At 41.7% G+C, this 144,179-nt stretch overlaps 2 protein-coding genes across 5 annotated transcripts; both read right to left on the bottom strand.

The window, feature by feature from the left end:
* Window positions 1-66,938: 66,938 nt before the first annotated feature.
* On the bottom strand, window positions 66,939-86,819 carry ALDH8A1 (aldehyde dehydrogenase 8 family member A1). Of its 2 annotated transcripts, XM_044448955.1 has the most exons (8): window positions 86,775-86,819; window positions 85,423-85,484; window positions 79,112-79,259; window positions 75,846-76,001; window positions 73,455-73,604; window positions 72,449-72,705; window positions 68,615-68,776; window positions 66,939-67,513 (listed from the first exon to the last, which is right to left on the bottom strand). In XM_044448955.1, exons 1-8 carry the CDS (start codon window positions 86,794-86,796, stop codon window positions 67,052-67,054), a joined length of 1,419 nt encoding a protein of 472 aa, XP_044304890.1. In that variant the 5' UTR covers window positions 86,797-86,819; the 3' UTR covers window positions 66,939-67,051. The 2 variants fall into 2 exon arrangements, with proteins under 2 accessions (XP_044304890.1, XP_044304882.1); XM_044448947.1 differs by lacking the exon at window positions 86,775-86,819 and having other exon boundaries at window positions 85,423-85,568.
* A 1,040-nt stretch (window positions 86,820-87,859) lies between these two features.
* HBS1L (HBS1 like translational GTPase) lies at window positions 87,860-132,007 on the bottom strand. 3 transcript variants are annotated; one of them, XM_044424047.1, is made up of 19 exons: window positions 131,808-132,007; window positions 127,349-127,414; window positions 126,013-126,135; window positions 123,341-123,535; window positions 122,475-122,780; window positions 102,644-102,752; window positions 99,571-99,830; window positions 99,297-99,462; window positions 98,469-98,586; window positions 97,938-98,084; window positions 97,577-97,651; window positions 96,689-96,806; window positions 96,345-96,413; window positions 94,874-94,978; window positions 93,295-93,385; window positions 91,120-91,228; window positions 90,596-90,696; window positions 90,117-90,261; window positions 87,860-88,484 (listed from the first exon to the last, which is right to left on the bottom strand). In XM_044424047.1, the coding sequence occupies exons 1-19, from the start codon at window positions 131,848-131,850 to the stop codon at window positions 88,473-88,475; spliced, it is 2,358 nt and encodes a 785-aa protein (XP_044279982.1). In that variant the 5' UTR covers window positions 131,851-132,007; the 3' UTR covers window positions 87,860-88,472. The 3 variants fall into 3 exon arrangements, with proteins under 3 accessions (XP_044279982.1, XP_044279992.1, XP_044280000.1); XM_044424057.1 differs by lacking the exon at window positions 122,475-122,780 and having other exon boundaries at window positions 131,808-132,002; XM_044424065.1 differs by lacking the exons at window positions 122,475-122,780; window positions 123,341-123,535; window positions 126,013-126,135; window positions 127,349-127,414; window positions 131,808-132,007 and adding an exon at window positions 122,786-122,804.
* Between the last annotated feature and the right edge of the window lie 12,172 nt (window positions 132,008-144,179).

Below are 144,179 nucleotides of genomic sequence, written 5' to 3'. Positions count from 1 at the left end.
GAATAAATACCTCCAGCACAGAAGCCCTTGATCTGCAGCCTCTTGCCATCTCTTGTTTGGCCATTCCTTCCCACCATCCTCCTCTCCAGACTTCGTCACACCCATCGTAGATACCAGTCAGCCGCCAGCCCGAGCATCTTTTTATAGCCATCAAAGTTCATCACTTGGCTCCTGGAGTTTGAGGCCTCTTTTTCAATTGTAAGCACAACTTCCTCCCTATACATTTTCTTTAAAAAATGTGTCTGCCTGGCAGGCCAGCGCCACTGGCTGTCTCTCCATTAGGCTGCTGCTGCTCTCTCATCCTGCTATTAGAGGTCACTGAAGATCATTACCACTGATGCCTCATGAGCCAAGTCGGCCCTCCCAGAGCATCCAGGATGCATGACATTAACCTGAGCAGCCTTTTTGGAGCCGAAATCCATATCTCACACTGATCCTAACAGGGAATTAGTATTCCTTTTGTTTGCTTGCTTCTAATGCACCAGTTTCCTATCTCAAACGCAGCTGGTGTCTGAGGTCTGTTGTTTTAGCTGCAGAAGAGACAGAGAAGCGCATCTCTTATGAAGCAAATGATCTTCTGAATGATTAGCGCCTTGCTCTAAGCAACCTTCAGCAACATTCAGAGTTTACCAGCAATTATCTCCTAGTTTATAGATGACTTGGGGTTGTATCTGATGGTGGCCATCCTGTAGCAGAATGGAAATGCTTTGCAGGAGGGATGATTCCTCCTCCCTACAGATTCCTGCTGTGGAAAGCCAGGAGTCCCCAGAAGAGCTGCTTGCAGCACAAAGGGGCTGCAGAGGGGAGCACAGCAAGGAAACATCCCATCTGCTTCTATTACACTGGATTACATCCAATAATTTATGAAGGGAAAGTAGAGTTGAAAGCAAGTGAGGTGCCTGATCCTGCCTAATCTTGGAAGCTAAGCAAGGTCGGGCTGGGCTGAAATCTGGATGGGTGACTTGAGTCCTGCATTGAACAGGCAGTTGGACTCAGTGGCCTGGTAGGCCCCTTCCAACTGTAAGATTCTGTGATTCTAGATAAAGCACTGCAGAATAAATTAGGGAAAATGAATTGCAAGCTTATGGACATTTAACCAGGATTGCATTTGGAAAAGGAGGACTTACTTCCAAGTAAACACATCTAAGATCCGACCACACTTTGCTGCCAGCTCTGCTAAATCCTTGGAGTGCCAGAACACAGAGCCTCCGGCACTGGAGCATGCAAGGAAACAGGGCGGAATGGACGGAGTCTGCACAGCACAGCCTGAGTATAAGATTAAAGGAAAATCCAAAATAGAGACCTCTGGTGTGGATACAACATGATTTGTGCAGGTATTAAGAGCAGGGGATTTCTGCTCTTGCTTAAGGAGAATACAAATGTGAAAACCAGGCAAATAATGTTATCACATATAAAACAGCCTTCTGCAACCGGGTCTCCTCTAGCTTTCTGGAACACCATTCCCATTCTTTCCTCCAGCATAGCCATTGGCAACGTTGGCTGGGAAAGATGGGAATTGCATCTGGAGACCATGGGGATGGATGATATTAAGGGCACATTCCAACCAAAGTTGGATACTTTTAAGTTCTACTTTTATCAGTAAGGGAAATTTACTTCTGCTTGTAGGCATTTCCTACATAAAGGGCTGGTATAAAGATTATGCCCAGTGTAAAGATAAAGAACTGTAAAAAGGGGATGGAGCAGGGGCCTTGAAGCTGCCCATCCATTCTTAGCACCAGGACAACACGCCCAGAAAGCACACAGGTCACCCGGTGTCAGCTCTCACCTCTATGGTGCAACATATTGCATTTCAAGTCATCCTAATGCGCATTTCTAAATGTGCATCTTCACCTGCCAGTTAGCATGTGCAAATTGTATGCAAATTGATATTCTCTATTCCCCCTTTTAATGATGCAGGCAGCTGGAGGAATGCAGGAATTTGTAGGACTTTCTGTGTTTAAGCATACATAGAACTGTATCCTTACATAATATAACAGATGCACGGAGTTCAGGAACATGTGATCCCACTTCCCATGCACCTCTCACACACATTCAATCATTTGTTTGATTTTTTTTTCAAGTACCATCTGAACAAGACAAAGCCTATGTCTGTATTTTGACATAGCCTATGTCTGTGAAACTGTTGCACAGAGAGAAAGACAGGTTCTTTGGTAGTTGCATTTTGTCTCACTAGAATGCCCAAAACATTGTTATCATTGTTGCAATGCTTTGCTGCAAGCAACTACTGTACCGTTTGCAATCAACTCTGGGAGCTTGAACAGTGAGTTATTGGTTCCTTTACACTGTCATTACTTACAATCTGCAAAAAAAGAAACGAAAAAATCCAGTTTGCGTTTGGATTGTTTACCCACATCCATTTGGCCCATGTTCCTATATGCAAATCCTGAACACATGGCAATTTAGGAAAGAAGTAACACTTTTTCTGTAGGCCTTTCACCTTTTTGCTGTATCAGCAAGATGAGATCACACCATGCCAATAAATAAGACTGGAAGTGTGCTATTTCTTGTGGCTTCTATAAACTCTCTCTCCAAATCCATACATTAGATAGGCTATCTTGTCAAAAAGGGAAATGCCTCACTGCCGAGAACCAGCACAAGAAGGCCATGAAACCCGCTATGGAGACGGCGCTGATGGATCGTGTCATCTTTTCCCTTTCTGGCTCCAACTATTATTTATTTATTAAAACATTTCTATGCCGCCCCACTCGCCGAAGCCTCGGGGCGGCTCACAACATAAAGTTAAAATACAAAAAATAACAATATAAAATAAGTTGCCCTGGCCAGATAAAATAAGCGAATAATATTAACAATTAAAATGATGCTTAAATAAAAAGGTCTTCGCCTGGCGCCGAAAAACAAATAACGACATTATCATCCTCAGTTTTTTTCCTATACTTCCTGGTAGCCAAATCTCTCTGGGCAGTACTATTAAGTCTATTAATAGTTAATGATACTGTTAATTATAACTAAGAAAAAACTGAGTAGGAAACACTAAAAAAAATAAATGCCAGAAGTTGTATTGAAAAATACAATATCAAGCCAGAGTACAAATGTCAGCCTACACAGATTGTATAATAGTTCTTGTCCAAGGGTGTATCTTCCCTCATAGTGTTGACAATCAAAGGCAGGAATACTGAAGATCCACAGCCTTTCTTGTGGTTGGCTACATGATTTAGGGTCATGCCTTCAATTCCAGAACTGAAATCATTTCCATTTTTTCAATAGACTCCCATAGATAGCTTCTGTCCTAGAACCCTTTAGTAAACCAAGACACTGTTTTCCTGCAGTTAGACAAAAGCAGAATTAAAGCAGAGGTTCCACATAGCATTCTATGTGCTATGTTATCTATTGATGTGCTGCCTCACAGACAAACTCTTTCTATAGCATCCACTCACAAGTAAATTCCATTCCAAAAAGGGCCACCCTACCTGATGCGAATGGAAAGCTTCCTGCTTGCAGGTTCTGGGCATTCTCTTCTCTAATTCTCACATTTAAAAAGAAAGACAATCAGAAGAGATCACCCTTCTGGCCTCCATCTAGTGATGTGTTGGGAATCTGGTTTGGGGGTGGGAATCCACTGGATTTCCTTGGCTCAGCTCCTTGGACTCCAGCCCACTTCCTTTCCGCCCAAAGTCCGCCTCTTGCCAAACATTTGCATGGGCATCAATCCAGATGTGAATCCAGAAGGTGGGCTTGTGCACACGCTGCCCAGGCCCCCTCAGTGCATCTGCTTCCACACATGGATTTGCATCTGCTTTGCACAAGGAAGGAAAGAATTAGAAGCTTTGCACAGAGAGGCTGCTGGCATTCCTGAGCATTCATGGACTTGATCTTGGCTCAGCTCACTTCCAGGGTTGAGTGAGGGAAAGAAGCCTGGCAAGCACAAGAGAGCCAGTTCTGCCCCCATCTTAACATCCCTACTTCCATCAGGGCAGTTTCTGTGCCAAAGTTTAGAACCAGACTGAAATTGATCTAGAAAATAAGCCTATCCAAGAATGACTGGAGCTGCACAGCAACTATATGTTTAAACATTTCATCCGAGAAAGGTCCAAGAAGAGTTTGTTCAGGAGCTGCCTCAGAGCAGATCCAAGACAGCTGGGACTGCATCCCTTTGTTAAAAACACATTCATTGCTTCCTTATTCAATCAGTGAACACTTTTCTGTTTAGTCTTATAAGTCCAGTGAATATTCTATTTAAAAAATGAAGAAAGTGTAGCAACCCTGGAGAAGAGGATTGGTGAGCATGGTGTTAGAGATGCCTTTACCATTATGGTGTATACGCTACAGATGTGGTCTCCAGCTAACTGATGAGCCTTCTAATCCCTAAGTAATGGAGAGTATATTTTAATCAAAGGGAATCACAGCTTGCTCCCTGGATACCACTAAAGTTGACCTCAGTTCAAAAGATGGTGGTAGCTCCCCATCTAAAGACTTACTGCCTATGGAAAACAAACAATGGTTGCCATCAAGCCATCTGCAATTTATGGTGACTGCCCTCCAAAATCTCCTGTCTTTGGCAGCCCTGCTCAGCTCTTGTAAGCTCAGGGCTCCAGTTCCCTTTATGGAATCAGTCTATCTCATAGTTGGTCTCCCTCATCTTCATCTGCCTTCAACTCTCCCTGGCATTACTGCTTTCTCCAGTGAATCTCATGATGCACCCAAAGTATGACACCTTCAGTTCCATCGTTTTTTGCTTCCAGGAAAATCCCTGGCTTGATTCAATCTAGGACACACTTGTTTGTCTTTCTCTCAGCCCAGGATATTCACAAAGTTCTCCTTCCCATAGTTCAAATGCATCAATTTTCTTCTTGGCAGCTTTCTTCACAGCTTTTATACCTATATATAGTGAAACATCTGAACTAGGCCAACTCAAAATCATAAACATACATGCACACGCACACACAAGAGCTATGGGATAAAGGTAGATATTACGTGGATTTTAAGATTTTGCCACCAATACTGTATCAGTTTTCAATGTGGTAAAGGTTGTGTCCTCTTTTAGGAGTGAGGCAGTCATTCATATAGAAGGTATTCCTCTATATGAATGACTGCCAGAGGACCATCCTCTATTGAAAGCCTTTCTCCCCCTGGTCCAATCTCATTTTAAAGATTAAAAACTTGAGAACAGGGAGCATCTGGGCAGCAAGCTGAGCAGGCAGGTGTACAAGTTACCTGGTCACTGTCCTTCACGGTATAATGAAATGGACTGCATTTCTATTTAAATTGTAGTATGTATTTCTAAGGTTGCATCTGCACCTATAAATTAGAATATACAGATATTAGGCAAATCACTCCCTCTCTTCCCTTCCTTTTTTTGGAGCTTGACAAGTGGCTGCTCTGTCTGTGCATGTGTGACCTCTCTAAGGATCACAGAACCCTATGAAATCAGTAAGACTTTTTCAGTCTGACTGAAGAACAACCCCCTGACCTTTTCAATAAAAATGGGTGAATTGGGCTTTTGTGCTCTGACATGTATTCAGACCCAAAGCCCCTGCATGCACAGCCAAGATGGCATCACCAGAGGATGAATGACCAGAGGATGAGGAAGGAACCAATGAAGCTTCTGCCTCCCTTCACTGAGTACCAGTGACCAAGGACAGAGAGGCTGCCGATCACAGAAAGTAAATGCAGGCACAGGTCCTCGGTGTGCATGCACGGGCCAAGGATGAGGTTTGTCCCCTCAGCAGGCCTGCATGTGGATGGAGCACCACAGGACCTCCAGTGTGCAGCCCCCACCTGCCCAGGTGGCTGAGTAAACGATCCCTCCCTCTGTCCTGAAGTACCATTCAGTGGCAGCAGGGTGGAAGCACAGTGTGTCTTTCCTGCATGGGCTACAGCTGAATTGCCCCACTCCCAACAAACTGGGAAGAGCTGAAACTATGCAGGATTGTGATCAAACCATAATGAACTCTTCATTCCCTTTAGTCCTTGTAATCTCCATTATATATATGCATTGTATTCAAAAAGCAGAATGAAAAATGTTACTGCAGGTCTGATCTGGTACTTTTAACCCTCTTGCTACAGAGAAGAGGTTAAGAAGTAGAGCTACAGGCAATTTTTGGGCTGTGTTATTTTTCTTTGCCTCTATATATTTCCAGGTCAGTCTTCCCCCTGGATGTGTTGGAATATACTTTCCAGCATCCCCAGCTATCCTGGCTGGAGATGCAGGGCACAGTAGCACCAGGCTGGGGAAGGCTGTTTTGTGTGTTTTCCAAGGAAATCACTTGAATAAAGCTGCTTGTCAATGTGCAATCATTTATTTTGATAAGATTTCTAACAACAATGTCCCATGTCTCCATAGTGCCACTGACTTCTTTCATGCATGAAATTCTTAAATTTAATCAGGTTGGTTTTTATGCTGAAATACTGTTTTGTCCCAGGTCGCAACTTTTCTCAGTGGTAGACACTGGTATAACAGTGCCTCCTATGGATGAGAAGGTGCATAACCAAAGAAACAAATCACAAATCCAGGAGTCATTTGAATAGCAATGGAACAAGTTGCTGACTTTAAACCTTACAAGCCAGTTTATGATTTATGGACATATAACAATGGGTATAATCCAGCCAAGTTAAAAACATCTAAGCCTCATTAATTTTTCTTGGAACATGTAGCAGACGCTTAATTCTCTCACACTGGAACTAATAGGACATAAAAGTACTTAACTTTGTCTGGATTGTTCCACATGGATCCAATTCAGTATCGTGTTTAGTCAGCTAACAGAACAGTGGCAATCAGGTTGAGATTGCTTGATACCATGGCAATAGGACATAATCACTTCAGACAAGACTGAATAACTGAGGGGGGAACAAGCACCTGAGGTTTGCCAGAGGGTTTGAAAAAACAAATATTCTGTAGGAATCAAAAAAGAACAGTTTTAATCCCTGTACATATAACTATATCTAATTCACATGCATACAAAACATGGTAGCAAGAGCTTTAACAAATTGTCTCTGGTCTCATACACTGGACATACACAGGACGTCTCCAATTATATTGTTTTTATATTGTTATTATTTATTTATTGTTGTGAGCCGCCCCGAGGCTTTGGCGAATGGGGCAGCATAGAAGCTTTCTAAATAAATAAATAATTTGCAGGTCAATTCTGCAGATTATTCTTGTGACTGGATCCATGGGCAAATGCAACACCCCAATCTAGTGCCTCTGTAGTTGCTAAAAAGGAGCAAAGAAAGAAAAGAAGGGGAAGAAGCAAGCCCCCAAGTCTTTTCCCGAAGTCAAAGCCCTTTGGAAACCCTTCTGGCCAGTTCGCTGACTTTACTCAAAACTGAGGGGAACAGGAATTCAAGACTGATTGAATTCACACCCACCCACCTTCAGAGGTGCTTTGGGCTAAATTCTAATATCAAAGCAACTTTTAACGCCTGAACCTGAAGTCAAACAAGGGCTTCTTCTAAACATTCCAGAATCCAGAAACTATCTAGACAGCATTTCCATCACTGAAAGGGAAATCTAGTCTGGTTCCATGTGCATCAGAGTATCCATGAAGGTATGGATCAGGCTGTGTGGGAAGCTAAAGGGTAACTTGTGAATTGCTTTAAAAGAGGACATGGATCTCCATAATAATTGCTTTATTTCCGTAGGTGCAAGGTTAGAAACAATTGCTACAATTTAAATAGGAATTATCACCATAATGGGGGAAGACCATGGCCAGGTGACTTGTGTTCCTTGCTCAGTCTGCTCTCTAGCTGCTATCTGAGGAGCAGCCTCAAGGCCCAGTGCTTTCTTCTGGCACTGGACTTGGACAATCCTTCAAGCAGAAGAAGCCTTCAAAATGGAGGACAGTCCTCTGGCAGCCCTTCTGGTCCAGGACATGCAGCCAGCTCTGTCCTCTGGGATCAAGGATGTTGTTTGTTTGTTTGTTTGTTTGTTTGTTTGTTTGGAGTGTTGAGGGCTACATTCCTTTGCAGGTTCAGAGATGGCCAGGGATGAACCCTATATTGGAAGGGAAGACTAAGCCCAAAAGTGGCTGGATTCCCCTTTCTGCCACTCTCTCTTTTCTCTCTTCTCCACAAGCCTTTCTCATTCTCTTCCTGCTTGCCCAATAGGATTCCAGAGAAGAGACAGACTGCTCTTTTCAGCGATCCAAACTATTCCCATGCAGAAGGCTTCTGAAATTACAGCCCTCAGGCTGCCCAACCCTGTGATAGCACAGACTGCTTCCCTTGGACTGGGAGAACTGGAGTCAGATTCTCACTCTTGTCTGTAAAGGCAGTCAGTTCATCTGGCAGCCTGAATAGAAGTGACAAACTAGGACCATTTTTATTTTTATTTGCACTTTCAATGTCAGGAATCCACAGGAACTGATGATTTAAAGGAAATGACTGGGTTGAGACAACCGGTTACCCCATATTCAAGGGATGAGTACAGCCTGAGTGTGAGTGGTTGTTGAACTCAGCTGTACTAATATGCTATCATTTGTAAACCATGAAAACCCCATGAAATGAATCCACGGTTTGTTGCAAGGTTCTGACCGTAGGCTCTTCATGGTTTGGGTGATATATGGACACCATGGGTTTTAGGTATGAGTATGAGTATGCCATGTGCCATGGGTTCTTCAGAACAGCCCAGCCATCTTTTCTTTTCTGATTTCTCTAGTTATCATGGCAATTGTACCTCCCGGGCTAGCCAGCAGCTTGTCCTTCCATTTTGGTTGTTACCTTGCAGGTAAACCACTCCTCACATTAAGTTCTCTCTGGGTGAGTTGACAGGTGTTAATGTTTGTGGTCTGACACTATGAGTAACACCAGAAGGGATCTAGTAGAAGGATGCATCTGGATGCTGAAAATGGAGCCCTCTGGCAAATAAACTAATTTCTTTCAAGTCACCTTGTAGTCTGGTCACCTTAAGACTCAGCCAGAAACTTCCTGGGTAGGACTGAACCAAGAGAACCTAATGCAACGATGGTCATAGAGGATCTAAATGGCAACCACAGCTTTGGGGTTCGCTTTATGGATAAAGGTAAAAACCTAGGGCAGCCTCCTCTAACCAGATGCACTCCAGATATGTTGAAGCACCAGCCTTAGTATCCCTCTAGTGTTCTTCCTCCCTCCCTACACCTTCCCTAAGAAACAAATGGCAAGTTTGGATTTAGAGTCAAACAACATGAGATGAATCTTGATGTGTTCCTATCTCGTTGTCAAAATATGCCAGAGAAAGAAGCCTAGATAGGTCCTTTTTAATGAAGGCATGAAACAATTTTATGAGGCTAAAGTAAGAGCGTAAAATAATACAGAAGAATACAAAAACATTCATGTTTTTTCAAGGTCCTTGTTAAGCACACGCCACTGTGAATGTGTTAGTTTTTAATGTGCAATAGGGCTCTTTAATGTTTCTGTTAAACTCAGCTAAATGTTCTGCAATCTCTTCTAACATGTTCAGACCATGAGTAACTGATTAACTTGCTAACCCATGGTGGAAGCAAGGAAACTATAAGGTGAATATTTCTTTTACAATCCTGTTGTAACCTGTAAGTATTTCCTTGTTCCAGAAAGCAATGCACAGAATGTACCAGCTGAGTCAAAAGACTTGCCTAACATTTTATAGTTCTGTTTGCAATGTCTGTCAAACACTGAAGTCTTAATGCAGTATCTGATGGAAAGGCACATCTATCCAAATAGATACATAAAAATATCTGCTCAGCTAGAACTTGTTGGGTATGTTAGGGACACCCACTTATTAAAGTCCATGAACTACAGAAATGGGCCCAGAGGTCATCAGAAATGCTGAGCCATCAAAGTTTCTTGGGAATAAATTATGCAAATGTGTCTCTTCCAGATGGTCTCTTTCCAGATTTTAGAGGCTAAGTCCCCATCCCATGTGAGCAACCACCAGAGCTCGCCTCTTCCTCCCGGTTCCTGCCATGCTGCAAACCACCAGGTTGGGGCAGCTGCAGATGGCAGCGACCCGCCTGAGAAGTCAGCTATCACTCATCTGCAGGCCACTTGGACTACCTAGATGGAATTCAGTTGGGGCAACAGGATGCCAGGGTGATGGCAGGGGCAGAAAGGTGGACTGGAAGAATGAAAACAACCTAGAAGGAGACAGGGAAGAGGGAGGAGGCAGAGACTAGGATGGAGATATGAAAGTTGATGAGGGATGGTGGAAAACAAGCGAGAGGGAGAAGGATGGGAAGCATGACTGAGTTAGAAGAGGAGGCAATGTCTGTGACCCCCTTTTTTCCCTTGGGAGAAGGAAGCCTCTGGTCCCTAAGCTGCCCCTTTGTGGCAATGTTTCAGCACAATGTGTGGGCAGCATGGAGCCCACGGTTGCCTATGCATCCCCAGGTACTTTTCTTGGTGCCCATCAAGGTGTTCTGTCCCTTTGGAGGTGGTGCCTAGGACAGCTCCTCAAATGCACCCATAGGTCCCCCAAGCGGTCTTCTCCCTGCCCCATTGCCTGTGAGTTACACAGATCCAAGAGTTAGCTCCCTGGCGAAAAGACCAAGAAGCACCTAAAAGAAGAGTTTACAGGGTGGAGTGGGGGTGGCAGGAAAAGGAATTGATTGCCTCTTTCACCTGCAAATCCCTATCCCCAGTCTGAAAGTCTGAAAGAAGGGTTGAGCAGCAGATTTCCTTTAGATGGCAGAGACAGTGCTGCACCTCTGCTAAACTGAAAGAAAAACTAATGTTCAGCAATATTCCACTCTGATATTTATGGAACATGTAGATCAAAGTAGCTTCACCTCATACCCCACACAAATGACCGGCACATACCTCAAAATAAAGAGGCAAAGTCCATACTTCCACTTGAATATCTAATCTGGCACACAAATATGCTGACTAAAGAGGGCCTTTTCTGCTATGGCCCCCTGGTTATCAAGCGAGGGTCACCTAGTGCCTCGGCTGTGCTTTTTTTGGCACCAAGCAAAGGCATTTTAGACGTACAGTTTCTGCTGTTTTAAATCTGTTACTATAGTGTACATCTTTGCACTGCTGCTAGAATTAATTTTAATTATTTTATACAGTAGTTTTGAACTTTTACATTTTATAGTGCCTTTTATTGTGTTGTATTTCACAGTTGGGAACCACCCAGGGAGCTGCCACTATTAGGAGGTACAGAAATGTAATACGCAAACAAATTTACATATATAAGCAGCAAAGAATCTACAAATTACCCACACACACACAGACACACAAACACCGCAAAGAAGCAAGTGCTGTGCTGCTGAAAGATGAGCAGCAGAGGCAGTGCTGGGGTGCCCCCCAAGGGCTGGTGCCCCGAATCTCTGGGAGGACCTGCCCCACCAACCTCATCTGCACATGAGGAAGTACAGTTATGTGGGGTAGGGGGTGGTTTTCCCTGCTGATCTGACCCCCCTGGATTAACTGCTGCTTTGCTCACATGTGTTTAACCTCCTGTTGCCTTCTCCTTGTACCTTTCTGCCGGAGGGGTTTTTCTCCCCAAAATTTAATGCCTTCTTCTCCCTTGTCTGTACATAAAATGCCCTCCCTTATCCATACACTCCTTTTTACAAATGAAATATCCTTAGGAGTCTGGATCTTTTAATGACAATATACAGCAGGATAGTTCATCATATCCAAATCTCTCTCTCTCTCTCTCTCTCTCTCTCTCTCTCTCTCTCTCTCTCTGTGTGTGTGCATGTGCGTGCGTGCGTGCGTGCATGTGTGTGCACGCATGTTGCTTGTGCTGTGGGCCCAAGTCCCTGAAATTTTCCCTTCCTAGTACTAGTCCTGATGGTTGTGTGGAACAGCTTGAGGACCCTCTAACTTTTCTGTTCTCCAAAGAGCATCCCATCAAAAGACCTCCTTTAATGCCTCCTGCTTTTAATATTAAAATCTATGAAAGGCATCAGCAACCTGCCCCCTCCCTTTTCACTGTAGAATCATTTTTCAGATTAGAAATGTTCAAAAAAGAAAAAGACAGGAAATACAATGCAGCTGTAGCAGACAAATATCAGCATCATTTGCACATATAAATCAAATTAAATCACACAGAGATTTAAAATTGGCAATGCAGCCTCTGGAACATACACTTGGATACTGATCTTTCATTACTGCTGACCAGGTTTTCCAATAAAACCAGCGGTGTGTAGCCCAATGTTCCGAAGAAGCACTACTGACAGCGCATAAGAGTTGGCTTATAGAGGTGTCTCTAGCCATTAATTAATATGAACAGCTCAGAGTGTTCATAAGCTCAAGCGTGAAAAGCTATTGTGTATACTGTCTGTGAGTCTCTAAGTGCAGATGCTTATGGAGCCAAACAGCCCCATCTGAAACAGGAGAGGCATCAGCAGGCATGTTTCCAGTGTTTCGAAGGATTTTTTTAAAAATAGGAAGGAGGAAGGAGCCCTACAAACAGTCCAATACACAGTGAGCTTGCTTGGTTAGAGCAGGAAATGGAAAATCAAGGTGGGAAGGAGACTCAAGGTGGTGAAGGGGGCATGGTTGGCTGGGCCCTGAACAGAAGCGCTCTTCACTGCAACATTTTGTTGCAGGTCTCACTTGCAACTTGCAACTATAACATAAGAAGAGCCATGCTGGATCAGACCTTTGATCCCACACTCTGTTCACACAATGGCCAACCAGCTGCAGGCAGAAACACAAGCAGAACAGGAGTGCACGAGCAGCTTCCTGCCCAAATAGCCCAGCAACTGGTGTACACGTGTGAAGAGCCTTTGATAGTGGAGGCAGCAGGCAGGCATTGGGACTATTAGCCATTCTCCATGAATTTGGCCAAATCATCTAAATTAGTGGCTATCAAGGTATCTTAAGGAAGTAAATTGCATAGTTTAACTGTGTGCTGTGTACAGAAGTGCTTCCTTCCCTCCCAACTTTCTTCATGCATACATAATTTTGCACACCTTATCTCATCTCCCTGCATTTGCCTTTTTTCTAAGCTAAACAATCTCAGTTGCTGTAACCTTTCTTCACAGGGGAGTTGCTCTAACCCCTGAATCATTTTAGTTGCCCTCTCTGTAATTTTTCTGGCTCTATATTATCCCTTCTAGGCACAAAGATGTACTGCATGCAGAATTCTAAGTGTAGTTATAGCATTAATTTGTATAAGGGGAGGATGATATTGGGAGTTTCCTTATCAAATTCTTATCAAATTATCTCTAACACGAATGTTACCTTCTGCACAGTAGCTGTACACTGGATTGCCATTTTCATTGTGCTGTCCACCAAAATCCCAAGATTTCTTTCTCAGCCAGTCACTACAGCTTAGATCCCATCAGCTTATTCTTGGCGTTTTCCCCAAAGCGCGTCACTTTTCACTTGTTTTTATTGAACTGCATTTGCTATGTTGATGTCCCTTATCCTAGTGTGGAGAGATCCTTTTGGACTTTCTCACAATCCCTTTGGCAGCCTTAATAATTTGGTGTCATCAGCACACTTGGCTACTCCATTGCTTGCTCCTGGTTATAACTTTAAAAGCACTGGTCTAGTACAAACCCTTGAGGGACCTCACTGTTTCCATCCATCCGTTGGGAGAAATGTACCATTTATTTCTACTTCTGCGTTCTGCTCTTTAACCAGTTACTGATCCATAAGGGGACCTTCCTTTTTTTCCACTACTGCTAAGTTTGCTCAGGAATATTTGCTGAGGGATTTGGTCAAAATCTATTTGGAAGTCCAAGGAAAAATATCTACCAGTTCTTCCCTGTCTATATGTTTACTGATATTCTAAAAGAACGCAAAGCTTGCAAAAATTTCTCAGCTCTGTGTAAAAATTCTCAAAGGTTTGTAAGAGACGAGTAACCTTTGTGGAAGCCAAGCTAATTTTTTCCCAACAGAGCTTGTCCTTCTACATGCTTACTAATAATGTAATAATAATTATGCCTTCAGTGGTGTTTCTCATAGTCACTTCATTTACCTGGTGTGCAGGAATCTATGACCCAACAGATGATTTTGAACTACAGTTCCCATAAACTCTTCTGCCACAGGGCTCATGGAAGCTGGAGTTCAGGAACATCTGGAGAGTCACAGATGCAGAAGCTAAACAGCCAACATCCTACCAATACAAGAAAGGACAGTCTTGTTGCTTATTGCAAAAGTAAAGCCTATTAGGATGTTTTGTGCATTACAATGGAGAATATAATTTACAAGGTTATAATTTGGGATTAAATAGATTGATGGTAATAAGATGACCACATAGTGCATTATTGTACAATTTCTAACAGCATCTGCAGACCTGCAACCTTCCAGGATGGTCCATAGGGCAAATCTCAATTTTGCAAAGTGTTAAGTCTTACACTTTTAAATGCATCCAGTCAGTTGCATAATCAAAACCAATTTCAAATGGAACACATCACAGGAGGGAGACACCAATTGCCATGGAAATTCACTCAAATACAAAAAGCCTTCAGAAACCCATTTCTTCTGTGATGATGCGGAGCTGCAGTTTCAGTGTTATGACAAGGCTGGGGGAATGGGAACATTAGGAAATTGGATTTATGCTGATGTTATGGAAAGACCGCCATTCATTTTGTCCCACTGAGTCCCAGCTGCGGTCAGTGAGAGCTAGAGCTGAGAAGCGCAAGAAAGCCATTGTGCGGAGGTCATTAGAGGGCCAAAGGGACTGGCTCAGTATGAGAGGCTCCAGCTGAGCAAAGAGGGAAAGAATGTGCTGTAAACAGCGTTAGGCAAGAATTATGTAAGTCTTACGATGTGGTGCCGCGTGTTGTGCTTTGGTCACACAGCGTAATGTTAAACTCAGGTGAAGCCAACTATTATATTAAGCCAGGTTGCTAGTCCATCTAGCACAGCACGGATTAGCCTTTGCTGCCTGGCTGCCTGGTGAGGTAGGGGGCAGCTCAGATCTCCGCTAAGGACGGAGATCTGAATCCTTCATCTAGAGCCCAGGACCTCTAGAAGGCCAGCTGTCCCAGCATCCGGCTGAACATGGCTGCTTGCTGAAGTGAAGCTACAAGGGCCCTGAGGAGCTACGTACCTGGGCTGCCCTTGAAGATGTTCAGAAGCTGCAGCTGGGGCAGAATGGTGCAGATTAATAGCCAGGACCTGCAGGTCTGAACATGGAAGACCAGGCCTGGCCTGCTTGTACAGGAAAAACTGCAAAGCACATGTATATTACTGCAAGCAGATGGATGAATTTTATTTCTTACTGGCTTTTGTTTCTTATATATTTATTTTGTCCTGAATTTTTCAGTAGTTAGCACCATACCTGGTCAAAGAAAATAGGTTTCTGTTTGTAATCTGGCTACTCCAGATCACTTTAACTTAAGAAACCAGAAACTGAACCTGCTTGCCTGAGGAAAGGTAGGCTAAAAATAAATAAAAAAATACTTAAATCAGGCTTGTAAAGGATGTACTCTGCCATTGAGCTATAGCACCTTCCCGAATATCTATGTGTAGCATGGAACAAAGGGTGAATTGTTCTTAATATTATTATTATTAATCATTATTATTAATGTCCTCCACAAATTAGACTATAATTCAGTTTGCTCTAGTTTCTTTAGAACTAATATTTTCGTTAATAGTCTTAATCATGGCATGATGGTCTGATTGTCTAAAATGTTTTAATGAGTACAAATAGAGGTCTATCTTCAGAGATTCTTTGTGGGTACAGGAGCTCCGATATGTATGGAACTCCTTCGCCCATACAGTCATCTTCTCCCCATCACTGCAATGCAATGGAAAATTTTATAGCAAGCCAATTTAAAAGGAAGTACACTGACAAAGGGGCCTGATGATCACAGACATCAAGTTTGGAAGACCATGTTGGTACCTGTGGAAAGCCCAAGTCACACATGAAATCCGACATCTGTAACATCTCACTTTTCCCCAACAGTACCTCAGGTTTTCTAGCCAAACTATCAGACCTAGTACCTGATGCATGGCCACTGGACAATGATGGTTTGCACTGCATGTGGACATTTATTTACTCATGAATTTATTGCATTTGTATGCCACCTCATAGCCAGAAGGCTCTCTGGGTGGCTCGCAGCACAATAGGGCCTGCATTCAGTGCCAGATCCCTAAGCCATGTTTCAGAACTACCAGAATCTTCTCCTGGCAAGCACCCCTTCTAATGGGCCCCCTCTTGTGTCACCTCCCTCTTTTATGGTAAGCATCTGTGCTCCTGGACATGGGAGCTTTCTAGTGTGGATCCCTCAATCATTACCCCTCTTCCCAGGCAGGCAACTATCAGGTGGGAATGACTCCTGAAGAGGTTCGCAAGTCCATGGTGGATTCTAGTCCAGCAGCACACAAACCCTGACAAATTTACCAGCTTTTAAGATACAACAAGTCTCTTGCTTTCCATTGTAAGAAGATGCTGTGCCATTGAGCAAGCTGCATGTAAAGAAACCGCAGGATTGCCATGTGCATCAGCCATGGCCAGGGCATGTCCCCTCTTCCTCTGCCACACAGCTGATTTGCATGGGAATAGCATGAGGAAGATGCATAAGGCGTGTTCCCCCCACCAGGGGGGCACATGTTGTAGCAAAAAGCAGCCAACGGGGCTGGTCCATTTACACTATTGATATTCCATTCACAAAAGGCACCTCTAGAAACAGTATAAGCTGCCTCAAAAAGTTTTGCAGGGAAGCTCATTATGAAAGCTTATGTTATTGGTGCATTATGTCATAAGACTTCCAGGGCTAGGGTCCATTTATCAGCTAGTGAACCATGAAAGTACCTTTGAGTCCCTTGGCAAGAGCAGGCAAAATGGCAACTGCTCCTCATAAGCAATCGGCTTTACCCGCAGAGTCTTGGTATTCTCTGCCCTCCTCCAACGGCATTTCATGACTCCGCCTGTCAGTGAGATTTCTTCTTACTTTCTTTCTTTCCCTTCTGAGCCAGCCATGCGTAATCTGCATGGCAATAGTGAAGGGCCCTGCAGGTCTGCCAAGTTCAGTTCTGTCTTCCCTGTACTCAGCCTCCACACACCTACAGCAAGGTTTCTGGAAAGCTCTTGAAGAACCATAATTGACGATGATGATGATGATGATTTCTCTTCAAGAGCTTTCCAGAAACAGCAGCAGCAGAATAGAAATAACATAGGCATTACTAGGGCCTTCATCTTCTACCACCCATTCAAATGATCTAGTGTGTAAAATGTTGTTTGTGTGACGGACTTATACCATTTGTTTTTCCCACCATTCTTTGCCTATTTCTCCTAGCAAATGGAGCCCACCTCTATCCTCCCCCATAATACCCTTGTGTTGTAAGTAGGTCACGTCCTTCTTTCCCTCCCTTCCAGTAGACTCAAATGAAACCTTAGAATCACAGTTCTTTTATTGAAGCTTAAGTAGTTTCAGAAGGGCAGGAAGCCAAATGACAATCTCTCTGAGATATGGGAGAAGCATCTGCCCATGTAAAAAGTTGCATCTAAAGAGAATGCATCCCCTCCTTCCCACCCTTTAGCAAAGCTTCTGGTTCTACCCTCCAGGTGGCTCCTGCTGCTTGCGGGTGAGTCTACAGGAACATCGGACACTTTGGAATTTGTCTGCTTTTTTCACCTGCCATCTCCTGACAGAGTCAAAAAATCCCTTTTCTACTGCCTCCTTCTGCAGCTCTGGAATGTGTTCCTCTCGTTCCCAGGCAGGCAGGTGAGAGAAACTCTGCCTGAGAAACTCTGCCTGAGAAACTTCAGAAAGTAACCTTGAAATGTCCCAGTCCCCACTTCCCCCTTGTTCTCTTCCTCCTCAAAACCAGACACATCTATCTGAGCAGACTGGAATGTGCAAGAGACAAGAACCCGGCTGGCCGGCATTAAGCCTGGGCAGACTGGTCACATCCCAAGCTTTGCCAACCTAAATCAGAGCATTACAAATGGCCACAGATTGAGCGATCGGCCAAATGCTCCCAGCCCAACCTCCAGGCAGCCCAGCCTCCCAGGTAAGCAAGGGAGCCACCTGTATTCAAATGTGCCAATCAGCAGTCATGGAGGGAATTTCAGTCCAATAAGCAGTTGTCATCACTACCTGGTCATCAGGGTATAAAGGGGAACTCTGCCATGCACTAGGGGTCAATTGCTATTTTGCTGTGATCAAACTTTATTCTCAAGAATCTTTTTAAAATTTTCCTCAGTTTTTTCCTCTCATTCTTGTCGTGCTTAATTGGGTGAAGCACACTAGGTCTGGACCCCTTGAGTCCTTCACCCACCTGCAGCTATTTCAAGACTCCCAGATGCTGGTCCACCTCCCAAAATGTTCCTAAAGCATCTATATGTTCCATATGGAACCTTTAGGGACTACAGTATGTCCTATGAGGCCATCCCTTCTGTTCCTGCAAGCTGCCCACTCTGCTTCTGGGGCAAGTTCCCCAATTATGTACATTTTGTGTAAAGGCAACATTGCTTATTACTTCTAGCATGAGAAAAGCAACCTGGCCTTCCAACATGCTGTGTAGACCCAGATATGCTCAAGGTAAATCAGAGTGTGCCATCTGGGAATTGCCTGGTTGCCTTTTTCAAGGGAAATGCAGTCAGATTTGAACCTAGCCACAGAAGATGTGGAAAGTAGCCCTCAGAAGCATAGCTTTCTGTCACCCATTTTGCCCAGGAGGCTATCTCCAGAGAAAGAGCAGTGAGAGGTCTAGCTTAGTTCATACCAGTGAACCCCCAGAAGATGTGGGTGGCAAGCTTGAGAGGACCTTTCTTGCTGATCTGTCTCAGGTGAGGGAGAGGAAGAATAACCTCCACTAGACTTGAGATGCCCCTTCGTGGATCCTAGCCACCTACCCCTCACCAATTTTCTGGAAGAAGAGGGTGGCAGGGAAGTCCATGAAGGCAAGGATGACCTTGAGGAGCCTGAACATGCAGCTTTCAGCAGCTGCATAGCCTGCACGGCTGAGGGAAGGGGCACTAGAGGAAAAGCTGCCACTGACCCATGCATGGAGTGGTGTGTCTCCAAACAAGCCTAAAACTGGCCAAACACAACTTGCAAGGAGTAGCAGGAGAGCATATGGAATTGCTTTTCAAGAAAAAGAATGAACAGGAAAATAAAAATCTTGTCCTTGTGTGGTGAACTCTGAACACAACTAACCACACCGGTTCTTCAGGTGAAGGCATGAAGGAGCCTCAGCTCACGTCTTTCCACAGGTGATGCGAAGATGAGCACCCACCACGGATAGGTAGACGTATACCATTTAAATGTTGGTGGTAGCCTTGCAACCAAGTGGACATGGTCAACAAATGCAAGATGGGAGGGTGAGAGAAAGCACTTGCCAGAACTGAAATGGGCTCTCCCTTAGTCAGGGCCCAGAGAGGGGAGGTGTGGGGGAAGGGACCGTTTCTACAGCAAGAGGGGGGTCTGAAGGCCTGGGACACATGCTGCTCAGGATGACTAGGTCTGCAGTAAGCCATGACAGGCCTTAGAGAGGCTGATTGTCTGTCAGCATCATCATGGGTTATTCCGTGACTTAAGATGAGGTGCAAACCTGTCCACAAGTATGCCACATATGTGGCTTTCTACAACTGGAAATTCCTATTTCCAAATCTGGACTTACAGGCTCTTTATTGTTTATATCACCCCAGGACATCATGGAAATTCTGGGTGTTGTGCAGCTATAAGCTTCGTAGCTGATTATATGTCTTCTCACAGATTAGGGCATGTTCTGCCTACTTTGAACAAACAATTTCAGCTAATCCTGCCAATAATGATAAACATCTTCCTGACAAACTCCTCATGTTCCCTTTCAATGATATATAAATAAGTATTGCAGAGGCCAAATTACCGGGCTAAGTCCTAGCTGTCTGTTAGCAATTTCCCTGCTTCTTGACTTCATGTTCAAGCAAAGTGCTTTCAGGTGACTACAGAGCTGCAGCTGCAATCCAAGGGCTTGACTTGATAAACAGGGCAGATAAGAATTCCTTGAAGCTCTGAGGGGATCTAGAAGGAACCAGAACTAGCCAGGCTGAGCCTCACATGATATTTGACATTCCACTGTAGTTTCTTATTAATCTGATAGAGTGTTCCTCTGTTGTTTGTGATCTTCCCTTTCCAGTCTAGGGGATAACTGATCTACAAATTTTGAATGCGGCCACTTCCTACGTTCTAGGTTCTTGTGCTCTTGGCTGTTACTTACACAGCTGGGACAACCATTGTGGATTAAACTTGTATTGTTTCCTTCAGTTCCTTCTCTTACTTAACAGAACGCACGCGCACACACATAGAGCGAGAGAATGCCCAGCATTTCAGTTTGTTCATGTGCATGCTAAAACGTCATCAACATCATTGTTACTATTAGGATTATTATTATATTTACAGTGCTCTTGTCATTCTGAAGGTTGCTGATCCTTCACGGACACAACACACCTAAAAAAATATATTAAAATAGAACATTGCTCATGCAGGTTGGGGGTGATGGGTGTAGCACTTCAACAATATCTAGAGAACCGAGTTAGGAAATGACACCCTAGACAAAACAACACAACAGTGGCGAACCCATCTCCTGAAACCTGGGCCTGCCCCAATCATTTTAAAGCCAAGGAGTCCAATTGGGAGAGCAAAAGGGGTACACAGGTGTGTTGGGGACAAAAGCAAAGCCCCTTTCCCACTTAGCTGCCCACACTCTACTTTTCGATATAACTTTTTTCTCCGCTTGGATCTGCCATTGGAAGTGAGCCCGGCTTGGAGAGGCTCTGCAGAAATTGCTAGTAGCAGACAGCCTTCCGGTGCAGCTGGCCCCCCAGATAGCACCTATTATCAAAAGTACAGAGCAGTATATCAGGAAAGCAATATATAGTTATTTGCTGGCCGTCTTTACCTGGCACCTGCAACAGCTCAGGGCAATAAAGTTGCTAATCCCATGCTGCAATAAAACATCTGGAGGTGAGGTAATAATTCGTTTATTTCAGCGTCAGCTTCATTCAAAGAGCACTCCAAGTGAGCTTACCATCCAGTCATTACTGCACTCGTCATTCATTGCATCAAAGCACTGGGTTGGGGTGTGTTAGTTTTGGGCAGTCATGCAAACAGCAATGTTTTGTTGCTTGTGTACTGGGGCAGCAGTTGGAGGCCACCTCTTTAGTTAAAATGTGCATGGTTTTACTTAAGGTATTATCTTATGAAAAGGGTTCTATGGAAGCTTTCATTGCTGTTTAGCACATCAATATGGATTATTTTCTTATTTGCTTTGGCTGGGAATTGGGGAAGTATACTGGCTTTTCAGCATGCTAGGAAAGAAAGGTAAACAAACACCAGTATGTTCCAGAAAGAGTGGTGGCATGAATAGAGAACGAATAAACAAAAACAGGAAAAAGGTGCATACAAAAGGTCACATCAGTTGATGAATTTGCTTAATTCGTATGAGTTCTTTGAGAAGGGTCTACAGCTAAGTAGCAGAGCACATGTCCTTGCATGCAGAAGGGTCCAGTCAATTCCCAGTACCACCAATTAAAAGGAACTGAAGGGTAGCAAACAGGTTGGAAGATGTTTTTCTGGTTGTTGTTCAACTTTTAGTAAGAGCTCAGCTAACAGTATGCTTTTCAACTATCTGCACTTCACCAAATTTCACCGGGAGTTCTCCAATCCAAATATGCATAGCAACATGTAGACTAAAGAAAAGTATTCACAAACACACACACACCAGTGAAAAAATGAACTATGAAGCAGAGTGTGGCAATCAACGTGTACAAAAATGCAAATATTAGGAGAGATGCATATAAAAATGGATTAAAATGTATCTGCAAATTCATGCCAACCAAATGAAGACTGGGAAACTTGAAAACTGAAGAAAAGCCAAATGGACAGATATAGCCCCCTGCAGTAACAGGAGAAAGGAGCCCTCCCTGTGGCCTGGAAAAGTTGCTGCCACTCAAAGCAGAGCAGGCTATACTGGGTGAGATGGTCCAGTGGTTTGGCTTAGCATAAAGCCACTTCTATGTTACAGTGATAATAAGCGTTCATAACAGAGCAACGCAAACTATTAAGCCCCATGGCTTGACTCCAGGCTCAGCTAACTGTCCTTGAAGTCAATGTGAAATCAATGTACATCTGATTTCAATGGGAACCAGCTGAAGCTAAAAATTTACACCAATCTGCACTTAATTGTACTTTTAATTTTATGGTGGTCTTTCTCTGCATGACTCCATTCAATAGTTTTGATTTAGTGTAAGCCTATTCCTTTCGCATGTGATTCTAGATATCTTTGGGGCTGTATTTTATTCCTAAAGAACAAGAGCCATCTTGTGACTCTTACACATTGACACTCCAATATTTTTAAAATACATTTATTTAAAAGAGTTTATACCCCCCCCCCCCCCCCCGTTTCCTCCTGGAAGATGAAAGTAAGGAGAGAAATAAGATATTTAACAAATAAAACTATACTTGTGATTTAAAACAAACCTGATAAACATCAAAATACAAGAACAACAGCAGGTGATAGGCAAAATACTTTCTTATGCTTGAATAGATTTCAAGAAACCATGTAAGAAGAATGGGCCTGGCCCCATCCTCAACTTGAATATGAACAGGAAAATGAAATACTCTTGAGTACGCTGTCTCTTTCCTCAAATTATCCAAGCTCCTCGTATCCTACGGGTGTTATCATGGTTTCTGATTACTCAAAGCTGAAATATTTTTAACAATTAAAAAAAACTTCCAGCAATACTTAGATGTACTAGGGTACAGGGGAATCACAGAACATATTTTACAGTAGAAATATTCAAATATTCACGCATCCCTCAAAGTGATCTATCTTATCAAAAATAAAAACAGTGCAAAAATGCTGGCAGAGGTTTTGTCCTGCAAAAGTGCAACAGCTTGAGGGCACTGGCAGTTCATACATCAGCCGTACCTTCATGAATATTTTACATGTGTATCTGCTTCATACCCTTCAATAAAAATGATTGATGTGTCACAGAAGTTAAAAACCACTGACAGCCAAATTATTCATCCAATGGCATCTGGAGCATCCAAGTCCCAAAGCATTTGGCTCCTATGCTAGCCTGAAGCTGTCTGCGCACCTAGTTGATTCTTGTATAAATATTCAAGGGGAACAGCAAAGGGTTGGAGAAGTCCCTCCAGTGTTGCTGAAGCTTAATTTCTATGCTTTGACTGGATTGTTACAAGTGCATATAGGCTAATAATAAGGGGGGGGGGGGGGATGGGGGAGACCCAAGTCCTTGGAGGCACATCTCCTTTAATCCAAGAGTCTTCCCTAAGACTCTTGGTTTTATTTCATACTTTTAGGGCATACAGGCCTTGTGTGCTCAGCCCAGTAATCCATGACTTGTCTAGGATCATTCCACCCAAGGAATGATTGTGACTGGACTGGAAAGACACAGAAAGCCCTGGGGTCATGAACCCTGAAATGCTTACATTCTGAGTTTAACCCAACTTTTCCAAATCCAAACAAACCATACTTCATTTTACTGAAAGCTACTTAGAAGAAACCAACATCAAACCACAATTAAGATTATACACAGTTTAAAGATTAACTGGCACACCAAACTGTGGTTAATGTAAACAGAAGCAAAAGCTTCTGGTCTCCACACAGGCACACCAAGGAAGGAAAAGAGGAGATACAAAGCCAGTGCTTGTGCAGGCTTATAGCCACAGCAAAATAGCCATGGTATATGATCATAGAAACACAGAAACATAGAAAGTGAGTCAGAAGGGGGCTCCCAGGCCATCTAGTCTGACCCCCAGCTCCGCTCACAACATGCCCACCATATGCACATCTAGCCTATCTGTGAACTCCCTCACCAATTCAACCACCTCCTGCAGAAATCCATTCCATACCTTGGGGCATCCAGCTTGAATCTTGGTCCATCTTGAAGCAAATCCTCAATATTTATGTGACAAATACTAGAGGCTTGATAATAAGTTTATGGACAGTTCCCTTAATGACTTAGTAGCAGTCCAGAGAATATGCTACTGTTTCTGCAAGGCACTGTATATAAGGCTGCAACGCTGAATCAATTCAACTGCAATATTAATAAATTACAAACATTTTTGTCAAATATGGAGCAGATTGTTCATTTAATACCTAAGGCCAGAGGAGCAGGCCTACATGCCTTGCCTTGCCTGTAGTCTTCATAGAAGGCTCAAAGAGGTAAAGAAGATGGCAAATAGAAGAGCTGCACCCCATTTATGGAATGGCCTTCTGGAAGCAGTTCTCCTGGTGCCATCTGTACAATCTTTTTGGCACTAGGCAAAAACAGTTCTCTTCTCCAGACATTTTAACAATTGATTTTATATTATGATGTTATTTATACTGCTTTTAGTCTTAATATATTTTAACTTATTGATATTTGACCCTCAGCTGTATATTCTCCATTTTATTGTATGTTGCTTTTATGTGTTTTTAAAATTTGGTGTTATTTTATGTAAAATTGTTGTAATCCACTTAGGGAGTCTTCCGACTAGTTATAACAGAATATAAGTTGAACAAATAAATAAATTAGTTGAAACAGCCTTTCTAGCAGCAGCTTCTAAGGCCTGGAGACTAGATTTTCCATCACTGTCTTGCCACAGCCTTTATCAAGCACCACCATCTTTTAAAAAAGAACCTTACTATGTATTCATTCTCACTTTTTGGCTGCTCATCTTGGGGAAACAGGGCTGTCATTGGAATACAATGCTAACATTATTATTCCTATGGTTGTGGTGGTGGTAATGATGATTTTTATTATGGTTTCAGGGCATAAAATCTTGTGTAACAGAGAAGGCATCTTAGAACATGATCCCAGCTTCAACATGTTGTTGTTGTTAGTCGCAAAATCGCATCCAACCCATCACAACCCCATGGACTACATTCCTCCAGGTCTTCCTGTCCGCCATCCCCCAGAGTCCACCCAAGCCCACACCCACTGCCCCAGTGACTCCATCCAGCCACCTCATCCTCTGCCGTCCCCTTCTCCTTTTGCCCTCAATTGTTCCCAGCATTAGGCTCTTCTCCAGTGAGTTGTTCCTTCTCATTAGTGGCCAAAGTATTTGAGTTTCATCTTCAGTACCTGGCCTTCTAAAGAGCAGTCAGGGTTGATCTCCTCTAAGACTGACTGGTTTGATCTCCTTGCAGAGTCCAAGGATCTCACAGGAGTCTCCTCCAGCACCACAATTCAAAGGCTTCAATTCTTCGGCACTCAGCCTTCCTTATGGTCCAATTTTCACAGCTATACATTGCAAAGCTTCAAGATATTATCAAGTGATTTGTTTTTCTTTAGAAAAGGGTTATTAATACAAGATTGTTTTGCCCGCTTCCTAGAGTAGACTATCTGAAGAATCAAGTAATGGCTGGTGAGGTGCTGCACTTTCAGGAAGCGGCACAGAGTGTGCTTCGGACCACAAATGCAGGGGCCTACATTTGCACAGGAGAGCCCCTGGGTGGAAGTGGGTGTTAAGCCTTCCACCCCTGCCAGCTGGACTCCAAGAAGCCATCTCAGCCCAACCTTTACAGCAAATTAACACATTTGCAGGAAGAGCACAGCAGGAAAGAATCAGTATACTTACGAGCGGAGTTAAGCATCCCCCCACCCCCGCCAAAATACTCTCAGTTCTTCCTGTGAAGGCATGTCAATGCCTGTCATTTGCTTGCCCAAAGAAAGTATTGTCTGCCCTTATTTATTTATTATTTTAAAAACGAAGGTCCTACCTATTTCCCAGAAATGCAAGAGGAATGATATTCCCTAGTTTAATTTAACAGAATGCACTGCTGACTGTGCATACACGCAAATGAGTGTTTAATGAGAGAAGCAGCCACCAATTATTAACTTCCAACAATGGGAAGAAGATTAACGAAAAATACGCCATTTTCGAGATTGCTTTTAAATCGCAAACAAAAATGTGAGGAGTCCAATGTAAAATTAGATCACAGTTGGAGATCTGTTGGAGTGAATATATTTTGGACACATGTGCATCCTGCTTTTTCAGATTTTAGAATATTGAGCTATTTGGCTTTCAATAAGCTCCGTTGTCTGTAAGAAAGTGTAGTTTACATATTTAGAATATTAAGTGAACTGAGTGGCAAAAAATAATGTGCAAGCAACTTCAGGAGCTATTGTTGGGTTTAACGATAACTGTAGGCAATTACATGCAAATGCAAGAATTTGCTCGGGAGTTACTCCTTGTGGTAATTTATGGCAACCTCCTTTTGAAGCTCAGATGGAAAAATGTCAATAGCAGCAATTTCTGGTGACCTCTTCCTTTGCAGCTGTGTGATAATTTTCTTCAATGGCTATTTAAAAAAAAGGCAGGAACAAATTAACGTACCAATTCTCAGATGGGAATAAAGTGAATGCTGTGTATTCATGGGAGGGACAAACAGAAGTAAACAATGTTCATCAGTTATCTTAGAACCAAGTTTGATGTGATGGTGGCAGCCATGTTTGTTCATTCCTCTACCCCATTCTCACACAAAGGGGGTAGAATCTAAGCAAAGTACCTTAAACAATGACTCTTCAGGCATACAAATCAATCTTTTTTTTCAAAACATGCAAGCCTTTTCATGGTGGGGAAGGCATGTTACATGTTTACATTGGGTCCAGAATTGGAAGCGGTGGATGCAGCCCGAAGAAGACTGGGAATGCTTATTTTCTCCTACTGAAATCAGTGGGAATGGAACACACTATTCAATGTTTAATCCCCACTGAGTTCAACTGAATGTGTGTAATATTAGCTGAATTGTGCCCAGGTTATTGTGGGGACGGGGCTTATATATTGCCAAAGGTTTTTAGTAGCTTCAAGACATACATTTCTACTTTGGACTTTCTGGCGATGCAAGCATTCATTGTGCAGAAGCCAGCAGAGCCGGAGGCAGTGTAAGAGTTCTTCAGTTTCTTTGTTTTGTATTCATTTATTCTTTTTGGTCTTCAGTAAAAGTGATGCTGTGAAGGACCTATGCGCGCTGCTGTTGTTGGTTCAGGAAGCCTACAGTACAACACACTGAGTACAGTCTGCACGTCAGTGAAATGTCCCAACGAAGATGGGAAAGTAACCAAAATGTCCGGTCTTCCCCCAAAATGGTGTACCAAGGCAATGAAGGCTGTGAGTCCCTAAATCTGACCTGGGGCAGTGCATGACTGAGTTATGCAATTCATGCAAGTTATGCATCATTCTTCAGCTTGAGGATAGCTGGAACACGATGTAAGTAGGGAGGTTCACCTTCAAAGGACAGCTGGGCTGCAACTACTGATAGGCATTACTTAAGAGAAAGCAGATGTTACACAGCATGGCCCATGTGTCAGCTTGCAGGTCATACTGAACTCCCACCAAACAGCAGATGAGTGGAGTGGGGTGGGTGGGGTAGGAACTTAAAGCAAAGCCAACACAGAAAGAACTTTTCCAACAAATGCGTCTACCTCTTCTTTTCCCTCCTTGTAGCATCCCTTTTCTTGCTCAAAAGATGTATGAGTAGGTGAGAATTGTGTTTTGGTTTGTTTTAGCAAAATTTACCAAAATTAACAAATTGCCATATTCAGACAAACATGCAACAATGGAAAGAACATGCAATTTAAAAAAAATAAAAGTGACAGTGAATTCTTGAAAATATTGTTATAGATTAACTCTTGTACTGATGCTTTGTTGTTATAGTAAGTTAAAATGAGTAGAGCTGTTTAAGTACATGATAATTGTGGCTAGAGTTAACACTGCCTTAAAATGGAAAGCAGAAGAAATTTAATCACTGAAGACTGGAAAAATAAGTTAGCTGACAATGTAGTAATGGTAAGACTAACTAGCCATGCAGAATTATAAACAGCCAAATCAATTAATGATAAGTGAAAATTGTATTACAATTTCTTTTTAATGGGGACAATAACAATAGAAAAATGCAGGTTAAAAGGGAATTGAATTTTTAAGAAAATTGTTTGAAATTAGCAGAATCTGCAATGAATTTAACTAAGTTCTAAAAAAATAAGAAAAATATGACTGTAGAAAGGATAGTAATTGTTGATTTATAGAAGTTTTTTTAAAATATTTGTTTTAAAAATATAACTATGTAACATTTGATGTATCTTTATAATTTCTACTTCTGTTCTTATTTTTTTTCCTTTTCCTTTCTTCTTTTTAAATTTTACTGTTATTATAACAAAAAGTAAAAAAAAAAGTGCCATTAACAATCTTATCCATCCAGGGTTTTCCCTGCCTTGCTCTTGAAACTCTGCATTTTTACCCACTAGTGCTGAATTCCCAGCTCTTTTTTCTGACATGCTTATCTTTAACAGATATATGGCAAATAGGTACAACATAGTTATCTCCTCCCTGGGAATAGCTGTACCTACTGAATTTGGCCAGTGCAGATGAGTGAAAATTTCATTCCAGCTCGTTTTCTGTAAGACTGACCAACATTCACATTTTCTCATATTCTGATTTAAAACAAAAACAAAACTACTTGCAATTTAAAGAATTCAAACATGGGAGGAAGTGAAACTGACGGACTGGTCCATCCTTACTCAGGGTCACTGTAGGAGACATGAAGGTATGTAGATGAAAATGCTCAGCGGAAGGTGGGAAAGGATTGGCAGGCAAAGGGTTCTTTTTGGCACCTCCCCATACACATGTAGCACTTTAAATGTACTCTGCCAGCCCAGTTTTGTGGGAATTTGCCTACAAAATTGTCTGCAGCCTCCATATCCCAGATACCTCTATCCTAGCACAGCAAACAACTGCTTCTTTGTTGTTGTGTCCTTTAAGCCAGATGCCCATACAATGATGCTATTGGTAAAGGGAGTATTACGTAAGTACTGTGTGCTTCATGCCCTTGTTAAACTCTATTTTTCTTGAGCGCTTGTCAACAAGTTTCACTCCCTTGTTCAAATATTTGTACACACACCCCAGGTTTCCAAAGAGCATTCAACTATGCATGACACACTTTTCCAGAGAAACCATGTTTAATCCCTTTGAAGTGCTCAAACCGAAAGTGAGCTTGACCTTGGAGACAGTTGTCACTACTGCTTTTGGTACGTCATCAGTGTCCACAGCAAGTCACAGACTAATTTTACCAAACGAGACAATATATTCCTGCCCTGAAGCAAAACTTCCATAGTAAGAGGGAAAGAATAAGCACTGAGTGCAGTTATACATTCTTCAGGTTATTTTCAGCAGGAAGTTAAGACTAAAATGTTAAGCTAAATTTAAGATTAGCATGACATGTAAAAGGTTATGCCTGTTCTGTTGTTTAAAAAGTTATGCCAGATGTAAAAAAGACTGTGTTCTATCATTGCTCCAGAATTTCCACTTTCCAAATACTATTAAAAGTGCTTCATCTAACAACACTGGGTTTCCTTCTTAAAGAGTTTAAGAACAGAGGAAGGAGTACCATTTACTTGAAATCCAGAGACCTGGGAGTTGACCTGGGTTACAATCTCATTCTATAAGGGCAAAAACTGAGGCTAAAATTGTTGATCGGGCTTGAGTGTATCCATGCCCATATAATCCCTGAACCCATACTTATTGTCCAGATTTTGTGTGATTTACTTAGAGTCAATCAGAGGCAGGATTAGAGAAGAACAAGACTCATTCTGAATGGTGGGTCATTGGTCCAGTTCCAGAGCCAGGACATGAAAGACAGTTGCCCAATGCAAGTGGGTTGCCTGTACACTAACATTCATATAGGGGATGCACACAAACATTTATTCCCAACATCCCCTGGCAAATGGACTCTTTTAAAGAATCTTTTATTTTTAAAAGGAAAATCTGCAAAGAGTATTGAGCCATATTCAGCTTAATGCAGTAGGAACATCTGTGAAAGTAGGAACACTTAATTTCCCAAAACTTGACTCCTGGTTGATATGCCATTCGGAAGGAAGCAAGGAAGGAAGAAAGCAAGCAAGCAAGCATTTGACACCATGATATCACATCCTGAATTATATTCCACTTTTTCTCAAGTAAAATTTCTAAATTCTGACTGACAGCTCTATAGCTGGTCTGTTTTTATGCTGGACTGAAGTGTCCATCATAAAATAATCAGTAAAGTGATGCAGGGAATTCAGGTCTTATTTCACATAAAAACTGGGAAACTTCCAGGATGAGCAATTCAAGAAAAAAGCAGTTCAAGAGAAACCAGTTGGGTAAATTCGTACATGGCACATTCCCCAATTGGTCCAGCAAAAAATGTTTCTTGTGGGTGTTTGATTAACACCTGGGCAATGTCCAGAGAAGTCTTGATGAGGGACAGGAGCTGCGTTGCTTCATATCTAAGCTTCTAGGCCTTTTCTCAACACTGGTATCCTGGGTGGAGTTAAAGAAAATGTTTGACATTTCCAGGAACCTGACTGTTGCATTGTGGTATTCCCCTCCTCCTGCCCTTATCTCATGGCCTCCCTCTCTCTGTAATGTAAGGCTGTGCCTTTTAATTGAATAAGCAGTTGATAAGGGAGTTAGTGAGAGATCAGAGAGGAGACGGGGGTTCACACCATACAACATGCAATCAGGCTTATCACGGCTACCTTCCCGCCCCCTCACCCCCGGGAGGCTCCTCTCTTTAACAGTAGTCATTGTCAAACAGGGTCATCTCCCCACAGCTGTCAGGCAGTCTCTATGCCCGGGCCCTGCCCTGGCAGACAGCTCTGCCCCTGCTCCTGAGGACACCTCTGGAGGAACCCCCTCTGAGGCAAAGGGGGGTTAAAGCAGAAAGGAACAGCACCGGTCAGCTGCTGCCCCCATTCCCACCTGAGAAGCTTTCTCCTGAACAGGAACTGGGAAGAGGGAGCCTGATGGACACCAGCGTAGGAGTGTGAAAAGGCAGCGCTGCTTCTCCCTTTTTTGCTGCCTCTTGGGAGGAAAAAGGATGTCCTGGTGGAAGAAAGCAGGGCGCCTTTTTCCCAGTCAGAGGAGAGGAGGGCAGCAGCACTTGTCCTCTTCTTCCTGAGACAGCTGCTTCTCCCTCCTCTCACTCATGGAGGAGAGACGTCCTCTCAGGCATGAGACAGTGCGGGACTCCACTGCCCCCCAGCCAATCAGCCCAGCTCCTGCCCCGGAGAAGGTCTCTGGGGCAAGAGGCTGGAGGAGCCAGGATGTCTCTCTGGCTTGTCTCTTGGCAAGTGTGGAAACAGCCTCTTGTTTTGGGGCTTCTACCAGGATGCACTCTATTGACTAAGCATGGACAACACAACAAGCAGCTGTGACCCAGGGACATCCTGGGACAGACCATTGCCAGAGAATCATAGAACAGAGAGCTGGAAGGGGCCAAGGAGGCCATCAGGTCCAACTCACTGCTGTTGCAGGACACCAGTATTATGGCACCCTACCGACATGTACATCACTTCCTGCTCTATTCTTATTAGCTGAGTGATGTGCCCACCTTCCAGCTGAATTTTGAAAACAAATAGAAAGTAGGTAACCTTGTGGGGCACAAGGGAGGAGGAGCAAAGCATGGCAGAAGTGCTGAACTAGAAATCCTTTGAGGGGGGCTGGAGAGGCTAGAAAGCATTTCAGAGCTGCAGGTACCCTTGGGAAGAGGGAGAAAGAGGATCTAACTAGCAAGGAGGTGGGGCCAGAGAGTGGTGAATCCACCTGTAGGGCAGGCAGCTGGCACTGCCACCCTTAAAGAGATAGCATGCAAGCATTTCTGCAAACAAAAAATTAGCTGAACTGGAAGGTTATAACTGTTGCCAGGTCACTTTTGGACAAGGCGTTCATGGGTAGGGGTGACCAGCTATACATATTCTTGGAAGATTGCAATTAATATAATCACTGTATAATGAGATATTGATTTATAATTTGTGAAAAACTATTCTTGTTTTTAAAAATTATTTCTTTATTACATTTGCATACCACCGCATAGCCTATGGGGTTCTCCAGGTGATTTACTGAATAAAAATGTATAGCAAGAATAAAATATTATATGACAGTTAAAAACCCAAATACACAGCTATTGACAACTCTGGAGATTTAAAATTAATACATAGCATTAAAACAGTACACATAGAAGCAATAATGAAATCCATCTATTTATTAAAATATCTGGCAAATTAAAAGATCTTTGCCTAGTGCCTAAAAGAGAAAAATGACTGAAAGCATCTTCCAAAGATGGAGTGCAAAAAGGCCCTTCTCCTAAGTATCATCCCCCGCTTGGGAAGCAATATCTAAACAGATGGAAAGTGAAATCTAAATATTTTTAAAGCAAACATGATAGATTGATTAAAACAACTTCCTCAGCTTGACTATAACAGATTTTCACATTTTGAAGCACAAAAACCTTTCTTTCTTGTCTTGGTTTTATCTCCACTTTTCCTTAAAAAGAAGAGATAAAGCATAGAGATGAGGCGGTCTCATTGCTAATAAAAAGGGGAGTGTTTTTTCCCTTTGGTAACAGTTCAAAATAAAGATCCAGCTTTAACGGAAAAGAAGCCTTGTAGCTAAAATCCTTACAGAATTCTCATTGCTTCGTTACTGATAAGTATATTACTCATATAGCTAGAAAATAAATTTAAAGCACGGCAGTCTTTGTTCAAAGAAAAGCTTTTTCAGGGAGACAAGCTTCCCAAGAGCACTTCACGTAATGTGCTGACTGTATGTAAGGCTGCCTACGGACTTCTCAAGCCTGAATGCAGTAGGATAAATTTGCTGTTGCCTGTGACCCAGATATTACCTTTTCTTTTCATTTTTTTCCTCGCTGTAATCTCTGGTTACAAGGTTTTGCAGATTTCAGAAGCATTTTTCATGCATTAATTCATGACTGTAAATAAAAACAATGCACATGCATTTGTATAATTATATACTACCCATCAAAAATTGATACCCAGTGGTTCACACCCATACAATTACAAAAATTCAAACGAACAAACAAAAAATCAGAGGTAAGAACAGCACATGTAAGATCCCAAAAAAACCATACCTAAAACGTCTTGGTAACTAACAAAGGTTTTTGTGATGATGAAAGCACAGCAGTGCTGCCAGCTAAGCAATTTCCATTTCTGGAGTGCCATAACCGGGAAAGTCCTCCTCTGTTTGTCTCTAGTTGATTTCCTAGTTGCCTGGGACCCAGGAGACCTGTGTGACTGTATCAGGCTCATGGGCTTAAAAGTGGAACTCCCCCGTCACATCAAGGGAACAAAGGCCCAGTGGTTTTTGAAAAAGAGAAGACACATAGATGAGGAGTACAGAGCTCCATCCCCTGCCTATGGCCTGAGCTGGAGGGAGCCCGCGTGGTGTAGTGGTTAAGAGCGTGAGACTGGGACTCAGGCAATCGGGGTTCTAGTTCCCGCTCAGGCATGGAGTTAATTGGGTGACTTTGGCCCAGTCACAGACTCTCAGCCCAACCTACCTCACAGGGTTGTTGTTGGGAGGATTGAGAGGAGGTGAATTATGTAGTCCACCATGAGTTCCTTTTCAAGGGAAAAAGACTAGATAATATAATAAATAACTCCGCAGCCTTTCTCTGCAGACACTTTTCTCCCAGCTGGAGATACAATAATATACATATTTTTTGATATAAAATGTTTAGAAAAGGGGTTGCAGGGAAGGAAGCTTAGGAGAAGAGATACCCAAATTGGATCTCTCATCCCATCCTCTCCTCTGCTGCAACTGGGACAATTCAGCATCTGACCATACAGAACCACCACTGTTGCATCTGGTTTGTCCCTCACTGGGTAGCTTGTACTTAAATAAACAACTATCTTTTGGCATATGTATCTATACAAGGACAGAAATAATGCTCAGAGGGGTGACTGAAGCAGAGATTATGTCTGAACAGATCTAAGAAGCAGATGCTCCACTAAAAAGCACTTTCTCCACTGAAAAAGCTGATGGCTGTTCCAAATTGCTTCTTAAGTGAGCAATGCAGCAGCACTTCTAAAACATATATTCATATTTACTTTTTCATAATCTCATCCCACCACCACCTTGTATATTCCACAGGACAAATAGCTGACACCAAATGGCATAAACAAGTAGCTGAACATGTATGGTGTATATAGACAAAGATATATGAGCATGTGCATTTTATTATTATTATTATTATTATTATTATTATTATTATTATTATAACAACATTTCTATGCCGCCCCTTGCCGAAACCTCGGGGCGGCTTACAACATGATAAAATACATTGAAATACAATAGTACATAATAAATTACCATTAAATATAACAATACAAAAAATACATTGATTTACAAATACAAAATTAAAATTATCAGTATAAAATAAAAATATAGGAGGAGAAAGAGAAGGAAGAAGAAGATGCCCAGGCCAGATCATATGTTTTAACAATTGAAATGATGTTTAAATAAAAAGGTCTTTACCTGGCGCCGAAAAACCAGTAACGACGGTGCCAGGCGGACCTCTTTGGGGAGTGAATAGCTTCCTTATAGCCTGAAGTGCCGGATCCTACCTAATCTTGGAAGCTAAACAGGGTTGGGCCTATCTGAAATCTAGATGGATGACTTAATGTTGTGGACTGCCCAGACAGCTTTGGTTACAGATGGTACAGAAATGTAATTAATAATAATAATAAATAGATTGCATGTTGAACATGTAGCTTATAACAAATATGTATAATCCATTTCACTTTTTTTAGACCTCAGGTATTCTCTTTTCTAATCAGCTTCCCAAATCAGCCAGGTTAGCTGAATCAACAGCCGTTGATGGATCAGCCACATACTGAAGCTCTGCCTGTAGCTTTCCCCCACACATACGGATGAGGTTTTTCCATTGACCCATTTCTTTTGATTCAGAAAATCTGCTTGCTCTGTCATCTGAGTGAGATGGCTTAGCTTATGTAAATCCACTGACAGGTCTGGATATGTGCTTAGAAAAGGTCGCTAGCTCATGGTGCATTTGCAGCACTGAATGCTGAACCAAAGGAAGCCAGGACAGAGATCTGACCTTCTTTGTAATTAGAGGTCTCAAGAAAAAGCAGTTTAGGCCCACCGAGAGAAATCCAACTGCATGGCTCAGCTCTTTCCTGCACCTTGGCCTAATGTTCATGACTCCACGCTAAGTGGTTCACAGAGGAAGTGCAAATAGTGTCAGATATTTTTCTTCCATGGAAATGGCTTCCTACGAATCTGGTGCAGCGCTACATTTGCAAGCCAAGTCTTTCCCCCAACCTGGCACTTCCCAGATGCATTGGACTATACTACCAACACCCCTAGCCACCATGGCCATTTGGATGATCTACTCCTCCAGAACCTCCTGTCCTGTTGCAGACATGTTTCTCCTCCTAGGCTTGCTGATACAGGTGTTCTGTATCTCTGCATCTAGGCAGCTGGCACTAGAAAACCCACGCGATGCCTTGATTCCACTGGGGTTAAACAGGGGCAAAGCCAAATAGGTGCGTGAAATGTGGTGGGCTTGAAATGGGCCTGCAGGGTGGGGAAGTTCAGGCCATCTGGGGCCCAGTTCTAGTTCAATGGAGAGTCACACTCCCCTTTCCCTAAGCCAGTGATCATCTCATGGTTTGCCAGGCATTGCGCTGCACTTCACAAGTCTGCAAAATGGAAGTGCCTCTCATACAGCTTAGTTCATAGCTGTGAGATTTATTCTAATACACTGGTATCTGGTTCCCCCACCCCCACCGCCATGAAATGTGGTTCCAGACAGTATATCTGAAATCAGATTTGGCCCTCAATCCGAAAGAGTTTCCCTGCTCCAGCTTTTAAATTCTGCTGAGTAATTTTGATAGGTTAAAAAAAAATCTGAAACCAGATGTTCTCTTGCGCCATCCCTGTATTGGCCTCTGTGACACGCACCATATGGTGTCCTTCATGTTCAGTAATAGTTGGCTGGCATTCAGAGTTGCAGAATAGCTCTCAATTATTCTGTTTAAAAAAATCAGGAACTATTCCTTGATGGACAAGGAAAGAATATATAAATATGCTTTCCTGAAATGATCAGGGAAGACAGGAAACACACAGAATTGATCAAATAAATTAGGCTTAAGAGTTCATATTCGTATTTTGCAGCCCCGTTTGAGCTGATCCACAGTTCCTGTTCTGCCTGCATTTCCGTTCAAGCACTGGCAACCTGCCTTCTTAAAGGGGCCCACGCAAGAACATAAGCACCTTATGTAATAAGCTGGCATGGAATGATATGTCCTGCGCATGTCTGGACTTGAGCTAAGCACTGGCATGACGGAGTTAGCAGAAAAGGAAGGACCAAGACAAGTGTGCAGCAGGGATATTATTGTCTGGGTTGACTTCCGGTATAGGAAAGAGTGTCACTTGCAGAGTCACCTGTATACTTTGCTTGCTGTTTATTCCCAGTGTTTTCTCCCTGCTAAAAACACACACTGGATCTTTCTGCTTTGCAGCATGAGAGTGCTCAAATGTACTGCAGCGATCAGGTGTTGCAAATGCAAAGGAATGCAAGAGAGGCATGTTTACTCTTAGCACCGATATGCTTCCTCTCCACTTTCTCCACACCACGCATAATTCTGTACACCTCTATCGTGTCTCCACATACTCACCCTTTTTCTTAGTTGAACAAACCCAGATGTTGTGCCCTTTCACCACAGGGGGTTGCTCCAGCCCTTTGAACATTTTAGTTGACCTTTTCTGCACTTTTCCCAATCTCCTTTTTCAGAGGTTGCGAGCAGAAGCATGCACAATATTCTAAGTGCAGTTGCAACATGGATTTGAATGATGGCAGTATGGCATTGGCAATATTAATTTGAAACATTTTAGAGGATTCAGTCCATTCCGGGAGTGCTGTCATAACATTCAAGTTAAAAGGATCTATTTTTCTTGTGTAAGAAACAATTCTACATTTTGAAGCAGAAGCAGTCTGTGTACAGTGCCAATTGTCTGCCTTCCTGGAGAATTGTTGCAAGTTAAGAAACCTTGCCACTCAGCTAAGCAACAGCATGGCTAACACAGTTATAGGGTATTTTGAAATAACAGGCTGAGTTTTTGCTGCAATGCCAAAGACGGAAACCACACTAATGGCAAAAGAGTAAGGAATGTGGTATGAAATACTAAGCAAGAGAGTCTAAGCAATAAAGTAGTTCCATTGTGTGTAAACCTCCACAGCCATGTAACTCCAGATTGGTGTTTACCTTAATGTAATTAGCAGATTATGTCCATAACTTGAAAAATCCGTATCTTGAAAAATATGTTAAATATATTAGTAATGCCTATCTGTGGTGTCTTTTTCTTAATTCTAGGCATGAATGGGTAATCACTGGCTATGTTGGCTAGGGCTGGTGAAGGATAGGGCTGTCCAGATGTTCTGGCTACACATTGCCCTCCCCTGCATTACACCTACATAAAAAGAAACAGTAAAAATTTGCAAGTCATTCCCAAATACCTGGTGGAACAAAACCATTTTCATCTGCCTTAGAAGACACACCAGGCAGAAGACATCCAAGAAAAGCACATTTTGTATCAAGCTGGAGGCCTGTCCATGGTGAGTGACTCCTACATGATGGAACCTGGAGTAGCACCTTGTTGGAGATATTAAAATCTTTAAAGGACAATGTGGTGCAGAAATCCCCATGTTGGGAGGGAAAAAGATGTCTTCCTGGTGCTATTGACAGTACAGAGAGCTACACTTTTGGTGAAGAGGTATGAACAGAAATGGAGGTATAGCAGTTTTTCCTTCCCATAATATTTGGATGAACATAGGGCTCTAGTGAGCCCAGCTCCTGCACATTTCATTTGTGGTCCATTGGATTTCAGAAGGGTTTCTGTTGCCATGCGGAGTTTAGCATTTTTGGATGTCAGCTTAGTCATTCAGGGTGGAATATGATGTGTGTTTAGTCAGAAAAAGTCCTACAACTCCAAGTGAGTCTCCTGGGTAGTCTTAAGGTTAAACAGTGCAGGACAGACCTATCTTTCCTGGCCATTTAAACAAACTGAATTAACTAAGGAAAGGTATGAAGAAATAATTTTCACAAGAAAAAATCAGGAAAGTAAAATTAGCAGCAACTATAGAAACATAGAAACAGAGCGAGTCAGAAGGGGCCTCCCGGGCCATCTAGTCTGACCTCCGGCACCAGCCGGCTGTGCTCACGACATGCCCACCATGTGGATGTCCAGCCTATCCTTGAACACCCGCACTGATGGAGCCTCAACGACCTCCCGTGAAAGCCCATTCACACCCTCAGGGTCCAGACTGTCAGGAAGTGCTTCCTGGCATCCAAATGGAACCTTGGCTCCCTGAGCTTTGCTCCATGGGAGCGTGCAGGGGAGAACAGTCCTCTACCCATCTCCATGTGACATCCCCTCACATACCTGTATGTCGCCAACAGATCCCCTCTGAGTCTCCTCCAGGCTGAAGAGACCCAGTTCCCTCAGTCTTGCCTCATACAGCATCCTCTGCAAAAAGAAGGCTATCTAGATTAGCCTTCCCTAATCTCCTTCTCTCCAAATGTTTTCAACTTCAACTCCCATTGGCCTCAGCTAGCCTTTCCCATGGTTGGAATCCTGGGATCTGTAGTCCAAAACAGCTGGATAGCACTAGACTGAGGAAGGCTAGTCTAGATATATCCCCAGTTATCCCTTAGATAAAGGATGTGTTCCCTAAATGGGAGAGCCAGAAGTTTGCTTTCAGAAGTATGATATCACTCTGAATTCTAGAACATAACCTCCCATATGTACACAGACTGGATTTCATCCAAAAGGTATTTTTAAAATCCATATACTATCCTGTTCTCCAATCCATTGCAGTAAGATATTTTAATCTCATACATAAATTCTTTACAACTAGGAATATTGTGCAGTGAGGTGAGCAAGGCAGGAATTGCTTCACATTTAGGGATGGTGGCTAAGGCTAATTCATACATTGCTGATAGGAATAAACACTACTTCCCTGTGGTGAATCCCAAGCTATTTTAATAGCATTGCATAGGAGAAAGAGGCACCATTGGACTGCAGTGTCAATCCCATCAGCTCCCAATGAAGTACAATAGGTAGTACAATGGGAACTTTCCACATGACCTGTCCACTATTTTGCCATGTCCTGTTACCAGAGTACTGTGGGATGCAACTTTATGGAAGACAAGGATAGGGGTAAATTCTGTTTGTAAATTTTGTTTTGCTCACAATTTATTGTCAACTTAAACAAGGTAAACTAAACCTCTGCCATTCAAAATTCACATTTATCAGAATGTTTGAATTGTGTATTCCAAGCCAAACATGCAAGGAATGAGACACACACATACACACACACACACACACACGTGTTGTAATATTAGGGGGAAATGTTAGCAAAAAGGTGTACATTAGCCAAAATTGCATCCAAAATGCACATATTATTAGAAAATGCACCAAAATTTATTTTTTAAAAAAATCTGAATGTTTAGAACAGTTTGATATCAAGTCTAGAGAAACTTTCTGTGTTCAGGGAAAACACAATTTAAAACTGGAAAAAATAGAGAAACCAAAACAAGGTGATTCATTTATCCCTAGTGGAAGGAGCAACGATACTCCTCAGTCTGGTTTAAGAACTCCTTATTCGGTAGAAGAAAGTTTTCCAGTGGGCCAAGCTATGCAGCAACCAACAGAGAGCGGCTTGCCAGGAACCATTCCCTTCCTTTCTTACATAAGGCTTGGCCCACATCCTCAAGGTGTATCCACAATGTACTCTCAGCTGCTCCCAAAATACCAAAGTGGTTGAGAAGGCAGATTTATGGATGTGAAACTGTAGCAAGACCTCACTGCTCTAAACTCAGCTAAGAGGAATGGGAGAAAAACATTAGATTTAGATATGTGATCTAAACCAGCTGAGCTGTGACAGGTGACCTCACAAAGTATTGCGGTTGCAACATGCTGATGTTCACCATCTTTGTACATAGATAGCAGTTGTGATTTGTCTTGTGTCTTTTGTATCTTTTTTCACATAAAATTCAAATAAGCCCTATTACTAATGAGCAAAGAAAGGACAAAAGGGGTAAACTCCGGGAACCCTCCGTGAAGGAAATTAGGAGGGTGAGTACTCGGAGGAGGGCTTTCTCTGCGGTGGCGCCCAATCTATGGAATGTGCTCCTCAGAGAGGTCCACCTGGCGCCGTAGTTATTTGTTTTTCAGCGCCAGGCGAAGACCTTTTTATTCAAATGTCATTTTAATTGTTAATTGTATTTATTTTATTCTTTGGCCAGGGTGACTTAATTTATACTGTTAATTTATATTATTTATTGAGTTTATTATGGTTGTGAGCCACCCCGAGGCTTCAGTGAATCTCCTAAATAAATAAATAAATAAATAAATAAATGTTTTATGGGAACCTCTTTGTGGCGTTGCCTTGCCTTGCTTTGCTTTTTTATCTGTAATACTAGGCCCAACAGGAATCTTACACTTCCCCACCTGGCTATTCACCTGCTCTTTGCAAACCAACATGTTCCTCATAAATATTATTGGGACGAAAGAGAGAAAATATAAACGTTTTCTTTCTACATCTAAATATAGATACCGAACAGCACTTGATCTCACTGGGCATTTTTAATTGGATTGAATCTGGCAATGTGGGGCTTAGAGTGACAATGTCATCAGCACAGCCATATTCATATTGGGCAGGTTACATTTGTGTCTTCCCAGTTTCTATGGGGACATTAAAAACATGCCAAAGCCTTATCCAACAAAATTTATAGGAACCAAAGGTGCTTAAGCTTGCTTGGACCATGCACATTATTTTTAACAGAGAGTTAATTATATACTATTTTACATTCACACTCAAATTCATTTTTTTAGTAAACAGACACACTCATACTCTAAGATGCATACAATGACATTTCAAGTGGTCTTCCAATGTGGTGCCTACTTCTGCACAAAACACCCTTATTGTTATGCTTGCTCTTTGGGTAACACAACCACAACGGGGCCCTCCCTCAATGTGTTTACCTTCCCACCGCCATTATCAACAAATGCTGTTGCTCGTTATCCTCCTCCTCATCCTTGCTACCTCTTGCTTACCTGACAGGGAGCAAGCCGGGGGGGCAGTGGGCACTGGCATCTCCCCTGTCCCACCATCATTGGTGTCTGAACCAGAGCGAGGGGCAGGTGAACAAGCAGGATGTAATGAGGAAGAGGAGGAGCAACTCCAGAGAGCCCTTCTGAGGGGGTCCCTGCTGGGGTGGGTACCCATCCTCGTCACCAGCCCTGAATATTGTACAAACTCCATTCTTTTCAGATGGACTAGCTTGGCTTGGTAGACAAGCCCTGTTAGTCCCCAAAATAAGACTCCGAAGGACAGTTTCAGAGCATGCTTTTTTGCAAAAGGTAATTCTTTAATACAGCAAATCTACTGAAGAATCTAGTACTCCCCCGCCATGGGTAACTACTTTGAAGTAACTGGTTGGGAGACTGTTTGAACCAGGTGTATCTTGAACCAGTATATGTTACTCCAAGCACAGTTAACAGAGCTCTAGCAATCAGAAGGGTTTAACAACTATTTTTACATGGAATTGTTTTGTTCAAAAAAGAAACCACAGGCATAAGAATAATGTGTCATGAGGAATTAGTCACTCAGTACAAGAAAAACATATGTCATAACACTACCAGTAAAGGTGCAAGAACATATTCCAAGATTACTCACTGAAAATAGCTATGTCACATTCATTCTCTGATGGTGATAGCACAAAAATGCTGTTTGTGCAATTAAATCAGGAGGAGTCATGAATTAGGTAACAACTGTTCTTAGAACACTTTTGTGTTGTTGTTCTTGAATGGCCAGTTTTCCTTCAGCAACCTCAAATCCTTGCATCTCCTTCCACTACAAGGCAGTAGTGCAAACACATTGAAGGTGATTATATAATTAAAAGAAAATAGCAGAATAATCGACTCCACTTTGCTGTAAGAAACTAGATGGACAATCAATAGAAGGTCAGTAGCCAAGATTTACTCTGCACTTGCTTATGTTCCTGTGATTTGTTCCAGAAAACATCTCAAATTATCCCACCACTTTTATTTATGTCTATGTACTTTTCCAGTTAGTGCTCAATGAAGATGACAGAGTCCTATGCATGTTTACACAGACAAAGGAGTCCTGTAACACACAACCCCCTGTATTTAAGGCAAGAGTTAATATCTCAAGAAATGTGACCTAATTCTCATTGCTATCTTGCTCCTTCCAGTCTACTCTTTTTGTTGTATCCTTCCTTTAAGCAGACTGTGCATGTGTGTGTCAATCCCCACCAGTACACACTTTGTTCTTTTTCTCACTTTCTTCATTTCTCATCTTACAGGGTATGGTGTTTCCACCATTTCTGAACAGACCAAGCCACCAAGGTATACCACTCTTCTCTCACCGTATATCAACAGAAAATGAATACTACTCACATGTGGGGTCATTTTGTCACCCCAGAGAAAAGCTCCTCAGGCAAAGCGAATCTGCACCTGAAAGGCCATTGCTTTAGCTGAAAGTTACCCCCAGGAGGTTTCAATCAGGTTATGAATGGCTTTCAGCTAATTTAAGCTTTCCACTTTGGTGAGGCTATGCAAAACAATAAAGCTGCAAAATAATTCCTGACCTATTGGCCCTCAATCTGCATAACTATAGCTTGGCCTACAAAGTTTAAAAACAAAATAGAAAATATTTTCATGGATGCATTTTAATTCTGCTTTAGGAGGTTTTAGCTCAGACTCTTATCTTTTAAATGCAACTAAGATTATTCTTTTGCGCCTCTATTCAGGGCCTAAAGCAGCCCCTAAAACCATTTTTATACAGCTTTGGAAATCTTTTGTAGGAAGGGATGGTTTGGATTTATAGTGGGAAAGACACAGAGAAGATAAGAAGATGAAATTTGGGGGTATTTAGACTTGGCATTTTGTGAAAGTGCCCTAGAAGCACACGTTGGCAGGACCAGTTCTGTGTGGATTACAGTACAGAATATGAGCTCAGGGATGCCAGTTACTCCAACATGCGGGGTGAGATACTTCCTGCCCTATTTCTATAAGGTACCTTCTTGTTTTGGCAGTGCCCTCATTTAGGAAGCGGTGTAGTTTAAGAGCATCACAGAGGATAAAATAAAGCTGCAGAATGATAGTGCTTCAAAGCACAATTTGCCAATATGGGTTAGTTTCCTTTGCTGCAATCTTCCCGTTGGTTTTTCCTCCAATATGCAGGGAAGGAAGAGTTTGCTATTACTTCCTCCTCTTCTTTTTGTTATAAAAGGCCTGAGGTGACGCCTAGAAATGAAATTTTCTAGAAGCTGTCCTGTTACTGAGTCCTTTCCCCTCTGATACATAGGTGGAGAAAACATAATGTTCCTTTCACTGCATCTACAGGAAACTTTCAAATGTGTGACTCACAGGGAAAACATCATGAAATCCTACCCTTTCTTCAGCTTGTCTCCATTTAAAACAATGGAGGCCCACAGCTGAATTGTGTAAATGCAGCCTCAACTGAGAAGTCTCCCCCCCCCCCGCCCCTTCAGATGATGCAAGATGGAAGCATCAATCCTCTTGACAGAGATGAATGGCCACATTCCACAGACTACAAAGAAACGTGGTGCAGGTTTGTACCACTGCCAGTAAAATACAGAAATAAATCCACTATGCTGGCTTGATTTCTTTTTAAAATAGGGTTCTGCAATCTGTATTTCCTGCTAGTAATATCTCATATTTGAATAGCATCAGCCTGTAAAATTACTTCACCTGCGGCTGGATGGGCTGCAGCAAGTATCCATCAAATGTCTATCCACAATTTAGTCCTGATCCAATCCAAAACAAAGTAGTCTTATCATACTTTTCATGTGATTGACCCTTTATTGCCACAACATTATTTAAAATACCACATATTAGTTTTCTCTAACCTGATGTCCTTCAAATATGTTGGACTACAACTCCCATCATGCCCAGCCATCATTCCAACGCTTCTGGAGGGCACCAGATTGGTGAAAGCCCCCCCCACACACACACACACACAGAGGCTAATAGACAAAGAAGAAGAAGGAGAGTGGGAGAATTGGCAAAGTATAATATTTTGTGTGCAGTTCCTCACTAGGCAGTTTGCCTTCCTATGTCTTTAGATGCTCTTCACATCACAGTGGTCTAATGAATCCAGCAGACTGTGTTGCACACATAATATTATTAGTAATTCTATTTCTGTACTGTTCAAGAGCTGAAACCTCTAAGTGGTTCACAGCAAACAGATAAAATACAATAAAATACAGTACAACATCATAAAATACAATACAAAATTTAAAAAGCAAATTTAATGTAGGCATGCTAGTGATCCCTTTATAGTGTAGGTGTGGGGAAGCTGTGATTCCCTTGAGGTAGTTACAAATTCCCATCAACCTTAATCATATGCTGACTGGGGCTGATGGGAATTTGAGTCCAACAACAGCTGGAGGTCCACAGCTTCCCACTCTGTTTTAGCAGGTCCAAAGTGGCAAGAGAGAGCATAGCCTCAGGATGTCTGCCTGCCCTTTTGGTGTCTACCTGCTATGTGGCATCACTAAACTTGCTTCCTATGGCAGTCGGAGGAAACAAAATAGAGTTTTGCACAAGCAGCCTCTCAAAACTCTCCCCCATATTTGTGGAAGGGACAATTTCACCAAATTTCTCCAGGGAGAGGAGAAACTCTCAAACATTTTTCATAGGTGGAGCACACCATTAGAACTGGATCTCACACAGCTTCATTCTTTTTTTCCTTAGGTTCTAGTTAGAAGAAATTCAGCCTGCCCACCATTTTGCATTCTTGACCATGTCGCATCTCTAGGGTCATTCTGGGCTGTGGCTCACTGAGAGAGAAAAAGTGGTACCACAAAAATGGTGGAGAAAATTTGGCAGGGGACAAGTTTCCCATGGGCGTTTGTTCTGTCCTTTTCAGCATTGCTTTGCAGCCTCTCTGGATGCCTCCCCTGCCTGATCCAAAAGGAGCCCAGGTGAAGAACTTCCCCCTGAAGTTTTGCACTTGGCTTAAATTCACGAGAAGGAAGCCAAAGTGTCTACAGGCTGCCGAAGATATGAGTATACAATGAAGGACTCACACACACATACTGTGGTCACTGTGTAGCTAAAACAAGCACAAGAACACTGGATCCAACCCACAAGAACTTCTCCAACGTTTTCTCCTCCTTACCATATCTTTTCAAAAGCTGTCTTTTCTGTCAATCAGAATGTGAATGATTCCAGAAAATAACATGGAAGACAGTTTCAACACTGCACTGATGTGAAGGGACCAGGCAGGAAGTTCAGTGGCTGCGTTTTCTCTCGTCACTTCAGCAGTTTAAAAGGGCCAGCTCAAGACATTAACCCGCCTAAGGCAAAAAAACAAGATGGTGCGACCTGCAGAAGCCAACTGGATGGGCAATGTAGTCTCACTTTAGCACTGGCAACGAGACATGGCCATCTACGGCACCTGAAGGCCTCAGGCCAGCCTAAGGAATGGGGTGCTTCCAACCGAGGAAGCACCCCAGGAGGCCTTTGATGTGTCACCTCCACACCACCCAGCATCTGCCACCTGCGCCAACCCACTCGCTCAGGCCCTGCTGACCTCTGGGCCAACGGCTGGCAAATCAAGACAAACTTGAGTTCTTGCTTAACCTACACACAGGTCTCAGGCACGGTTAGGGCAGTAGTTTGATGCACTAATACTTTTATTGTAGCTTATAGGGATTTATTTTAGTTTGCATGTCTTTTGCCTACCACTTCACACCTTGATGAAGGCTGAGTCAAAACTCTTTTAATAAGTTACTGTACTTATGACAGAGCACCAGAACTGAAAAATTGTGAAAATGCAAATGTTTGCAAAAATGTCACCTGATCTATTTTATATGTTTTAAACTGTCCCGAGACATCTGTGATGGGACAGTATAGAAAATTTTTAAATAAATCAATAAAATTTTGTTTTTTATTATTCTTACAGCTATTAGCACCTCTTGAGGAAAAATTGCTTTCCTGACTTGGACTTTTGCAAAATGGAAAGAATATCAGCCAAATCCAGGTGTGTTCAGTGACTTTGAAAGAGCAAATGGAGCAGACGTTGAAAGGACCAATTTCACATTCTCTGATTCACACACACACACAGATCAAAGAAATTAGTTACAGGAATGGCTCTGGGCTTCAGCCATTTGTCCCTAATGGCCGCTAATACACAATTTGCAACTAGCTGATGCAATATTTCAAAGAGTTGATCAAGAACACTGTTTGCTTTACAAAAAGCTCATCTGAGTGGTGTTGACATGATGTGGTGGACTGGAGGAAGGTATTTGCAAGATGAAGGTCAGCTAGCTCTGTGGGTTACCAGCAGCTGGACACTAAATACCTTTTTCAACTTGCAATTGCTTCAGAGTCTTACACTGTACACCAGGGCAGGACAAACTGTTGCAGACAAAGGTTTAACTGACCTGTAACAATTCCCTGTTTGCAAAGACTATTAAAAACTATGGTCAAATTATTTATTTATATAATTAATTTATTTAAAACTTTTCTCATCCGTCCACTACTGATGTCTCAGGATGGCTTACAAATTACCCCTAGGGCTCTCTTTCTCTCAACCCAGATTTTACACACACACACACACACAAAACCCAAGAGGAAGCACTGAGATGTATCAAGTAATGATGCAGTTTCCATTGTGAGAAGAATGACCCAACAACGGTACCTCTATAATTTTGTTATAAATTGTGGTGTAGTGTTTAGCCACCCAAAAGCCAGTGTGCTGTGGTGATCAGAGTGTTGGACAGGGGGCTTGGGAGATCCACTTTCTAGTCCACACTCAGCCATTAAGCTCACTGGGTAATTTTGGGCCAGTCGCTCTGAGCCAGGCCTACCTCACGGGGTTGCTGTTGTGAGGATCAAATGGGGCTATACAAACTGCCTTGTGCGCTTCACAAGAGGAAAAAAGGTGGGATATAAATACAATGTAATGATAATAAACAAATAGGGGTAGAGTGTGGGCAGGGGTATACTAATTATGTCATAGGCACAAATGTTTTTACTTTAAAAATGCTGGGGGGACTGACCTGTGCATCCATTGGCCATGGTAGGAAACAGGATCCTGGGGCAGATCGAGGGCTTTATTCTGATCCCTCAGGGTTATTATTATGACTGCAACGAACCCAATCACTTAATTTTATCCATGCTCAGTCCTTTCAAATGTGCTGTGAATTCCCACACCCTTGGGAGCTATGTGCCCTCTTTTATGGATGTCAGTCTTCATTTAAAGGGCTGCCAGAGGACTGCCCTCTGGTCAAAAAGATGCTCTCTTTTGGAAGGGCAGTCAAGCGCAGCAGCCCATCAACAGCACCTGGCAGCAGACTGACCTGGTCACAATCATCCTTCCTCCAGTGGTATGTAGTCTATTTCTATTTACAATACAGATATTGTAAATTACAGATTTTCTAAACATGCATCTACACATATAAATGATGTCCTTTGAGTTTTAATGCAAAGCAGCATCCTCTTTCATCCTTTTTTTGTTTTGCTGTTCACTCTTTCTTCCTCAGTCCCTTTTTCAACTTACAAGTAGCCACACGGTTCTGTTCTGAAAATCTAAGAGTGTTTGCTCGGGTTTCACATTCAGTGGCAGTTGAATGATCACACCCGGCTTTGCTAGACAGGAAGAGGCAAAAGTAACCACAACTGAGCCACACCACGGGGGAGCAAGGCATGCTCCTGTGTCTAGAAAATAACGTCCTCAGCACCAGCATGTGGCTCGCAGCCTGGCACTGCCGATGCCTCGAGCTCCGTTCCAGTCCATTTACCATGTCCCCGCCCCCATCCTCTTGGCAGGGCGAGTAGGAAAAGGTGCATGGAAAAGTGGCTCTCATGCCGACAGACACAAGCAGGCCCAGCGCCAGGCTGCTGCTGAGAGCTTTTTCTGAGCTGTTTCCAGCTGGCTTTCATCATGCAGGCTGTGGGAGTAACCGAGGGGTGTACTGGGCTGCAGCCAATCTGACGCAGAGGGCAGCTGATAAAGCTGAAGGCCATGACCAAGCGCAACATTGGGCCAAGGCTTCATTATGATAATCACCAGTCAAGTTAGTTCAGTCAGTCGGGTCAATGCACTCTATGGTGGTGTGATTTCTCCGGTGTAGCCCGATTGGAGCACATTCCATTAGTAAAATGCAAACATATTTGAATGCCAGATTTCTAGTTTGATTCAAATCTGATGCAAAGTCCTTCTGAAGCATGGTAGGGCCTGACTTACACATGTGTATGCATGAATTTGTGTGTTGTGATCATGAGAATGTTGGCCTGGGGATTCGGGAGACCTGGGTTCTAGTGTCCCCTTGTCCAAAGTGGGTTACTTTGGGCCAGTTTCTCACTCTCAGCCTAACCTACTTGGAGATTTGTTGCTCTGAGGAGAAAATGGAACCAGGGAAACTGCCTTGGGTTTCTCACAAGAGGATAAAAGGGAAGGATATCATTGCAATAATTATAGGTATGCAATAATAGTCATAGCTATGAACACAAAGAGCCCTTGCCTAAGAAATATGTAGTCATATAATGGAAAAGCAAGAAAGGTGAGAGCATTCCAGGAAGTGATCTGTGAGAGAGAAGTTGCTCAGGCACGGGAGCTGAATTCGATCTCTGTGCAGCCCAGGAGCAGGAAACCTGAGAGAAATACATGTGAGACAAAAAGCCATTTCCAGGCCACAGGAAAAGTCAGGCTCTGAAGGAAAGATGCCAAAGTTGGGAAAGTCTACTTTTTTTAGAACTCTCCAAAGCAGCCAGTATGAAGAAAGACCCAAAAATTAAGGGAGAAGAAGTAGAACCTGCCCCCACAAAACAAAAACAAAAAAAGCTGTTACAACACAGAGTACTCCTGGTTAGAATTCCAGCCATGCCCCTTTCCAGTATACACCATTCCAACCACCGCTGATGTCAGTTTTGCCCCTCTCCAACAGAGAATCACCATTCTGTAGCCACTGAGCACCTTAGGGGAGATTTTCTAAAATTTTATGTACTTCCACAAATGTACCCCATATTAGGATTGGAGTGAAACACAGCGCAATCTGTCCCTCAAACATTGACAGACTTTCTAAGACTGGGGTGGGAATGCAAGGAAGTGAGCCAGGCTGAGAGGAAGTCAGAAAACCCTTCAAGAATGAAGGTTGCACAGCCCTCATCCTTCTTCTACATCAGGCGCAGAAGCAAGACAAAGACATGCTGTGCATGGCATGGAAGTTGGGTACTACATGTGCAGTGTGTGGGCCTCAGTTTCTGGTGAGTGCCACACAAGCACTAGGCACACTCACCGGGAACTTGGACTCGGGGCCACCACAACGCAGACCAGTGTCCAGGGAGCAAATCTGATAGATTCCCACCTCCAAAATGGATTCCTCACACAGCCTACCTCTTATCTGTTGATCATAGAATAGTAGAGCTAGAAGGAGCCAGATAACTCCCTCTAGTGCACAGTTGGTGCTATTTTAACTATATCTGGATCAACGCTCCAATAGTAACTTTACTAGTGTATAGGATGTAACAAGCAGCAGGATCTTCTCTCTTCAGTCTTCATCTTCCTGGCTCCATCTTTAAGATAAGGGGCAGTCTTTCCTCCCATCCCCCTGTTGGAGCCATCCTTCAATTTGTAGCAGCATTTTCAGACTCCCCAGTATTTCATACATGGTGACGGCATGACCCAAATCCCCATCCACACATTAATGGGTACTGTTTTCCTATATTGAAAGTAGTGTAGTGCTTTCAATACTCCATGAAAGGAGCCGTGATGCTATGGTGAGAGCACTGCAATTGCCTCATAAAACAAAAGGAGACTATCCCTACCGTGGACAAGATGAAGGTTGTGCTTCGGCTGAATCCTTATCATCCTTACATGGAAATGGCTGCTGATTCAAGATATAACATTAGAAAATATATTTCCTCTGATTCTTGGAACAGTAAAGGGAACATAATGTGAGGATATCTTTCATAGTTTATGTTGATGGAATTAACAAAATAATTCAGCAAGCCACTCTCAGTTGCTGTCTATGTAAGGCCAAAACAGTGCAATGTTATGATGCCAAGAGATGCTTTTCAGAAAAGCATTTTGATAAATAGTTAACAAGGTTTTATTTTGACCTCAATATATTACTGCAAATATTACCATTCCAAGACTCTTTGAAAAGATGCCTAGTTACAGCTAGATTGCCAGTGCTAAGAATTTAATTTACTGGGATCACCCTTCTCGTTTTGGTTGTAGATTTTCTAAATCCATGTGCCATGTACTTTGTGGGTTAATAGCAGCACTTTGAACAGGGCTGGGAAGCAGACTGGAATCACTGGATCGGATCAGTCACTGTTAACAATTGGGATACTCACAACAAAGCAGCCCAGCTGAAAGCTTGAAACTTGTTCAAAAGCTGCCCCATGTACTGTACTAAGGAGAGGTAATCAGAGCGTTGATAACTACAGTTAGGCTATCTGTGTCCAGGTAGGGTGACAGCTGGTGCATCAGCCTAAGCTGATAAAACTTTAGGTGTGTAAAGGGTGGACCAAATCCAGGAAACTCCTCCTTCCTCCCTCAATCAACTCAGTCAGACAAAATCTCATCTGCACCAGCATATCTGCAGCTCTTGGCATGCACTCAACTGCTGTGTGTGTGTTTGAAAGACGCACTGGATCAGGGCCTCTCTGCTGACCAGGAAAAATTTGGCATAGTGGCTGCAGCACAAATATTTCTTACAGCTTTTCGTCAAGCCACCATGCAATGCAATGAGAAGGCGTGCAGAAAGCAAATGAGAAGCCAGGAAGGACAGTAGGGCATAGTTCAGAAGATCTTGATTTCTCCTTTTCAGATATTTTCTTCCTGCTCTGCTTGTGTGTGGTGGATTGTTTTGGTCCATGAAGAGGGAAAAGGGATGCCCAGAATAGCAAAACAGTTGCCCTTAGGATTTCCTAGGGCTGCTGCTACCAAGAGATAGTAAGGGGAAAAAAATGAGTTACATAACATTTATAAGCATCTTGCTTACATAGGAAATTTAATCTGTGAAGACACAGTGTGCCTGGGGATTTCCTAAATACCACTGTTATCTATAAAGTAATAAGCACAATTAATTTCACTTCCAGAGGATTTGTACATTTTCTCTTCCAACTTCTTCTGGATTTCCTATAAACGTGGCAAAGATTAACAGCTGGTAAGGTTAAATTCCTCAGAGGAGAAATATCTAGCTTATTAAATCTTCTCTACAATAGAAAATGAAGGAACCCAAAAGGCCAGTACAGAATTGCAGGGAGAGAGTGGGAGAAGGAGGGAGAAGTGACCTAAACATATCAGAATAACCTTAACATCAAGTGAGGAAGAAATCTTTGGGAGAAGTTAACAAAAGCCATTTCAAGACATTAAATTTGCTAATGTGCTCCCTTCAGTGTCAGCTCATCAATGAACTGGGAAAGAAACTGCTGTGAGCCACCCTTTCTTGCTCAGTTAATTTAACACCAATGCCCATGATTTAAAAAAAAATCTTTATAGACTTGTGATGCACCTATTGCTTGTGATTGGATCCCGATGTGCTGAAAAATACTTCTGGTAAAGACTGCAGACATGCATAATCACAGTACTTCTTCCAGCTGACTACCAAAACCCATATTGCATGCATGAAAATGTAATGGGAGTTTAGCCACCAAGGAGCTTTGCAATTTTGGCACCAAGAATTGCACGCCCTCTTCTCACCAGCAGCAGATGAAGAAGTAAACTGACTTCTCTCTTCCTCTCTCTCTCTTCTCACACTCTATTTCTGAAAACTCAAGATGGGAGCGCACAATTAATCAGGCTGCAGAACTTTAAACTGTCTAAGTTCTTTGAATAAGGTACTTCAAGAAAAAATGGATACCTATTGCTATTTTAGAAGAGACATTTCTAGTTCTGTTTCACACAGTAAAGAATATCTCTTTAAAGGTTATGCCTTTTAAGACCTAGAAACAGAAAAATCATGCTTGTTCCCCTCCAGAATTGTTTAAGCCTGCATTCCTTTGCAAAATAATTGATTTAAAATAATATGGTTGAGGTTTTTAAATAGCATGACAACCCTGTTGTTTTATGCCTCCCTTTCAGAAGACTGAGAACTGTGGCTAATCTACATTAGGCTTATTTGAGAAAAGGGCATAGCAGAGTAAAACTGAAGAAAACTAGATGCTTGCATCACTCAGATTCTGACTAACATTTCTTGATAAACAAAAATGTCACTAAATGAAGGAATATAGCCTTCCTTGGACCCAAACCATGATTAGAGGGCTGGTAGGAATGGAGGAATTTGTCAATTTTGGTTTCTTTCACTTTTTACTTTCCAATCTTACGTTTGGTTCTTAGGTTGTTATTAAAAGTTTACATAACTATCTGTACACATGGTTGTACACTTAACCTAATGCATGTATTTTTATACACAATCTTGCCTAATAGCTTGTTTTTGCAAGCCATTTTCTTAATGCACTTTTATCATTCTCACAAATACACAGATTTCTGTGTGCACTCTTTCCCCTAATATGCATGTTTGTGCACATTTTTGAATGGCAAGCTCCACTGAAAAAATCAGAAGTGTGCATTTCAAAGGACAACTGAATTATAGTTCACATACTGGTTTGGAAGTAAGAACTTGGGTATGGTCACATGAAAAGGTGAACCAAAGCAAGCAAAGCAAATGCCACCACTGTCCCTAGGGTTACAAAAGGAACCACATGTCTTAATACCATAAAGCCATCCAGTGACTCATTGCAGCAGACAGACCCCCCCCCCCCACAAACAAAAACCCCATGCAGCAGCACTTTCATGTTAATTAACATTATTAGTTCTGGGAAACTTAGCATGGCTGAAAGCTTGCCTTCGTAATGAATGCATAATCATTGTTCTTCCACAAATAATTTGCCTTGCTGGATTTGAAAATGGGAAACACAGAGGGGAAGAGCGAGCTCTTTCAGCTTCAAAGCCTTCAAAATATTGTTGGACACCGATCTATCAGGGTTGGGCTAGCTCTATATTTCTGGTATTGAGCAAGGGATGAAAACTTCCCCCCAGCTCTTACAATTCAGCTTCTTCATCGGTGTGTCCAAGGAAGAAGAATGGCGTGTGGCATTGTGCACGGCCAAAGGCTGCTATCTTTTAAAATTCCACCCCACACACCAAAAAAAAGGTACAACACCTCAGCTTTTGCCATTGCAACCCCCCTCTCCTGCCACAAGGATCAAGTGTCTCTATATTTCAGGGCACACCCAAATGCTATCCCCCAAAGTGGGCAAATAACAAAATGGGAAGAAAGCCTAATTCCAGGCCTTCCATTCCTTTAGTGGCAGTAGCAGTGGTCCTTCTTGCCACTGCCTGTGCCCAGCAGCCTGCAGTCGCCATGTTAGGCTTCCCAGAGTGCCCCTGGAATGATGCTCCATAGCGCTGGATGGAAGGGAATTAGAATTTTGTCCCCATTCAGCACAGACCTTTGACTTTTTGAAGAGAACAGTATCACCATCCCTGCCTCTAAACATAGGTTTCAAAACAGGCCTTAGATGTTTCCTTTTAATCAGTGATGGAGCAGCACTCACTCCTTTTCATCTTTTCTATGTGTCTCCCCATCACTACCCACAATGCATGGGAGAAGGACTTATTTTGCCTTGTTCTGGATATGCCTCTGGGAATCAGGTAAGAATTCATCATCCTAAACTCAGAACTACAATACCCCTAAGCCCCAGCCAGCATGGCCAGTAGTCAGGGTTTACTGGGCATAAACAATGTGCACCCCGTACATATATAGTGGTCTTGATGGCCATATACAGCCCCTATATCAGAGACAGTATGTCTATATATACCAGTCGCTTGGGTGGGGGTGGTGCTGTTTTACTTGTGGGTTTCCCATGAGCAGAAGGGAAAATGAGAAATATAAAGGAAATGCAAATTCAAAACCAAGCCTGGATTAAAAATACTGAAAGATCAACAGGGGCTGTGCTATTTTACCAAGAGAAAATAAAGAGAAGGTAGAAGCAATGTGTGTAAGAACTGTACAGGTGAGATAAAATAAGGACAGACTCCTTTGAAGAGTAACCCTGTGAGGAAGAACCTGCAATATTAGAAAGTAAAGTGAAAACTTTTCTGAAAGTGCTTGGAAGGAATGAAGCGCCCAGAGTAGACAGGGTACCAACAGAACGATTCCTAGCTGCAGAGACTGAATCGGTCCAAATGCTAAGAATGTTCCAACAAATATGGAAAGTAAAACAATGGCCCACAGATTGGAAATGTTCAATATACATTCCAGTCCCTGAGAAAGGAAATGCAAAAGAGTGTAGCAACTATAGGACCATCGCTCTAATTTCCAGGCAAGCAAAGTGATGCTCAAAATGGAATGGAAAACCAGGGCAAGGGGCAGGGGATAAATATCCTGAAAGGAGGCATGGCAGCTCAGCTGGCACCCTGGACATGAGCCCTCTGTGTGCAGCTTATCGTTGAAACACCAAAGCACCAAGCTGTTCCCTTTCAATCACAGTTCCTTGCTTGTATAGTGGAACTTCCAGTTGTGGAACCACTGCTGGTCCATTGTAAGAACTGTCAAGGTACTTTGTGAAGTGAAAACATTGCATATATTCATATTCGGAGTCAAGTGAAGGCGGGACAAAGAATCCCGTGACCGCCACAACATTTCCTACCGATCAATCACCAGTGCAATTTGAACCACCCTTCCTAAGTGTTATATTTAGAGTCTCATAAAGAATTCTGGAAAATAGCCAATTCCACACCTGCTAATTTTCGAGGAAACAAATGTGCTGTTCAGAGGAAGATAAAAATAATTCCCACAGCCACACAATGTAGCTCCACATCCGGAGGTTCAAAGTGCATTTACTCAAGTGTAGTTTGTTCATCTCCCATTGGGAACTGGCTTTAGGAAGGTGTATTAATCTAACCATACTGCTGCATTTGTGCTTTCCTGATAGGAATCCAGGAGCCCAACTCTGCCTGAACACGAGAAACAGGAAATCCATCAGGACTCGCTGTGTTCCTAGGACAGGTATGGGCAGAGTAGGAGGAGAAGGGCACTTCCAGAACTGCAGGACAAAGGAAGATCACATCCTTTCTAGGAATTAAGACACTTTCACTTTGGGATTTATGAGCACATAAAGCAGAGCAGTTTTGCATACAGGGCCATTATAATTTAAACTGCAGAACTATCCAAGGCTGCAGTCCACCAGCTCTGTGGACTGAAAGTGATGCATTTTAATTATGTTTTTATGGTGTGCATTTTATGCTCAATAAAAATGTGGGTGCGTAGCTGGAACAAATCAATAATTAAGAATCCATGTTAAGTATGAGGAGAGGCAATGTGAAGTGAAGATAGGTGTTTACTCAAAGGGCAATTCCTTGCATGTGAATTCTAGAGAAAGGTGTCCCCACCTCTTCAGCTCCTGCATTATATTTCAGGAACCTGCATGGTTCCTCTATGTGGTGGGTATTGCCATCAAGGTATTGCACCACAGTGCTCTGATAATTTTGGTATGACCAGCAAGCCCTCCTCCGATCCCATGGTCAGTTGGGTATGTATCCGGGGAAGTGGCCTGCTAGATATCCTTCTTCTGAGTTTGGGCTTTTATGACAAAAACATAACCTTGAGCTTGGTTCAGTAGCTAACAAGCAGCTGGTGTGGTTCTTGTAGTCCAGGTCTTCTGTGAGCATACGGGGTGTCCCAGTGAGCTCCTAGCTCTGCATTCCACACTGGCTGCAGATTCTGAAACAGGACCAAGAGTGGACCCACATACAGTGCCTTATACTAATCTGATTGTGAGGTTACCCGTAAATGAATTACCATGTCTAGATTGTCCCTGTCCAGGTATGGCTGTAGCTGGCATACCAAATGAAGATGGTAGTAGATGCTCTCAGCACCAAGGTCACCTGGGCCTCCAGTAGCAAAGATGGATCCAGGATGACCCTCAAACTGTGTACCTGCTCCTTCAGAGGGAATGGAACAGAACAGGCCAACAGCCCCGTTTCTGGAGCTGGGAATGGCCAACTCATACCAGTGCTATCGCGCTGGGATTCAGTTTCACTTTGTTTGGCTTCCTAAAAGCCATAAATGTATCCAGGCACCAATTTGGAGAATGCACAGCTTCTTCCATCCAGAGTTTACAGAGAAATAGAGCTGGGCGTCATCAGCACACTGGTGAAACCTTTGCCCCAGGTCTCCTGAAGACGCCTTCCAAAGGCTTCATATAGATAACACTGAGGGCATGGTGGTAGCTCGTGGCCCTCCCTCCACAGCTGCCATGAGGCTGAGATGCAGTCACTGAATGCTGTTCTCTGGAACTGACCCTACCAGTATAAGTTGAACCATGGTGGGACAGGGCCTGCAATAGGGCACCTAGCTCCCTACTCATAAAGGTGGTCTAGGAAGATACCATGGTCAATGCTGTCAGAAGATGCTGAGAAATCCAGCGGTAAAAGGGTCACTTTTTCTTCCTCAGCAGACAAAGGGGCCACATTAGCCAAAAGTATACATTAATTTTGAAACAACTTTTAATCACCTCTAAATTTACTGAAACTGTTTCAGCTATTTAATTTTGTAAATTAGAATTTTACAGTGTTTTACAGTAATTGTAAATCTTATTGTGTCCATTTTTATTACTGTATTTTGATAAATTGTTGTGAACTATCCAGAGAGTTCCAGCTAATGGGTGGTATAGAAATAAATTGAAGGGAAAAGGAAAGAACATTAATGAGAGATGCATTCTAAGGTTCCAAAATATCCTCATTGTCATTGGTTTAAAAAAAATCCTCTAAAACTCTGACCATTTGATGTGCATTTCCTTTCTTACTGAATCATACCATCTCCTGCTCCTGATCGCTTTTTCCTGGTTCTTCTGGTCCAGCAAGACCCGCACATTACAAACAATACACTGTCAGGATCTTTAGGGTTTTTTTGCTTTGCAAGATAAAGCAAAAGTATCATGTCTATTGAACAATATAGTGACAGGGTTCATGGATAAGGGGAAATTATTTTATTTCCTTCACATTGCTCACTGGATTCACAGGAAGATGAGGTCCAAGGGGGGAGTCCTTGCTTTCTCACGTGGTTTCAACATGACCCCAAAGTCTCACCGTTGGTGAGTTGGTCTTTTCTGAGGGTTCTGTTGCAATGGAAAGGGATATGTCCTGAGGAAAGGGCACAGTTCCCTTTATCTGACAGCTGCCCAAAAGTCACATGCTATGTTAGCCTCACGGGGAGGGTGTAAGACCTGAGAGATGGATTGTCCTGACAGCATAAGCAAACAGTTTCTTAGCCCAGAAAGCAGTAAAGTTAATTAGCAGTGGCAAAAGCACAAGCACAGCAATGACTTTCCAAAACAATGAAAGGTTTTCTGGGTGCAGTTGAAGGGGATGGTTTTAAAAAGGACAGTGTTAAGGCCTGGCTGCCTCAGGACTGTCCTGTCTTATGAACCTGACCAGGGATTTTAATCTGCAGGAGATGCTCCCCCTCCTGTTCCCAACACCGTTACCCCCAGATGCTTGCTTGTCAGGCACATGTGAAAGGGCTTTCTCTTGTGACAGCTGCAAACAGTGGAACAAAAAATAAGATTGGTGCCTTGGCTTTTAGAAAAGATGCATTTGAAAGAAAATTATTTTTAAAAGCATGCTCTTGCTTTGATGTTTTACAGTCATTTTATTTGAAATTGTTGTATAGTGCCTTGTTGTCTTCTTTGCAAATAGGGTGGCATATAAATGTTAAAAATGAATAACAAAGCCTTCAAAGCAGCTGGCAGTTAAAGAAAACAATAACAAGATAATGAAACGAACAAGTAAAACGAGCACATGCGGGTAGCACCAAAACCAGCACCAACTACAGAGGTAAGTTGGAAACAAAGATCCAAATCTGTGCGTGGAACCATGCAAGTCTTCAGGAAAAGTGGACAGTGCAACCCAAGTCCTACCACCAAGAAGGCCCTGCCCCTGTCACCAGCTCGCTTTAACATGAAGGAAAGAACCTTCCCACTAATGCAGCAACATGGACCTGGAGTGCAAATTCAGTGTTTACATGCTCGTGCTGACATGTACAACTTCATGAGCCAGAATCACTCTGGCTCTGATCTCAGAGGAAGAGCTTCCATTTCTCCTGCGACACCCTTCCAGGCGCCATGGGGATGCAACCTAAAGGGATGGTAGGGGAATTCCCATATAATAGGTGAGAAATGGGACAGGCAGCTGACACATTAACTTGCTTTCAACCTGCCCCATGTGTTCGGCTTGGACATACACTGCCAAGACTGGAAATGCGCAGTTCTCTGATCTCCAAAAAGGTTGCGGTAGAGACATTTCAAATGGGGCAGCAGACACACCAAGCAGAATCCTGGAGCACTAAGTCTAATGAAAACCTCGGCACTAAATATCGGTCTGGATGTTCTCCCCTTCCAGGCAGCAGAAAAAAATGAATTTGAAAGAAAGCCACAGCAAGGTCCCAAGCTGTTACATTTTTCACAGATATATTAGTATCTCCATTTAGCTCAGAAATGATAGCAAGCAAGCAACTGACATAATTATGGGGAAAGTCCTTTTCTGTCTCTTGGGCAAAATATATAGTGTAGCCTTTTGACTTGGTGGTCTGTTGGACTACATCCCCCATCACCCCTAGCCAGTATGGCCAAGCATGACGGGAGCTGTGGCACAACACATCTGTGGACACCAAGCTGGGGAAGGCTGACACACTGAAAGTGCTTCAGTGCATTGCACACCTCTGGAAATGCGTCCAATTCCCACTTGCTTGACAGTTTTGCTGCTGCAGCAAGTAATATAGCAAGCCTGAAGATGTAAAGAGTGCGCACAAGGCCACACATTATAGTTTTGTCAAAAGAAAACATTGCCACAGATTACTCTAGTACAAGCAACGTGTCACCATAAATATTACACCTTTCCATGTCTACAGACTATGACTTCAAGTGCAAGGCCGCCTGCAGACATGAGAGATGTGGAAAATGGTTCTGTTGCTAGCAGGAATTCCTTCTTTCTCTCTACTGAGAGTTCAGAAACAAGGGAAATGTCTCCTTTGCTAGTGCTAGGGAGGAAATCCCTGCCAGTCTTTCAGCAGTGACCAGAGATAAGGAAGCTCACACTCAGCAGAAGAACCTTCAGGTGGGGTCACCATGATTTTTTTCAGCAACAGCTGAGCCAGAAACGGCTTGGTGGGCCGCTTGTGGTCCAGAGGACACACGTTTTGTACCTTCAGGCTAAAAGGTGGGGTTTCACATACATTAGCAGTGGGTGGAAGTCTTACTCCCAGAAATTACACAGAAATTCTTTTCATTTCCTACGGGTGAGCTATATGCAAAAAGCTGTTTCCACATACAGATGGCATCATCAGAATGAGCACAAAAGTTTACTAACTGCTTCCAGTAATGCAATCCTAATGAAGAGAAAAGCTTTGGGAGCATGTACAAAAAGTAACATTTCTGTATGTCAACATACAGATACGGGGGGCCCATCACTGCTTCCCTGTTTAATGCAGGGAAAGCGTAAGAGTACATGCATGCGCCATTAAGAGTGTGTACTATGCATGTGTTTTAGAATTTAAACATGAATTATTTTCTACCGCAGTGTAAACAGTAAAATCCACCCCCGCTGGTCATTGATGACGTACCATGTGTGACAATTTCTGGGAGCCACTTAATCCAAGGAAGGCAGACACTTCCCACGCAGCACATGGGACAAAACAGTGCAGAAAATTATTAGCTGGAGAAATATAATTATGGATTGCAAAACTGTTCTCCCTGCTCTTAGGCAATCTAATTTGATTTCATGAGAACCATGAATAGAACCAGGATAGGAGTGGAAGAGCTCTCCTTATGCAGTCTCTCCTCTTTCATCAGTGATATTCTGGATTGATGATGATGATGATGATGGGGGCATTCTCATAATCAGCAGGTTGGATACAGAGCAAGTTATGCATGTGGAAATCCCACTGAAATCAATGGATTGTATCGACTTGGTGATGGGAAAAATAGAGCCAGTGAATTCAATGAAACACTGAAATCTATGATCTCAGTGGGACTATGCCTTTTCATTCAGGGGCATAATCAGCACCTTTAAAAATTTGTCCTGGGCAGCGCTACAAAATGGCCACCATGGGGAGCTGGGCAGAAGACAAGTAGCCAGCCCAAGTACAAGACAGAGATGAGGCCTGAGCCCCAACAGACTGAACAACTCCTCTGAACCCACAGATTTTGGCTCTAACAGAAATGTATTTTACAGCAGTTGCAGGAATACGTGTAAAAAAAGTGTGGGTGGGACACTGTGGCAGGAATCTGGGGTGCAGCCATAGCCACAAGAACCAAGCTGCCTGTCCATGTTCTACTCTGCTCATGACTAAGACTAAGACTGAAACAAGTCAATATGCAAAGCTAGTCATGCTTAGAACTCCATTGATTTCATTGAAATGAAGTTAGTTCAGATTCATCCTGAGGAAAATATTCTCAGAGATATTTTCATGCTGTGCACCAAGTACTTTGCATATTTTCATATATTTAGCATAAATTTATTGTTTTAATAAAGCATGTCCTAAACATTTCAACAGGAGGCTTAGATTCCCTTCAGGTAAATGGATCCCTTCATTGTGCTTGTATGTACAGTTCATACAGTTGAGAGGCAGTGTGGTGTAGCAGTTAGAGGTTGGAAAGGGTCTTGGGAGACCTGGGTTTTGGTCCTCACTAGGAGGCTTTGGGCCAGTCACTGACTCTCAGCCTGACCTACCTCAGAGTGTTGCTGTAAGGAATAAATGGAAAGAAGGATGAGGAATACGTAAGCCATTTTGGGTTGCTTGTGGGGGAAAAGGAAGTATATAAATATAATGAATAAATAAATATGTCTGGTAAGTGACTTCCATAATTTTGAAAAATAACTGCTTAAACACATACAGATTCACCACCAGCTATGCTTTGTATCATTTCCTTGCACGCTAATAGTACAGAGCTGAGAAAATCTCCCCAGCTCTTATCAGAATGACCCCACCCATTTTTCCTATTTTTTGAAAGGATTTTCAGAGAAGCTGACTCTTTTTTTGACAGTTCTCAGAAACCTGGGAGAGACCTGACCCATTCACAACCGTTTCCTGCCAGCCTGCCATTGCTGTCAGCCTTCCCTTCAGATGACTTTTCTCCTTCCCAAGCCAGGTCCCTTTGCAGACAAGAGCTCTGGTGTGTGAGCGGCGGAGCGCTGGAGAAGCGGTGCAGTGTCCACTAGAGCCCCTCCTTTCCTTGAGCATCAGTTTTATCTGCACAGCCACTTCTCAAAAACCATCTGTGTTGTGCAGAACCACAGTGCTGCGCTCCCCATGCCCAGCCAGGAATCTCTCCTACACTACCTGAAGCATTATCCCTATTTCCACCAAGACTTCGCTCCAGGTCACTCCTTAATAGTTGTTGTTGTTAGTCACAAAGTTGTGTCCAGCCCATCATGACCCCATGGACAACATTCCTCCAGGTTCCCCTGTCCTCCACCATCCCCCGGAGTCCACCCAAGTCCACACCCACTGCCCCAGTGACTCCATCCAGCCACCTCATCCTCTGCCGCCTCATCCTTCTTTTGCCGTCAATTGTTCCCAGCATCGGGGTCTTCTCCCAACTTAATAGATGATATATCAAATGCACACAGTTGTGATTTTCTGTTAAAAGCCAGGCAAGACTGAGATGTCAGCATGGAAAGGTGGGAGGAAAGACTCGATTCTTCCCTTGCACCCCGCTGTCCCTTGAAGCTCCTATTTGACTTTGGAAGGAGCCACCAGTGGTAGCTTCCCTTCCAGAAAAGAGCAGCTTCATGGGGTGATTGTCAGTGTTCATAGGACAAGGGGAGAGGATAAACCTCCCCTTCCCATATGCTGTAGTCCCGATGTGGATTACTGCTTGCCCCCACTTGCCTGTTGTTTAAAGGAGAAACCGGAAATGTTAAATGCATAGTATGTCCCTTGACTTGGCCCAAGTGAGAAGAAGGGCTTAATGGAGATAAAGCAGTGGATGCTGCATCCCATAATAGCCTGCCTGGACAGTATGGTTAGCACACAGGCCCAGGTTAAGCTAGGGAAGTACATGTTACTTACCCAGTTCCCTCTGCGGGCATGGGATGTGCCCATGCTAAGGTGGATCATGGCTTCTTCCTCTTCCTCTTCTCACCCTTGCCCTCACCCCACCAAACCCTCAACTCATATAATCAGCATTAGGAAAGCCAGAGCATAGGGAAACAAAAGAAAAACATGCAGTTCAAGATTTTGCAGGCCCATTCAAGGTTGAGAATGCCATTCTTGAAAGAAATACCCCAGGGATGGGGAACCGCTGAATTCCATTTCAGAGGATCTCTTGTGGACAGCATTGCAAAAATAGCAGCATATTTTAGCTTGAATCACTTAAATCAAGGAGCAAAGTTTTGGGAGAGGCATCTCAACCGTTTAAAGTAGGGAGAAACCCTGCACAAAAGCTGGAAACCACCAAAAAATCCACAGGGCATGGCCTTCTGGGAAATGCCAGAGGGCCAGACTAGGAAGCCAGGGGGCATCAGGTTCAGCACCTCAACCCTCGCCTAGCTTGTGGGAGAGATGCACTGGGAGAGAGAAACGTGAGAGCAAAACGAAGCCTGTGGCTGCATGTGAATAATGTCAGAACCTCCACCAAAGGGTTTAGTGTGGGTGGTGCTACCATGTGGGTTTATTTATTTATTTATTTAGAAAGCTTCTATGCTGCCCCATTCGCCGAAGCCTCGGGGCAGCTCACAACAATAAATAACATAATAACAGTATAAAAACAATATAGTTGGAGACATCCTGGCCAGATGTAAAATCAATAAATAATATTAACAATTAAAATGATGTTTAAATAAAAAGGTCTTCGCCTGGCGCCAAAAAACAAATAACGACGGCGCCAGGCGGACCTCTCTGGGGAGCGCATTCCATAGATGGGGTGCCACCGCAGAGAAAGCCCTCCTCTGAATACTTACCCTCCTAATATCCTTCATGGAGGGTTCCCGGAGAAGAGCGTCTCCCGCTGATCTCAAGGGGCGGGCAGGCACATATGGATGTAAGCGCTCCTTTAGGTAACCAGGGTTATCCGTGTTGTCTTAACCAAGCTCCACTATCCAAACCGTCGGTTGTTCACCATGAACAATCCATGAAGAAAACACATGGTTTGTTGCTGTGCAGTGAACAGAGGTTGGTATCACACATCATAACAGTCTTGTGTAGTTTCCATGATGTGCAGTTTTTGCTGTTGTTTTTTCTGGATGTGCCTGACAGCTGATTGTGGGTTCTATGTTAGCATGGTTTCCACCTTCCTTGCTCGGTCCTCCCACTGTTAGCATGCATCCCATCAGCCACTGTGCTGAAAGTTACAGTGGCTAAAGCAGTTCCTACCGCTTTAGCAATCACTTTTTCCAGGGGACTCTGTGGTAGCTGCATGCCAGGACTGTGGAAACTACAATGCTGGATTTGGACAATCAGAGAAACCATGATGAAGAACGAGAGCCATAGATCAGACCATTGTTTCTTATTGCGGTTTCTACAAAACCAAACTCACCATGCTGAAATACCATAGCGGGGTACAGAAAACACACCAGGCCATCTTGTGCAAGAAACCACCATGACTTGCTGTGGCCACCCAATGGGTTGCTCACTACGGGTTGTTATCTTGGCTGGGTTCAGACAACACAATAACCCATGTTTCAATGACAACCCACATTACAGTGTCTCCCTACACTCAGTCTATACATAGTCCTTAAGTGTATGCTATTGTGTCATCAGAACCCAGCCTTTGTATAATGTCAGTTTAAACCACTGTGAGCTAGTTGTCCAAAGAAAGAATCTTGTGCTTTCAGTTCAGTGGAGAGATTAACTCTTGCTATGGAGGACAAGGAGTTTATAACAGGATGGTGTGGGTAGGAGAGCCAGACACAAGAATGCCATTGTTCTGTGAATGGCTCTGAGAAGCTGTAATTATGCCAAAGAGGATTCAGCTCTATGCATGCTGTTACATAACATTTAGTTTCAACTGACACCCATTTTTCAGTTTTACTGACACCCTAAACGGTTTGCTAAGCTAGACTAGATAATAACTGCTGTCTTTCCTCTCCTTTCATGAGCTTCAGTGAAACCTAGACAGAAACTGAACCAGAAGAACAGAAAATGTGAAGCTTACTGCCCTGATGAAAGGAGATGGAGATGGCCTTGGCAGCAGGGACTCTGAGCACATTTCATCAGTGGAAAGTCTGGTCCAGACCCGGGGGCGGTGGGTTTGCATCTCTGCTTGTGTTGGGCCCTATAACTATAACATTTAAATTCCAGAAGCCTGCCCAACTATAGCTGGTTAAAGGGCCAGCCCTACTCATAGGCAAAGTGAGGCAGCCACTTGGAGTAGCCAAGAAGTAGACCGAGTTGTGTGTGCCATGGAACCTACTCTGGACCCCTTAAGCTGGCATCCTTCTCCCTCAGGTGCACTGAAGGACATGGCCATCGTGAGCCACGGAGTAAGGTCCACCTGCCACTCTTGCTTTCCTATATGGAGCAAGGCCACCAGATTGTCTTTGCTTCAGGTAGCAAAATCTCCTGAGCTAGCACTCTCAGAATTGGAAACGGCTGCTGGAGAGGGCTGGAGGATAGAACCAGGCTGTGACACATGATTCCTTGAGGGTGGGATTATATTCATGATCCCTTCCCCATCTTTGGTCCTAGGAAGGGAGACAATGTAGACCCAGGAAAGCAGGCACCCTGTTCTTCCTGACCCTGCCCACATGGTGCAAGTCTGTTATCGAGGGGAGTGACAGCACCCTGCCCAACTCTCACCCCCCCCCCACATGTGGAGAGTGGACCAATTTGGTGGATGCCGTTGTCCAGCACTCCTCCACACAAACACCTGTTACTACTCAGTTATAGCTAATCTTCAGTCATTGCTTGTCAGCTCTGGAGCAGAGTGTAGGTTTGTATATACACCCAAGCTTCTCCCACTAATGAATGCAAGGAATCTAGAATACATCTGGGTTCAAGACCAAGGGTGAGCTGCTACCCTTATAATTAACTTTGCATTTTGTATTGATCAGTGTTCTGTACAGAAATAGATTCAAGGTGATACAGAAATGGCAAGACCCTAGAATTCTGAACACTGCACTTTGAGCCATCTGTGTTCTTAAGTTTTTCACAAATACAGATCAGTTACAATTTTCATGCCCCTTGCCTTTCCACAAAAGCATTTGTCATGCTTTTTTTCCATATCAAGATCTAATCCTTACATAATCCTAAAATTCATAACATTTTAGATCATGAGCATTAGAAAATGCTGGCATCATTTGGACAAGGGACCATAAAATCTCAGCATTGCCCCAGCCAGTTAAAATTGTTGCATGACAAGGTCCATGTCTAGATTAGGGGCACCAGTGGGTGGACGAGAGGAGATCAACTGGCAGCGGTGGATAATCAGATCAGTGCTGATTTCCATCTGGCAGAATTAACAGATGGACCAACTCTTCAGACTTACATAAAAATGATTAAACAAAATCCTCATGACGGCTACACTATTTCTTCACCAGACCAGACAGCTGGCAGCAAAGAAGGTTAAAAAAATTCCATTGCCCCAGGAATGGAAAACTACAGGATATTTACTGTTTGGGGGCTGCATCTCATAGCTCTGGTGTAAGGAATCAATTTGATCTGCCACAATTTAACTCCTAGATTCCCCTTGACCATCAAATTGGAATATAAGCACGGTAGCCTTTTCTCTTTAGTACAGGAATGAGCAATTTTATGGAGTCTGGAGCCACTTTCCAGTGGATCTTCTGCAGCTATAGCTTCAGGGTAAATTTGTCCATTTTAGACACCCATAGTAGTTTATTGCTGAAATTTGGCTGCAAACCGCTGAGTGTAGTTGCTGTTGGCCATTTTGGAGGCAGTGCAGACAGATAGCGACACCTGGTGGTGTTTGGGGCTGGTTGCATGTTGCCGGCTTTAGAGTTTCAAAAACAGAGAAAGGATGTTTCAAATGCTCTTTCCCCATTTGTAAAACTAGTATCATTTTTCTACAATGTTTTTTTCACTGAGAGTTTTTATGCAAGTGAAAAACACACTCTAAGAAGAAATGTGTTTCAGAATGCCATCTCGATGCAATAACCCTGAGCAAAAAGAAGCGTGAAATAATGCAGAACTCTGCCGCCCTCTTATGGGCATTAATGGAAAAGTATCTGAACTGGTGATCCTTACAGGTTCCATCCAGGGTCGCACAGAGAGATTTCTGTTCATGGAACGGGCCTTCCACTCCCCCTCCGCCCACTTGCTTCCCATGTTTTCCATATCTATTCTAAGGGGTCTCCAGATCATCCAGAGCAGATATTAGGAGTGTATGGAGGACTGCAAGATAAGGGGAAACCAATTCCACCAAAAGTGTGTATTCTATTTGTTGTCAGACACCACTGCACCTTTTTTAATATCCTAGAGCTTAGGGGAAATAATTCAGTCTCATATTCTCATCTATCCCATTTAACACATCAGTTTCCATTCTACAATGATAGAAACAAAAATCTCAAAATAAAATAAATTGACCCAATATGCCCTTAAGTTTTCTCTGTACTTTTCAGCCTCTCTGGTGCAACTGCTAGAAAGCTGGGCCTAGAAGCTAGAAACTCCAGGTTAATTGACCAATAAATTCTCCTGTTCAGATATCAAGCTCATTGGAATCCAGGGCCTTCTTAATGCATGGGCCTGATGGGCACTTGCCCATGGACCCCATACTAATCTGTGTACGTTAACCCTTGGAAAATTGGAAAACTTCCAAAATTAACAGTAGTTGTAGTTGTCGTAGGGGCCCCAGCACACTGCTTTGCCCGGGGCCCATAACGCTGTTAAGCCGGCGCTTGAGTCATGCACACAGAATGTGAACTCAGGGCCCCTTGGCCAACAGCCTACTGGCCAAATGGAAGAACTTCTCACCAGTCATCTACAGCTAACAGTTACAAATTTGCCCAGGTCAGGATTCCTTCGCTTCCCAACTCTCCTGCAAATGGGCATTGAATTTCATTCTGTTCTCTACCTTCTAAAACAGGAGAGTCGTGCTTAGGAGCCACGCTAGACAAAGGCAGTCTTCGTGGGAGTGAAGGTCAAGTGGAAAGGTCTGTGGAACTTGTACAATGGCAAAACAAGTGCGTAACCATAGAAGATGCTGCTTTCCTTTACACAAGTCCAGATGACACAAGAGGAAGGCAACCAGAGCCAAAACAGGGATACCAGGACACAATTTAATAGGCAGCTGCAGATAGCCTTGCCTTCTTGTCATATATTCCAGGGAGGCATAGCAGCACACAGTATTTATGTATTTATGAAGGAACCGAGTATTCTTTTTCCACATTATCCTGCAGTATGTTTAATGGTAATAGTTTTCACCTCAGTGAAAAATTCATAGGAGTCTTTTGCCCCTTCTCTGCCTATCCCAGAGGCTTTCATCCCCCCAAAGGGCAAATTCAAGTCCCGGATGAGCCAGCAATTGGTCCACACCAACCCACATTGGAGTCTCTTAGCAACTCGATGAACCCGCCCCACATTGCTTGACCAGACGGTGGCTGCCAGGCCGTACTTGACTCCATTGGCCCGCCTAATCACCTCCTCTTCTGTGTCAAAGATGGTAACGCAAGTGACAGGACCAAAAATCTCCTCCTGCATGCAACATGAGTCATCACCAATTTCAGTGATGACCGTTGGAAGCAAGAAATAGCCATTCTGGTTTCTTGTAGGAAGAACAAAAGAATCAATTCCCTCTCCACAGAGGATCTTCGCCCCTTCTGCCCGAGCTGTTTTGATATAGTTCTTCACCTAACAGGAAGCACAAGAAAGGATTTTTAGAAAAGGTTGCAATTTCCAGGGATCAATATCTGGTCCACAAAAAAAGATTGTATTTTTAGTGATTTATCATTCAATAGTATTACGGATGATGGAGGTGACGTGGCAGCTATGGCCATGGTGATGTACCACAAAATATGGCATTGCCAGATAGAAATCGGAAGTATTTTCTTCTACCTGGTAGGAAACATAGCTTGGGGGAAATGCACAACAGGAAACAGGTTGCATCCAACTTGGTTCATCCGGCAGTGGAATGGATGGTTCCTCTCTGCTGCAATTCAAGGGCCACCTCCAGATCTGCTCCAGACTTGGGGGACCCCAAGGAGGATGAGGGGAGAAGGGGATGTCCAACTCTAGAAACCTCGTTCTGGTAGTTCAACAATGGATGCTATCCAGTCTTTGTAATGTGAAATTCTTGTCCTTTAGGGTAAATTTTAAAGGATCCGCCTTAAAAGCCCAGCTGTCAAGCTCTGAATGGACAACTTTTCCAGGCTACAGGAAATGGAACTTGGAAAGCACTTTTGAGGATGCTGGCACAGGGGAGTCGGCACAATTTAACCCTTTCTTTCTTTCTTTCTTTCTTTCTTTCTTTCTTTCTTTCTTTCTTTCTTTCTTTTTTAGGAAGCAAGAACACACCTCCTGTCACCAACTCATAATGCAGCCTTCCCAAGCCACCACTTTCCAAATGTGTTGGACTGTAGCTCCCAGAATACCCAGCCAAAACTGCAATTGCATCTGCTAACTAGGAATTATGGGAACTGCTGTCCAGCACAACAGAACGGTGCTCAGCTGGGAAGGCTGCCGGTGTTTCCAGCTTAGCCAGCACAAGCCCTGCCCCCCACAAAATTGCCAAAAGCTGAAATTAGAAACATTAGCATAATGTCTCACAGTTCTGACATCTACAAGACTTAATTTGTAGGAGTGGTCCAGTGACCTCAAAGCTGCTAAAGTCCTGGTCATACCCAGGAATCCTACCCTCTCCACATTTTGAATTCTGTTCATAAGCCATCCAGAAACTGGCCCATCAACTATATTGTGCACGAACATGTCACTTCTCTTCCACTTTTTTTTTACCTTTGCTAAGTGTTCTTTACTTATCAGTGCTCCCATGTCAACTGTGGGATCAGAGGGGCTTCCAATCTTCCATTTCTGAACAGCTTCCACAAATCTTCCTAAAAATTCTCTATAAATGCTCCTCTGAACAAAGATTCTGCTGGTGCAAAGACATATTTCACCCTAATGGACCAGGGAAGGGAAGGAAAAGGAGAGAAAACACAGTTATCGCTAGTTATTACTACAGATTTTCAATTTTTTATAGAGAACTAGAGACGTCATGTGTAACACAGCAAGAGAGAAAGCCTACTTTATTATTTATTTCACTAAAGGAAGAATTTATCTGCTAGACCTCACATTCAGAGAACCAACTGGCAAGAGCTGAGGAAGAAAATTATGGTGAGATACAAGATAGTATTACTCTACCGAGTGCAAAGATCAGTCTGTTGTCATGTTGCGTATTGTCAAACAAGATGGTAGTTATCTTTAAAAATGTGTGTTCCTAGCGCTAGCGGGAAAGCTGCAGCACTCGGAGAGACCAACAGAAAACTTTAATTCCTTCTGTAGCCACTGTAGCTTCCCTGCTAATGTGCATACATGGACACACACATATGCACACACACACATGCACGGACACACACAAACACACACACACACACACCCTTTGGATGTTTTTCCAACAATCAGAGTTGCTTCTGGCATTGGACCCAGATGGGGGGAAATGCTTTGGAACACATCACAATTTTGCAAATCAGGTCACTGAGAGGATATAGAAATTGACATGATGAAGGCTGTGGTCCCAAGTATTGAACAGCTATCGATTTATCTGTATTTACATATTATTTCTATATATTTGCATTTATATTTATTTAGAACTTTACCCTACTCTTCAGTCAACAAAGCTTCCAGAGCAACTTATGAAAATTAATAGTACAACTGTCCCTACCTTCATGCCTATGATCTAAAAGACACAATGCACAAGGCAAGAAGTTGGAAGGAAGGAGGGGGAAGGAAAAATTCTAAAAATTCTTAAAGGAGTTCCAGCAACTGTTGAGCAGACACCTGCTAGCAATAAGCATTTCCCTTCATTTAATTGATGAAGGATAAAAGGAGCATGACATCAACCAAAAAGGACACAGCAAAGGAGTCAAAACCTGGTACTGGAAGATAAACTGTTGCAAAATTATAACATGCATTTTGCTAAAAACTCCTTCAAGAGCACAAGAATACAATCATCCACTTCAGGCCATATATCTCTTTAGGAAGGAAAATGGATTATTGGGACCCTGAAGGAGGTCCAACCAAAATGTACCAAACTCTTTATAGGAATATGTCACCATGTCATACATTTCTGTTCTTTGGTATTAGCTGGCACTCCCATATCCAAGTGTGAGGTGTGGAGGGGGGGGGGTTGGGGGGGTGCTGCCACATGACCAACACCACCCTAATTACTGAATGCTGATGCTACTGAAGTTCTCAGTTAGCCAATGTGGAATATACAATTAGACCAGCATGTAATGCTCAGTTAATGAAGAGTGTGCCCTCTCCACCTCTCAAGTTCTCTAACGGCTCCAAATGTGAAACAGCTTCTACACAGGGGTAGCTTGTCTTTGCCATATCACGGGGCCAAAAACAGCTGCTGGGTGGGCACGTACATCCAATGTGCTGGTTGTCAATCCCTCCAGCTTGTGGGAGGTTTTGTTAAAACTTGCATGTGGTGTGTGAAATCAGCATGTAATTTTCCAAACAAAACTGTGCTCTGTAAACCAATGAATCGATTTGTGTGCTTCCTTTGTTGAAAACAAAAGACACTCAATTCGATTGGCACAGCATACAGATGATGCACAGCAAGAAGAAAAGGGAAAAGAAAACCTTCATCTCACATATTCTTGCAACGATCAATTCTCACAAATTGACAGGCTTCAAAACCTGTAACGTGAGACCTTGATTTCCCTTGCACTGCACATGACCAAGCTCTGGGCAAGGCTAGCATCAGAAGTAGGTATGGTTGGGCACCTGCCAAGGGCCTGTACCCCAGCAGAGGCCCATGGACAAGAATCCCCAGGGCTGCTCCTCCCTGCCTTGGATTGCCACCTGCTTGTTCACCTGCCTGTTGCTTTGGCCCAGACAATGGTGGTGGAAGTTATGGTGGAACCAAGAAGCAGCATATGCTACAGCCTAACAATCGCCAGGTGTTCCTCCACTCAAGCAAGCAAGTGGTGATCATAGAATCATAGAGTAGTAGAGCTGGAAGGGGCCATGAAGGCCATCAAGTCCAACCCCCTGCTGTTGCAGGACACCACGTTACACCATCCCACTCAGGTGGCTGTCCAGTTTCTTTCTGAATGTCTCTAGTGTGGGAGAGCCCACCACCTCTCTAGGCAGCTGGTTCCACTGTCGTATTGCTCTGACAGTGAAGAAGCTTTTCCTGATGTTCAGCCTGAATCTGGGTTGTCACAACTTAAATTGATTATTCCATGTCCTACCCTCTGGCATTAGCAAGAAGAGATCTTGACCTCCCTCTTTGTGACAGCCTTTGAGAGACTTATAGAGGGATATAAGATGATGATGGGAAAGAGGATGAGGAGCTATAGTAGATGGTGGTGGGATGGTACAGTCACTGTGGGAGTGAGCATTCAAGCTATCTTACCAGAGGGCCTTCAAAATCTAGAGCCAACCCTGGTTTGGAGCATGTATGCATATGCCACAAGGTTCCCTCACTGAACCTTTCCTATTCAGCACCAAGTTTACCACCCAGCCAAGCAACTGGTGAGTCTCTCCTCTCTTGGAACTCCCTCGCATGGTTTGTGACTGATACTGAACACTCATTTCTTTGTGTCCCATTGCTTAAGTAACTCCTGAAGGACTGTTTTCATGTGGTGGGGTGGACATTGTATCAAGTGGTGTTTTCTTCAGGTGGTGAGCTATGAATGCGTGCTTCATGGCCATGAGCATAGCTAAACACTCCTCTTCTCTGGTGGGATTTTCTCAGGTGGCTTCCCACTGCGGCTCTGTCTGCTCCTGGTAGATTTGCAAGGGCCTGGAAAGCAGACACCAGAAGCTCTATATCTCAGGCGCAGCTGCTTAGCAGAGCAGCTAGATGGCAACCTCCAGGTGCAGGCTGAGGATACACATGTACAAGGTAAGGTCAACATTCATGTAAGAAACATCATCTGTGCACATGTCCCAGCATACTTTATTTGGTCAATTTCTATGTTATATTTTTAATTGTGCATTTATTTTTAAATTGGATTTTCTTGCTGGCTTGCTTTGAGTGCCAGTTTTGACAGAAAAGCAGGAAATCAAGAAAGAAAGAAGTAGGAAAGGGCTGTCATAAAGAAATCGATGCATCCAGAGAAACACAGGAAGAATGAGTCAATAAGGAGCACAATGAGGGAAGCTTGCTTTTTCATTACTATAATTCAGCATTCACGATGCAAGATGCACGCAGTCAGGGATAGCACTGTGTAGAATGGGCCTGAAGCTGGTTTTTACCCTTCAGAACTTTCAGTGGAATGTCAGATGCTTATCGAATTGTGGCATTGCAAGAAAACTAAATTCTTCCACAGTTACTGGTGAATTTGTACAACTTGGGAAAAATAAGGAAAACACTAGAACAAGACTTGTTAAGTAAAAAGGCGGATCTTTCTGTATTAAAAGCATCAACTGATTCAATGTAATCATTTAAATACAACCAATTTTGTGACCCTGCTTTGGCATTTCTTCATTTTTTAAAAATACAGTGGGGGGGGCAGTGGTCCAGGCATGTCTCTACCCCTGCATGCACATTCTTGAGCTTCACAAGGATACAACACATGGAGTGTGAAGTGCTACACAGCTGCCTGCGGTCCATACCTGGTTGGCAAAGCTGGATCTTACAGTGGCAGGGACACAGGTGTCCAAATCGGCATCCTCAAAGATGAGGGCTGGATTTTTGCCTCCCAGCTCCAAGGAGACCTTCTTACAGTACGGAGCACTCCTTTCAATGATGCGCTGGCCCGTGAGTGTGCTTCCAGTGAAGGAGATCAGTGACACCTCAGGATGGGACACAAGCGCATCCCCGGCTTTGGGACCGCTCCCAAATACGACATTCACCACGCCCGGCGGAAACCCTCATAGGCACAAACAGGCAAGACACGGTTGCTCAGGTGGTGCTATCGGTCTCTTTGAAACACTGGAACATGCTTCTTTCCACAGCAGTTGACGCCAATAACAGTGGCAACAGGGCTTGGCTTTACAAGGCTGTCCCTTGGTGCTAGTTACTCAAGACTGCTTTGGGTCATGGCATGTTCTTTCATACACAAATAATATAATCGCTATTAAAACTGATAGTCGTGCCTCCTGTCACATATGCAGGCTGCAGAGATATTATTACTAGCAATGATATACAGTTAGGTCAAAAATTGTTGTTTTTGTTCAGGCGTTCAGTTGTGTCTGACTCTTTGTGACCCCACGGCAAGCTCCCCAGGCCTCCGCAGCCTCCCGGAGCCTGCTCAAATTCCACAAATGGGCATGCTGAAAAACCCATTTCAGCATTACACATGCAGCTAATTGAAAAAAGAAAGACTCTAGAGAAAGTCCGCACAGCCCATTTGGAACAGGACAACCGTGCACACTTGCTGTGGAGTTATGAAAAACCTATCTTCATGCAATGCAAGGATCGCATCATCAAATCACATATAGTTTGAGAAGATATAGGAGAATATGATATAGAGCACATATATATACTTCAGAGAATATAAAACAAAAATTGAACTGCCTGTATTGTATTACTTCATTCATTAACACTCAACTGACTGGTTGAACGTTGTTTTCCTGTGAGGCCCCGATGCCCATTATATGGTCACCCTTCCAGGGTTACCTGCTTTCTTGAGAAGCTTGCACATCATCCAAGCGGTGACGGATGTCATTTCGCTGGGCTTGGCAATTACTGTGTTTCCACACGCCACAGCAGGGGCAATTTTCCAGGTTAGCAAGTAGAGTGGCAAATTCCAAGGACTAATTAAGCCCGCTAAAAAGGAAAGAAGTTGAAGAGGCCAGAGAAGTTAAATTAATGGGCTTAAATAAGAGGGCGGACACTTCAGGAAGAGCTTCTCAACCAAAAAGGAAAGGATGATGGATATTTTTTCTTCTGCTCCATGCTGATTGATAGCAGAACGGATCCTTGCCTGCAGCTATCTCACACAGATATTAATCTGTGCGGATGTCTCGTGTATATATTCTTTTGTGTAAGAGCCATAATTTATGTCTTAAGCCACTTACAATACTTGCCTTTTATTATGATTTAAAGCATTTTGGAAAGATTTATGTGGAAAAAATGTCAGCTTTGTAGGAAAATGTTCTCTGTGTTAATGTTTTTATTCTGCTTTATATTGTACACTGCCCAGAAAGGCTATGGGGCAGTTTATAAAGGTAATACATAATGCTATGTTATTCCATAACTGTTTGGCTTCCAGTGAATTTACAAGTCTGCCATTTCTTTCATGTGAGCAAGAAGGCATTTGAAAAGCTAAACATCTTCTCTTGCAAAGAGGAGTTGGATTCTCACCAGTTCACATATGCACTCCAAAGCATTAACATTGCAAGTTAAGGGCTTCCACTTAACATCTGCCATTGAATTCTAAGTTTTCACTCATGACAACTAACCTCTTGCAAAAGTTACCTTTAGCTGCAGAACCCATTCATTTGCATATTTAACCAAAACTAAAAAAACAAAACACACACACCCCAAAGCAAACAAACCCGCAAATAAGTATTCAGGCATCATGAGAACATCAGAGTTGGTTTCTCCTGTCTGTAAATTCTAAAGTTTTAACGGATTTGCTATAAGCAGAGCTAACCAAAGTATTCACACCCAACCTTTTCAAACAGCAGCCAGTTACTCCAGCAGTAAAGTCATTCAGTCCCGCACACCCTGCATTGCCTACACACTAGGGGACAAAAACTCCTGGCTTCTTGATGGCCGTGAAGAGCCCAGCCAGGAACAAATGGATTCCTTTCTCTGCTCAATCTATTTCTCAGCAAAGAAAGGCAGGATAAAAATGTAATCAATAAAATGCATGCAAATTGTTGCACATTCTCTGTGGTAGAGGATTTGGCAGGCCACAGACAAAAAAAGATGTCACTTCCAAGCTACCCTTTATGTAAGAGATTTGTGATTAGATCTCTTAAGTATTTGTTTACTGAAAGAGAGCATTGCTCAGCTGCTGATGTTGGAGCAGCAGGAGGGAAAGGGGGTTTCAAAAGAAAAAGAAAAAATCTATCCCTGTGTTATTGGACGTACAGAGATGGGAAACCCTTTATGAGCAACCAAAAGGAACTAAAATCTTTGACGTACTGATGTTCTGAAAGAAAGGCCTGAAGACTTTTCATGAAAAAATATGAAGTACGAATACATTATCTGAAGGAGTTAGGTTTTGTTTTGACATATTGACATTCAGCAATGGATGCTATTCCTTTTATATTAGCTTTACTAATATAAAAGGAATAGCATATTTTTCTGTTCTCCTGCTTTCTAAGAGAACAAGAAACAAAAGAGGCCCTGTTCCTCAAAAATGCAATGCAATAGGCATCCCTGATAGAATAGCACTGTGCTATACCTCTCAAAGCTTTAAGCAACTCATAAGTTCTGGAGGGAGTCTTAAGTTATCAAATATCCTGACTAAAATTAGATGCTTGTTCTAAGAGCGCTGCAGTTTTCCAAAGGCTGAGTATGGGTTGAAATACAGGTTATAATGTTGCCTCTTCTGAACCCAGTGGAGATAACACACCATGCTGGGCAAACCCATAATTCACAACCCAGCCACAAAGCATGGATTCTCTTCATGGGTTCATGGTTAACTTTCCAATTCCAAAGACAATAGTGGTGTAGTGGAGAGAGGGTTTGCAAGGCCTCGCAAAAGCACCTTCTCTGATAAAGACCTTGCCCAGTGCTGTGTCCGCCTAGGAGCTCACCAAGAGGGGACATGGATTTTCCCAGTGTCCATCCCTTGCCCTGTGCTGTAATGCAGAGCATGTGGGGTGAGCTTTCCAATGGGCCATTCAGACCCATTCAGTTACAACACACCAGCTCCTCTTGGAAGAGCATTGCCTGCTATGAGTCAACACAACCTCCCGAATTTTGGAAATGGCCTGGGGAGGGCAACAGGACTGCCACGCTGAGCATCTGCCCTTCCACATTTACCGTAATAGTACGGAAGAAGACATTTCTTCTATCAGAAACTGTAGCATCACTTCTTTGGAAAGGCCTTACCAATTCCCACAGGGGTTCTCTCAGTATAGTGCATACAGCCCATATGGTCCACCTGTGTACATTCTGTTGTCTGGTGGAGGATGGAGGATGAAAAAAACCGGAAATTGTATACTGCCCGGGGAATATCCACCGTTCTAGCAAATGTAATGGTTTTTCCTGAAATAGATGATTAAGAAATGTCATTAGGCCCAAGCAATAGCCATTGCGGTGCTTTTGATATTAATACATTTGCTGTGCTTGAATGTCAGAACCACCCGGCATGGGCAACAAATCAACCTGGGTCTGTTTTTATGCAACCCACAGTAAGCCCAACAGAGAACTGGACTCACCGTGGGTTGTTGGCTACTTCACCACCACCGATCCAGTCTTCCTACTGGAGAAAGAAGTTGATCCCAGCCTTTGTTCAGTGGTTTGTTTTCAGGGTGTTCAGGAGAAATGGGTGATTTTCAGCTGGGGGTGTTGAATATGAAATGGGGGAGTTGGAATGGGAGCACACATCTGGCGATATCCCAATCCAAATCCTCCACTTACCACTCAAACCTCCCTTTCTGAAGGGACCCAGAGTTTTGCAAATTCGCTGTCAAGATGTCAAAACACTTTCCTCTTAGAGAAATGTCTAGAGTGCATCTTTGTGCTTTCCCAAGTACCGAGAGGCTCAGGAGAAAGAGCAAAGTGTGTACCCTGATAAAACCGAAGGGGCGAAAATGAGGATCGTGTTGCAAAGTGCCAGTGTGGTGGTCAGCATGTTGGACTGGGATCTGGAAGATTTGGGCTGTAGAACCCACACAGCCACAAAGGCCACTGGGTGAGTTTGGGTCAGTCACGGACTCTCAGCCTGATCTACCTCATAGGGTTGTTGTGAGGATGATTGAAAGGGGAAGAAGGATTGTGTAGCTTGAGCTCCTTGAAGGAAAACCCCAGGATATCAATATAAAAAATAAAATAAAGATTGTGTAGATCCCCCCAAGCCCTGCTTTTGCAGCCAAAGATTTTTCACAGCTTAGGTTTTTCTTTACTGCTCACCTGGCAGCTATCAAGAAAAATGGGGAGCGGGCCATTCGGAGCCTCTACTGGGCAAAGTCTTCCATTGGCACCTGCTGCCCCTTTGCAGCAGGCACCCCAGCTGAATATTGCCCCAGTCAAGGTTTCAAATACCTCTTGTTGCAGTTAGATAATGCGTAAAAATAAATAAATAAATAAATAAATAAATAGTGCATAATAAAAATGAAAATATAAACTTTGGTGCAATTGTTTTCTGCCGCCTGGGCAGTCATGGGGAGTCCATCCAACTTGCAACCTGCACACTTTGAAATGACTTGGACAAAAGGAAGCTCATAAAAATCCTGTTGATGATTTACAATTGACTCTAAATGATTGGAAAACTTATTGGTTTAGAGAACTATAATTATCTTTTTGTGAGCTTCAACAAAGTACTGATTGACAGAAAGACAGAAATTTTGGGGGTTTTGGGGGAATTTGCAGGTTATGAATTTACATGTTATATTTGTGTAAGATCCTTTGGCTTCTTACTTCTTTGTTACACTTTCTTCTTTTCTGTATTTTATTTCTTTTAAGAAAGCAATTATAAAAGCATACATAAAAAAAGAAATGACTGTTTGCAGCAGTCCCAACATCTCTCCCAAACAAACCACAAAAAACAAACAAAATGTTTAAAGGAGCAGAAAAAAGAATTGCAGAAAGCCCCAGAAAGGTCGTGAAGGGAAGGGGAACGCCGGTGTCAGCTTTCCCCAGCGAGTGCTTTGGGGGGGTGGCATGTCAGGGTAGCCAGCACTAGGGTTGCTGGGTAGACCCATGGCAAAGGTGATAAGGAGGGGGGGGGGGTTTGCTGTTTTCATTATGGAGCTCTGTAGTCAACTCCCCAAACCCACAGGAAGGCTGGTATTGTGGTTTGGATAACATGCCAGCCCATCATGGGTACAACAGCCCCTGTTCACAAGCCACTCTGGGAATTCGGCCTGGGTTCACATGCCACAACAACCTTTTGTGAGCACTGTGAATGGCACCCCATGTTGGGTTATTTTGTTGTGCAAACCCAGCCATTCTCTCAGCATCTGAAGGCTCTGGATGGCCTTCAGGAGTTTTGCCTCTGGCAGAGCATGAACGCAAACACCTTTCACAATGGCTGCCGTGTGTGTGAGGAGGACCCAAAATGTTCGAGTGCCAGGTCAAACAGGAAAATGCAGCAAAATGATATACCACGGCAAAGCAAACGGGTTTCTCAGAAGTATGGGGGCATTCAGAGAACAGCAGTCTTTGTGGACTCCACCGTGTGAATATAGCGCTGAATTCTGCATTTCGTGTATCATTTACAGTACCTACAAACAGTCCATGCTTGCCAACACCCTCCTTTCAAGAGAAAAACATGCCTTTTATCTGTATTTTATGGACGTATCCCACCCACCCTCCCACTGTATGCCCATGGTCTTCTAAGGAGACTAAAGGGGCTACTTCTAGTCAGTTGTAAGCATCTCTCCTTTTTCTGATCCCCTTTGAAGTCCTTTTTCTGAAACTCCTTGTCCAAATGTGGGACAATCCTTCGTCCTGCCCTCTTGGAGGAGCCATTTGAGGCCCCACCTGCCAAAGCAGTCACTTTGGGGGCAAGACCCTATCACGAAAAGGTTGCCTCCAGGGCAGAGGGGTGGCTGCTTGGCTCACTACCACCAATGAAGAACTTCTGATTGTCTCCCCAGAACACGCCCGGAGTCGTTCTGAAGCAGCATTTTATGAATGTTCCTGAGCGCGTGTGTCTTGGTCAGGCTCACTCTGTGCATCTTGATGAATGGGCAACTTACGGTGTAGGGGCCTGCCTGCTGCTCAGGCCGTTTAGGTGGATGATGCACTGCATTGCTAATAAATACTTTTTGTGATATCACTTTGTGGAGAAGTTTCAGGGAGGGGCGTCTCAGAAGGTGGGGCAAAAAGCAGAGAATCTCCGCCATTTCTGTTTCTTCTCTTTATTTGACATGGTGTGCAAGCATTTTGTACTGGGTATGAATATTCAACCAGAAGTATTAAGATGGGAATTGCCTTTCCTCTGAAAATCAGGATAAGCAACACCACAATGCAGCATGTAGACATACACTTATCTGTGAATTTTGGTCTGCATTATGCAGCCTAGGCCCAGAACCACTGCCATGGATATCAGTCCTTAGATCTTTTAATTCTTCAGCAATATGTGTATAATAACACCAGTTTCCCAAGCCACCGCCAACACAGAACCCAACTCAAATGCCTTTTGCCTGTACCTTGATCTTTGGATTCTGCTTGTGCAAAGGACTCCAGGTCTTCTTCAATAAGGTCTGCTAGCCGGCTCATGATTTTTGACCTTTCTTGGGGACTTTTGGCAGACCATGCTGGGAAGGCATTTTGGGCAGCTTTAACAGCAGCCCCCACCTTGAAAAAGCAACAGATACATGCATTCCATGTGGCATTCAGCAAAACCAAAAGCACAGCGTGCATTCATGGGAATTATGATGGAGAAGCAAGTGGATTATGGTTTATTCTAGAGGGCCTGGTCAAAAGCTCAGGCTCCAAACCTATAATACACCGTAATAGAGTAAACGATCAATCAACCTGTCCTCTCTTTCCCTACATTTATATCCGTCAGAATCTAGCAAAGCACTTGGGCACCACCAGCTCTCCTGTGCCCAAGTGCTTTGTGATTCGGTTGCACAAGCGCCCCTCTGCTAGTGCTTCAGCAGGGCAAGTGTTTCACAGGGCAACCCAAAATGAGTAGAATTGTGGAATAGATGGTTTGATTTTATATTGGGTTTTATTCAGATGATGAGTGAATGGTTGCAGTGGATCAGTATTTCGTGTTGTGTGTTATTATTTTATTTCCCTCATTAACTGTGGGCATTATCTTTGAAATTGTTGTGATTACTATGGATGTTACTGTTACTGTGTTTTAGGCTGTAAACTGTTCTGAGAGTGTTTGCTATAGAATGGTCTATAAAAACATAACATAAATAAATTTCTGAAAGGAGGGGGGTCAGCAGGGCTTTGCACTCCTTTGTGAGGCTTCCTTTAGGAAACAGTAAATCTCCTTTGCAACGGAGCGAAATCCCACTTGCTTAATGGAATTGGTGGGGCTCTCAGCTTATGAAATGGAATCAGTGGGGTGTAATCACCCCAATGGATGCTGCGAGAGAGGAGGGGGAGGAAGAGGGCGAGGGAGGGATAGCGAGCAACAGCAGCCATTTGGGATGCAAGTTCAATACTCTAGTTATCAGGGCATTATCTTCTGGAAAATCTTGAGCAGGAGTCTCTTTCAAGAACAGAAATTAAGCTTGGCTACTAAGCATTTCATTGCCCCCCACCCACCCATCCCAGAAAGTGGAGACTTCAGGTACAGAGGACACCTTTCCTTAGTGTTACCAGTTAAATGGTATTAGTGCTATTCCACTTTTTTTCCTTAGCAGATTTGCTGCTGTGAGGAAAAGGACAGAAGATGGTGGGGAAACATGGGAGGGTAGTGAGTGGAAGATGGCGTTGTTTGGACCCCTCCTGGGTAAAATTCTGCAAATGAGGCAAGGCAATGCTGCAATAAAGCCCTCATCTGGAAATGTAGGACAATGCACCTTGAGGTTTCGTCTTCTAATTGCTTAGAATTAGAACCACCAGGTGGCAATGTCGAGCTAAGGTCTTTCCTATGCCTCTCTGGATTGCCACATCACTGATTTTAAGTACAACAGCTTTTAAGGACATGAATAAAATGTTTGTTTACAAATCAAGTCACCCCGTGTGCAGACAAGCTGAAGACATAAAATACAAGGTATCCATTAAAACAATGATATAACAATACAAGATAAGAGGAGCAGCAACAAGGATAAAACAGTGCAATGACCTAGAAACACTGAAACGGTTCCTGAAGGGCCTGGGGAGGTGGGACCTCTTCACCTAACACCAAAAAGCACAAGGAAGGCTCTAGGCAACACCTCTCTGTGGTGGGTCTTTGGCACACTGAAAAGTTTGCCTCATTTGGCGGGGATACTTGAAGGATGGGTTAGATGACTACCTGAGGGTCCAGGCATCCCTAATCTCAGAGCTCCAACTTAAATTATGGAAGAGAAGATGGGTGAGAACCTGTGACAACAAGGCAACAACAAAAGTATGTTTCACTGTGCTATCAGGTTGAGTCACCTTTGCTAAGCTGGAAAGGTACAGGCCTGCAGCTGGATGGGTGACCTTATGGGGAAGTGGAGCAGGGAGTCTGGCCAGAGGGCTATATATAGGCCCTTCCAACTCTGCTACTATTCCAGGCAAGTCTAGTCTATTGCAGTAAGAATCAGTCTTGTTGCACCTTCACTAAATGCCAAACTAAATGAATGTGTGATTAAGAAAAGGTGTAGCAGCATAAGGGATTGTATGTCACCCTTAGTCCCTTGAAGGAAAAGTGGGACACAAATGAAAACCTAGAATTTAAAAAAAAATAAGTGAGAGGTTTTTTTAATCATTGCCTTTTTGCCCAAAATGTGCCTTAAGTCACTATTTCACAACAATGGGGTTATACAGAGTAAACAGTGCTTAAAAAAAGATTGAATTCTTGAGGGATAGTAGCTTGGGCCAGGGTCATCCTTAGCACTGGTGACGAAGAAGCTGCTGAGAAGCACCAGCCTAGTGGGCTTTGGCTGTATTAGTTGTAGCAGCAACTGGCAGGGATGTCAGGGTCTTGATGTGGTTGTTGCTTTCCTCGGTTGCTCATTAATGGGAGAAGATGGGGAAGAATGAGACCAAATTCCTGCTCGGAAGAAGGAAGCAGCAGGCACTGAGCTGGCAGAGACTGGTTAAGGAAAGGATCTTGGAGGGGGCTGGAAAGCTTGATAAAAAGATTGGCCCATCTGCTGTGAAAAAGGCCAACTCCATGCTTGGGCCTAATTAGGAACAGAATCGAAAATTGAACCACCAAGTTCTAACCCTCCCCAACCTTATGCAAATCTTTGGTACAACAGCACTTAGAATATGAAACTTTTATGTATAAGATGGGGTATAAAAGTTATCGATAAATAGATGTTGTGTTCAGTTCTGATCACCTTACCTGAGAAAGGACATTACTGAGTTGGGAAAAGCGCAGAGCAAGGCAGCGAAAAAGGTCAGGGGGCTGGGGTAGCTCCCCGACGAGGAGCAGCTACAACTACTGGGACTGTATAGCTTAGGAAAAAGGTGAGTAAGGGGAGACGTGATAGAGGTGTTTAAAATAATGCCTGGAGAAAGTGGAGCAGAAGAGATTTTTCTCTTCTCCCATACACTAGACGTGGGTCATCCCAGGAAGCTGACTGGGGGCAGATTTAGGACAGATCAAAAGATGTACTTATTCACACAACACACAGTTAAACTATGGCATTCACAGCCACAGGAAGTAGTGCTTCCCATCTGGACAGCTTTAAAGGGGGGTTGGACAAATTCCTGGAGGGGGCAACCAGTGGCTACTAGCCTTGCTGGCCACATGCTGAGAGAGGCCTGCCTGCAGGCACCAGTTGCTGGGGAGCCTGGGCAAGAGGCGGTCTTGCACCCGTCCCGCTTGAGGCATCCTGTGGTTTGCCCTGTGTGAACAGAGCCCTGGACGGAGGCACCATTGGTCTAATGCAGCATGGCTTTTATGTTCTAAATGATGATTGGTGTCCTATCCCTCATATATTAATTTTTATTTCTGAATACATTCATACCCCTCGCCATGCATCAGTTTAACAGATATGCAGTATGATCTGGCCTACACGAATTCCACTGATTGATGAACTGTCTCCAGCATGTGTATGCACACAGAAAGTAAAGCAGGTCTTTCATCCCATAGCTATTTATACATTAATATTTATCCTGATAATATTCCAGATCTTCTTTTTTCAGTGGTACAAGGGACAGTGTGCATGATGTTTGCCAGGCTTTTGTTAGGAAAAGTGAAATTGGAAATCGTGAAGCTCAAATAGGAGACATGGATGAGCTAAAGGCGGGCTGAGATTGTTGAGATCCAAGCAATCCTACAGATGGAGAAACTGAACCAAAGAACCTGCAGACAGTGGCTGGTGTGACACCGCTCAGTTTACAGACCAAAGAGTGTGCAGTGGGCAATGCGTGAGGTGCAGCCGCTTCTTCAGGAGACAGTAACTAGGGCCGGCCGGCAGCGAGAGTCAGGAGAGCTGGGCTCTTGAGACGAGCCATGCCTTTGCACCCTGACTGCCCTCTCTCTGGGACATCTCTGCCTGCTGCCCACAATCATGACAGTGTAAAGGAAGAGCAGTAAGCACTAGAGTCCACCCACTGCGTCTCTGCCTGGGAAGCAAGCGGACAGCCACAGCAGCGAGGAAGAGGAGCATCAGCAGTGGAGCGCAATGCAGTGAGTAGGTGGAGGGAGAAAGGCCAGTGGAGGAGGCTTGCCCAACAGCCCTCCTACCCTCGAGCTGTCTCTGAACTGGCAACAGAAGATGGATGCGATGCGCTGGGTGTAAAATGTAGAAATGCACACAAAGGAAGGTGGAAAGGCTTGTCTCTGTGTTCTTATTCTGTAGGACCTGCCTCTGGATTGAGCCTTGTCTGCCGTGGCCTGGGTGAGAGTCCTCCACTGCAAGAAGATGCCTGAAGAGGAAAGACAGGCAGGATGGCAACCAGCTGCTGAGCAGAAGGGGACGGACATACTTGGCCATACTGAGCAAGTGCTGCAGCTGGCCCCCAGAAGCAGCAGTCCTGGCCGACACATGCTTCTTCCCAAAACACCCACTTTGTGCAGGCCCAGCTTAAATGTGCCCTTCATTTCATTCCATTCCATCCCTCATTTTTTTAAGGCTGCAAGATGCTTTGCACAAGGATCTTTTGGGGCAAGAAGCAACCTTTACAAAGCTGTGCACGTATCGGGTAATCAAAAAACTACTCAAAATGGACTCTGTGGGTGGTGCACTAGTCATTGTGTAGTCTCAGCTGCATCGAGAGTAAATTAAAGCTAGCACATGTCTAGAGGAAGGAATAGGGCACCTTGGCAGGTACTAGAGAGGAGCCCATGGGCACCACGTTGCCCATCCATGCCCTGCAGACATTGCTCAAGTGAGATTCCTTTGCGCATGTTGCTTCTGCAGTATATCCTATTCAAAATGGAGTGGGACAGCCTGAGAGCAAGCTATGGAACATGACTGTTTGGCTTTTGTCCATGCCACTCAGTATAGTCTAGTTCAGGTCATTTTATCAATTTATATGCATGTTTTGTGGGGTGTAATGAACTCTGGTGAAAGTATCTGTATTAGTAGATCTAAAATGAAATCAGGTGCATTTGCTGTTCCTTTGGTTAAGCTGGACCTCTCCCTTATTTAAAAAAAAACAAGATTATTTTTATAACTGTTCCATTGACCAAAGGTTGCATTAAGTGACTACAGCAGGTTGTTCTCCAAACATGCTGTGTATCCAAGCAAACTTGTTTAAATGTTTTGTATGCAGCTACTATAAAGATGGCCAAAACAGATTAACTCCTATCCTATCAAAATACTCAGATAGGAGTTTTGAATGGTGCCTGGTTTACCTGCTAACAGATGGTTGCAGGGGAAAAATCTATGGCTAATGGGGCAAGATAAAAATCTAATAAATAGACAGAAATAGCAGCCACATTTCATTTTTTGAGCTGTAAAGTCCCATGAAAGAATTCTATCTGCCTAAATTCAATTCGTGCTGTGTCTTCCTTAGCTAATATTTAATTTCCATAGCCTAATTTATTATTTTAGCCTAGGTTTTTAATTTGTAGGCATTATATATCTTATTTTGGATGTTTAATTTATATAGATACACTTAACACACACAACATACACACATATATAGCATTTAATATTTTGAATATTTTCAACTATTTTGGCCTTTACCATTGCCTATATACTGTGATTTATGTTAAAACTGGATAATTTCAGTGTTTTGCTGTTGTCTAAATGGGTCTGTGACCATGCAACAAACTTGGATAGATTTGGACTTTGGAAAGCTGAGCTAGTTGCTTATCAGCCCTTAAGCAAATATTTGACCAACTGAAGCTGAATGCTAAAGGTTGAAGATGAAACTGAAAAAATATATAAATGGATAGCCCCCCTCTTTGCAACTGTAGTCATTCTGTATGTATCAGAGGCATTTCTTTGACTCAGTTCTTTTGCAAGTTTTTAAGGAGTCAGGCACACAATTATGTGCACAGAAGACCACAGATACGGTTACACCCTAAATGGTCCTTTCTACTTTGCCTTGCTATTGGACTTAATTTCCCTGTTACCACTCTGAGAAGCTCATTTTAAAAAGAGAGAGACTTAAAGGTAAGTATGCGCAAGTGTTGTGTGCTATAGATCAAGGCCTGCACCTAGTGGCAAAACAGGCCGCTTTGATTCCAAAAAGTATTAATAGATTCCGGGTTACATTCTGCAAAATCAAAAATAAGTTAGAATATAAAGCACATTGTACAATTTCAAAAGTTTAGACTGGTACGGGTGAATAAAGGAAAGAGAAAAATGACACTATAATTGATAGTGAACCATTTATATGCCTTAATGGAAGTTTCCAGGGAATTACGTAAAAGTAGCCGATTGCAATTTGTGTGAGAACTTACCTCTTCTCTGCCACTGTCTGGCACCTTGCAATATATTTCTCCTGTCGAAGGGTCATAGGAATCTAAATAGGAGGAGCAAGGGACAAATTGGCCTCCTATATAATTCTCCAAAAACAAGAGCGCCGTTGAGCTGGCCATTATGATTCTGGCTGTGTCATCTGAGCGTTCTCACAACTCCCAGTTTTTAGCACAGATCTATTTATTTAGCCTTGTAGGTCTGAACTCCTCCCTCCTTGGAAAAGCTCCATTGATGCAATCCAAGAATGCAGTTTTCATTACCTGGTCCAACGAGCAATGAAAACATTGGGTCTATAATCAAATGGATGTGTGTGTGTGCACGTGTGATGAAGGCGACAGTATGATTAAGGTTCGAAATTACTCATACCTAAATTTGGACAATGAAATACTACTCTGACTACATCTGACCACACTGGCAGTGACTTTGGGAGCTTGTTTTGCCTTCTCCTTCCATATTCTTACATGAAACCCAAGCCCCAACCTGTTTAGAACACATGGTCGGAACTGCATGGGTTGATACACATAGATGTAATTTGTGGATCATTTTCTTCTGCAGGGGAATTGGATTCCATATTCTTTCAGTTACTTCCATGGAAAAAGGGGGAAAGAGGAGAAATGTTTGAAGGAAGGCAAGATATTCTTCTCTGTGTCCTCATTGTATCCTCTAATACTGGCTTCTATCCCAGTGGGTTTGGGTTAGGTTTTTGTTTATCTTTAAAAGAAAAAAAAAACTCAAACCAAAAGGTCATTTTTTCTGTAATTTGAATGTCTGGTACATGACTCTCAGGAATTTTCCCCCTGCTAATCTGTTACTACTTGACTGAAAACAACGATTACCTAGAAAGAATAATTCTTACATGAATTTCAGGTTGCTGTGGTTCCTGTACTCAATAATACACCACAACACAGCAACTGTTGTTCAATTGGTAAAAGAGTAACTTGACTGGATTGCTTGATGGGCCATCATGCTCTGGTCTGGTGCAGAGTCTGTACAATACACGGTATTTGAAACTTCATGAAGCTGCACATTGCCCCATTCTGCCAAGCAAAATGAAGACCTACAGACATGTTAGGTAACTCCTCATGAACTATACCTGCCCCTGCTTCTCAGGTCCTTTACCCCTTCACAAACTTGATCATCAAGGGGTAAGTTTAAATTTAATCTCATCCATGTGAGGAAGCATTTGGAATTTTCCACATGGAGGCAATTTTACACACAGTTACCTGATCACTGTGCTCCCTAACTGGGGCCAGTATTCCATGAAAATGTGAAGGTAGTGGCCTTCTGCCACCTGGAAGACTAGAAAGCGAAGTGGGACTAGGCATGAACTGACCTGTTTCCACGGGATATATCATAGTGCCTAGCAGTAGAACCCCATCTACTACTTTTTAGAAGCCAGGATGTGCTCCTCTGATCAGTACCTAAAGAAAAAGCAGACTAAAGAACTCCACAGCTACTCTTTGAAACATATGAAAAGGAGAAAATATTATAGCTACCCGTCTTTAAAAAAATGACACATAGGGCAGGTTTCCATGTCACAAGAAGCCATGGCAATTTCTTACCCTTGTTCAACTGTCATGTCATCTGGACCCAGCTGTAGCATCTCCATGTGGTACTTTTAGTTTCCCCAAACAAAACATGTTCTAAAACATGTGTCAGCACTTCTTCTCTGGTTGTCTAGACCCAGGATTTTCATGTTACCAGTTTGGGGATGGAAACCACACAAAGTCCCATGATCAGAGCAGTCATGGAAGTGGGTCTACTTCACTGTCTACTACCTTCAAGCTTCCTTCTAACATGTACATCGTCACCCGCTTTATTCCTATTAGCTTAGTGATTACCCATCACTCTTTACTTTTAGAAACAGGGAGAAAGTGAGTAACGGCACAGAGGAAAAAGGAGGCAAAAATGTATCATAAAATAATGTGCTGGGGGCTGGAGTGGCTGGGAAGCACTGCAGAGATTCAGGTACACTTGGGAGGGGAAAGAGAGAAATCCAGTGGACCAGTCACTACAAGACTTGTGAAGTCTGTAGGGAGCAGACGAGTAAGGAAGACTTTGATCATGGGAACTGCTGGGATGCCTGGCAAGACCAGGAGGATAGAGTGGGAAGCAGGATAGGTGCTTCACTTGAGGAACAACAGTATCATCTGACTAGTTAGATGCAGGCAAAAATCCACACTGTGGAGACTGCACAGGGTGGTTTGCCATGATCTGTGAACCCAGCCATTTAGTAAAGCTTCTGACAGGGGGAAAGTGCAACATATGTTTCTAAACATTCAGGCAAAGGTGTTATATTCTGACACACACCTGTATGGCTTGAAAGAAGGGCATCCTTTTGGTCCTTCATCATCAGCTATACCTTCTTTGTCAAGGTTTTCAAGTATTTATAAAAGACAATGTGAAAAGAAGCCAGTATTTATGCTCAGATCACTACTTTATTATACTTCTACAATTAAAAAATAAGATTAGCCATTATTGGACAAATGGTGTCTACACAAGTAAGTTATTAAATAAAATTGGGGTGGAAAGACATTAAATTTCTAGATGCAGCATTATATGATGTTTTCTGAAACAGAAGGAAGCAGGGTTCTTTGAAAATCTATTTGTATAAAACCTGCAATCTTTTAGCCCAATTTAAGTAATTTATGAAATCATGTGCAGCAAGGAAGCACCTCCTCAAAAAAATTGTAAACAAAGTTTAAGGCTGGAAGTAACATGATGAGTCACCATCCTTTAATAAATCACTCTGATTAACTTTTCTTAAAAGTCCAGTAGAGCTACTGACAGGGGATGATATTTTAGGAGGGGAATAAACTGTAACTTGTGCAATGAGAAAGTGCAGAGGGTTCTTCCCTGTTGGCATATTGTTTTGCAGCAATGAAGGCCTCAAAATGTTTGCAGAGCATTCGATATTTCATTTCCTCCCCTTTGTCTTTGTTCCTTCAACTGATATGACTGGATTCATCAAATAAGCATATTTGGACAAATGATTTCATTTGGTTGGATTATAGAAGTCCTGGCACAGCTATCATTCTTTAATCTAAAATGAAAGAAAAAGCATCGTTTGAAAAAGTGAAAACATCATTGAACAGACAGTAACTTTTCTACACTGAAGTGCCAAAGTGCACCAGCATGCAGGCTCAGCACCAGGTCTGAGGATGCTCGGAGCAAAGTGCTCCTTCTTTCCATGAGTTACCTGAAAGTGGAGGAGGGAGTGCTGGTACACCCCATTGCACTTCCTTCCCCTTCTAAAGTTGGGTCTTGTGCTGAGTGGAGACATGCTGGATGAGGAAAACCTCAGCAGCTGCCCTTTCCTTTCTTTCCAAAAGGCTAAAGAAGCCACCCCAACCTAGTATTCTACAGATGTTGAGACTGCAGCTCCCATCATTCTCAACAAAGGAGTCGCATCCAACTTACTGGGAAGGCATCAGGCCGGGGAAGGGGCTAAAAAGTTTGGGACTCTTTATTGAAAGGGGAACAGATAGTCAAGGGGGTTTCAATAGACAAGATAGATTATTCCTCTGTCTCGAATAATCCTAGAACGTGGAAAGAGAACAAACAAAAAAGGCCTTCACACAAACACTTTACTTGATGGCTACAAAGTGTGAAGAGAGGCAGAGGCAGGGTCAGACTGCTTTAAAAATGGATTGTGCGTGTGTCTGGGGAACAGGTATGCTCTTAATGGGGTAAGTCACAATGGCTAAACAGAACCCCTTTGCTCAGTTGCATTCTTTGGAATATTAACTGTGTGTGGGCAGGAACACTAGGGCTGCTTCTTTCACGGCTTTCCTAGAAGCCCCTGAAGGGCCACACTAAGAACGGATGCTGGAGTGCATAAGAGGTGAGCAAAGTCGTGCCCATGGGTCCCCATGTGCCTCCAGGCAGCTTACCAGGTCCCCAGGGAGGAACCCTATTCCATTATTTTTTGGAGAATATTCTTCTGTTTTCTTCCTGGCAGCAGGAATTGTAACAAAGGGACATGGGAACCTCCAGCTGGAGGCACTGGTAAGTGGTTGGGGGGGGGGGGCTAGAAATACTTGTGGTTTTTCCACTTTCACAGGGGTCCTGTGCCCCAACTCCTGTGAATCTGGAGGGCCAACTATACGTGATCTGACTTGCATACAACTTCAACTTGAAGATGAATTTCTGTTTTCTTAGGAACAGAACACATTTGTAACCTGGAGACTGTCCGTACCCTAGTAATAAATGTACCAGTAGAATGTGTGCTTTTGTGTGTCCATGCATGTTTTATGAACCAGTCCCCTATAAGGTACTAAAATGACTGCTTAGGTTTTTTTCCACACCTCCATTTTAAGACTGATGGACTCGCGGTGTGGATCCAGGCCATTTAGATACATCCAAGCAGCATATTGTGGGCTAAGGAAACTGAAGTGGTGCTAATTTCCTCCTCATTCAAGTGGCTGACCAAAGCACTCATTTTCTGAGATAGACAAGCTTACAACAAACTGATGCTGAACCAACCGAGGGTAGACTGCCCAAGCCTCTTTTGGAAAGCCCAATCAAAGCAGAAGCAATGCTGGGCAAGCAGCCTCCCTCAGCTGGTACTAGAAAAAGCAAACCCCCAAGAAAATACAAGTTAAAACTTGAACCTCAGGGCACAGAACACATGATTAAAGAACTATAAAACTATAGTATTAAAAAAATACCGTACCTCGGTAACAACTCCTGCTGCTATGGTGGATCCACTGTAGCGTAACATAAACCTTCCAAGTTCTTTAAAATCTTTATAAAGTTCTACAGCAACAGGCCTTTGTGTTTGCAGTTCTATTAAAGCATTTTGTCCTTTAGTCAGACACCTAAAAGGAGGAAAATGTTAATACACAGAGTGATATTACTGTGAGAAGGGATATTGTTTGTGTGCGTACATGCGTGCGTGTGTACATGTGCAAGAGAAGAAGAGAGACAGACAGACAGAGAGCAAATATTTCTGACAGATTCAGAATAAACAGTACCTCAGCTTATATTGGGATACCTTGCGATCCAGTTGGTAATACATAATCATAACTGATTATCATCATTGATTATTCTCTCCTCAATTTTCATAGGGTACACATTCTAGTAGAGCTTACTATTTGATTTTTTTTCAAATTTCTAAAACTGAAATTACCAAATTGCCCTAAAAATACTTACTTAGGTTTTTTCTTTGTGACTTCACCTGTATTCTTGTGAAGTACACTCAATAATCTTCTAATGGTAGCAGGCTCACTTACAGTTTGAAAATGTAAAAGCACCTGAAACAACAGTTGATGGCAATTAATACTTTAAAACCACTGCTGGGGAGGGGGGGATTAAAAACATTTCCCAAAACATTCCACCTAGCAAAACATTTTGCACAAAGGCAAGGTGAGGCCTTACATGAACTTATGATGTTAATACAGTCTCACTGGTGTATTGATCTATTTGAGGTAGCACCTTGCTCTTTTCTGCCTTTCAAGTAGGACTTCTGCCTACTGTTAGAATCTGCAACTCTGAGCCCCCCAAGAATCACCACAATAAATATAGCAATCTTCTTAAAGAACAGTGGGATCAACTTTTGTACACACTCAAACTAACAGAAAAGCAATACTCATATAACACCCAAACTTGAGTGCTGAAATGTTAAAAACAAAATAAAGCATGGAAACTTTTGAAAACTAAATGAGTGAAACACTCACAGGGAATCCTTTGGTGATGGGAATTTCAATATTGAAGATAAGAACCCGGGCTCTGAAACGTGTGCAGGCTTTGATAGGTTCCTTGGGACAACAATATATACAGCCAACACTGTAAGAAAAATGACAAAAAATGTATGTACTAAGAGCAGCTTCATAAAGATTTTTAATGCAACCATTCTAAAAAAAAAAAACCAAAAACAGGTTTAGCAGCATATTAAAAAAATGGAGCATAGAGTCTCGCTCCCTTCTCACTCAACCTACAACAAGGTGCTATTGCCCTGCAGCCGATCCTGTCCTTGTGTCCAGACTGGGACAGGGAGAGAAAAATTATTCAGAAGTTCAGTTTCTTTCCAACTGGTTTGACGGCAGAAATTCTCCTGCTGGGTACCCGAAACTAATGCCTCTAGTACCTTTGGGATACTAAACGTGCGTGCACATCTCAGTAGGCAAGAGAGGGCACTTCTGTGACTGTATGACAGAAGGCTTCATTTTATATATGAAATTCAAGCAGTCTGATTTTTCTAAAGACTGCAAAAATTAATAAACAAAAGCCCATGTATAGTTGCTGCAAATGTCCTGTTTGTTCATGGTGCAATGAGCACAGAGAAGTGGTATTTGTTCAATAGAAGTATTCTAATCTATTTACAAGCTTTAGGCTACACTCTTATGGGCCCAGTACTTTTTTGCCTGCTACCCTCAAACTCAGAGGTGTTGGGGGCCTGGGGGTGATTTAGGTTTTCTTTTTTAATAGAAATGTTAGTTCCTGTGGATATTCCTTAATGGGATAAAACTTTTTATCCCATTAAGGAATTTGGGGAATATGTCCATTCCCTACTGATTCTAGTTCATTTCTCCCTCATTCACATGAAAATTGAGCAGATGAATGATTTCACTGCTCTACCCTGGAAATTAGAAGAAGCCACCAAAACAGCTGCACCCATTGGCTTCATTCCATATAAGGCAGAAGGGCCAATCAAATTAAATGAATCTGAATCATACCACTACAAACATTATAGGTGAAACATTCTTCAAATGTAAAACTAGTGTCAGAGATCAACTGAAAAAAAGGCATTTGGGGAATATGGACTCTGCACCCAGTGCAACCCAAGTTGATCACAAACAGAGAACGCCCAAATTAAGGAGGGGATTGGATCCCCCTCCTCCCCGATCTGTTGCTACATTTGCAACTGACTAAAAAGCAGGCTTAATAGGGGTTCCTCCAAAACTGTAATGCAACAGGCAGCCTAATAAGCATATGCTTGCCTTCACACATTACAAGAGGAGGGAGTTACATGAGCAGCAATGCACACCATGGTTCTCTTTCTCAGAGTGCAAATAAGGTGCAAAACATCATGATAGGAATCTGTTTGAACAGGTTTGAACACATGCAATTCAAAATCAATCAATCGATCAAGACATGGAAAGAAGCAGGAGGTAGGAACCTAGGAGAAGGGAGGGATAAAGCAGTCACAAGGCAGGATCGTGATTTCTGTACTACTTTACCAGGCCTTCGAGGAACAAACCTCAAAAGCTACAGCTTGAACGTTGGGTGTGGATGAGTTTCTTAACGTATGTGCCAGTTTCATCTTCTGTGTAACGTTTTGACATTTATATGAAGAATCACTGGAAAGTAACTTTTCCAGGACTATCTAGTCTCACCTTTTCTATAATTTCTGCAATGCCTCCCTTTCTGTTTTCTTTCTAGAGCACTATCTTCTCTCTTCATCCTTTGACCTGTCCCACTCAGATTATAATGTCATGTTTCTGCTACTAACAATATTAAGAGTGCTAACGACACAAACATAACTGTAGTTCAGCAGTTGCTGGAAACTTTTGAAAAGCATCAATGATATATGCCATCTTTATGTTTATTTGACCACTCTCCCTCTACTGCTGTCTAGAAATTTAGATAAACATTCAACCAAATCATGAAGCATCTCCTATTAATCTCTGACCCCACCAATTGTTTGATTAGGACTGAGATTGCTGCCAGTTTAAAATTGTCTTTGCACGCAAGTGTGATGGTTTGCAACTTGATAGTTTTAAAAGACCAGGTAGCCGACCTCCCACACCCTTCCTCTGCAACCGGTAAACCACTGATTATCAAGCACAACGGTTATAAAGCTTCACACTAAATATAAACCGTTGCTTAGGCAAACTCTTTTCTGCACTCACTTGATTTTGATGATATCCATGCCAGTCAAAACGAGACTAACATGATCTCCTGCTGCAGCCCAATCCACTGGTTCATCATGTAGGGCAATTCCTAGAAATGAGTAAAAGCAGAACTGAGCAGTGAACTACCTTGGTTTAACAGCTACAAACAGCTCTGTTTTTGCCAATTCTGCTGCATCAACCACTACTCATCAGTTTTCAGTATGAATGAGGCGATAGTAAAAGCTGTTGACTAAAACCTCTGAGAAAACAATGTCGTTTGTTGTTTTTTTAAGGAACTACCATTTTTCGAAGGAACCGCTACCTCATTTATTCATAGCGTTTTCTGCAAGTCACGGCATCGAGCGAAATGTATGTCACACTGCGCAATGTATGTCACAACGCTGAAAGTATGACTGCACAATAATTTGAGAATCCTCCCATTCCTTATTGTCCATAAACTGTTACATGTCTTAGTAGTACCTGCTTTCAGTTTTCAGTAAGTGAGTTTACGTTCACTTTCAACGTAACGGTGAAATAAATGTGTGAGTAATGCAACATACTAGAAAACTGACTGCTAGAATACCTAAGTCATTTGCAAGAGTTACTGAAGAATCCCAAAGATGAGAGAATAATGAAATGCACATTTCCAGGGCTTTGAAGCATTTGTGCGTGTTGGAAACAGTAACTGAAGAACAGGACGCAATTTTAGGAAACCGTGCATTGCAAATATTGCACACAGTCTGAAAGCACTTATTACATTTACAGACAAAACAACACTGTCATGGGTAACATAATAGTTGATTTGAAATAAAACCCCAAGTCAGCTTCTATCTGTAAAGGATACACATACACTAAAAATGAAAGAAGTAGAATAAGAATATCTAACGAAGAGCGTTCAGTATCAGGAAAGAAAGGGCATTAGATTGGGTCAGCTAAAAATAAAAACAACCAACCAGCAGTGGGAAACAAAAGGGATGTGCTACCCCCGAGTTTGAAAGATAGGCAACCAACCAAACCAAACTTGGTAGAAAAAATAATCAGCTGCAGCAACTGAAATGACCCTGCCCTGAATACCGACTAGCCACACTTCGAATGCGGAATGGGATGCTGAACGAAGTCTCTCATAGTAACCGCAGAAAGTGGGCAGGTTCACATGAAAGGGGTGGCTCTTTAAATAACCTGACCGCAAACCATTTAGGAATAAGGTAAGAACTGTGTCTGGAAACCAGTTAGACACAAATGTTGGCTGACTAAAACACAACTAATGCATTTGTAGACGGAAACCCCAGAATCCACTCTGGTAGCCAACCAATGAAGTTCCCTAGCACCTTTCAAGGCAACACCATGTAAAATATATTGTTGGAAATCCTATCTGGCTGTGATCAAGGCACAGTTAACCAAAAAAGTGAACCAACTTGTATGAAACTACCAATGGCCACAGCTGCTGTTCAAAGGTCCCGAAACAAAGCTTTTATGAAACATTTCACATATCAACAGAAATCACAAGAACTCATTGTAGGCTTTCAGATGTGATAGTCCTGATTATCAGGTTCGTAAACTGTTTACCGTTGAATCCCAAAATGAGCATATACTATACCTTTCACAGTGCAAGTTTCATTAGGAGGCATTGCCAGCAGCCGGTCACCAACTTGGACATAGCCTGCTTCAATTTTGCCAGTTACGCAAAATCCTGATCCTTGGTCTAGAACAAACATTAAGGTTTGAGAAAATGAACAAAAATGAAGTAATGCACACCTGTTCTGGAAGCTGTAGCAACAGGAACACAGATGTTCAGTGAAATAAAAATAGCTGCAATAGCTGACTATTAGTCATATCTCAATGAAAACTGAGCACTTATTCCAGAAGTCTTTGCCATTTGTTCTTCGATAGGATATGCTGCACTAGCTTTAAACCTTCTCTGCCCGTTCATCCTCAATCCTCTCTCCTGCCCCTCCCTTTGACAGTTGTAGGTTGATTCATTCTGTATTATGTTAGTAACAAAAATGTCTCAAACTTGAACATATTAAATAAAATCCAACTAGTGAAAGTTCTGTTCACTGTATGAAACAACCTGTCTTCCTGAGAAAATCGCATCCTCTTAAGCAAACCACACGTTAAAGAAAACAATATCCTTTGATCATCTCCCAACAATCTGACAGTCTCCCAAATCTTCAATAAGGTATTTGTAATGTTTAAACAGAGTGGCATCACGAAGCACTGGGGTGACCAACCCAGCATCAAAAGCCATACATACTCTTATTTTTCTATAGACACCATTCCCAATTTACAGGCACAGGGGTTCAGATATGGCATGCTTCAATGTTGCATAGTTCAACTGGGATGCCTGGATGGAAAACACATTTTAGGAGAGTTCTGCTCTCTTTACCCATGGTGAAACTGGGGGCAAAAATCCTCTTGGATTTAAAAAAAAAATAATCAGATTTCAGAGCAGCAAGGTGTTTTGTGCTAAGAAGAGGTCATGGGTTAATTAAAGGGGTTACAGGTACCAACCTTGGCATATGCTTGAAATCCTTAATTGAATTAACACAAGCCAGAAATCCTAAGAATTGTCAAGCCAGTGCTCCTGCATAGCTATATGCTGAGCTGGCTTGTCGAGTCACCTTTCCTAAGCTGGAAAGGCACAGGCCTGAAGCCAGAGAGGTGACCACATCTGAAAGCGGAATGGGAGTTGGACTCCATGGCATATAGGTTCCTTCCAACTCTAATTTTATTCTATTTTATTCTATTCTGACACATATCACAGTGCATATTGAATATTACACCAATGCAATGTCATTTGCCATGCACTGAGTTTGCCACACCTGTGATTGCATTACAGCCTGTGCTGGGAATCATGATATAAAAGATGCAATCCTATGCAAGTTTAGAGAGAGAAAACTATGTTTGTGGGGCATGTGGGCCCTTTACTGTCTAAACTTGCTTTCATAGGACTGTGCTCAAAATGAGTAATATAATCAACAGGAGCTTTTTATAAATATTTTAAAATAATGTTTCACACACAAATAAAGTCACTTCTTTAAAATATTTGAAGCAACTTCACTACTAACCTTTAAAAACATCGGATACACATAATCTGAATGGTTTATCCACTGACCTTTGTGGCGGCTTGAAAGAATCTGTAAATAAACCAAGATATTCTATTAGCAGCCATGCCCTTTACTCGCGTGCAGCAAGCTTTGTGATTTTGTCATCTCTGCATTCCCCCAGCTCTGTTTTGCAATTGTTTTAAAACAGCCTTCAACCTGTGGCCTTCCAGATATTTTGAACTATAACTCTCATCAATCCTAGCAGGCATGGTCAATGCTCAGAGTTAGGGGAGCTGTAGCCCAAAACATCTGGAGAGCCCCAGATTGGAGAAGTCTGCTCTAACATCTTAGAAGTAGGTACCTACCAATTTGTTCTAGCAAGCATTTCCCTTCATACCATTTGGTCAGCTCACTCGACTGACTTCTTGTGACAAGATTTTCACCGCCAAGCCCACTTGTAGGGATGTAAGCTACATCCGACTCCTGGTTGAGAGAAGTGTTTGATTTGCAATGAGAAAAATGGCAAGCAACTTTTAAAGTATTATTTCTAAGCTTCTGAAACTCAAGGCAAGATGCATTGCTTTCTCGGAAGGTAAACGAAACACACTTAACTAGTTACTGAAGTTAACCAATAAGGCCTCCAAGCTCTGGAAAATTTTAGAAAAATGCTTATGCAGCAACCTGGTCCTTCCCCTTCACTGTTTTATTCAGCACTTCTCCCCCATTTTTTAAAGAAAAAGACTACCCAATGGTATTTTCCAGCTGAACTTATTAAAAACAGGGTTCAAAAAAGTCACTTGCTCGCCAGTGGTGAAAGCCCCTTCCCCATTTGATAAGTACCACTGTGTTTCCATAAAATGTCCTGTTTGTCTTATACTGATTCTCTTTTCATCTTGTTCACCAGCTTTCAAACTTCTTCAGATTCAACAGTAACTTAAGGCACCAGCCTCACAGAACAGGACTCATTTTCAAAACTGCCAGCTACCAGCATATTATTATTATTATTATTTTTGCAGGGGGAAGTCACAGTCAACCACCAATCATGCAATTTTACCACAGCATACTGTGGGGAGGGGGCGTTTTAAACAAAACAAATTAGTGCTATCCATTTCATCACACCTTTAGAATAGAGTGCATGCCAAGTTTCCTGATCAAGGAGCATTTCACCATCCTATCCCATGAAATACTGGAGGTGGTCCTTGCAAACTTACCCTGATAACTCAGTCACCTGAATTGCATGTCATTGTATTTACCTTAAAGCCAGCTTGCTTAAGGAACTGCCCAAGTTTACTGACAATTTCTTGAAATCTTTCCTGTTGCCAATTGACCTGTAATAAAAATATAATAACTCTGAGGGAGCAAGAGAGGTGTTGGAGATTATTCTCAACACAAATAAAAATGTTATCTTACAAAGAGAGCAGAAACATCAGCATTGGATGGCATTCTTGGTAAGAGTTTCTGAAGGAAGATAGAGCCTTAATTTCCATAAGATAAGAGCATCTTCTGTTTTAGAATATATTTTCAGATTAAGATGCTGGACTGAGTTCAAGCTGAGTTGGCAGTATTTGTGTGCTTATAACAGAAAATCAATATTAAGAAAATGACAGAAAATACCTGGTCCATTTTATTGACTGCAACTGCCAGCTGGGTTACGCCAAGGGATCGAACCAACAAACCATGCTCTCGTGTCTGCCCACCAGTCTCAAACCCTGCTTCAAACTCCCCTCTGCTGGCATCCACCACTAATATAGCCACATCTGCCTAAGAAAGAAGCACAGCTGTGAGGCAGCATCCATTCGTATTTGCTAGTAATAATGAAGTAACCAACCACCTGTAGAACATTTGCCTAGACCCTGTTCTTCTCTCCCCTTGCCATGTACTATTATTTATTAAATTTCTATACTGTCCAACATTTGAGTCACTCACATGAGTAACACCCACCATGTTACAGGAATGAGAATCTGAGAGAAGTTCTCAGTAGAAAATGTCTGAGGAATATTCTCTTCCCACTGACTGTTTCAACAAGAAACTGCACACAAGCAAACCAGAATATAGGTGGTGGGAATTTCCAATGAGTGAAAGTGCTACAGGATTCCATTCAGTAGGTTTTCACATTATATTTGATGGTACAACTGTGCAGCTCACCTGTGCAGCTCCTGTAATCATATTTGGAATGAAGTCTTTATGGCCAGGAGCATCCATCAATGTAATAACTTTTGTCTTTGTTTCAAATTTGGTCATACCTACATCCATCGTCACTCCCCTAAAAACAAAGCACAGGCATACAATAAATCATTTACAATCATTTCCAAAGTGTGTCATGCATACTAATTGATGACCTAGCATTTAAAGTCATCCACCATTTTTGATGGAGAGAAAATAAAGAAGAGATTGACAAAAAGAAAAATGCTTTATATCACTGCTGTTGACTTTATTATATTGGTATTTGTACTTTTTTTAACATCTTGTTCATGTGGCAAAACCACTATCACATAGGTTCAAGAAAGCAAACCTTGGAAGACAGGTTGTGTGCCAAGACAGGACAAAGGTGGGAATGTGTTCAGTTGCTATCTGGGCTGCCATGTTGCAGCATATGAAAGATTTCTTACCCACCAAAACAGTGTCATCAAATGGCTACAGCACAACTGACACTAGTCATGTACTTCATTCCTAGTTCTGCAAGAATACAGAAGGATGCCCACATCCCCAAAAGTAAGGCCAATAAATCCACAACAATCGTTTCTGGAGTATACATATATTCCTCAGCTGTGGAACAGTTTTCCTATATGCTAAAAGCATGAAAACTGCAGCCATACAATGAATTATGTCCTGGATACACAAAAAGGGATAACAATCCTAAAAACCATAGCATTTTGTATCGTTATAGTCTCAAATTGAATCACATGTATCCATGCTGACAATAAACAGATACTACAAAAAGTACAAGATAATTCTAACTAAAATGTTGCTCACCTCTCTCTCTCTTCACCTGTCTCATCCAAGACCCAGGCATAAGCAAAGGATGCTTTTCCAGCTTTCTTAGATTCCTGTTCATATTTGTGCATTGTTCGTTTATTCACATTTCCCAGAAGGTACAGCAAATGACCCATTAGAGTACTTTTTCCTGCATCAACGTGTCCTAGAATAAGAAATCAGTTTGTATTATACTGATGGACACATATTTAAATCCATACTAATCCTAAGGTAAAGGCAACAAATAGTCATTATATTTTTTAGTAAAAAATACCTATTATCACTAGGTTAAGTAGTTGCTTTCCTCCTTGTCTCTTCTCCAACTCAGCTTTCACATCTATTTGCTGTTTTGACTTTCCAGATTTCTTCACTGGAGTTGGTGCCATTGTCAGTTCTTCTGATGCTTGAACATTCTGGGATGGTAATGTTGGCTTAGGCAGAATCTCAGTTATACCCAAATTGGTATTGGCATCTCCAGCTGAAAGTCCTTTCTGTGGCATAAATGTATTATGGCCATTCTCTTCAACATTCACACTAGAGAAAGCAAAGATTGGATTTACAAGAATATACAAAAACAGAAGTTCTATAACAACGTGGAACAAATGAAATTAATTCTTGCACATTTTTTAAAACTTCAAAATAAAGAAAATAAAAGGACAGTAATAAAACTACTAGATAGCCACAGGTAATGGCCGGGTTCCTACAGACTATTCTTATAGTAGTGTATGCACAGAATTTCAATATTCAAACTGTGACTGTGGTTGTGGTGTGTCTGAACACAGTGGGGATGGATCATGTAAGGGTTAAAGAGCCCTCACACAACCTTCAAACAAGCCATGGCCTATGTGAGAAATTTCTCATTTTCTATGTTTTGATATACATTCTAGCCATGAAAATGTATAAAATGCACTGATATACATCCACAGCTATTTAAAATTGTTAAATAAAATGTACTTGTGCAATAACTTCCTCCCTAACAAGCAGCAGCTACGGGACAGTGCCAAAACTTATGCTGAAAAGAAACATTACCTGTACTGCACCACCAGCAATAAATTGAATTAGACAAGCCCTTATTAAAGTGATGGTACAATGTCCAAGAGACACAAAAGAGAGGTTTCTACTGAATAAGATGCAGCCTGAGAACCATTATTGAACCCTTGCACAGTTCCTCCCCACTCTTCTGGGTTCATATGGCACAACAGGCCACCATCACAGCTTGAATAGCCAAAACTGCTGCCCACATGTGCCACAGCCCCACAGATGGCTTAAATAAAATGCTATGTATAGCCCTGCAAAATGGGCCAGTTTGCACCATCGAACAGCTGAACATGTCCCAAGGGCTTACCAGAATAGTCATATAACCATCTGAATCAGTGGTCAGCTGCATTGTCTGGCCAAGTCCTGAAAGAATCCTGCATTATTATGTTCTCCCAGATTTACGTCAGATGCAAAACTGAGTTATGATCCACCTCACTACTCAATATGGCTACACAGGGAGGTTACCAAATGGTTATACTGACACTATACTAGGTTATCATTGACAAAGAGCCACCTGCCCTTACTTGCAGCACTGGCTTTATTAGACAGATGGCCCTCCATGTATAAGCAATATTGCTACAACACCTGGTAAAACACATGGTCCTGCTTCTGAATGGACAGCATTCAGGGTCTTCTTGCACATGTGGAGCTCTCCAGGCAGCCTTTAGGATCAGGACCATAGTCCCCTATGAGCAAAAACTGTTCCTTACTCAGTTCCTCTTAATCAAGCATCTCAGTCTTTACCCGTATACTCCAAGGTTTGACAAAGGGAAACTGTGAACTGTGTTTTAATTTCTAATTTGAAACTGTCAAAGCATGCAGAAAAATCCACCCCGCCCCCCCGGTGCAAGGGGAACAGGTGGAAGGGATACAGATATGCTGAGGTAAATCACTGAGGGTCTTTGCTGCAGCTGGCTTTGTTTTCTTTCATAAATTCATTATACAACTATGGATAATTATTTTACTCTCTAGGCCTCATTTTTTCTGAGGGGAAAAAAGATTACAGAAAAATAAATTCAGGGAATCCAGTTTAACCTGTCCTAATCCTCAACTCAGAAAAATGTCAGCATTCATAAATGGAAAGTATTATATACAAATAGGCTTCTAGCTGGCAATCTGTGTGATGACAGCAGGCTATTTCCCTTGCAACTGACCAAGGCTAAGTCACTAGGGACAAGATTTTATCCAGCCTAACTAAACAAAAGCCTACATGCATTCATGAGACAGACCAATCAAGGTAAGAATTTTTGTTGCTGGCAGCTATTCCAGATCTCTACATACTAAGAAAAGAGGTATGTACTACATACTATACACCTCTTGAACTAGTTTCAAAATACTGCATCAAGGATAATCAGTCACATTATCTTCAGTTATCCATCAATAAAGATTATATCTTTGTATATTTAAAACTTGTATTACTATGGTTATTTCTTGAATAACAAAGAACTAATAAATATATAGCTGATCTTTTTTATTCTCCCAAACTTGATATAGCAATACCTATTATTCCCTGACTGCAGCAACTAGCAAATATTGGCTTCTTGGCAAAATGTGGGTTATTGAAAGGTATCACCTGGTCTATCAGAAAGCACCCTATGTCTTTCTGCTTTTCAAGTTTGCAGAAACAGCTGTTTCAGTGTACAGGAAGAGAGGGAAGAAAGGTGTTAACCTTGAAAGGATGAAGTAGGAAGACTAGCTTTGGAACATCTGGCCAGTTTCTCAAAACACTCATCCCCTGAATATTTAATCTTTAAGCAGTTTAATAAGGAAAATGTCACCTGAGCTATCATGGCCCCTTAGCCCATAGACATGGGATTGTTAAGCTTTGTTAACACTCTCCCTGATTCATTTCTGGTACGCACTCTTACGCAATGTAACACAACACTATTTTGTAACTTGAGTCACAGGGCAAGTGAACACTCAGTACAGTGGACACAGGCCTACAGATGGATGCAGAAGTCCTTTTTTCTGTGCTCTGAAAAAATTACCCTTCAATTAACTTATCTTGCAATTATTCAAGTTTGCAAAGTTGTATTTTTGAAGAAACCTCCAGCAAATTTAGCACAATGTTAACTGGCTAGCTGTTCTCTCTATGCTACTCAGAGTGAAAGGATTTTTTAAACTCACAAATGAAAGATGCCTTCTTCTGAAAGTAATCATGAGTCAAACAAGAAGCCATGCTGTTTAGTTCTGTAGCATATTTAATACTAAATCTCTGTAAAAATAGACCAAAAGGAAAATCTTGCTACAGGTGCACTGTTCTGGGGGAAGAGTAATGCAAGTGTACCTTGAGAAGGATGAAGGCTTACCATGGAACTTCAAAGCCAGTAGCTTGTTTCTTTCCAGACACAGTCATTTTGGTAACTTTTGGCACAATGTCAGATTCAATTCTGGTTGTCTGGGAATCTCTGACTTTTCCTGGCATGAGAGGAAAAAATAAATTTGTAGCATAGAAACAGAGCAAGCAAATTGAATTTCCAGACTTTGCTTTGATATTGTCAATGAATAATATTCATTGAAAGGAATGGCTTATATAACTATAAAGGTAAGACCTAGTAACAAGTTCTTTCTGAAGTATAAAATTCTGAAGATATCTGAAAACTCTGGACTGGTCTCTTAAAATTTTTAATTACCCTGAGCTTTTAGAACAGAAAAAACTGAAAATCTGAAATGAAAAAGTAGAAATAATGATTGTGTATTCACCTCATGGCTCATGATGTTCCCAAAACTGTCAGAATCTCATGTCCTTCATGAAATTTGACATCCCAGTAAAGGACAAAAATCCAGCATCCTGTAAGCAGATGCTTGTGCAGTAAGATGTCCTCCTCCTCTTCTCAATCCAGCAGAGTAGATTATGGGTTATGAGGGGCACATGGGTATAGAATCATCCCTTCTGCATTCTACTCATCAAATCTATTCTGTTAGCATCAGAAGTTAACCAGGTACTACCCAAAGTTTTAATTTTTTTTTAAATGAAATGCCTCAAACTTCAAGTAAATGTGGTTCTCCTTTTTAACCTTATCTTTTCTTGAGGAATCAAAGCTGCATATTAGAATGTGAATATTATAAAATAATTTAACAATCTTCTTCACTCTCCCACCTCCAAATGCTCTGCCAGGTCTTTGTTTCTCCTTTCAATCATATTGTCCAGTTTTAGGATGCAATGCCGATGTAGGCCTATTGTTGCCCGATTGTACCATTCTTGCTTCTCCCTATAAATATGCCAAGAAAGGCGGGGGGGGGGGCACCATTCCAGAAATGTTTTTTCCAAGTCTCTGCACCTCTGAACTTTTTCCTATGGTGTCCCAGGTGTGTTACAGCCATTGTGATAATGTTGGGATGTCTGCATTTTCCTACTGCACTATACTTCAGGTGCAAGGAGGCAGCTCTTCAGCTATCCAGGAAACAGATGGGGATATTTGCGAAAAGCTCTCCAACCAGATGTAGACAGGAAAGATATATGAGACTTGGTAAAGAATTTGTGTGAAGCTTCAGTTCTCAGTATCAGTTCATGGGAATATTTTTAAATCTTACCCCTACTTTAAACTATTTCCATACTATTCCTTCACACGTGTCCAGTCCTTTAAAAAGAAAACTCTTGAAAATAAGAGTTTGGCCAGTTTCCTTACTTTATCCCAGTCATGTGGTTGTGTTCTTAGAGTTCCATTCCACTGATGGAAGACATTCCATCAGCAGGATTGTGAGGTGATCCCCATGCCCTTGCACATTCTCAGAATGTGTTATGAAGGGCTAGGAAGCAGCTAGCAGCAGAGTTTCAGATGGCGCAGAAGACTTCATGGTGGAGTAAAGAGGGAAAAAGTGCAAAATGTCCTCTGCTAGCATGATACTGGATTTAAACCCTGGAAGGTGGTCTTTCTTGGCCCAGATACAGTATTTTATATTCTCCCTTCTAGCCACATTGTTTCTCTTAATTTGTGCTATGTACTATGCTAATAGTATATTTCAAAACTACATGAGGTTTAACGGGTTAGCATAATACACTGACCAAGATGTGTCAGTCACCAAACAGCAGGAAGGTGCCTCCCATCCCCCTCAGCCACACGGCTTACAAGATTCCTCTGTCTGATGAACCGGGGTTAACGCCCATGCGTGAGGCTGGATGTGGACTCACTCAAAGTAACACTAGGCACGAAGAGATGTTCAACTCCTTGTAAGTTGTTTTGAATAATTCCCCAAGTAAGAACAATGAGTTATTTAGAAAAAGGTTATTTCCTAAATAGAAATTACAGACGGGGGTTTCCAAGTAAAAGCCCTGTTGCTTTCAACTACTACTTCTTTATAAAGCTTAACAGCCTGTTCACACACTGCCATTTCTTGTCAAAATGAGCTGTTCAGGGTCCCCAAGAAGAGAGCGACGTTTACTGTATTGTAAAGCACCAGGCAGTCACAGTTTCAGACTGGCAAGCAATTTCCACTATTGCAAAAGCCACAATAACCAACTAAGAGCCACCTGTGCCATATAACATGATTATCATGCAAGCACACACTCTTATGGGGAAAATGTTTTGTGTGAATTTAGAAAAAGGATTTTAAAGGGGAATTAAAGCCAGTTAAAAACAACATTAATTTAGCATAGAAACTGAGAAAAGTGTTCTAGTTTTCCCTGAAGTAATCTAAAAGGAGAAGCTAGTTAGATCTGTTTCTGTGGTGCATGCCCAGCAAAATACAAAGTCTTCCCTGAGTATTCAAGTGTGCTCAGCATCAAAATCATCCTTTAGAAGTTTGCGTTCTGTCAACAAATGTCTGGACTGGAAGTAAGATGGTACTACTGACAACATATGCAACACTGCCTAGAATAGGTATTTTAAAAGATCTGTGCAAATCTAACAGACTTGGCATGTATTTACCCAAGCAGTCTGCACAGAGATCAATAGTAGCATGAAGCTACCCTGCTTGCAAACAAAATGTAAACCCTAGTCCTACATGCTGTAACTAAGGGTTTGCTTGTGCTAAAGGTACTATAAAACGTTGTGAAATATATAAAAACACCATAAGTGGTACCCAAAGGGGTACAAGTATTAAATTACTTTGAGCTAGCATAGATTAGTGACTACTCTCAATTACATACTGACCCAAATAAAGATTCTTCAAGAATGCAAAAAACCCCCTAAGCCTTCCCCAAGCTACCTGTCTTATGTTACATGAGGATCCAGGGCAAGGAAAACATGTAGAGGAACATGGGCAAGAGCAGATACCCGACAAACATCCCAAGAGGAATGAGAATCAAAGCTGTGCAACATGCAACTGGAGTAGCCAGCAGTGCACACATGGTCCTATATGCTCAACACGATTCCATTTCAAACAGCGTGGCAGGAACCATTAACGTGTTGAGCATTTTTGTTCAGAATCCTTCCACAGAAGGTCCCTGTTCATTTGGTTCTCATACACTGCAATAACCACAATCGTGTTTGTGGCGTTTTCTTATTCAACGTTATCTTGCTAAATGACTCCAACGTGTATTTCATCGACAATCAGGGAAAATGTTCTGTGATGGCATGCAGAGCTGCCTGACCATAAATAGGCATGCAAAAAGCAGTGTCAGCACTAAATGTGGGATAGCCCTAACAACATTTCTTCACTAGCTAGTTAACCTAAACTGAAAGTATACGCAGTCTAAGGTAACGTTCAACACAATTAATAGAATTTCTGTTGAGGCTCTGGTTCGCTATGAGTATGTAAAACTGAAAGTACGCCATGTAACGAACAGGTACTTTTACTGAAATTTAGTCATGTTTCCAGAAATGAAAATCGTTATCAAGACATCATACCAGAGGATGGTGCTATTATCTGGTCAAATCACCAATATGCTAAATCAACTATGTGTATATTTTATGCACATGCAATTAAAACCTAGTCAATCACAGCAAGTGCAGTGTGAAAAATATTAAGCTAATTTAATGGGTCTGCAACTATTTGTCAGACAGACTCCTAAAAACAGGAATGAAATTACATAAAAAGGTACTGTAGATATGGTTGCTCTATTCTAGGAGAATGCATTTCTCTACTCTTGAAAACAAAATGTTAATGATAGTTTTGTTTTTAACAATACTGGAAATAAAAATACAATGTGTTAAATGTTGTGCATGGTGATGGACTTGGCTTATGGTGTAAGTGCACACACAAAATACAGAAGGCATTACTTGCACAATCCATCAGTGAAAGTCCAAAGGGGCTGCAGGGTTGTGTAGGCAAGGTCACATGGCTCCTCCCAATTGTTCATGTGCTGAGAAGTAACTACATCAGGAAGATTTTTCTATCTGCGGGCTTCCCAAAGGGTGCATAATCTAAATCACAAAGTAAGCCTACACAGGGTGCTGGGCTGGAGTCCAAGACTTTGTTTCTAGTCTCTGCTTCCCCAGTGATTTTGGCCCAGTCACTGACTCTCAGCCTAACATACCTCACAGTGTTGTTGTGAGGATGAAACTGGGAAGAGGTCATGCACACAGCCTTGGGCTCCTTGGAGGAAAGGAGAGATAGGAATGTAAAACAAGCAAACAGTCTAAGTCCCTGTTGTAGATATTATCCTTCAACATGGGAGGAAGTAGGTGACTGTAGGGGCAGAACAAAACACACAGCCCCTTTGTGCTTTCATGGACAAATCATACAAGTAATGTCTGCATTACAGGCATTAAAGTTGTGGGTGACAACAGGAATGCTTCTTGAGTTCTCTGGCCCTGCATCTGTAACTTCAAGTAACCATGTCCTTACAGCATTATGCTGAACATATCTGCTTTATCTAATGGAAAATTTAATCAACAAACCAGATACTGCATTCCGTGATGCTATGATATTTGGTGATAATGTAAAAGAAAAAAAAAAAAGACGACGTTCATGGGAAATAAAATAAAATTAAATCAAAAGCATCTTTTGCTCATCCACAGTTGCCAGGGAAAAGTTAAGCTTTCACATAAATCTGATCAAAATATTTTTTTCTAAGCATACACCTTTTAAGTGTGCAAAAATAGATAGCAGCCTACTTGAAGTCACTGAAACTTAAAATAGTAAACTATTTTATAAAGCCTTCAGCCTTCTTGGCATTGGCTTAGAAAATACAAATGAATGGAAAATGAGCCAGCAGTCTGAAAGTTTCAGTCTTGCTAGCATCTGAAGCAGGAATATAAACACCTCGACTTTTCCAAGTGTTAAAGATGCCACTCATTCACTGTGATCACCAAATATGATAATCTCATGTTACGTAACACATCAGTGATATTGCGCACAATGACTATGTGTTTCATGAACTTTCCTCAGTAATCAAGTCTAATGACGCAAAACAGCCTTCCCCAATTTGGAACCCTTCCGGTGTTTTCAAATCTAATAGTCAGTTGTCCTGACCACAGGCCATACTGGCTGGGGCTTAGTTACGAAGACCGAAACACCTGGAGAATCTCAAGTTGGAGAAGGCTGACCTATAAATTTGTAGCAGTACTTTCAAAAAAAAAAAAAAAAAAAACACTGTAAATGTCTAAGCAACAAAGACACTACACCTTTTACACATATATTAAGAATAATCCAACAAATTGGGTTCCTTACTTTATCTATTTCTGAATAGTGACATTTTGGGATTCCAGACTATGTTTGTAACTACACTGCAAGCTCCTGCCCCAGTTCACATTTGTGCTTTAACTACTGAGGCGTTTTGGACTAGGAAGCACAACTGCATGTGTCAGTCTGAAACTCCTAAAATTCCAACTCAAAGCCCCTCTTTAAAGGGACCCAGAGGTTTGACAGCTCTTTTCCCATGGAAAAAGGGGGTAAGGTGTACATTTGCATTTTTCCAAGCATCTAGAAAGTTCAGTCAAGGAACAAAATGTGCATCCTAGCTGAAACTAAAGGGAGACAAAAAGATGAGAATCAAGCTGAAAAGGGGCTATGAACACAAGACACCCAATTTGGTAGCTAAAAATCATTCATACCTTTGGTATTCCTTGGCTGCTTAAAGTCAGCCAAAGGCCAACTAGGGGCCAATGGAGACAGAATACACACATCTCTGTAAGAAGAGAGGGAGGCAAGCCAGTAAGGCTCAGCATAAGCCACAGGATGCCCACTGGCACACCCATGGGTTATTCTACCAATGAGGGCAGGGGCAGAAACAGGAAATTTAAGGGAACTGAGGATCCCAAATTTTCTCAAGAATTCCTCAAAGGGAGTCTAGCCCAAAGGGAGCAGCCAGGAACACAGGAACCAGTGGTCACTCCAAGAGTCTCCATCCCTACCACCATAAGTTTATTCTGTACTTTCCTGCTGCATTTTAGATACAAAGAGACAGCTACAGTTTGCCAGTCTCATTTGCTGCTATGCTATTTTAATCTTATTTTTTATGCAAAAATGACAGTAACAGCAGTGCCATGTTAAAAGGACATTAAAATACTGAATAGATGTTTTCACATTCTCTACTATCTAAATGTGTTAGCAGTAACACATTTACAGAAAGAAACATTTGAAGTCAAAGTGTGAAACTGCTAATGCTGCTTTGAATCTAATTTGCAAAACATAATACTAAGCTGTATCAATGCAGAAGGCTGATTAAGCTCTCTGAGCTTATCAGCACTCCATAGCTTCCATGATATTAAATGCTGGCAACCTAATGCACAGCAAGAAAAGTTTGCACACCTCATAACTTTTGTACATTATAAATACAGTTACTATAAAGAAGTAATCCTAGTGCAGTGCACAACTGAGCTAGGTGACAGAACTACACACAACAATGGATAAGATATGAGGATTTGTAAGCCAATCAATGTGCAATGAACTTTGCCCTATTTTATGTCTGAAGATCCAACAGTATTAAACTACCTATCAGATATTTGGTTTAAAAAAACCCAGAAATGCTGAATTGCAGGTACAATCCTATGCATACTTATTTTTAAGCAAGTCCCACAGAAGTGCACAAAATCTCAGGGCTATTGATTAAATATGCATAGACCAGGTTATGACCCAGTTCATATAAACAGCCCGTGGTTTGTTAACCTTAGGTTCTCTGTGAGTGTGCAGAGGAAGAGGGAAACATGCTGCTTCCAACCCACTCACTGGCCATTTCAATTAACCAACCCATTGTTTAAACTCTAAATTAACTCCTAAACAACCAGTGTTTTGGATTCACATTTCATCAAACTACCCAGGAACAGGGCTTTCCTGGGCATTAATTGAAAATGGACAGCGCTCTCCTTCCTACATGCCCCCAAATTTGTGGTTATACAATCCAGGAATTGTCTGTGACATGCAAACCTATCTATCACCAACCAATAGAGAAAAATTGGTGACCTCATGGCTGGTTTATATACCTCGTCTCTTCACTTAAACAGAAGTCACCAAGTGGTTTGCTTTCTAGTTAATAGGACTTGGCAATTAGGTACCAGCCATACAACACAAAAATTACAAGGTCACCCTGTTTTAAGCAGGATTTGTGCTATTTTCAATAGTTTTTAGAGGTAGTTCATATTTTTGGCACTCTTCCTGAAAAGTAGGCCTTAATAGAAATCTATAGACCTGATGCAGAATCATATGCCTCAGGATATGGAGAAGGGGGTGTTTAACTTCAAATTCAAGCATGAACCAGAACTACAAATTTATTCTCATCCTACAAAAGCAGGTATTTATATATGACAGTATTATTTACTTTTTAGTACATTTTTATACCACCCAATAGCTGAAGTTTACCACATTGTTCACAACAATACCAAACAATTTCAAACATAAAAGACAGGATAAAATACAATTTAAACATTCAAATTCTTAAGACAACAGGATAAAATAAATAGAGTAAAACAAGCAGCAGTACAAAGATTTAAAATACAATACAAAATTTAAAAGAGTCTGAAACTAAAAATCCTGGGAAGATTCCTTGAGTATTCACCTGGCACTGCAAAGGGTGCAACACAGATGCCAGGCAAATGTCCCAGGGAAGTTTAGCTGGTATGCCACAACATAAAAGGTCCTCATCCTAGTAGCCACCCATCTGACTGGCAGAGACTCCTAAGAGAGACCACTGAGGATGTTAAGATCTCATAAGGTATAATGGTAGGAGAGAATCCATCAGATAACCTGACCCCAAGCCATTTCGGGCTTGGAATGTTAATACCAGTATTTAGAATTGGGCCCAGACATGGGCTGGCAGATGACAAAGTACTGATCTAATATGGTCACATAGGAAGGTCCCTGTTAATAATCTTGCTGCTCTATTTTGGACCAGCTGAATTTTTCAGACCTTTTAGTCAAAGTTAGTCCCACATCTGATGTGCTACAATAATCCAAGTACAACATGAATTACAGCTCAGCTGTACCTGCTCAGAAAAGGATCGAATTGATAGATATACCAGTCTAAGCTGAATAAAGGTGCTCTGTGCCACCAAGTCCACCTGTGTCTCTAGTGACAGTGTTGTATCCAGGAATACCCCCAACTACAAACCTGATCCTTTAAGGGAAGTGCAAGCACCTCCAGAAGAGGTTGACCATCTCTCATCTAGGCAGGTGAATGGTACCTCCATCTTGTCTGAGTTGTTGGCCCTCATTCAGTTCATTACTGTGCCCGGACAGATTCAGAAATGCTCACCTGAATTTGATGAAAAGGAGAGCTGGGCGTCATCTGCATCTCAGCCCACAAATATGAAATCTGAGAAGCAGCCATGAGATTTTTTTCTTCTTCTTCTTTACTCCTTATGCGTTATAAAGTTTAGTTTGGTGCTTGTAGTTTTAAGAAGAAACATCACTGCAAGTTGGTAAGTCCTATGAACAGCGTCCATAGAACTTTCACACACATTGTTTTATTTCTTTTACTATTGGGATGGAACCTGAAAATACTAGTCAGAATAAATGTAACTTGAAATCTCAAGATAAGCATGAGCTGCTTCATTCAGTTGCTAAATTTGCTCCAGTCATTTTACCAAGGAGGAAGTGGAGGGAATCATGGCAGTCTGTAGAACGTCCAGTGCACAATGGAGCACCCAGTCCTAGGCAAGACTACATTTAACGTCATATTGTGCTGGTGCAATTCAATTACTGACAAAGAACCTGAATTATAAACAACAAAAAATGGTAGCATTTTGCTACATTCAGCCCATGATGTGTGATGCAGTAACAGAGGTAGTTGGAGAAAGGGACACAGAAAAATAACATGCCAGTTTTGGCAGAATCATATCCGTTATGCCAGATTCTGAACATCCTTTTAGGCTGGTGTAATGCTGTCAGAATATCTGACTGTGAAGAATATAAGAATGAAGCACTTGTGTAATGGCCCAGAGCACTAGCATCTTCCTCATCTGACTGGCTTCCACTCTCCAGTGTCTCAGAAGAGATCACCCTGCCCTTACTAGCCCTGTAATGAGACTTAAAAGGGGATCCTTTGTATTTCATGTCTTCACTTACTGATTTATGTAGTAAGTTGTTCCCAGCACAAATCTGACAGATACATTCTCAAATCAAACACCACCAGATTTCTAGCTGTACATTCTGCATTTCCCCATAGAAATTGATTAAAATGTTTTTCAAGATGTAGGCTTGATCAACTTTTTAAAACATGAGGCAATAGTACAAGAATTGCTAAACCAAATTATTTTGTACAATATACTGATGGAACAACATTCTCCAGATTTAAAAGAAACTACAATAAAGTAAGGAAAGTGAAATATTAAGGCTTGACTGATGTGTCATTAGGAAATATTGAACTAGCTATATTGGGAGTTTAGTAGGTTTACCTACTACAAAGTTACATATTGAATTTGCTTGACACCTAAGAAAGTAGGCAAAATTTGCATGCTCTAAATCAGATAGCTGGTGATGGGGAAGACTGGATGCAGAAATGTTAGCCATATTGTGAAAATGTACATCTATACAAAACATTTTTTACAAAAGTAACTTGTGTTTATTCAAGTTATTTTCTGTATAATGTAGATTTACTTCAATAGTTATGAAAATGCATAAAACAGTGGCTCTTGAGAGTTAAATAGTAGCAAAGTTAAGGTAACTTGAATACTGGAACAGAATTCATAATAGATTAAAGAACTGATTAAATGATGCATCTAGCAATACTGCGTATTTCTCTAGAAAGGTATTTGTAGAAATATGAAAGTTTATTAAATACTTTCAGGTATGTTCAATGTTGGAAGGACTAATTATGTAATACATTTACTCTGAATATGGTGGAAAGTTATCTGAAAGTTTTAAAAGTGAGTTTGGTTTCCAGAGTTTACACAGTTAAAAAATAAATTCAAATAGTTATCAATGCTTCTCTGGGTTGGTAGGATAACCCAGGAATTTAAAGAAATTTAAAGCAACTATGAGTTACAGCTTGTAAACCATGACAAAAGGCAAACAAAAACAGCAACAAAAGGGTTGAATAGACTGTATCAAAAAGCCATAACATTTTATAGGAAGATAGCCAAAAATCTCCTACTGGTATAAAGATGCATATTAGGATTGCCTAGAGGACTGGGGTTGGGTGTGCCAAGTTTGAAGCTGTGCTCATTTATGAAGATCACAGGTAACCTTCTGGATGTCACCATCTAACCTCACCTTCTCCTGAGCAGCGGTGAGGATAAGGCAAGATAATGCCATGTAAACTACCAAATATGACTGATACGCCAATATACAAACAGCTCCTTAATTCCAATTGGTTTCACAGAGCAGTCCTATTTATAAAATATAAGTTATTTTTCTGCTTTGGGATTTTAGAACATTGTAACTTGACGCAAAGCATCCATATAGAGAAGATTCCTGTTACATAAACTTCCTTGCTTTGAACATAATAAATGGCACATGGATTCACAATGATTTCTTGTTCTACAAATTGACTATGCAAGAGAGCACCCTAAACACATTTCATTGTTCAGCAATGGACAGCAGCATATTTCTTTACTTTCTTGTGTTGTTGATATGCAAAGCAAGGAAATCAATCCTAGTCTTTTTAGGTGGTAATTCAAAACACCCTATTATAGACTTAAGATGAAACATCTCAGGGAAAAAGCCTTGGAGTGTCATTTTTTCCAGTGTAGGTGTATACAAAATGAATCTCAAAACATTTAAAATGTTTCCCACTGCTTCTTACATAAGCCACTTCCTTTCTTAAGCCCACACACAGTTGTAAAACACAGATTTTATGACTCTTGCCAAATGTGCCCCAAGAAGGGTTCTTGCGCAGAGGTTCTGTTCACTACCTGTTATTACATCTCTAACAATGTAATTTATTTTAACCATAGTTAAATTTTATAGCCATTTCAAATGAGGATCATTATTCACTTGACTGTTTGGCAAAACAGAAACCTTCCATGTAGTAGCGTATGGTAATAAACTAATGCGTAATATACAGCAACTATGGCATAAAGCTAAAGGTTCCAATGCCTACTGGTTGTGGTAACTAGCTGTATGAAATTATTATTGTTGCTATTGTTATTAATACTATTATTAGCCAGCAAATTAATTCTGTACTAAAAAAGAATGAGCTTTCCACCTTTTACAATTATTCAAACTGAACATATTGCCATTTTTATCTATACCATTTCTTCTACAATGTTGAGTATTACACACATACAGGTGCTTACTTGTACTGTAGGAGAATCAAGAGCTGGAGAGAGCACTGATGCCAAAGGCTTTGGGAAAGCATTTTAGTCACAGTACTGGCATCTAAGGTTTTAGAAGATGCTTTGTACACACTTCCAGGTCTTGTAAAAAGCTGTCCAGATATTAAAAACTTGAGGAGAAGCCCTCTTGGGACGCTTTTGCCCACAGAGACCCATTTGTTGGAGACATGTAGAAGGGCTCTCTCCTGCACTGTGCCCAAACTGTAAAATGTGCCCCCAGTGAAGAACTATGCCTACCACTCTCTTGACTTTGAGGAAGGGTTAGGATTAGACACTTCTTCTTAAACTGGCCTTTTAAATTATGCTGTTTTAATGTCATACTGGTTTCATTTTTTATTGTAAGGTGTCATTGTTTTAAATTGTTGTGTGCTTCCTTGATGCCTTTTTAGCAAACAAGGCAGCATATAAATGTTAATAACAACGTTTTGGAACCATAAAGGCTAGAAATTTCCTTTAAGAAATAAAAGTTTAGATGCTAATATCTGCACTCAATGGGGTAAGTAACCTATTGTGCCATACACTCATGGGACCCAAAACACTCACTTCACAAAGAAGGCAGGAAAATAGAGCTTACATGAGAGAGCTCTGCTGACCTGTCCTGATCTGAAAACTAGTGAACCTATTCATTTCCTGGGTTATTTTTAGCAACACAAAAGCCCCACTGCACAAGAATGAATCAAATTAAACCAGGAGGATAGCTTCACTGGATGCTGTCCAATGTTGCATTCTGCATAGTTCTAACATGCAGATCCACACACACACACACACACACACGTTTATTAAGAGTAACAGCACCATAATACATTCTTGCAGTCCACATTCTGGATTGAAAGAAAATGCCTTCTAAGAGCTAGTATAAACATTACCATCAGCATGAATTATATTTACAATGCACAGTCATTATTGTGCTGAAAGCCCAATATCCCTATACCCGGCTCCCAGCTAGGTTACATGGATCCCTATATGTGAGTCCATTCAACCACTGGAATTTTTATAGCAGGGAGATGTGCAACTTGTTCCAGGAATCCCATTCCCAGATATAACCCTGAAATGATTTTACTGTAATCCAATCCCAAGACCAGATTTAAAGGTTCTCAGAAACAAGTGCTTCAGTGATGACATTATCAGCTGATGTACCAATATTACAAATTAAGACAGGGATTTCATGATATAATAGTCCCTTTCACACAACTCAAGGAGGTATATCATGTGAGTAATGGAAAACAGAGAAATGCTCTCATCTCTACACACAGCCTTGCCTACATATGCCCACATGCTAATGTAGTGGTCTGCAGGTGCATGACACAAGTGCAAAAATAGCCTTTGCATGATGGGGACACCACTGTAATTGGTTTCCCTGATTGTCTATACATGAGCGGCTGCTTCTCCTGCATCCAACCATACGATTACATGGGTATCTTTGTACATGAGACCAGGCAGACTGATGCTAGTGACACTGCTCTTCATTGCTCTTGGAAGGGTAGAAGCAGAAGTGTATGTATAAATGTTTTAGTCTGGAGGTATTTTTTCATACATCAAATTGGAATTCTCACAAAGTTTATATGCAGTACTTTAGTATTCCTCATTAGAGGTAGAGGAAAACAATTAAGTTTCCAATAAAGAAGGAAGACTGAAATTGAGTTTAACTCAATATAGTCACTCGTATTTAACTATTGCACTATACCAGGAGTACTCACGTAAACACCAAGAATTTGGAACTAGAAATATAATGTTAAGCACATGGCCAAAAAAGTAGAAAAATGCAATGGATCAAAGAAAAATGTAGTGAAGCTGTACCTGACCTATAGGCAGAAAGGAAAACATCTCAGGTGTTGAGCCACATAAATATCTTCAACATCTTTTATCCTCTGTGTTTCAGGTAAAAAATTCTTAATTACCTTTTCAGGTAAGTTCTTCTGGATTCAATGAGTGAACACATATGTGCCTTATGGAGCAAGCAATAGCAAATTCCCCACTTGGCTTTTTAGAAATAAAAACTGACTCACTGGCCATGTACACATGCCACAATAAGCCACTCTGAAATTAAACTACACTGTGTGGCTTGTTCATAAAGCAGACACATGGATCCACTGGAGCTAGTTCTCCCAGATACTCCCCCTTGGACCTTTCTAGCCAGTCTGCTGTCTTTTGGAGCAGAACCAATCTTTTCTCTACCTCTACCCCCCGATTACTATGCCTTTTTGTTTGCCACATTTTTTTTGTTATTTTTTTCCCCAGAATCTTAAACTGCAATCGGGGTCACAATTTTTCCTTTTTCAATATCTTAAAATTGCACGATTGTGCATATATATATACACTCCACAAAGGCACTCTTGCAAGCTGTCTAATATGAGTAGCCTTGCCTAGCCAATTTCCTTGTAGGCTTTAGCTTTCAAAGGGCACTGCAAAGTGGAGCAGATAATATACAAGGGGGCCATATAAGGCAAGTCTGTGTATAGAATAATCAGCAAACAAGTGCCCAGCTGTAAATTGAAAAGCAGAGGTAAGTAGGGAAAAAGCAACAAAATAAGGTATACATATCTTTTCCTAACAAAGTGATCACCTAACTTTTAAGTGTTTTAACTCACTGTTCTGTGTCATCCACCATTTTTACACTTCCTCAAGCCTCCAGCTACTCCAGAAAAGGGACAAATTCAATTCCACTGCTTTCCACTCTTCCTGTTTGGAGCACTTACTACTTAGGTTGACAGGTTAAGGAGAAATATGTACAAATATAATAAAATGTCACTGAAGGGGAAATTTGCTCACCTATCAGGGAAGTGCAGTAACTGCAGCAATAAGTGCTCCAAAAGGAGCCACAGAAAGATGGTGAGTTAATACCTCCAGCTTTCTGGAGTATTTGGAGACTCAGAGAAGTGTTCAAAAGGTAGACAGCAAGGTAATTAGAAACTTACAATTTAGACCAAAATAGCTTTACCTTGTCAGTTTTATACATTTTCTACTCCTTAGTGCTGCTTTGCTCATGCATGCATGCATGAGCACACGGACAGAAAGAACTGAAACATACAATGACACTGAACCAAGCAAGAGCGCACATATTAGATAGAGTTAAATGAGCACTTATGAAAGACAAAAAAGTAAGAATAATCATTACTAACATCACAAAAATTTGCTGTGGCATTTTTTTAAAAAAGTGGGAAACCAGTGACAGTCACTTCAAAGTGCTGCTTGGCTTTCGCGGAGGGGTTTTCAATAGTAATGCCAGGAGTGAGATCATAAACAGCTGCATGGCATAGATTGCTAGCCAATTCTCACTATCTATAATGCAACTGGTCTTCCAGGTTCAGAGGACACAACACCCTAGTATGGATCAAAGAACCCCTGCAATAAGCCATAGACTGTCAGAATGTCTTGCACTTGAAAGATAAGCCATCCTGCAGGAAACAGTCTTGCGTTGGATGCTACAACAACCCACCATGGCTAGTTACTCACAATGAATTGCTGGATCATGCACATTCAATCACTCTGGTTTGTGTTTAAAACAAATACCCTTTATAAATACTGCCACATATTAAACTGGGTTTTAACAATTCCTTTAAAAGGTTAAAAGGATATTCTGAAAAAAATGTAAGGTGACAAGCCATTGTTATCGATTAAATCCAACATATCTGGATACACTTCTATGAAGAATATCGGTCTGCTCCGAGACACAACATAAACCTCTCTTACAATTTGACTTACATTCAACAGAACAGAACAACTACAACTCACATTTCATAACACCCAATCCACTCTTTAATCCCACAAAATTAAAATTATTTTTGAATTACTGGGGCAGAAGATGTACATTTTCAATAAGCCCCTTTATATCAATGGAGTTCTGTAGAAACAGCTGTTTTTGAGTCCCAACAGCAAGACACAGAAAGACAGTGAGCATTGATGTATACTCGCTTTTATTATGAATATCTGATGAAAAACAAATTACAAGTCAATTTTACTTCAAAATACTTAATTGGGAATACATAAATGCCTAAACACTAGCTTCACAATACTCAAAATGTTTTAAATAGAAGGTTTTGTTGTCTAAAGTAGGCACCCAAATAATAGTTTAGAGGGATTTTTAAAGTTTCAAAATATACACTATTAATAAATTTGTGCTTTATATACACATGTCAAAGACAGGCTGGCTTCGGAACAATAAAATATCAATAAAACATAAAGGCACAATACACTCCTGATTCCTGCAAGGATGCAGCTGCGTTCCCTCACCTCCCAGCAGTTGGTGTGCACAAACTGCAACTTACTGGCCACAGGAGTGTGTTGCCCACCACCTATATAGCAATCAACCCAGGCTTTGCTTTTACCTGCAAGTCATCATCCCTCTGAACTGAAATTAACTCATAGACTCAGGATCTGAGTCAAGCAAGGTGGCATGGAACAAAATTTGCAGTGCTAACTATTAGGCAGTGTGCTGCAATGAATCTGCAGCACAGAGAGCTACCTGAGAGCCACCAGGAGAATAGACAGTGCTTTTTAAACAATATGCTAATCCCTGCCCATTGTACAACCACCACCAAAGCAGAATGGATCATCCTAAGAATCTACAGAATAGTATTTACTGTGAGTCAAAATATTTTCACATTTGAACAGGAACAATCAAAAATGTTAGGAAAAATAAAATTGTCATAAAATTAAGGAAATAAATTTCTTCTTTGGTCATTTTTGGTTCTTATTAGAAATATATACATCAGCTTCATTTAAAAATTACAACATCTGTCTGAATGGAAATTCTACACATTAAAGCTGCCATGCAGCCCATCATTCACTTGACCACAGCTAACTCTGCAGAAACTTCTTAAACCATGTCCACAAAGGATCTCTCCACTAGTCCACTCATCTCAGAATGACATTTCCCCTTCTTTACAGTCTTTATTCACAGAGTTTCTCTGTGAGGCTGCAACTTCAAGATCTATTCTGACAAAGAAGGATTAAAATCTCATTTCAATACATGAGATGATTGTAAGAAGTAAGAGGAACTGGTAAAAGACACCGGTCCCATCAGAAAAAGGCTGTAGGCATCATTAAGAAATACTGCTATTTAATTACACCCCTGCATTGTGATGATGTATGTGATACATTGAGTATCCACAAAGATACTCAATTTGCACCCAAATGTCATGGAATGAAATTTACATCAAAATATATCAGAATAATTCTACATTTGATAAGACTTTTCAAAAAAGTGTATTACAACATCTTGTGTGTTTATACGTATATACAAACACACACAAATCCATATATAAAAAACCAAATAAGTAACAGCTGCCTGCTAAATTAGCATAACATTAATTGAGAACATTAACTGAAAATACAGCAATGCATGTTATGCAGTCACAATTGTAAATTCCGTCCAACATCAGATGAACGGACATCTGTTCAACCAATGGGACTTCCCCTTCTTTTATTCCCCACTGCACTGTCCAAATCTGCTTAGGAGGTTCCCCTAACCTTCTAGAATGTATTTGGAGGGCATGGTTCTCTACAGTAGTGAGGGAACATTCCACCAGCAATGTCTATTCTGCTGACAGAGACACAAAGCTTCGTACAACTCAAGGACACAATAAACAACAGTGAAAGTCTTAACAGAAGACAAATGCCCATGATCCTTTATAGAATAGCATTAAAAAGAATGACCAGTCACCAAAAGCTGAAAACTGCGAGATAACAAAAGTTTAAAGTCGCAACACAAATTAAATACTGGGCTCAAAACAGAACTCTCAAATGGTAATGAGCAAGCCTGAACAACTGTATCTTGACTCAATAAGCTGAGATAAGACTAAGACTTTTGCCCATGCATGCAGCCCCAATGTTCCTCCCTTTGCAGCATGAGCAATCAAATCAATGTTGGTAAGCAGAATTTCCCAGTTCAGACAAAACTGGGAGCTATGGTTGGATGCTTCCTGGTCTGTTTACTCATGCCAAAAAGAAAGGAAGACAGAATAGGCTTTGCACGGTGACAAACACACAAACATTCTGCTTAATATGCAAAGTAGTCCTAAGATCAAAAGGTAAAGAAAACTAATTCTAGTATTATATCCAACATTGTGCAAGATAATCTCACACAGTGCATCTTTCCCTTCCTTCCTGCTGCAGTCCCCTGCAATTGCCCATCCTCCAAAAAGCTTCTTCGGGGTTCTACTTTTTAGGCTAAGCTTTATGGGACTGAACTGAATGTGACAAGTTGCTGAAATTGGGAAACTTGCACATGAAGAGAAGATTCCCCCACCTGATATGAGGCAACTCCCCACTCCTACTGTAGCTCCAAATGACAGAGTCCATAATTTTTGGTAAGCCCGCCCAAAAAGGAGTACAAACGCCTGCGGAAGGAAGGGAGGAAGGAAGGAAGGAAGATATCTGTCACACAAGCTTGCTTTCCTGTCATGCAATGCTGAATATTACTCAGTTCACACATGCACAAGTGGAAGCAAGTCCCTGAATGTGCTACCTCCAGCACACTCCTCATTTCTACGTTCTGGAAACCTGTAATCAGCGCATTCAGGTGTGCAAATGATGTGTTAATCTGGAGAGCTGGATCATTCAGAGGCCGAACAACACAGTGGTTAACTCATGGCTCACTCATTCCAGTGCACATATGGCAAAGAATGATTGCCCTTACATGCAAACTACTTGTGAGAAAAGAAAAAAGTTCATAAAAAAGTTATTCACAGACTGTGCTTTTAAAAGCAATACTGGTCCCACTACAAATTTAGAAATGGCTTACCACCATGATCAGCATTAAGTACTTTTTCATAGCAATGTGGAAACAAAACCCCCAATAGTCATGCACTGAAATACCATTGATATTTCAAGAAAAGGGTCCAGTAAAAAGAAAGTGCTGGATAAAAAGAAAGAAAACAACATGCTCTCTTATCAGAAATCAGAACAACAACAGAGGTATAAGCAAAGAGTCATTAAAAGCATAAATACTACATTAAGGAAAATTAATTCACAGAAATATACATTCAAAGATTTGTTCCCCAGTGTAATTCTTTTAACCATGAATTATTATATATAGCAGTATCATTACATTCATTTTGGAAAAAAATGCTTCCCATTAATTATCTGGAAAAGATTCAGCACCAAAGCACATTATTCCAAAGCTAATGAGTTACCAAATTAATATTTACCTTTACCAATTAGAGAGTAAAACAATAAAAAGGTCTGGAATGCAGTGCTTCTTCAAAACTTTACTAGAAAGTCTGTTAGCCAATATAAAACAGTAATTGGCTTTTTAAAAAGAAATCTATTTCAATTTGCAATGCAAAGTTACCCAGTATAAAATATATTTTTTAATTTTAAAAAATAATCACAATTAGCATTAGTTTGTTGCATTATTGTCTGGTGAAGGCTTTCTTTTGACCTGATTTTACAATGTCATCAGGAGATGGTGATTTGAAGTCAAATGGAGTTATTGCTAAAAAGGGTCCAACTTCGTTAATTTTTACTTCTTGCATCTGGCTGCTGTATAAGAAAGCCTTATGGAGGTTAACAGTTTTGCGCTTACATCTTTTGGGAGGGTAACGAAGACATAAAGTTATAGCAAAAGCTGATGGCCTCGCAGAGAGGGCCTTTATCCATGGAACACTGCCTTCTAAGGCACATGATCTCATTCTCTTTTTGTTTTTCTTGCCTCTTTCAGCTATAAATATTTGCCTCCCCTTCTTTGCAAATACAGCTTCAGGTTCTGGAACCAGTTTGCCTGACTGTACTTCCACAGGTTCTGGAGATAATGCTGATTTTTTAATAAGAACACTTAGATCAATATCTGAATTCACAACTGCTGGCTGCACCGCTTTAGCTACATGAAACCCTGAACAGTTGCTTGTTTCAGGCTTATCCACTTCAATTGATTTTGCAATTAAATCTGAAAGTGAGAGAGTCTCAAGCTCTTTTACTGGAGAAGATTTGGAGACCGTCAGGGAAGATAAAGATCCTGACAGTTCTGTCATTCCAGATGAAATTTGGGGTTGATTGGCTAGCTGGGACAATGATGAATGTCTTAATTCCACTTCTGTGAAGCCTGATGACAATGGATTTTGGAGATGAGACAAAGAACAAGTCTTGTTTGAATTATTTTCTTGGTGTTCCTGCAGAAGATCAGCTAATGATGGACTTTCAGACATGGAAAATATTAAACTCTCAGTCTCTGAACAGCTACTGTTTTGCCCTGGGAGATAGGCCTTATTTTGCAATAGTGGAGGGATGTTTTCAAAATGTTCAGTCTTTTTATTGATCTTGTTATTTATCTTACTATCTAGCACCAAATTCCCCAAAGCACTCATTAAAGCAGGAGGACTGTCCAAACAGCTTGTCCTATCACAATCAGAATTTTTTGGGAGAACAATCAATGTGTGGTCTTGGGCATCTGATGAGTCACCTGTTTCATTAAGCCTAAACAACACCCTCAAGTCCTGAACTCCTTTACAATTAGACTGATTCCAAGAAACATTTTCTGATGGATTTTCTTTTGACAATTCAGCATCTGAACTAATGCGCACATTACATTCTTTGCAAGATTGCCAACCTGCTGCTCCGGTGCTGTCAGCTAATGACAGTGTTACCTGCTTGCTGAATGGTTCATAAAGTGATATGTTATTTCCACTGAATGGTACAGGAAATTCTCCCATGGATTTACAAAAAGATCCTGAGGTTTTCTTTTTGATTGAAGATGTTCTGATATATTTAGGTCTGAATGAAATTTTGTCACTTGGAGTTGAAAAGCTAGGAGATTCAAAATTGTCTATGGGGCACAAGCTAGTGGAATCGGAAGGGTTTTCTACCAAGTTAAGCAAGCTGTTATCATTAGAAAATGTTTCTGAGCAGAATAAGCCTTACCTTACAGGAGCCAACAATTCCAGGACAGAAGCAGGGCCATAGGAAATATAGTTCCAAGTTGTGACAAAGTAGGAAAGGCAACAGCAAAATCAAGGAAAAACATAAAAAGGCATTTAATTAACAAACTTTATTGAAACTATTTGTAAATAATATGCTCAATGATACAGTTTAATAGCTATGCTATTCTAGTAAAAATTCTGGAGCAGCAGTATAGAATTGCTAATTTAGAAAATCACTGCAACATTGCTCTTATCTTTACAGTTGTATAAGGAACAACTAATTCATAACTTAACCACTGTCTACTATCACTATTTCACACAAGATACAGTTTTATTGCTATTTACATTTTTAGAAATCAGTAGAATTATTTGGAAACCTAAGGCCTGACTAACTGAAAATATAATTTATATATATATATGTGACATATTTGCATTGTGTCAGTCAGTTGTTCAACTTATGAAAAACAGAAAAGGTAGATTTTAAAATCCGACACAGTCTGCACCTGCTCAAAAGAGCCATAAACTAAATCCCAGGAAAGTTTAAATGTAAACATACCTTTTGTTGCCTTTCCTGCTATCACTGTATCCTCATTCTTGGTCTTCACATTTTGCTTATTGTCTTGTGCAAGAATGTAATCCAGAGCTTCCTGTACATCAAATTTACTGCTCAATATTGCTTCCACCATCACCTGCTCTGGCACAGAATCTCCAAGCACTTCTCTCATATGGTCAAGGCATGAATCAATCTTCACTAAAAAGAAAAAATCAGGACAAAAACTTTTACATGATAATTGTAAATAAATATTCAGAGAGATACTACAATCATTACCATCTGTATCTCTCAATCATCACCATCTGCATCCAAGAACAAAATTTATTCTCTTGCCTGCCCATCAAGAGTACTGTTTATTTCATCAAGTGGTATAATAATGTTATCAGCTTTAAGGTATGAATAAAAGGCTGAAAATGTCATCATTGTTATCAACATTAATAGCACTCAGTTAAATGCATACATTCATTATTAAATGAATGCATACATTCATCATTCATACATCCAGCATAATTTGTAAATCAATGTGGAGTCATTTAAGCATATACAAATATTGTAATTAGCTTATATAGTTAAAAAAAACCTTTCAGGATTCAGCAGATGGGTGACTATAGCTGTAAGCATTTTAGGTGGTGTGTTTATGAAAACTCTGTTAACTAAAAGCCTTCAACTTTTTAAGAAATATGAGTAAGTTGCTGAAACCAATGATTTAATAAAAGGTTCTTCACCTACAAAAACCCACAAGAGAAATGAAATGTGAGAAGGGACATCCAAAAGATTGCATTGAGCAAACACTTGTATGGGGGGGGGGATGTAGCATTTTCTGTTGAGTGCAGACTTTGAACATTGTGTTTGGGTCCTTCTAGATCAAGGCCTTGGTGAATGATAGAAATGCTGAGTAAATACTGCCTTGGATTCCCAATCTACCGACAGAGGCATGTGTTGGACCAAACATACCAGCAAGTTGACCATGAAACCTAAGCCATGATGGCAGCACCAAACAGCACCTTTTCCATTAGGTACTTTCTTCTCTTAGAATAATACATTTAACCTCTTTGGCAGTAGCGGTAATGGATTAATCCTGTAACTCTCAAGAGCTAGAAGCTAAGTAAATTTCAAGATCCCAAAAAATTATAACCTTATATAATAGCATTTAACATAACTTAAATGTCCAAATTTAATTTGGATTGCAAATACCTTCCGCAGACCAGGACAAGAATATTATGTGTATTTTATGCATTTTGAAGTTGTATAGTTGCTATAAAAAACAAATCAAGGTTCACATCATGCTGCAGTAACCAATAATAAAAATGACTCCTTGAAACAGCTATTCTAGTATTATTATGAAAACACTTTCACCCAGTCATTGGATGACAGGGAGTCATCTGTCAAGCAGACATTGGAGGGAGAGGTCAAAAAAGGACAACCACAGAATGGGAAAAAATGGGGTAAGCAGTACTAGGGAGAGTGTGCAAGTGTTTGGAACTAGCATCGCCAGCCCCAGACCAAATTAGGTTTCACCCAGACAGCAACCCAAAAAACTTGGTGAGTTGTTGGGCCACATCTGGTAACTACTAATCTTCGTGTAAGCTGCCACAAGCAGAGCCTTGCAGAGACCCCTCCCTGACACAAGGGTGGAGGGAGGGAAATGTCCTCCCTGTGCAACTGCCACCACTGCCCATTGCTAGAGCAAGAGTCTGAGTATTTGGTTTGTGCAGATGCTCTGTCAATAGTTTTCTATAAGAAAAGCTGCTAGATGAGATCCTGATCAATTTAGTCCAACATCCAATGTCCTGAGGGACTAGGGCAATGTCTCTAGTAGATTCACCATCAGGGCAGGAAAGAGGTGTGTCCTTAGAGATGGTTGCTAAAGGGGAACTGAGACCAATGCTACAGCGACCCTTCTCTTGACAAAAAATTCCCAGCCTGAACACTGACAATGCAGCTCCAGTGAAAATTGACCCTACCATGGCCTACTGAAGTTCTTTTGTCCATGCTGCAGAAGAGGACCTTCTTAACTTCAGCACTCATTATTTGGAATTATCTCCCCAGGGGGATTAGGCAGATACCAGGAGTGGAGTGCTTCCACTGACATCTGAGGACATTTCCCTGAACCTAGTTATTTTAATTGAAATATTATTGTTTTTATCACTGCTTTAAACACCGGTTTGAGTGAATTTTATCATGATTTTATATTGTAAGCTGCTTCAGGGTTTATTTATTTTTAATAAAAGTGGCACAGAAATGTTACGAAATAAATATATATCAGGTTGCTCCACAAAACCAGATGCATGGGGCTGGGTACAGAAAGGGCTTGCCACATCAGTGCCAGACTTGCTTAAGCTGCACACTTCCCAGCCTGAGTGAACAGAGTCTAACAGTGGTTCTTGAATCACCATGAACTGCATGGAGATGGTTCCCATAAAGGCTCACTGGAAGAGACCTGAAGGATGAATGAACTGATGAGTGAAGGCAGGATGGTGTCTCTTTACTCCAACTGTCCTACTTCTCTCTGATTAGTAAATCTGACAGCTTTGATGTAGAATTCAGTTAATATATCAGTTCTTTCAAATGTATATTGGCAAGTCGATCACATCAGTTTCTTGTACAAAATCATAGCATTTGTATAATCCAGATAAATAAAGCATGAATCGAACATATGATTTTTCTAGAATTACCTTTTTCAACTTCAGTTAGCTGGTGTCTGGAGACACAATTGCCTTTATCTTCATAACCATATTCTTCTAATCTCTCAGCAAATGCTGATGGATTATCTCGTCTTGAATAGATAAACTGAGCAGCTATAATATAAATTAATGTATTTATTTTATAAATCACCTTGTAACATAAGTCACTTTGTATTCATAATTCTTCCAGGCTAATTCAAAAAATACACTACACAATGTTACTTCTTAAATTTTGCAGTGAAGCAGGTATTTACTGTTTATAGGTCTATTCACTGTAGACCTTTCTGTAAATTTCAATCAAATTTCTAGTTTGTCTTTATTTTGAAAAGTCAGATTCCAATTATGATAGAAACAAGGTGAAGACAATGAATCTTGCTTTGGAATATTTAATTTGATTAAAAATAACTAAAAGTAATTTGTTTCTGAAATACTCATACAGTCAGAGATAAAAACAAAATTAGCTTGTGATCAGACCAATGGTCTTAAAGCAGTGGAGAATAACTTGTATGCAAAAACATCTGGAGGGTGACATCTTCCATAAACTCTAACCAAGGGTGAAGGACAACAGGAATTGTAGGCCAAAACATCTTAAGGACCACAATGTGCTTATCCTTGCTCTAAGGGATACTGAGATTTGTCAGTATGAAAAAATTAAGAGAGATTAATTCTAATTCAGAGTCTAAAAGCAATCTTAAGCAAGTCCCTTTAGTAATTTCCATCTTCATTCTTCCATGTGCTACTTCACCAAGCTATGCTGCCAAAAGGGGGGGGGGGGGAATACATATTCTTACCTGTCATCTATGATGAGGAGAAAGCCCTTTCATATCTGCAGTTCCCTATTTATTTATTGAAATTATATACCGCTTCAATAGTCCTACAGGACCCTCTGAGCGGTTCACAATCAATAAAAAACAGATAATAAAACAGTTAAAATAGTATAAATTTAACAGTAATATAAATGTAACAGATATAAAAGCTGAGAAAATTAATCAAAACATGGAGAATTAAAATCATAACAAATTCCCTTTAAAATCATTACAAGAAAAGTCAAATTTTAAATATCTGGAGAATAAAACTATTGTTGCCTGGCACCAAAAGTAGTTGTAATGAAGGCACTAGGTGAATTATTCTAGTGGGTTCCATAGGTGGGCTGCAATCACCAAAAAAGCCTTTCTTCTGTTTGCCATGTTCCTCACCTCCTTAAAGGATGGCTCTTTCCAAAGGGCTCTGAACCTGATCTAAGGGGTCAAATACATACATATGGGAGAAGGCCGTCCCTTTGCCTCAAGGAGGGCAGCAAGCAATAATAGCTGAATAATAAACTAACCTGTTGAAGGTGAAATGCAATAATCATCCTCTACAGACTGTCCATAAAGGTCATCTTCTTCAAAGTCTAAGAGCAAAGACACAATTAACCTTTATGTAAGTGCAATTTTAGAGTGCTTGTTTGTATGCATCACTGGAACAATAAGCCATGCTATAGCTTACAGGCACTTCCACACAGAACCTTTTACTCACTTGCACTCAGAAAACAAATTTCTGAAACACAAAAAATACAAATTCCTGTGTCCATAACATCTACTGTGTCATGATCCAATACTTAGCTTTGTTTCAAGGATGGATATACATCAAGTAGATTTAGGCTATTCTCTTATATATACTGCTGGCTACATACTCAATAGATTTCCTTGAGGAAAACAGTGTTCCCAAATTCTACAAACAGCCAGTTGGGAATCGGTGAAGGCATGCAAACTACAAATACACATGCAAAATAAGACTGCCTTCATATTTTTTGTTATGTATTAGTGATTTGTCTTATTTGTGGCAGGATATTTTTTGCTGCAAGAGTCTGAGTTAACACTGTGGTAGAAAATGTATGCATTTAGGGCATATAATCTTAATTCAGTTGATTAATACAGGCATACCTCAGAGGTACTGTAAGTTCAGTTCCAGACCACCATGATAGAGTATTACAATAGAGTGAGTCACGCAAATGTTTTCGTTTCCAAGTGCATGTAAAAGTTATATTTATACTACACTGTAATCTATTAAAAATGTAATAGCATTATGGCTTAAAAAAATGAACATAACTTAATAAAAATACTGTATTGCTAAAATATGCTAGCCATCATTCGGACCTTCAGCAACTTGTAACCTTTTTGTTGGTGGAAGGTCTTAAGGTCTTGCCTCTATGTCCGTGGCTACTGAAGGTTGGGATAGCTGTAGCAATTTCTTAAAGACAGACAACAATGAAGTTTGCCACACTGATTGATTTTTCTGTAGCACATGATGCTATTTGATAGTATTTTACCTGCAGTAGAACTTTTTTCAAAATTAGAGCCAATCATCTCAAACCCTACCAGTGCTTTATCAATTAAGTTTATGTAATATTCTAAATGAGTTGCATTTCAGCAGTCTTCACAACATCTTCACCAGGAAGAGATTCCATCTCAAGAAGTCCCTTTCTTTGTTTGTCCATAAGAAGCAACTCCTCATCCATTAAAGTTTTATCATGAGATTGCAGCAATTCAGTCTTCAGGATCTACTTCTAATTCTAGTTCTCTTGCTATTTCAATCACATCTGCAGTTATTTCTGCCACTTAAATCTTGAACCCCTCAAAGTAATTCATGAGGCTTATCAACTTTTTCCAAACTCCTGTTAATGTTGATATTTTGACCTCTTCCCATGAATCACAAATGTTCTCAATGGCATCTAGAACAGTGAATCCTTTCCAGAAGGCTTTCAATTTACTTTGTCCAGATCAATCAGAGAAATCACTATCTATGGCAGCTCTTCCTTTCACCTGAACACTCAAGAGGCCACTGAAATTATTGGTCTAATTTCAATATTGTTGTCTCTCAGGGAACAGGGAGGGCCAAACAGAGGGAGAGAAATGGGAATGGCTGGTAGGCAGAGCAGTCAGAACACATGCAACATTTATCAATTAAGTTTTCCATCTTATATGGGTGCAGTTTGTTGTGCCCCAAAACAATCAGAATAGCAACATCTATGATCAATGATCACAAATCACAATAAATAGAGATGAAAAAGTCTAAAATAGCAGGAAAATATGACACAGACAAGAAGCAAGCAAATGCTGTCAGAAATATGATGTCAACAGACTTGCTCAACACAGGGTTTTCACAAACCTTCAATTTGTTAAAAAAAATAAAACAATGCAATGAGGTATGCCTGTATACATTTTCTGACTGCAGAATTTGAGGAGTTTTAGCAAATACCAGTTTTAACACTATAGCTTACCAAGGAGTTTTTAGCACTATAAATAAGCCATTCCTCAATGGACCCAATTTATTATTGACAAAAATGCAGAAAGTACAGTATTACTCTGCAATTATCTCTTGGAGGTCAAATAAATTTTATTCCTGAGACTATATACATAGTCCAAACTCTCCAATAATAATTGCTAGCATTTTATTAAGATGGATCAGTTGTTTACTGCATTTATGAGTTTAACTTCCCATTTTTAAAGAAAAGCAACAAAAAGTCTTGTGGAAACAAATTGTACGAATTTATACATGAACTTTCATGAACTATAATCCACTAAGATCCCTTCAGCTATCCTAATTTATCACTGAACATTTGCTTACTGATGTAACGATATATTATTGTAAAATCAATTTCAGTATTACAAACTGAATTCTGTTAGAAATGATACATTTAGCATCACTGATTGCCCTGGCATAACATTAAGCATATCATCTGAGTCAGACACGCCACCTATCATCAAAGAAGATGAATGACAAATTTGGTTACAATGTCCTTATTAGAATTTGACCGATATAAACATTTGTTGTTGTCAGTATAGGGCAAACCTAGATTATGTACTGAGTCTTAAAAATTGGAAAGACTAAATTGTGCTGTTATGATTTGATAGTATTTCATGAATAACTGCAATATTTTGTTAAAAATTTGATTCAACTTAACAATATATCCAGTCATGCCCACTGGTTCAAATCCTTGGGCCAGGTGCATACATTGTATCTGAAGTAGAATTTGGAACCAAAATGGAATCAGTCTATTTACTAACTGCAAGATAGTTAAATAAGGCAAGTAATTATTTTATAGCCTATGATATTCTTTAGTTGAAAAACTTTACAAAAGCCACATTTCAAATCAAACAGCTCACAATCAATTTTCAAAGCTCATACAACATATTACTCTGTACTTCATATTCACTGTTATAGAAATCTGGCTATGCACATACAGTTTACCATTGCATCTATTAACATGAAGCCCATCTAAAGCAGTATTATTACACATTCCAGCCTGACTTTAAATATTATGGGTATAAACCATTCTAAGTTAAGCACTTTTGTGCTTTTTATCTGGTCAATGATCTTAGTTCCCTTCACTCTAAATGTACAAATATTTATACATGTTAAGCTCACTCATTTGAGTGAGCTTAACATGATCTTAACTTTTGCACAAAAATACACAAGACCTAGAAATGCTCAGCTCTGGATACATTTTGCCCTTTTTTCCTTTTACGCAAGATATTTGGTGTGTGGGGGGAGGTGGGGGGGCAGGGTGGTTATTTCTCACCATTTGGAAATTTATCATATGACCATCAGTTTTGGCTGGTGTTCTAACGAAGAAGAAACTGCATAAAATCCTTTCATGAACTCAATTATGAATAAAATGTTGCTCTGGACCTTGCAAAGAAAAAAGTACTTCGCAAATGTGAGTTATGATGCAAGTAAGAGAAGGCTTTAATAATTTTGTCCTTCAATGTTAGCAGTGTTCTTACCAATTAAATTGCATTATCTTCCTATACACTGGTTAATAATTATGACACTGTAGTATTTTATCAACATTTATTCCGATGTGTTAAGTCCAGTATTTATAATTTCAATAGGGGATTACACATTTATATAAAATGAGTAAAGTATTATGAAAAAGCACTTCTTTTGGAAGCAAGTCTTTTTACAAAACCTTGCTTTACAGGCTAAATCAACGAACATGCCTTTTAAAACACAATACAGAACAAGTAAACACAAGAGCTGCTGTAAAGCCAAAAGGCCCACATACACTCGACTGACATGTTTTCTGTACAGCCAGGATTTTATTACGTCCTTTCAGCACTGGCCAATTAGTGGCCCTGCTTGCAGCCTTGCCTTCTGTACCTTAGCATCCACCAATCACAGGTACATCATTACTAATCATTCAGGCTGCAAATGAGTCGTTTCACTTAATTATCTGTTGCTCCACTTCCATGTCTTTGCATTCTGGGGAGCGGGTTGACTGGCACTTGGTGACAACAGAAACAACTGCACTCATCATCACAAAGTGCAGTTTCTAACGTCAATGAGAAGTCATATATACGAAAATGTACGAGGGCCCATATGTGCGAGAAGTCCCATGTACGAAAATACAAAATGGATGCACCACAGTCAGGGTATTAGCTGGGATTCAAGCCCCAATGCCCTTCTGCTCTGTGGTGCTCTTTGCAATGAACCACCTGACAACACTTTTAAAGGCACGAAGGCTGACTCATGAGGGGCCACCCCCACAACTCGACCATGCGCCAAGCGCCTCCACAAAGCCCCCGACGTTTGCCCCCTTTTCTACCTCCTCTTCTCCGGCTACCATACCACCCCCCCTCCTACCCCCGCCGCCCAGTAGCCACACGTATCCCAGGCACGCTAGTGACGTCACTAACACTTTCCCTCCTTACTCCCCTCCCACCAGCGGCCTAGCAAGGCTACTGCCACAAGGGCCTTTTCGAGAGGGAAAGAGGATCTTCTTAGACTCAGCAGCTCTCTACCTTCGTCGTAGTTATAGCCACGCACGTTCCTGTGCCGGGCCATAGCGAGCGCACCGGTGGAGACCTGAAACAGAGGGGAAGAGGCTAGGCCTCCTGAACCCCCTTAGCGTTGGCCCCTGCAGCGCCCCCGAGTCAACATGTTGCTGGCTTGGGCCTACCAGGTGTCGCCCCGCCCTCCGCTCTCCTCACGCATGCGCTACTCGAGCTACCCGCTTTCCGCCCTTCCTGTCCGTGAGTGCGCATGCGCGACTCTACAGTACGTTTGAACGGTTAGCGCCGTGTGGGTCAAGCTGAATGTGGAGTGGGGACTACGCACTGCCCTCGTCCGGTCTGGCGTGTCCTTGTTTGTGGGCGCTTACCTGATGTGACGTCAGATATCCTGCCCGCTCACTCAGCGGCGCACGGCCAATCAGAGCCACGCCCGGGGGCCCGCCTCTTGCTCAAAGCCAGCCTGCCTGTTTGCTTGATTGGCGTGTTTTGTAAGCGCGGCGTGCGAGTTTTCTCGGGAGAAAGTCTCTGAGTTCAGTGGGGTTTCTCTAGGGGTGCAGCCATATTCTCTCAGCACCAGCTTCTAGGCTAGATACACGTGCACAAGTGAAATCAGAAAGGGCACTTTCCCCCGCTTCGCGTCATGCTCACTGACTGCCTGTATTGGTGGCATGATTCTTCCAGGGCTATTCATTGTACGAAGGATCACGTAGGCTTCACAAGTTTTAAGTTCCATCTATCTGTGACCAGATAGGCCACCCAGCCAGGTGTTTGGATAGTGTTATTAGATGATATATAATATTATCGGACCCGGATCCGAGGTGGGCACTCCCCCCAGTAGATAATTTACACGTAATAGCTGTTAAAAAGCTTTCTGTGTATTAAAGAGCTGGCTTTGTCCGCGCCCCGCCCCCCTCGGCTCCAGACGTGATTGTTACCATATTGTTAGAACAATATAGGGCGACATACTTTTAGTATCACAACAGCTTTGTAAGGTAGGTTAAGCGGAAGGAATAAGTAGCCCACGACGGCCACCCAAAAGGTTTCCTTGGTGAAGATGCAGTCTGATACATACTTGCCTGGCAAGCTTATTGAATTTAGTGAAACTTACCACTGATTAGATGCGTACAAGATTGCATGGTACTTTGCAAGCTCAAGGAGACCTTTCAAATCTCATTTTCACAGCTGCCTCATTGCATGGTGTCAGGTATGCCTCTTTCGTTTAGTAGACACTCTGTCTGAAAAATGGGCTTAATTCTACCTTATCTCATGCAGTTATTTGGAGGAAGAAAGAAAGAGATAGCAAGATTTCACATGACAGAAAAGCTAGAGAAAATCTTAGAAACGGGGCAGTATAAGTTGTTTGTTAGAATGCATTCTTATTTCATTCAGTGACTGTATTAACCAAGGAAAATGGGCCAGATTGTGAACTTGTTAGCACATAAACTTCTTAAGGCTGTTGTAGAGTTCTATTGCCCACTGCTAAAACCAATACACTATCTTTTAAGGACTAATCTTTTATGACAGATGCATTCTCCATTTTATAAATCTACATGAAAACCTATCTGATAAAAGTTCATGCCTGCAGTATGGTGATTCTTTTATATCAATGTGCTTGTCACTCTTCCCTTAAAAAAAAAAAGCAATACCACAAAGTTGGGTGGATATTGAAAATATGCAAGGTCTTGATAATGAGACACATTGCCCACAAATTTTAAGAGAGACAGTTTACCAACATATATACATATATCGGACATATTAGCTTCTTGTAGTAATAAGCATGCTCTTTAACACAATGTGCCTAAAAAATTCAGTTTATGTAATTGTGATAACCCCTCATGGTACTGCACGTCACATATGGCATCATATATTTCCATATTTTCCATGTAAATAATGTGATGGTGAGAAGCAGACCTTTCTGAGTAGCCTTGTACAAACCATTACATTCTATCTTCATTTCTGCCCCTGCAGAAATTAGAATAATAATCTCACACAATTGTTGAAAGGGTGGTAATAGAACGTATGTTCCAGGTAAGATGGCTGTCATGTGACCACTGTTCTTTGCTATATTTAGTTCCTATTCCATCCTTCATGCTACACAGTTCTGTTGAATGAGTGAAAGGTTTGTACTGTTGGGTGTTTATTTTTTCCACTCACTGCCTATACTTTTCTCCACTGAGGGTTGTTTGCTTTCTTCACTGTTACTTTAACTTCCTAAAGTCTTAGCAGAGAACAAGCTCTGGGGATATAATCTGGGGCTACCTATGTTATTTATTTGGATATTTCTATGTTGCATTTCAAGGCAGAATGGTCTCTCAGGTTCACAAGTGAATGCTAAAACAGTCTAAAAGATAAAGATACAGATCACAATAAAATATAAAAACATTTTACAGCAACAATAGAATCCTCATGCAATCAAAAACTGGTAGTTGAGAAGCTTTGTTTCTAAGAAATGTTTATGGAGATCTTGTATAATAGGACAGCATGCAAAAGCTTTTAATAAATAAATAATTAATGGCAGGGGACCATGCCTTTTTGTATTCTTCATATTTCAGTGTGTGGTATGAAGTGTGTGTGCTCTTTGTTTTATAGAGATCTGCCCTGACATATTGTGTCTGAGTGTCTAAAATTTTGGATGAATTTAAGGCAGAATAGGTACCATGGAAGCTGTGGGAACCTTTCTTGGCACTTCCTCAGGTGCCTTACTTGAATACAACAGAATACTAGCGGAGTTGGAAGAAGCCTATAGGGCCATCAAGTCCAACCCTCTGTTCCACATGTGGTCATCCAGCCAGCTGCAGGCCCACATCTTTCCAGCACAAGTATAGGATGTCAGCTGTTATTTATTTATTTATTTGGAATACTTATATGCCACCCCATTCGCAAAAGCCTCAGGGCAGCTTCCAATACAAATAAATAGCTATACAAATACATAAAAAACTGGAAACATCCCGGCATAAATATAAAATCAATAAATAAATTCAACAATTAAAATAACGTTTAAATAAAAAGGTCTTGGCCTGGCGCTGAAAAACAAACGACGGCGCCAGGTGGACCTCTCAGGGGAGCACATTCCATAAGTGGGGCGCCACTGCAGAGAAGGCCCTCCTCCGGGCACTCACCCTCCTAGTATCTTTCACGGAGGGTTCCCAGAGAAGGGCCTCTGCTGCCGATCTCAAGGGGCGGGAGGGCAGATATGGATGCAAGCACTCCTTTAGATAACCAGGTCCCAAGCCGTTGAGGGCTTTATAGGTGATAACCAGCACCTTGAATTGGGCCCAGACTTCGATGGGGAGCCAGTGAAGCTGACGGAGGACTGGGGTTGTATGAGCACAATGCCCAGTCCCCATCAGCAACCTGGCAGCTCTATTTTGCACCATCTGAAGTATCCGGACCGTCTTCAAGGGCAGCCCACGTAGAGCATGTTACAGAAGTCTAATAGGGAAGTTACCACTGTATGGGTCACTGTCACCAGGCAATCATTTTCCAGGTAGGGACGCAGCTGATGGATCAGCTGAAGCGGAAGGAAGGCGCTCCTCACCACCACCGTCACCTGAGCTGCTAACGACAGCTCTGGGTCGAGGAGCACTCCCAAGCTGCGGACCCTGTCCCTAAGAGGGAGTGCAACCCCGTTCAGGACAAGGTCCAGGTCCCCTACCCTGAAGCCTGAACCGCCTACCAACAGGACCTCCGTCTTGTCTGGATTGAGCTTCAGTTTATTGGCCCTCATCCAGCCCATTGCCTCGGCCAGGCACCGGTTCAGTACAGCCACTGCCTCACCTTGATTGGTTGAAAACAAGAGGTAGAGCTGGGTATCATCAGCGTACTGATGATTCCGCAGCCCACACCTCCTGATGACCTCTTCCAGTGGTTTCATGTAGATGTTGAATAGCAAGGGGGACAAAATGGATCCCTGCGGAACTCCATGGCATAGCTGCCATGGCGCAGAGCCATAGTCCCCCAGCACCACCTTCTGGAATCAGCCATTGAGATAGGAGCGGAACCACTGCAAAGCAGTGCCTCCTACTCCCAATCCCGCTAGCCTATCCAGAAGGATACCATGGTCGATGGTATCGAAAGCCACCAAGAGGTCCAGGAGGACCAACAGGGACACACTCCCCGTCTCTCTCCCTGCACAGGTCATCATGCAGGGCGACCAAGGCAGATTCAGTACCATACCCGGGTCTGAAGCCGGACTGAAATGGGTCCAGATAATCGGTCTCATCCAAGAGTGCTTGGAGATGTCCCGCCACCACCCGCTCTAACACCTTGCCCAGGAACGGGATGTTGGCCACCGGTCTATAATTGGTGGCTATCTCTGGATCCAGGGATGCCTTCTTTAGGACTGGCCGGACTATTGCCTCCTTTAAAGGGGCAGGTACCCGGCCGTCCCTCAGAGAGGCGTTGACAACCTCCAGTATCCAGGCCCCTATCCCGTGCTTGGCCTTGTTAAGTAGCCAAGATGGGCAAGGGTCCAATAAGCAGGTGGTGGGACGTACTTGTCCAAGCACCTTGTCCACATCATCAGGCCGCAATAACTGGAACTCATCCATCAATTTTGGACCAGACGGCAACATCGGCACCTCCCCAGCAGGCTCTGAGTAACTAGTGGAGTCCCGCTAGTGACGAATCTGAGTGAATTTCTCCTTAAAATGCTTGGCAAAGTCGTCACAGCAGGTTGTCAAGGGTGGTACGGGGTCTTTCTTGGGGCCTGGATGAACCAGCCCTTGTACCACCCAAAACAGCTCCGCCAGATGGCATTGTGAGGAGGCAATGGAAGCAGAGAAGAATTTCTTTTTCACCACCCTCACCACCACAGCATAGGCTCAATAATGAGCTCTCAAGTGTGTTCGGTCAGATTCATCCCATGATTTCCTCCACCTATGCTCTAGACGTCTCCCAACCCACTTCATCATCCGTAGGTCAGGTGTATACCAGGGGGATGAACGGGCTCTGCCAGGCAGGAGAGGACGCTTAGGAGCGATCATGTCAATAGCCCTGGTCATTTCCCCATTCCACAATTCGACCAGGGCATCGACAGGAGCACCAGCCTTATCAACCGGAAATTCCCCCAGGGCCTTCAGGAATCCATCCGGATCCATCCAGCTCTGGGTGCGGACCAACACAATCGGGTCCGCACCCTTACAGAGGGAAAGACCACTCTCGAGCTCAAACCTCACGAGGAAGGTTACCGCCCCATCATGCTATGTGCAATCTCTTTCCATATGTCTTCTGGGGAAGACCCTGAATGTTTTTTGGGGCACCCTCTGTATTCCTTGAACCAATTTGCAGAGTGTGATTTTTCTGGTACAGTTCAAGGTAGAGCCTATCAACTTTGTTTTGATCAGTGGCACCTCTGGAGGCCAATTGATGGCTGCTTATTCTTACTGAAAATGTGTATCCAAAGCATAGATAGCTATGCGGGGAAAGGTTTATTAAATTTCACAGTACACACAGCAAGTATCAGCCACTTTCTTGATTGGTGCTGCAATAATAAACATGAATTAATAGCACTTAGATTTGTTTTTCCTCCCAAATCCTTTTCCTAATTGTATTATTTCCTTTATAATACAAGCCTATAGGCAGGAACAGTCTTACTGCTTACCTGTACAAGATGTCCTTGGAGCCTAGGAGTGATTGAAAAATAGGGGTATAATGTTTTAAACAATAAAATCAATAAAGTATTGCTTAAGTCAATAGCAACTTGTTTTATTTAAGGAATAGTGAATAGTCCAATTACATTTTCTGAGTTTGTACCATAAATGGATCTCACACAGAATAACATTAGAACATTATTTTGCATTGAAAATGTTTTTAACAAGTTTCTAATATTTCAGGACATTAGAAAGATTAGATTAACCGTCACTGTACAAACAATTGTCTGGCCAAGTGTTTACTTAATCTCTTTTCAGTCTTATTGCTATATACTAAAGTCAAAGTTTGAAGTATTGTATCTAATCAGTCACACATAACCCACCATGTCTTAAGTTGGCATCTGGAGAGTAAAAAGACAGGAGAAAAGTCTTTGTTTAAATATTTAATTGATGCGCCTTGATGTCATCTAAAAAAGGAAATAGGTAGCATTAAGTTGTCAGCTATAGATAAATGGAATAACAGAACAATTAATATTGGAAGCAGTTTATCAGTGTTTCAGCTGGGATGCATGTACAGAGTAGAATGCTACTTAACTAGCCAACTGCTTATAATAGAGTAAATTAATACAGAACAGTGCGATATGTCCTTTTCTCTTTGATGTGAATGGTAGTTGGCTACAATATAGTACCATTGTGAATTAATAGATAAGCTCTTTAACTTTTCCCTTGTCTCTAGTACTGTTCATACTTGAATAATCATTAATGCAATTAGGCAATCTTTTCCTCCTGAAAGTGTTTATGAAGTGATGAGAAGAGATAATCACATATGAAGTGTATAATAGGATAGAGAAAAAGTATATGTTGTTGGTTGACTGAATGACTTAAACCTACGCATTTTTATTTGGAAATCCTACAGAATTTAATGCAATTGCATCCCAGGTATTGTATTACAATTCTAGGCCTGCAGTGTTACAACAGTCTCAGTTTCCTTGGTTTAATGTCATTTCTGTCCCTAACCTTTCAAACATATTCCTTGGATCTTGCTTTTTCTTCAGCCAGATGAAGCACCACCTATTGTTGTTATCCAGCCACTTTCTTACTAAGTCTGCAGAATCCACATAAAATTTGCACAAGTATTCTAGAAAGTAAAGTATGATGATCATCTTTCATAGAGAAGGTAATAACTATGGGAACTGCAGCTTACTTGCCTTAATCATACTTTATTTAAAGCATTTGTACTTTGTTTTGTGCTATTTTAGGTTCCCAAGGTAGCTTACAATGACCTTTTTTAAAGGCATAGGGTGCCATGCAACAGTGTTATTCTTCAAACTGAAATAGTGCTAGCAAAGCTCCCCCAAAGCAGTTGCACAGCAGGCTTCACATTAAATTACCGTATTTTTCGCTCTATAAGACGTACTTTTTCCCCCCTCAAAAGTAAGGGGAAATGGCTGTGCATCTTATAGAGCTAATGTGTGTGTGCCCGACACCTGGGATGCTGCCGGCCACCAGGGGGAGAGGTGCGGAGGAGGAGGAGCCACGGGCTTTAACCCACCGGCCGCACGGAGGGATGGACTGCTCACCCCCACCGCCCGGGAAGACCTGCTGCCGCTGCCACACCGCCCAGAAGACCACCACCGGCATGCTACCGGCCCCATGTGGCACCGCCTGGCCGGCATGCGCTCGGTGCACCCTGCTCCGCCCCCCTCCTCCAGGCGCAGGTGAGAGCTGTTAATCACAGGTCGGTGTGTGTTTTCAAATGGCAACCCGTCTTTTAATGAAGCCCATGGGGAAGTGATGGGGAATGTGCCTGTGATTATCAAGAAGCTTTCCATGGATCAGTTATCTGTTAGTTGATCAGACACATTTTTTTCAGGATCAGTGGATATTTGAACAGCATTACCTTCGTGTATGAAGTTTATTCTTCAAAGGCTACTTAGTCTGCTGTGTGTTTGATTTACCGTACAATATCTCATTTTTTGTCAGAAGTTTTTTTTCTATTATTTACTAGTAGGGCAGCGTGGACATTACTGGCTTTTTTAGATTTGTTATTGAATTGTCTGCAGCAGCTCTTGTATAACTGGTGTAGACTGTGGATTCCTTCATTAATTCCACTACTAAGAAAGTGATGTCAGTGATTGTGAGCAATAGTGCTTCATAAATTCTGACTCTAGTGATGATGAGTTCTATAGGTTCAACAAAAACTAGAAGAGTACTTTAAAGTCTCTCTTTTGTTAATGACAGTGAAGATGGTTCTTAGTCAATAAATACCACCTTTTTAGGAGGAGTATGCAGAATTAGCAATAAGAACAAAGTTCTAGAAGACCAACTTTTGTCCCTATGGTATCTTAAGGACTGCCTGCTCCCATATGCATCAATTTAATCATTAAGATCTTCAGAAGCTTTTTTCTGATTACCCTGCATTCAAAGATCAGGCAGACTTTCTTCAGGGAGAAGCCCTTTAATGTGGTCATGCCCAAATTGTAGACTATCTTCTGAAGATATCTGTATCTGGGGCCTACTTTGTTAATTTTATGTGCCAAATCAAAACCATTTTATTTGCCCAATCTTTTAATTCCAATTTGTTTTTGTTGTCCTGCAGGTTTACTGCTGTTCTGTGTTATTACAGTTTTATTATTCTTCTGTTGTTTATGTTATTCATGTACTTTAAATTTCTTCCTTGAAAGTCAGTTTTATTATACAATAAATCCTCTTCCATCAGTGAACTGTTTAGAGGTGAAACCCTAAATCAAACTCCTTTGGAACTCAGTGAGACTCGCTTCTCCATAAACAGGTATAGGATTGGTCTGCTAGCTACTTCAGTGCTCTTCTAATGTGAACTTTTTTGCTCTTCCAGTATTAAATCACAGCAGGTTAACAGAGGTTGACAAGGTTAAGCACTTCTAAATGTTAATTACACATGATCTCTTTAAATCAGCAAAGGGAGAGAAGTTGCACTGTTTGGGGGTAGTGAATGGATAGAAGTGTTATTCAGAGTAACACACTTTACCCTAAACTGTCTGTTCAAGAGATATGCATATTCATTTATTTATAGTCTCTTGCTGAGTGCACCTCTCACACACTTAATTTTGTGAACAAATAGTTTCCCTGGGATAGAGAAGTGTGTGTTTGTAAGCACTGTCACATGGCAAGTAGCACCTGCTGAGAGCAATAAAGAGCAACAGCTTGTGCCCTGCTAGGAATGAAGAGCTGTAGTTGTGGGCTGGTTGTTGCTTCCTCACAGCAAACCCTTGATCCTTTCACTACAAAAAATTTGCATACTTTATACAAAGTGTGCAGAACAGCAGATAGTAGGGGATGGTTCATACTTGAGTACACAGCTGAAGGTGTTAACCTGATTAGCACATCTAATAGGTGAGTTTCCAAAGAAGTACAGGTGCATTGTGAAGCAGGAAACTGTGGGCTGTAGGAGCAACAAAATACAGGTGTAGAGTACAGTTAGTGGTTATTACTTACAAATCATGAGTTGGAATGAATGCACAGTTGATGAATCCCAGTCAAGGACAACATTCTCTTGATATAGGCCCTTAGCAAAATGTTTGGAAAGCAGTGCATGAATCAATTACAAGTAGTTCCCTCAGGTCTGATCAGTGACCAGCTCTGCTCAGAGACCTCCTGTAGCCATTACTGGAAAAGGTTCTCCTTCCTCATTTAGATTTAAACTGCAAGTTCCTTGGCACAGGGAGCATCTTTTACTGATGATAGAATGTAAAGTACTGTGTAGAGCATACACTGATGGCACCAAATGAATGAATGTGTCCTGCTTGTTTCTTCTTCCTCCGCCCTGGAAGAAATGCTATGTAACAAATGCATAAAAACACTGCCCATAAGGTTACAAAAATTTTGCATTTTAGCAGTTCTCTTCCTTAGTATAAAAATCATTTCTATAAAAATAATAAAAGGAGGAATTGCTGGCCATTTTAGTTGTGCTTTATTTCTACCTCACTGCCTCACCAAAATACAAGGGAAAAGGAAGAGCAATACTGGAGGTGAGAAGAAATCTGTTATGACTACTTGCAGGAGCACTTAGTGAAAGTTATGTGGCAGCTTATATCATATTGCCCTATATTAAAGCTTTAAGCCCCAGAAACTACACCTAAGTGTACATTGTCATTGTTAAAGCATACAAATTTTCACAGTTATACTAAGTGTAACTCTCAGAAGAACCAGTTTTTATAAAGCCACAGTATTTATTTGTGGTTGAAACTTTAGAAGGAAAGCACATCTTTATAAATGCACCAGATGTTATCTCACAACCTTGCAAAGTATAGGAAATGATTCAACTCCAGGTACTGATAGGACCCAACTAACAAAGAGGAGGAAAAATGAGACCCATGGACTATCAAACTATAAACCTGCTCCATTGCTTTTCATTTGCAATATATGGCAAAGTTATGCTTTTAAAATGCAAATTGCATTATTATGATGGTGATGGTCAGAGTCAGACAGTCATGCTTCAAGTAGACATATTAAAATGGGTGTAACTTCACTTACTCATGACTGCTTGACCATTGATTACAGCAGGTATGTTCTATGTGTGCCTGTGTTTGCTTTGAGTATTCATTACAGAATGCATGTATATGTAGATTACTATAAGCAATTGTTTAGCTTTAGTAAAGTATATAAATCTGGGGGGAAAGTATGCACTAGGTGACAGTATGATTTTTAAGAGCTCCCCCTCACATTAAGGACTGGAGCACATACATGAAAGGTATTACAATGTAACCACTTGCACTTCACCACCAACACCCTAGAAAGGAAGGCCAAAACACATATAAGAGCATGCACAACATGGGGTTGTATTTCTCTGGCCCCATGTAAAGCATGTTCCAGAATTCACAAAGGAGATTCTGCTGAAGAGAAACTAGAAACGGGGCATTGAACACAAAGAGAACACTACACAAAGCAAGATAGCTTGGCAGCACAGATAGGCACTTAAAGATACTGCTAACACTTCTCTGCTTACAGCCCTAACATTCCTGTAAGATATCTTACAGCAGAGATATCTAATCCTCTTCCACTCCAACAAATGTCCATACAGGTAAGCAAGAAAAAGGGGGACATGTAGGTAACTGCTCAAAGTTCCTCCTTTGACCCTCCACTTCTTTCTTATATGCAAATACTGTTTCTTGAACTGCTAGGATGGTTGACATGCCACACAGAAACATGTGCTGCTTTAAGGTGTGGGGTGTTAACCACTCCAACAGCCTGTAATGACAGGCTGTGACATTCACCACCACTGCTACCACCACCACCATGGTTTGAATATTCAAAATGGTTGCTGCTGGCTCAAGAAGAAGTCCCAAGAGGAAATTCACCCATGGTAGCTTCTTGTGATGTGAACCAAGTTGATGTTTTACTACAACAGTCAGGGGGAAGTATACATATAGCAACTGTAGTCTCCTCCCCAGGAAGGGACTAATGGAAAACACGAGAAGAGAGCTCAGATGACAGTATTCTCTCTAATTCCCTGACAAATACCTGCAAAGCATCTAGATTCAGAGCTTGTGTGTTCCAACTGCAGACTAATACTTACTGCCCCCTCTCTGTGTCTCAACTTGCACTCCACAGACCACTGTCCTCCATCTACAGGATTCATTCCACATCCCATTCTGTGCTGGCTATGAGGGTGATCATAGCCGTCATGGCTAGGAATCTATTAGCTGCTCCTCCATGGGGTGGTTCACTTACTTGTTTCAGGCAAGCTCCATGGCACAAATCAACTGGTGGTGGTGTTCCTAACATGAACCTTGTGAGATAAGGGACACTGCAACTGCTACCTGCCTGGCTGTAGAAATAATGTATGGAGCCGGCTGGGAAGCATCTGGATTAAATCATCCCTGAGGGATGAAGATAGGAAGGTTTTGGATTGCCCAAATACCTAAAAGGAGGAAACAAGGCATGAGCATATGGTGAGACATGATAACTAGTCAGAGAAGTCTAAGTGCCAAAACATTCTCGCACATATCTGGACAATGACACTGTCCCACCAGGGTGTCCTAGAAGCCTCCAGGCCAAAATATGAGGGTTGGAAAGCTTTGTGGAGAAGCTAGATATAGGAGGCATTAGAGAATCCTGGTGGGAAAAATAGAAAGCAGAGGTAGAATTCAACTACCCTCCATCGATTGTATAAATTTATTTTCCAGTTTTGATAAAAAGGTTAAATTTCTCAATGTCCTAAATTACTGCTATCTAGAACTGTTGATTATAGAACTGACCAGAGTGGAGGCAATCCTATATTTAATTCCAGGAAAGGTTGCCCAGGGTCTAGTACAAGATGTAAACAGAAACCTAGAAATAGAGCAAGTCAGAAAGGGTCTCCTGGGCCACTGTTGGGCCTTCAACCACCTTCTGTGGAAGCTCATCCCATACCCAAATGTTGTTGAACTGATCCAAAACAAGGAGCACAGCACTACATTTAGCAGGAAGATTGCTGAAAGGTCCAGCAGCAGTTCAGCATAGCCTCAGTTGCCTTTCAAAGAGGAAATTTATCTAAAATGGGGATGGGGAGATAGTGAAATGGAAGCTGATAAGGACACTCAAAAGGTTTACATTCCTTCAAAGGTTTGGATATTACTCAAAACCACAATAATAGAAGTTCAAATTGTATGCATACCGCAAACTAGGAAAGGTAGCACACAGTCCAAAGGTCACCAGCATGGTTAACAAGTAGAGTAGAGGAATTTATTAGAAGAAAGCTTCCTTCAAGAAATGGAGATTCTTGCCCAAATCAGGAAAAGGAAAAGGAGCACAAGCTTGCACAAAGGGGATG

The sequence above is a fragment of the Varanus komodoensis genome, unplaced genomic scaffold (genome assembly GCF_004798865.1).
Source record: "Varanus komodoensis strain SLA01 unplaced genomic scaffold, ASM479886v1 scaffold1, whole genome shotgun sequence".
NCBI classification, from domain to species: Eukaryota; Metazoa; Chordata; class Lepidosauria; order Squamata; family Varanidae; genus Varanus; species Varanus komodoensis.
This window is presented reverse-complemented; position numbering and strand designations above follow the sequence as displayed.

What these genes read in the sequence shown, in the direction of transcription:
- ALDH8A1 (XM_044448947.1), bottom strand. Translation starts at nt 85,560, where the DNA reads ATGGCCAGCTCAACGGCGCTCTTGTTTTTGGAGAATTATATAGGAGGC. An exon ending in GATCCAGCTTTGCCAACCAG is followed by an intron (nt 68,777 to 72,448) that starts GTATGGACCGCA and finishes CTGGTCCATTAG; the next exon opens with GGTGAAATATGTCTTTGCAC. An exon ending in GTAAAGAACACTTAGCAAAG is followed by an intron (nt 67,514 to 68,614) that starts GTAAAAAAAAAG and finishes GCTTCCTGTTAG; the next exon opens with GTGAAGAACTATATCAAAAC.
- HBS1L (XM_044424047.1), bottom strand. Translation starts at nt 131,850, where the DNA reads ATGGCCCGGCACAGGAACGTGCGTGGCTATAACTACGACGAAG. An exon ending in TGTATCCGATGTTTTTAAAG is followed by an intron (nt 94,979 to 96,344) that starts GTTAGTAGTGAA and finishes TGTTTGTTCTAG; the next exon opens with ACCAAGGATCAGGATTTTGC. An exon ending in TGAAACTTGCACTGTGAAAG is followed by an intron (nt 93,386 to 94,873) that starts GTATAGTATATG and finishes ACTCATTTCTAG; the next exon opens with GAATTGCCCTACATGATGAA.